This window comes from Gorilla gorilla, chromosome 8, assembly GCF_029281585.2.
Source record: "Gorilla gorilla gorilla isolate KB3781 chromosome 8, NHGRI_mGorGor1-v2.1_pri, whole genome shotgun sequence".
Taxonomy (NCBI): domain Eukaryota; kingdom Metazoa; phylum Chordata; class Mammalia; order Primates; family Hominidae; genus Gorilla; species Gorilla gorilla.
The window spans coordinates 31,285,540-31,429,718 of record NC_073232.2 but is presented as its reverse complement, the minus strand read 5'-3'; the positions used below and the strand labels follow the sequence as shown (position 1 = coordinate 31,429,718).

The window sequence follows — 144,179 nt, the reverse complement described above, 5'->3', positions numbered from 1 at the left end:
TTGTTGGGAGGATTAAATGGTTTCATATATATAGAAAACATTAAAACAGTTCCTAATACATAGAAGGTGTTAGATAAATGTTAGCTGTTATATTTAGTACCACTACTACTGCCAGGACTATTACATGAGGGCCCTGTGGAAGAAGGAACATGCTGAGGGTTCTTGTTGAGACATTGGGCTAAATGGGGACTCATTTTGGGAAAACTGGCTTGGGGCCTTGAGTTTTAAGTTGACTTCTCCACTCAACAAAATATCCTAGGAGAGGTGAAAAGAAATAAATCAGCTCCTGAAAACAGATTTACCCTTCAACTTGGTGGGGAAGGAGGAGCATTTTAGTGGGTTATATTTGAGTGATATCTGTGTTTTTTAAACATACTTTATTATTTTTGTTTTTATTTTTTGTAAAGATGGGGTCTTGCCATATTGCCCAGGCTGGTCTCAAACCCATAGGCTGAAGCGAGCCTCCCACCTTGGCCTCCCAAAGTGCTGGGATTATAAGCATGAGCCACTAGGCCCAACAGGATATCTGTGTCTTTTAAATTACCATAGCATTTGGCCATTGTTCACTTAATACTTATATCCATATTGACTATAAACATGCAACCACTACCAACAGAGTCTGAATTTAAAGCATTGTTGATCCCCCCTTTGCATTATAGCACGGCCCCCTTTGAGCCTCTGTGACACACCTTACATTGGGATGAATGTAGATTCCTAGGCCCACTGTGGTGGGGAACACTTTTGATATCAGTTTACTTGTGGTTTTAAGAACCTTTGTAGTATAACTTCACTGTGATGCCAGAAATTTTTCGATTCCCTATTGTTATGAACTAAATGCCTGTGTTCCCAACCCCACATTCATATGTTGAAATCCTAAGCCTCAAGGTGATATTAGGTGGTGGGACTCTTAGGAGAAATTAGGTCATGAGGGTGGAGCCCTTATGAATGGGATTAGTGCCCTCATAAAAGGGACAGGAGAGCACTCTCTACTCTCTACCGTGTAGAAATACGGTAAGAAAATGGCCACCTGCAACCTGGGAGAGGCTTTCACCAGAACCCAACCATGCGGGCACCCTGATCGTGGACGTCCAGCCTCCAGAACTGTGAGAAGTCAATTTCTGCTGTTTGTAAGCCACCCAGTCTATGTCATTCTGTTACTGCAGCCCAACTGAGACACCCAATTTTATTTTATTAGCAATCTGATGAATTAGAAATGATCATTACTGGCCTTCAGAAATTGACCTACTTACTATTGCTTAACGAAGTAGCAACCAATTTTGTTCTAAGGAAGCAGACACACTATACAATTAGTTTCAGGCTAATTGTATGAAACAACCTCACATGCTTCTCACTAAATACTTATTATAAAGATGCTAGCAAATGGGCTTCCTTCTAAATAGACAACTATCATTTTACAGAAAAATGTTGAGACTAGTTATATTTAATAACACATAAGGCAAATGTTTGTATGCTACAAGATTTCAGAATTTATTTCTACTAGTAAAGAAATGATGTAGAAGTCAACTCGTGATATTTATTTATTTATTTATTTTTTACTTTTTGACACAGGGTCTTACTCTGTTGCCCAGGCTGGAGTACAGTCGTGCAAACATGGCTCACTGTAGCCTCAACCTCCTGGGCTCAGATGATTCTCCCACCTCAGCCTTCCAAGTAGCTGGGACTACAGGTGTGTGCTACCATGCCTGGCCAATTTTTTGTGTTTTTCTGTAGAGATGGGGATTCACCATGTTGCCCAGGCTGGTCTTGAACTCCTGGGCTCAAGTGATCTGCCTGCCTTGGCCTCCCAAAGTACTGGGATTACAGGCATGAACCACTGTGTCTGGCCTGCAACTCATGATTTTAAAGACTTCTTTTAACAAACAGGTTCCAAAGACCTCACTGTGTATCTTTTGTAAATTGTATTGAAGTATAACATACATATAGAAAAGTGACACAATAATAAATACACAGCTTGATGAATTTTCACAAAGTGACAAATCCATGTAACGAATAACTTTGTCAAAAAGCAGAGCATTACCAGCACCCCAGAATCCCGTAATGCCTAGTCACTGCTCCCACATAGTTTTGATCCTGATTTCTAACACCATAGATTAATTTACCTTTAAAAATTGTTTTTTATATCTTAATACAAACATCTTGATTTTATGTAAGTAGAATCATACACTATGGACTCTCTTGTGTCTGGATTCTTTGCTCAGCCTTGTAAGATCCATGTATATTATTGCATGTAGCTGTAGTTTTTTCATGTCATTACTGTGTAGTATCCCACATATAAATATGCCACAGTTTATTCATTCTACTATAGATGAACTTCTTATTGTTTCCAGTTTGTGGTTAATATGAATAGTGTTGCTATGAACATTCTAGTACATGTGTACATCGGTCCGTCGGCTATACACGTGGAATTGCTGGGCCTTGGGGTATATACATGTTCAGTTTTAGCAGATTCTCCCAGTTTTCCAAAGTGGTTTTACTACTTTTCCCTCCTATCAGCTGAGTGTAGTCATTCCAGTTGCTCCACATCCTCACCAACCTTTGATATTATATACCTTTTTCATTGTAGACACTCTTTCACCGAACATTTTAAGAAAATAAAAAATAGACATTACAAATCATGATACTGGAAAATGCTAAGCCTGTCCTCAGGACAGGACAGGTCTTTCAGTCTGCAGTAGAAGTGAGAAAAGGACCTGACGGGCATGACTGCAGAGCTACTGTCGCCACAGCTTTTCCAAGTTCCATGGCTGAGCTCCTTACACAGTGGGAAAAAAAATACCAGGAAGGAACATGGCCCTGTTTCTTGCCCAGGGTGCTCTCTTGACAATAGGAACTTGGTGATCCCTGGAACAGTTCATATATATTTACTGAGCAGCTCTCATATTGGAATCTTGTCAGGAACCAACCCTTTGCCCTGAAAGAGCTTACAGTAACCTCAATGCTTTGGAGGGGTGACTCTGGCAGCCAGGCTGGGCATGTCAAACTAGAACAGGGAGGAACTGAGGCCAGGAGGTGCTACAAAGTCCAGAGACACAGAAGCAGGTACCAGAAACAATGGGGCAAATTCCCAATGATCTCATCTACTCAACACCTCCCTGGAAACGTTTCCTTTATTGAAAATTCAGACATCTTAAAGTTAGTTTACCTTTGGCTTTTTACCCTGGCTTCTAAATGCTGAGTTTCTGCTAAAGAGGTCCTTGGGGGTCTTGGGCCAACAATCCCCCAACTCCTTGGCCTGTCACCTTCTTAGTTGTCTCTAGATATTTCTAGAGCATGGCTCCTCAGAAACACTCTAAATGCTTACAAACTTTCGTCAAGGGGGCTTGTTAAACACACATTCACCTTCCTAACACTACTAGTCACCCTCAGCTACCATTATCCCTGCCAGAACATGCCTGGGCTTTAGAGTTCAAGAGAAAGATCTTTTAGCTGAAAAATCCCATCTTCTCTAAGCCTCAGTTTCTTCATTTGGTTCTGGGAGGATTAGATAACTTATGTAAAATACTTATTAGTCCCCTGGCATATATTGGGCATGCAACAAATGGTAGATAATATTATTAGCTATTATTTAACGTCTCACCTGTCAAGTCACATGGCAGCTTGAGTGGGGAGCCTCATCTCTGATGAGATTGCACTGACACCATGAATATGGCCACATCAGAAAAATGTTCCTTCATGACCATAGGAATCAGGCAGGTGCCCATGGCCTGGGAAAGGGGTGCAGAGAGTCATCTGGTTGTGTTTTTCTCTCCAAAAATTCTGTCCTCTAAAACCATCAGGTGTTTTGACTTGATCCCAGTATTCTAGGAATTTTCTTCCATGGGTTGTTAGTTTCTCCACTTGTTCTGCAGCAAGACCACAGAGTAAAACCCAAAATGCATAAACTTTTCTGGTTAATTTATCATTTTCCAAATTTAAATCTCATTTTTTTCAACCTTGACCCCAGTCTTTGGCATCATTCCTTTTCTCCCGTTTCTTTATGTAGTTTGAAGCCTGCAAATGTGTTCTCAAACATTTTTCTTAAATGGTTACTCAATAATCATAGATGGTCAGTCCCAAAGGTGAGTTTAAATATGTTGGCAAAGAGCTTTCAACTCCTGTCCTGAGCTGACACTTGGATGATTTGCTGAGATTTTCTAACAAACATTTATTAAATATCCACTTTAGTTAAGGAGTTGTGAAGTCCCCAAAGATTAATAGAAGGCTGCTCTTAAGGGGCTCACACAGGCTCACATCTATTATCCCAGCACTTGGGAAGGCTGAGGCAGAAAGATCTCTTGAGCCCAGGAGTTCAAGACCAGCCTGGACAAGATGGAAAAACCCAATCTCTACAAAAAATTTTTAAAAAATTAGCTGGGTGTGGTGGCACACACCTGTAGTACCAGCTGTTTGGGAGGCTGAGGTGGGAGGATCGCTTGAGCCTAGGAATTTGAGGCAGCAGTGAGCTGTGCTGGTGCCACTGCACTCCAGCCTGAGTGACAAAGCAAGGCCCCACCTCTTAAAAAAAAAAGGGAGTGGGGTGTTCACAGTCTTGAAGAGAAAACGATTAATCAGAGTACAAGGAGGGAAAGAGTATAAACTAGGGTAATAGGCATCCAACTCCCTGCTCCCCCTGCTTACAAGCTGTGTGACCTTGGGCAAGTGTCTTATTTTCTCTGAGCCCTTCTTCACTATTTCGTACAAAATGGAAATAGTAAAATTCTTCGTGACTGTGTATCAGGTGGGTTAAACGAAACAACACCTGAAAAGCACTTAGCACATTAGCTGACAGAGTAACCATTCAATAAAGCTTGGGTCTTAACCTTCTACACCTGCTTCCCAGTTATACAGCAACACACACATAGACATACGCCTGAAAAACTCAGATATATTTAGAACTAGGAAATATTTTTAATTAATCTAAAAACTTAAAACTTTTACATATGACACTGCTATTTCAACTAAACACTCATTTAATGACCACCATCAGTTACAAGGATCAATGGATTCAGAACATCCATACTCTTGGGGGTGGGTCAGGGGAGGCAGGGTACTGAGCCCGCATCCTCAGACTCCACTGGGCAAGTCCAAAAAAGAAACACAAGTTTTGACACACAATCTTTAGGTTTTGGAAAATATTTGTCATAAAAAACAAAGGCAATGTTAAATTGAAGATACAAATGATAAAACATTTAATATTCTAAGTAACCCATGTTGTGTAAAATGATTCAGCGAAGCTTTTTTTTTTTTTTTTCCAAAAGCACTACCCATGTCAGTATCAACATACCTTGTTTAACCACACTGATAAGCACCCTTGGAAACCCACTGTTTAACTTACAGAACTTTGGACTTTGTGGAAGTGAACAAACTTCAAAATCTACTTATTGCTGACATTGTTGGTGATGGTGCTTAGAAACCATTTCTCCAAATTTGCTTTGCACCTAAGAACTGCCTGCAATCAGTAATAATATTAAAATAAAGTAGCTTGCTAATTGATAGATTATTATGTAGACATCACTTTGAAAAACAGATGTTCCTAATTGGATTTACTTGTTTTTTTCTAAATGATGTCCCTTTGGGGAATATTTTAGCATATATATAAATACATTTTAAAAATTGCATATAACCATACATTAAACTAAAAAACTTTTTCACATTGAGGTGAGGAGTAATCATTTTAACTCTGTTATTAAAATACTATCAGAAAATGATTATTTTTGTTTTTAAACAACACAATAAAAATTTCAAGCATACATAACAATATTTATATAGTGACTCTTTGTATGCCGATCACTCAACTACCAATCCCAAGGCCAACCTTGCCTCATTCACACTCTTGTCCATTTCCTCCCTCCTTTATTATTTTGAAGCAAAATCTAGATATTATATCATTTCACCTGTAAACGTTTCATTACTTAACACTAAAATATAATGGCTACTCTCTTGTCAAAATAAGTATAACATCATCATCATCATGCTTAAAATAACTAACAGTCCTTCATGTTATCAAATATCCAGTCAATGTTTAAATTTCTCATTGTCTCATAATGTCATAATTCACTTTCTTAAAAACCAGATCCAAATAAAGTACATGCTTTGCAACTGATTGTTATGTCTTCTAAGTCTCTTTTTAATTATAGGCCATCTTCCATCTCTCTTTTTTTCCCTCTTTGTAATTTATTTTTCAGAAAACTGGGTTGTTTGTCCTAAAGAGTTTCCCCTCTTCGGGTTTTGCTGATTGCATTTTGGGGTGATGTTTAACATCTTTCTCTGCACTCTATTTTCTGCAAATTGATAGTTGGAAGCTTTATACATATTAAGATTTTTAAGGGTTTTTTCTTTGGCTTTTATCTCCTTTCATTCATTCAACTTTTACTGAATACCTACTATGTGTCTGTTACTGTGGGTTGCTATGAAAACAAAAATGCCTCAGAAGCTTAGCTATGAGTGAAGGAAATGCATGCAAACAGAATTATAATCATTGTGTTTGGAGTTGAAGTTTAAAATAGCTGCTAAAAGAGCCCTGAGAGGCAGAAACTAGCTTGCCTGGAGTCAAGGGAGCCTTCACTGATGAAGTGATTTTGAATTAGGCTTTGAAAAATAATGGGTAGGAGTTTTCCAGATGAGAACATAGGAAGAGAGGAAGTGCAGGCAATTTCCAGTCCAAGGGATCAGCACTGTGAAGGCAGAACATCTTGTAAGAAAATAAATACAGCTCAACGATCTAAGTAGAAACATTGATGACAGTGCCCCTGAACTGGATAAAAAGATCTTAAACTCTTTAGTTCCTGCCTCCTCAGTCTCTAGAGAAGTTTAAGGCTTTTAGAAAGAGTTGATCATCTCGTCCAAGGGGAGGAGAAGCAGTGTATGGAGAGGATTCCAAGAGCAGCAGAGAATGACAGCAGACGAGTGGTCAGGGAATCTGAGCACTCCATAACAGAGCTTCGGACAGAGCCCAGCTGGCCTGTTCCAGGACTGGGGTCTTTGGTATATCCAGTGACTGGCATGTTTTACACATGCACTCAAAGGCAGCCTTTGGTAAGATGGTCAGGTGAGCGAAGTTCATTCTTGTTATTTCCTCAGCCCCCTTGGCATACTCCTCTCATTTTCCCTGCTCCTGCTCCCATCACCTCCATCCCCAACAGCAATGACCCCGAACAATATAAGGAAAGAATCTGATTCTGCAAATATGAGAAGATGCCTGGGGGAAAAAGAAGGACCAAAGGGAAACGCAGGGTGGTTGGGGCGGGGGCAGTGAGAGAAGTAGAAAGGTCCTGGAACAGCCCTTCTGGAACAATGCTCCCAACTACTGGCTGCTCCCTGAGATGATGCTCCCATTTCTCTCCTTCTCCAGTTGGCAAACTCCAACTCATCCTTCAAGGCCAGCTCAGGGGCCACTGTCCACTATCCCTGTGACCTTTCACCTTGCTGGATAAACGCTCCCATCACTGTGCTCTCACAGCACGTGTGCAAATCTCAGTTCCCACATGCATCACTCTGTATTATAATCATCTACTTGTGTCCTCCCCATCTCCTCCATGTGACTCCTTCCAAATAAGATTGTGGTCCACTCCTCTCTAAGTCCCTGTGCCTACTCTAGTGATGGCACATCAAGATATTCTGTATACATTTGCTTTTTGACAAATTGAAAGTATTTACTAGAAGCATTTGGCCTGCATCCTTTGCCACACTCCACCTCTTTTTTTTCCTCCCAGTTATAAGAGGGCATAGTAGATGGTGGTCAAGAAATAATGTCCTAACTTTGCTATTGTGGTGTCAGGCCTAAAAGTAAGGAGCAGTATTACTTGTCATCTGGGGAAAACCAAGAGGGTCTGCCTCATGTGAAAGCCTTCTTCCCTCTCCGTTCCAGCAGATAAGGTCCCCTAGCCAAGCTACCCTCCTCATCAAGTGGACCAGGTGCTGTTCCCGCTTATCCCTGAGTATTGGGTTTCAGTTCCCTGCCAGCCCATGGAATTGAAACAAGCCAATCACATCATCCTACAGGAAGCAGGGGGCACCCCACCCTCTTGTTACCACAAAGCCTGCCTCCCAAGCCCCTGCTTATTCATTCAGTTCCTGAGGACAATCTTCATTCGCTCTTGTGTGCCATATCCTTCTCCCCCTGGCTATGAGTACATGTGACTAATAAGCTGCTGTCAATCTCAAGTGTCCAGTGTCAGGTGCTCTGTGTCTGGCCAACGGCATAACCTTAGGGTGAGAATCCCTTCCTTACCAATGTGGTAAATAGGAGGTGACTAAAACCGTTAGTCCCACAGGAATAGCAGTGATGGTGGGAAGTGGCAGCCAGCCAGGCAGGGATGTAGGAGACCTAAAAATTTTGGTTCATCTCTGTCATGAGTCTCATTTCATGCTGGGCTCCTGAGTTCCTAAGGTAGTACTGGTCACCTGTACATGATTGCCAGTGTTGACTGAAAAACAAAAACTGGCAAAATGCGCATTTACCCAGGTAAAAAGTCTGCATGGGTAATGAATAATACCACATGTTGGGTAGTCCAGATATTTCAAAAAATGGCAGCCCCAAGAGTGGAAATATCGCTTTTTTAAAGGTCTTTAACTGAAATATTTGGGCCCAGACTAAGCTAAATTTTATAGGATTGCTGAGGTTAAACTCTAAGAGAGCCCTAAGCTGATTTCTTTACATTCCAGGTTGTTTTTCCCTTTTTAACCCAACTTAAAGCAAGGGGAATCCATTCAGTACCAAAGCACTAACCAGCTGGGGTTATCCAAACAAGAGTAGATATTTTCGGCCTGAATTATTTCCATAATTGCACCACTTTCCACTTGGCAGTAGAGTTATTATTCTGCAACTGTATTTCATGTTTGTGAAGGAGCAGACTCCTCCCAGCCTGCAACTATGAGACAAAAGCCACAACTCTAAGATGCAAATCAGCGTCCCAGCCCTCATTTAATAAAATGCTTATTATATAATCGTTTTAAGATACAGGTATTAGAAAAATGAGGAAGTAACAACAACCAAAACGAAAATGAAGAAAAAACCAATCTTCAGAAATGTATCAGAGCAATGTTCTCTTGAAAAAAACTTTCCCTGCTGAATCATTCGCTTTTCAAACATGACTTTGTGTTAGAAAAAAGTTCAGATTCCATCCAAAGTTCAAGTCCATTATTCCCTAGGTAATTGCCACAGATCAGCAGGGTATTACTCTCTGATGTCCCAGCAGTGAATCATTCAGCTGACAGCATTTTAACATCTGTTGTAGACATTTTTTAAAAAGCATCTTCGGCATCCAGAGGAATTAAATACATCTGATAAATGTCTGAGACTTTGGACAAGGCTCAGTCATTTTTTCTGAGTGAAGAAAGTACACTAAAAAGAGAGTAAACTGTATTCACTTTTTCAAATTCCCTAAATACTAACATTTGCATTTTACTATGGGTTGCTATACTATTTATTATTTCAACTCTATCTTACTCTATAGAGCACATTACAAAAGCTAGCAATAATTCTCACCTTACATGCCTGAAAGGTGGGTTTATTAATTTAGTAAAACCTAAGTAAATAATAACATTTCAATCATTCCATAACCCTCCTTGTCTTTTCCCATCAACACATTCCTAGGACACCGAAGATGGCACTGCCAGCCAAGATGAGTGGCATAGGTGCTCTTGTTTTCCCATGGTTTTCTATTTCTAAACATTGTTCCATTCACCTTTATTATAGACACTGACTCATGGAATAGTTACAGGAACGTGTCCATAGTCTCTCAGAACTAGGAACAGAGCACAGAAATCTCTGTTCTTGACTGTTTGTACTGACCCCTGGAAATTCTATGTGTTTCAGTGGGACACAGACCAGGGCATCGTTTTCCCTGATCCTGTTGAGGATGTGGAAGGAGTGACAGGAAGACTGTGGTCAGGAGTCTGGATTCCAGTCCTGCTTTTATCACCATCTAGTATCCTTTGGCAAGGTCCGCTTTCTGATCCTCACTTTCCTTATCTGTATAATGAAGACATTGGATCACAGGATCATTTAAGGTCCCTTTAGATCTAACTTTTTATATGTGATAGATCATTTCTGATGGTGATCATGACAATCCTTCCTACCTCCTATTTCGTACCTTTTTTTAAAGGTACACTTTACCTAAAAGCTACAATAAAATGCATACATTTCGACAAATGTATACACTTGTGTGTATACTGCCACAATCAAGGTACAAAACACTTCCATCATGCCAAAAAGCTCCCTCATGCCCTTTTGCTGGCAATCCCCATCCTCCAGCCTCAGGCCACCAGTGATCTGCTTTCTGTCACTATAGATTAGTTTGCCTTATCTAGAATTTCATATAAATAGCATAATATATGTGCTCTTTTGTGTCTGGCTTCTTTCACTCAGCCTAACCACATTCTTTTTGTAATGTGCCTGTACCATCCTCCCATCAAGAGTAGAATCTATTTTCCAGCTCCTTGAATCCAGAATGGCCCTCTGACTTGCTTTGACCAACAGAATACAATGAAAGTAATGCTGTGTGATTACTTCTACCCCTTGGTAAACCACTGCCATGTAAAAATGCCTGAGCTAGACTAGTGAATTACTGAAGACCATGTGGAGTGAGAGGCAGGTACATGGAGGAGGACCAAGGTCCAGACTTGTGGATTAGGCCAACTTGGATCCTCCAGCCCCTTGAGATACCCCTAATCAAGACCACGTGGAGCAGAAAAGAGCCATCCTCCCTGACCCCCACCTGAATTCCTAACCCAAAGAATTGTGAGTGAATAAAATGCTCTTGGTTAGCCACTAAATTTTTGGGTGGCTTGTAACACCCAAAACTAAAATGATGAGTCTTCTGCCCTGTCTTCCTTAAGGTCCAACAGAATCTCTTTCTGGCCCTAAGACTATTAGCTAACTATACAGGTGTCTTCCCTGAAATTTTTTCTACTTCTCTCTCTTTCCTTTTCATATTCTTCCTCCCTCGGGTGTCATAAATTGCATCTGAATTCTTGTAACTCTGTTTCATGAACTTGAAAACTGCAGTGTGTTTTTCTTCCATTTCACTTTACAGGGTTAAAGAGTATCAAATCTTTTCTCTCTTCCCTTCAGATCCAGTGTTCTGGCATTTGAATTACAGCATGTTCTAGAGAAAAATAGAGTGTGGGAGCCAAGAACCCTCATTTTATACCTAATGAGCTGTAAGGTTCTGGGCAAGTTTGAAAGCTTCCTACACCTGACTTTCTTCATGTAATTTCATGAGCTGGTGGAGAGAGCATAAACTGCAAAAACAGATGAGAAAGTCAGTCAAAAGCAAAGTACTCTTTATTTCCACAACTCGGACAAGTTTTCTGCAATGATATTTGCGTGCCCTCCGTGTGTCAAGTTCTCTGTCACAGGCTTGAACATGCAAGGTAACGTTTGCCTATCACCAAGAAAACAAGATAAACACTATTTCTGCCTTATGGGCTTTTGCTGGAAATGAGATCTCTCTCTTCCACTCTCACTCTCTTGCTCTCTCACTCTATGTGTGTGTGTGTATGTGTGTTTTTATGTTGCTGTTCTCCACAAACGTTTTGTTGTGGGCTACTGTAAGACTTGTTATGGTCAGGCAAAATCTGGGTGAAACATTCTCATGGAAGGGTGAAAGGTGAGGTTTATATGAAAAAAAAAATGCACAGGGCCTAAGACTTCTAGAAACTACCCCTAACAATAAAAGAATTATGGTAGTCCTCTTTTCCCAAATACAATTTTAAACTTAAAAATCACACTAAGCCATAAAATAAAGGTAAAGAAGCTCGTTTCTAATTCGCACCTTGATAATTACTTCAAAGCTTTGTTTGAAATATCAAATAAAATCTTTCCAATTTTTTTCTCTCATTTTTTTCTTGCATGTCTTTGTTTCTGTTGGTGTCTTAGAACAGAGGATCTCAAAAAATGATCCCTGAACCAGCAGCATCAGCATCACCTGTGAACTTGTTTGAAATGCTAATTTGGGGGCTCTACCCCAAACCTACTGAATCATTAACTCAGCGGGTAGGGTCTAGCAATCTGTGTTTTAACAAGCCTTTCAGGTGATTCTGAAACACTGAAGTTTGACAATTACTGCCGAGGACAGATACTTGGGCTGCCTGTTGCAGTTTATCAAACTGGCTGTTCATTAGAATCTCCTGGGAAGCCTTATAAAATTATCACTGCTGGGACTCCAATGCCATAGATTCTAATTTATTTGGTCAGGGGTAGGCCAGGAAACCAGTATTTTTAAAGTCTCCTAAGTGATTCTAGTATGTCTACCAGCATTGAGAATCACTAGCATTTTAGGTAATCTGGCTTTGACTCCTAGGCTTGAGCAACTTGGGGGAGAGAAGGGAGGAGCTCAGCATGCTTCCTCGGTTTAGGATGAAGAGGATAGGCAGGGAAGTAAGGATAGTTCAGAAGAATGTTTAAGCAAGTCTGAAATAAGATACATTTAAATGTGAAATGTGGAAGGGGAAGAATTATAATTAAGCCATAGTCTTCAGGGAACATTTGAGGCAGTGAGCATTTTAGGCTGAATGACAGGAAATAAATTTAGAGAAAACCGGTGGAAGAGAGTCAGAGATAATACAATTGAGATAAATTAGGCTTGAATATTCCTTATGGGGCTGTGCTGTGCACTACAATCCCATAAGCTAACATTATTTACTCTTAAAAAAAAATCCTGGGAAAGAACACCTCTATTTTTTTAAAAAATATGTTTAATTTTGCTATTCTCCACATTATTTTTTGTTGTATATTACTATAAAATTGGTTATGGTCAACCAAAGTCTTGTGAAGGAAACAGTCTCATGGAAGAGTGAAAGCTGATTTGATTATAATAGCTAATAGTAGGATTTGTGAAGTAATTTTCACTTACACAACACTCAACTGAAGAAAACCAGCAAGATCATTTTTAGGCTTTTTAAATATTACAGGCATAAAAAAGAAACTTTTAGAAATGGATTCGTTCTGGTTAAAAGATTTTTTAAAAGGATCTGACTTTTAAATTGTATTTCATCATATATTTTTGATATGTTCATATCTCAGATGAGTTGAGGGACTGAAGAAATGAGTTTTTAAAAAATTGGTGAATAAAGGGAACCAACTAGCAAAGAAGGTGGTTGTGGCAAATGTAAAAATAAGAAGAAAGATGTAGTGAAAGGATGAAAGGGCCCTGGGAGTGGAACAATATGAAAGAGGGGACTTTTGTGTTTCGTTCACTGCTGTATCTACGGCATCTAGAACAATGCCTGACACATGAAAAATGCTCAACAAATACAGTGTACTTGTTGAATAAATGACCTGCAAGGATACCTCCAGTTTTGTGTACCAGGATGCGATAATTACTGGGTGATTGAGGAATACACCAAATTTTTAACTTTTTTATTTAGAGCTTTCCAGCTGTACTGAGACAGGTGTTATAAACTTTCCCAGCCAAGATGTGGCCTTTTCCTAACGAAAAGTTCCAAAGGAATGGAGATTGAGACTGGAGTAGTTTCTTAGAGAAGCTGGCTACTCTGATCCTCTTCACTCCAAAAAAAAAGTGTACTCCCGCTCACTTCCTCAAAACAAATCCACCACTTATAAATGTGCAACCTGTGGGGCCATTTTTGAAACATGTAATAAACAGGAGGATGTGGCCAATTTTCAGCTGAAACACTCCCCAGATATGCCTCCAAGCACTGTGTACACCATCTTGTAGGTGTTCTGAATGTCCCCAAAGCCATGTTTTGCTCACGAGGCATGCCACCCTAACTCCCTGCTGCTGGAAATGAGAATATGAGGGTAACCGATGAACAGTAATAAATGGCTTCCATTTTCTTCATACATTTTTGATGGGTTGACCTCAGAGAACCAATCCCTCTAATGAAGTGGAAAGCATCCTAGAAGTGAGAGCTCACTTGTTTCACTTTCTTATTTGGAAAATGGAATGCTGGCGTCACCCCTTCTTAGCTATTCCTAATGTATTACTGCTCCAAAACACAAAGAGCAGGTTCAGAGATAACTTCTCCTTGCATCATTCGCCTTTTGGTTTTATGTTTGTCTCACAATAACTTTAGATAATGTGCCCTGTTTCTTTTTTATCCACTGATTCAGCAAGTGTTTACAAAGCCCCCAGAACACTGCTAGGTACCCTGCTAGGCTCCAGGGAACAAAAAATTCCCTGCTCTCCAAAAGGAGATAAAAATCAAGTGGGCAGAGAAGCCAATAAACGTGTAAAATGCGTTATCATACCAGGAGGTTATAAATGCTACAAAGAGAAATAAAACAGGAGTATGGGAGATGGGCAGTAACAAAAAGCTCTAAATCCAAACTTTACTACGCTGCTGTCAAAAAAAAAAAATATTCTATGCTCCCCCCAACCCTGTTTTGTTTTTTGTTTTGTTTTGTTTTGCCCTTGCAGCTTGCCAGCTCTAACAATAGCTGCCTTTTAAATAGTAGTCACTCTGAGGGATGAGAAATTACCTAATGGGTCCAAAGGACACTATTTGGGTGGGGGCAGCACTGAAAGCCCAGACTTCACCACTCTGCAATACCTGGAAGCAACAAAGCTGCACTTCTACCTCCTGAATCTATAAAAACAAAACTAAAATAAACAACAGATTCTTCACTGCTGACTCCAAGCCCCTTTCTTAGGTTCGGTTTCCTCCCGCTTCTCTGACCAGGCGCTTCCATGGGCTCTGCATAAAAATTCGAAGATGATGGGATCCCCAAATCAGCTAGCAGCCCCACAGCCCTCCCGCCTTCCTCCCCTCTCTCCACGCCTCCCTCAGGCCGGCGATGCCGTCAGGGCCCGTGTCTGAGGCGTCCGGTGGATTCAGCAGAACAAACATCATAAAAAGATTATTTGCGAGAGGAGAAGACGATGCTGTGAGAACTTGGTCCCAGACACCGTCTCAGCAGCAGAAAAACCGCAGGAAACCTAAGGAGCACGACCCTGACGGCGACGGAGGGGGTGCGCGCGGACAGCACTGTCACCTCCCGCCGACGCCAGGGCTCAAATCGGAACGAAGACTGGGCGGCCACAAATCCCGGCTTCTCCTTTCTTTCGCTGAGGCGGAGAAATCGCCCAGCGGTGCCCGGCGCGCCTCCCGCGGAAAGCGGGCGGTGACCATTCCGACAGGCCGCCCGCAGCGCTCCCTTTCCGCAGACAAAGCTGCCTCGAAAGGCGCTCCGCGGCTCCCGAGTCACCACGTTCCATTCGGCAGAAGAAAGCGAAAGCGGCCGCTCCCTGTCAGGCAGCCAGACAATAGCGGCGGGCAGGCCGCTCCACGCCAGCATCTTTGTTTCCCTCGCGCCGGGAAACGAAGTCTCCGGATACCACAGAAACCAGAGGCCGATACCACAGAAACCAGAGGCCGCTCTTCCCGCTCGGACCTTTACAGCGGGCGGGAGCGCGGCGGCCACCTCCGTCTTGGGGAAGCGGCAGGCTGAGCCCCGCACCTTGCTGTGCCCTCTAGAGCAATCGGAGGAAGCAGGCGAAAAGCTGCTGCGGGCTGTTGCTGCCTTGCCGACGTCTCAGCTCCCGGCCCGGCGGCCTGTTAGGGCGGGAAGTAGCGCCGGCCCCGCGCGGAAGGAAACGTGCAGCGTGATGCGGTTAGCGCGGCTTTATAGAGCCGCGGCTTTATAGAGCCGCGCCTCCGGCGACCCCGCGGTGCCTGCTGTCGGTCCGCGTTGTGCGCGTGTTCTGTTTCGGCCTCAGCTGCCGCCTGCCCGCTGCCCGCTGCCCGCTGCCCGCTGCGGCCTTGCCCCTGCGCCTCGGAGTAGCCGCCGCGGGCCTCTCTGCTGGAGCAAGGAGACCCAGAGGCCGTCCCAGGGGCGAGGGGGTAGCGGCCCCGGCCTCTTCGGCCCTCGGCCTCGCGCCCACCGAGCCCTCTGCCCGGGTTTGGTTGGGTGTGGAGCTTGCGACGCGCCCACTTCCTGGGCTGTGCTTCTGCCCGAGCTGATGCCTCGCCGCGACGCCAGGCCCCATGTTGACAGCAGGTGCCAGCAGGTCCAGGCCGACTGACGGGCGGAAGTCGGCCCGGTGCTCCCTCACACGCCCACACGCCGGGCGCGCCTCAGTTTCCTCTATTGTGACAGAATAGAAATGAGACGATGCAGGTTAAAATTACCTACCGGCGCATAATGAGTTCTCCAGCATCTAGCTAGTTCTACCATAGGATTAATACCCAAAACCACGTGGGTAGAGCTGAAAAACACGATGCTGTGGGGGGAAGAACCCAAAAAGCCATAGTCGGTCTGATTCCATTTATAGGACATTCTAGAAGAAGCAACGGTGGCGATGCAAAGCAGTTGCCTGGGAAAGGAGTGGAACAGGACAGAATGGAATGCACAGGAGCGGGGGAACTTTGGGGCAGTGGTGGGACAATTTCATATCTTGATAGGAGCGGCGGCAACATGACGTATACAGTCGCCCCAAATCATCAAACTGTAGTTTCTAAATGGGTACGGTTTATTAACATTCAAATTATAAGAAAAGTCATTTCCTCAAAAGTTGGGGGGGGGAGGAGTTAAAGAAGGTCGTGGCTAGGTCGTTGAGGAATAAGGGAGAAAATCACAGTTTACAAAATCTGAGAGCTGAATCCGTGCTGTTTCTCCATTGAGAAGCAGTGGACATCAGTAGTAGGAATGGCTCAGGTCCAAGAAGGCTATGCCCTACCAGACCCGGTTGATGTGCTTCCCCGGATTTACTCTGTCCCACCGTCCACCTCCACCCCGGCCTGCACCTCTCGCTTAGGGTAGAGGCCTGGCCTCCCGTGCCATCTCCCGACAGCCTCCCCCAGGTGAAGGTCATGCTTCAGCACTGCCTCCCTGACAGAGGCTCTGATGATGGGATGCTCTGACTCAGACTTAGGTGAGAAATTTGAAGGAACAGAATGCTCTTGCCTAGCAGTTGCCTGGAGGGGTCAGGTGCTGCCCCCAGAGAAGTGGGAGAGTTAGAGGTCCGTGAGGCATACTTTCCCCAAAGGGGGCAGAAAGCATGAAGTAGTCAGCATAGAAACTCGTCTCCCTGCCATCCACACAGTCCCAAGGCATGCTGGTTCTACATGGCTTGTCTGGAAGCTGTCCTTGAATGTGAAGTTGTTTTCAGCTCAATAATGTATTTGCCTGCCTTCGCCTTTCCTTTCACCCTTACCACCTTGGAATTGTACCTCCTAATAAAATCTTCGCACTTAAACTTGGCCTCAGGCTCTGTTCATGTGAATCAATTTAGCAGCCTTTGGGGTTTAGATCTGTGCTTTTCTGAAAATTTGGCAACCACAACACAAAATTAGGATTTTTTTTTCCTCTGGGCTCTGGTTTACTGTCCCATTAAAGTGCTTCTGTAAAAGGCAACCCAATTGAGACCAATGCTGAATATATAAATTTTTATAGGTATGCCCCTGTTTGAAGTTGCTAGAGACAATAAAAGTTTGGGCTTCCGGTTATTGGTTCCTAGTGGTGTTTATTCTCAAGAGTAAATTCCTAGAGCATTAGGCACTTAAATGCTTTAAAAATTTGGAAACTTAAACCTGAGATGCATGCAAATGCAAAACAAAATGCTTTCAAATAATGATCATAAAGCTGTTAGTCTGGGGGGGTCTACTTATGTTTTTGGTCATGTTCTAGCTTTCCTAAAGACATCAGGGGAGGATATGTTAAAGCCTTTTTAAGTGATTTCTGGTTCATAGTGCTTTGCAAAACAATTTTTCTTGACATTATTTTCTATATTAAATACTTCAGTAAGTGTTTTTAATGATAATGGCCACTGGCTTCGTGGCCTACTGTTTATGGCAATTTTGTCGGGCCTTATTCTAGGCTTCCCTTTCACCTGGGCTCCCCAACTATCTGTAACTTGATCAACAGTAATTTGGGATGGGAATGGCCAGGGTCATATGTTAAATAGGGCAGTTCCACTTTTCTGACCACAAAATCCTCCCCTTCCTGACCACTTAAAAACTGTTACATAATCTACAAACACATGGCTCTAATAAGTTCTACTACATACCTTGCCAAAGGTCACACCTGAAATCTACCTTTCTATTGGCACAATACATTTTATTAGAGAATGTTTTTATTGCTTATAATTGTGGCCTATCAGAGCACTTAATTATTTTTAATAACACATTCTGCCTTCATCCACATCATCATAGTGAATTGGTTTTTGCAAGGAAAACTTGGTCATCCTAGCATGTGAACAATTTTTAATCTTTTTTTGAAAAATGTTTCATCTGAGGTTAATTTCTATTGGGAGCAAAAATGAAGCCAGGCTGTACACATGATGTGTTTAAATACATTTTCACAAAAAGAAAAATATTAAGAATATCTTGGGTCATGGACATGCAGTATCAGAAGGCATCCCAATAAACAAAAGTGAGAGCTCCTCTTTAATTCCTAGCACTTGATTATTTCTAAATATATAAGGGCAGATAATGTTCAGCAAACGTGCAGGTTTTACAAATTGGCTCCTTCAGAGTAGGTCATAAGCTTGCTGCAATTGTGTTCCCATTATTCAAACATGTTTAGAATTCTTTAGAAATTTGCCACAAGGGTCTGAGTCACATTCTTTTAAATGACATCATCAGTGATAGCAAATCTTCCTCCTCGGAGAGCAGATTTTTAGAAATACTCAAGTCATTTGAAACCACACTGAGTTTAGTAACATCATTTGGCAGGGAAAAATTGAACTAGACAGAGTAAAAATAAGTGAACTGATTAATGGTTTTTTAAAAATTAAACTCCAAGAAATGGAGGATTAGGGAAACTTTGGAGCAGAAATTAATGATTAGAAACAATGTTTTTGATCAACTCCAAAGGTAATTCTTTGGAAAAAGATCAAGAAAATGGAGAAATCGCTGATGAATCTATTTTTTTTTTTTAAAAAAAGAAAGAAAATATAAAGGAGAAAGGAGATATAACAGATATGGATACTTTTTTTTTTTTTTTTTTTGAGACAGTCTTGCTCTGTTGCCCAGGCTGGAGTGCAGTGGTGCAATCTCAGCTCACTACAAGCTCCACCTCCCAGGTTCACGCCATTCTCCTGCCTCAGCCTCCCAAGTAGCTGGGACTATAGGCGCCCGCCACCACACCTGGCTAATTTTTTGTATTTTTTAGTAGAGGCGGGGTTTCACTGCGTTAGCCAGGATGATCCCGATCTTCTGACCTCCTGATCTGCCATGGAGACTTTTTATAAATTATATGAGACTGCTATGTGAAATTAGCTATGTGCTAAACATTTTTTTTCTGGAAAACCATAAATCACCCAAATTGAATCTAGGAGTAGAAAAACTAAGTAGATCAAAGCTAGGGGAGAAATTTAAAAATGCCTAAAGACCAAGAGAGGTTTTAGGCAAATTCTTGCAAATTTTGAAAGATACAAAATCCCCTTTCTAAATGAATAAAGACACTAAAATTTAAGTTTTTTGTGAGTGAAACCACTTTTATTATAAAACCTATCAAAAATGGTATACGCCAAGCATGATGGTTCACACCTGTAATCCCAGCACTTTGGGAAACTAAGTGGGGAAGATCGCTTGAGCCCAGGAGTTCCAAGAGACCCTATCTATACAAAAAGTAAAAAATTATCTGGGCCTGGCTGGTGGTAGGCTCCTGCAGTCCTAACTACTCAGAAAGATGAAGTGGGAGGATCATTTGAGCTTGATAGGTCAAGGCTGCAGTGAGCCGTGATCTCATCACTGTACTCCAGCCTGGGTAACAGAGCAAGACCCCGTCTCAAAAAAAAGAAAAAGAAAGGACACTCAAAAAATAAAAGTTCACATAAGAAACTCAATGCCAGAATTCCCCCCAAAATACCAAAAATGCCAGCAAATTAAATTCAAAAAAGTCAGTCATTTTAAACAATCAGGTAGATTTTATCCTAGAAATGCCAGGATATTTCAATACCAGGAAAATAGTTTATATAAAAATACATTTAGATTATATAAGAATAAACCTTATTATCTTGATAAGTGATAAAAATCTAGTACCTATTCCCACTTAAAACAACTATATTTTTTAAAAACTTTTAGTAAATGTTAAACTGATAGCCAACATCGTATCTTTTAATAAGATTTTATAAAAATAATAATGGTACTGGTAAGACAGCCAAATTAACTTTACACCTTCTCTCTGAAGGCCTCCTGAGTAGCTGGGATTACAGGTGCACGCCACCATGCCCAGCTAATTTTTGTATTTTTAGTAGAGAGGGGGTTGCGCCATGTTGGCCAGGCTGGTCTTGAACTCCTGACCTCAGGTGATCCACCCGCCTCGGCCTCCCAAAATGCTGGGATTACAGGTGTGAGCCACTGCACCTGGCCTGCTTTTTATTTTTTAATCTCATAAAGTACTTTGTACATCTTCCCACATCAGCACATATGGACCCACCAAAATTTTTCGTAGTGGTTAAGTACAGTTATATGAATGAACCGTGATTTTTCACTCACCTATTAGGGACCATTTAGGCTATTTACTTGTTTTCTGCAATTGCATACAGTTAGAGCATCCTTGAATGTCTTTGCCCATTGATGCAGGTGTACTTGTTGGATTAATGCCTAGCAATGGAATTGCAGATCAATATTTGGATAGCTATTTCCAAATTAATATTCAAAAGACTGCATTAATTTATAATTCCACTAAAAGTGTGTTCAAAAATGTTGATAATTGTTGAGGCTAGGTGAGAGGCACATTAGACTTTCATTTACTTTTGTGTATATTTTTAAATTTCCATACTCAATGACAGACAGGCATTTTCATTAAAAGCAGGTATAAATATGCCTGCTTTCACCACTATTATTTAAAATTATGCTGAAGTCATTCTGTAATAAGACAAGAAACAGAAATACTAAGTAAAATATTGCAAAGCAGTAGAAAAATTGCCTTTATTTGCAGATACTTTTTGCCTAGAAAACTTAAGAAACTTGATTGAAAATCTATTATAAAATAATTATTAAAATCAATAACTTTCTACTGATCTAGCAATAACCTATTGGGAAACACAACTTTTTTGGGGTGTTGGAACCTGGGAACAAATGTATTTCTTAAAAAGATTCTATTGACATATAAATAATATTGGCAAGAACTGAAAGGGATTTATACAAAGAAAAAGAAAAAAATGAAAGCAAAAATATTTGAATAGATTGAGAAATATATTATGCTCCTAGACAAAGATATCTATCCCTTAATTTGTAATTGTAACTAAAATTCCAACAGGACATTTTTAGAAGTTGAAAAAATGTATTTCCATCTGGAGGAAAAGACAGAGTAGCCAGAATACTTTGAAAAGAAAGAATAATAACATGAGATTTACTCTACCAGATGTTAGTACATATTATAAAGCCATAATAATTACAATAATATTGAACTACTAAGGAAAGATTGACAAATATTTCAGAACAGATAGCCCTGAAAGAAAACTCAATATTCCAATAAATGAAGCATCACTAATGGAGAAGACATGGATTATTCAATAACTGGCACTAGGAAAACTGGCCAACCATTTGGGAAAAAAAATCAGATTAAATGTTCACTTCATGCAGTCTACTGAAATACTTTCCAGATAAAAAGATAAATGTGAAAACTGAACTATAAAAGAAGTAAAAAAAAAATCTAAATGGATAGCTAAGTGATTTTGGGATGGGAAAGAACTAACCACAAAACAATGGAAGAACTCATAGATTTATCTGCAATAATCATTTAAAGCATCTGTATACCAAAAATTATAACAATATCAAATTAGACATTGTGAAGTAGAAAGATATTTGTCATGACTATCATAAAGTGGAAGAGTTAGTATTTACGTACAGGTCCTTAACAACCCTTTTGAAAGAAGAAATCCCAAAACCTTTTGGGTAACAACAGCATCATTGAGCTTAAATTCAGAGAACCACTTTGAGAGGAGAGCTCATTTGGAAGAATCACTAACTTACTGAATTTTTAGAATGTTAGGTTTTTATTGTACGTTTTGTTTTGTTTCTTCTCACCTCATTTCCTGTGTTCAAGGTAACATTTGGAAATGCTTTCTTCTCCAGTTTATTTTTCAAAAGCTTCCTAGAATATTATACTTCCTTATATCCTTTGGAAGAAGTTCAGTTGATCTCATTACAACCCCAGGGGTAGATACTCTTACTATTCCCATTTTCCAGATTAGGAAGGAGGTATTTTTGTGGCTTTAAGCATAAGTAGGCGGCAAACTGAAAAAAGTTGACATAAACAAGTCATTCGAAATAAAGTCATTAAAGGAGAATCCAAGCCAAGTGAACACTATTTAGAGAAAGAGAGACAGCTGTTAAAAGTACCTGGCAATCCTCAAAAGACATGTGCTCAGCCAGGATCCCTACACCCACCCTCATCCTTAGTTGTGACAGACCACGCCCAAGGGATACAGCCTAGCTTTCACCTCGAGCTAGAGAGAGATGTGCCTGTGAGGGGGTACACCGACTTCAAGGGGGAAACACAGTCTGATCCCTGCACTTGTACTAGCACTTACTGGGGGCTTAAAACTGAAACTGTCCTAATCATGTTCTGACCTCATAATATGCATGAATCCTCTCACGTAACCATCACCAAACAACCCCAGGATTTAAGTACATTTATGATCCCCATTTTCCACTTTATGGAACTGAAGTTCCACAGAAAAGTTACATAGCTTGCTGAAGTTCACACAGCTAGCAAGTGGTACAAGCTGTATTTGAGCCAGGCAGGTAGCTGGGGCTGGAGCAGAAGCTCCTTGGCTACGTGAAGCCAGTAGCTATGTACAAAGCCCTTTCATATACAAGAGCTCATTTGACCTTCACAACTTCTTTGTGATGAGGTCAGGAAATATTCTCCCCAATTTACACTAAGACAACGGGAAGCTAGAAATGTGTTATTGGAATTAATCACCTTTTTAAAAAAATATCTGAAAGAGACAGACAGCAGGGCATGGATAGACATGTGGTAAGGAATGACTGGAGGGAAAACAAGGCTTAAAAAGCTTGAATCACAGAAAAAAAAAAGTGCCCTGAACTTTAAATAGATTAAACACAAGCTGCATTGAAGGGAAGGGAGCTGGGGAACAGGCAGGGGAAGGTTATCCTGAGCACAGCAAGAATGAAAATCATACCAGTTCATGAGCCAGCAAGGGGTATAATACTACTATATAATAAACATTGAGAAAAATCACACCCATAGCATTTCCATTATTTGGAAGCTATCTACCTTCCTGAAATACTAACTCCTAGTCCATGTCACTGTTTAAGAATCATGCTGTTAATTTATGTCTGTTTATTTACATGACCTTTGTTAGTTTAGATAACAAGACCAGAAGTTGTGTACAAACCACTAAGATGAAGTTCCCACTGAGCAATAGGATTTTCACCTAGCTTTTAAATACCATCACGGTAATAAAGTTTGTACAAATACTTTTAGAATTTGTTCACATAGAACTAAAACAACATCCGTTAACCTCTGAACTTGTTGCTGGTTTTTTCGATCACATTTTTTTTTATTCTGAAATACTGTGAGTACAAAGGAACTTCACAAGAAACATGCATGTTCTGAGAAACTTACTTTTATAAACTGATTCATGCTAAATGCACTAGCACTCCATCTGTTTAAAAGTAGGAAAATAAAGAATCCTTTCGCTATGACTTATGACCTCCTCATTTATCGGATTTTGTTTAAGTGCAGTTTGACGGGTATCAGAACAGATGCATATATATTCTATACTTAGTTCACAATGTTTAGTTCTTTGGAATTTAAAATCAATATGCATCATCAACTGTAAGGGAAATTCTTTTATCTACCGAAAATGACAGCATTCTCAAGTTGGATGAAATGTTACTTAGTAGCATAGGATTTATCATAAGAACCTTGTCTGTGTGGTATTCGTATTCAACATTTTTTAAATAAGTGTCCATCTAAATCCTCTCTCAAAAGTGAACACATTTCCTATAATCAGCCCTTCTTGACCTTCCTTGCCTTCTTCAAATACGTATTCTTTCCTTCTATAATTCTGTCCCATCAAAATCCTTCAGTGACCTGTAGCAACCAAACAGGTTTTCAGTATGTGATCTCAAATAGTTTTAAAAAAAATTGGAGGATTGTTAAGACTGAAATATTTTGGCTATGCCTCCAGGGGAAAAAAAAAGGCACTCTTAATCCATGGTAATAACAACATTGTTCTGTTTTTTTTTTTAATTGCCAGTGTTGGCATGAATGAAATATAGGATGACTCATCCAATGAGAATTTGAATGCTGGTGTAAAACCATAGAGAAAATCCAGGTGAGTTGAAGGAGAAAGAGATCAGGGACTTGTGAAGAAAATGCAGTCAAAAAACAAAAAGAGAGTGTCTATGAATGCAGGAAAACAAACAGCAGGTTTGAACTCTAATAGTTAAATCCTGCTAAAGGCTACTGACATATGACACCAGGATGGGAGAAAAGCCAAAGGGTGAAAAGTTTCTAAGCTGACTATTAAATAGATGTAACTCACTGACGAGTGTGCCCATGTGGGATTTTAATTACTCAGACATCTGTTTGGCGAAGTGTTCTACTAAATAGGGATCAAATACAGAGATCAAATTACGTGGGGCAGGGAGTGGAGATGACATTCATGAGTCAGAAAGGAGAGCTATCGGCCAGGGGAAAATCAATCCCGGCTTTACATCTCACCAACAGAGAAGCAATTATTTTAGATGTGGGGCTGGTTAGCATCCTAGGTCATGAATTTAATTAAATAACCCTCGAGTGGCAGAAAACAGAACAAACCACTGTATTTAACTGTCAGTAAGACATGCTGCAAATAAATGGTCCAAATTCCTCCTTTTTCCTTCCCTCCTCCCGCATAGATTTGTTGTAGTTTTTCTTAAATTCACAACTCTCTTCCCTTTCCTAATGTAGCCTTCTCAGTGGCATCCAATAAATTCATTTACATACATGGCTTGAATCAGAGGCAGGGTTTGTCTCCAAAATTCCCACAATGGGATACTTGGGAAGGGGCAGGAGGGGAGAAAGGCACGAATTAAATCACCATTTGAATTCCTTCCTTAGGTTCAATAAAAAGGCTAATAATTCACAGAAATATCCTGGGATCAAAGAGAAGACCCTGTGGCCTCACTGGACATTAGTAGGTGCCTTGGAAGAAGCAGAGGCGGGAGACACAAAGGAGTTCAAGTGATTGGAGCAAGAACTGTAGACGACATACCTAAGCACAGGAGAGGGGAAAGAGAGCATTCAATTGCTTTTGAAATGAGTATTTAAAAACCAGCCTCACTCAGGGTGGCCCCTTGCAGTCCTCTGCTGAGTCAACTCTCTGCTTGGCAGCCTCTTGTCCATAGCTGACTCAGGGCAGAAAGGTGATTGATTGCCTTAAGAGCCTTCCCCTGACCTCTCCACTCAGCTCTCCTTCCTCCACCCCACCATTCTTCCAGAGCCCAGTTCCGATCCACAGGTTTCTCCAAAATACCTTTCTTCCATTTGCAGATAACAAAAACCAGTTGGAAAGAATATAGGTAAAAGTAAATTTACTGGAGGCAAGCGTCTTACAAGGAAGAGTTGAACAACTTAACCTCCCTCAGGGAGAAGTAGCCAGGGCAGTTCCCAGGACCTCAGAGGCTGAAAATCACAAGTGCCTCCAAAGGGTTCGCTGCCATTAATGATTTAGCTACCAACTCCCAACCACTGTCTCTCTGCGCAAATCTAAACTTCCTGGGAGAATCTGATTGGCACATATACACATGCACTCACATACACACATACACACACACACGCACGCGCGCGCGCGCACAGTATGTATTCAAGCTCAAGCTGTTAAATAAACTCAGAAAATCATCCTACAATGTGGTTCATTCCTTCTAAACTGGTCTTTTTGCTACCATTTTAAAGTTCTAAGAAGAACTACCTCAGATACCGTTAACCTGAGTTGAGCAGGTGTGGAGGATGGCTGGAGCCAGATTCCCATGCCCAGTGAAAACAAAGTGGCAGCGGTCCTGACAGAGTAGATCTTGAAAAGAGCCTTTTCTTACTTGGGCAAGCTACACTTTTAAAGTATCTTGCCCAAATTCCCCTCAAGGGTTGCCAGCAACCAGGATGGCTCATGGAACTTTGCAGCCTCATTCATTTATTCAATAATTATTTCTTGATCTCCTGCTGCACACTAGGCAACTATGCTAAGTGTTGTGCTGGACACAAAGATGAATCAAGCATGGTTCCCGTTCTCATGGTGCATAAACATAGACCCGCATCTCTTGTGTGAGCAACAATCTTAAGGGCTTCTAAGAATAATTTTTCATATGAATACTGATTTTTAAATCTGCCCCCCCCCACCCCCGGCCTTGGATGAGAAACCTAAAAATTGTGCCTGAACTGTGAGGCAAGGTCATTTGTTAAGGTTAAGATTTCACTCTTGGTACTCAGAGCCTTCATTAGGCTACATCAGATGAGAACTGAGATGGCTTCACAATTAACCACAGACAGGCATCATTTATGTTTACCATGTAACTTGGAGGGTATGATGGTGCTGGGTGTGGAATTACCTTTTGAAAAACCACTAATGTTTTCTTTCACCTCTGAACCAAATAGATAACTGAGCATAAGTTAATTTTTAAAAATTCTAGCCATTTACCTTACCTTCATTTGGGAGCACAGTTGGGAAGATGCTTGGCAGCTAAGCTCCCAGAGGCAATACAGGAGCTTCTAATTAGCAAGAACTGCTAAGGCCACAGAGAGTCTACCCGGGCTACATATGCGAAGTGTCTGAACTTCTGGTTTGGATTCACATCTGAGAAAATTTGATGTTCTGGTTTGGTTGGATTCCAGTTTGAACCAGTTGTCTATGTGTTCTCAAATTTGGGGTGGGGGTGCTCAAATTAAGGTGTCAATTTTAAGATTTAGCAAATTATTAAGACTCATTCTGGTTGTGGGTTGAGGATTTAATTCAGCTCATATTTGTGGGTAAGGATATAAAACGTGTGACCAAAAATCACAGCAGTTGGAGGATGGGTTTGTTGGCCCTTGGTCCTAAAGAGGAGATATGGGTGGAGCGCTAGAGTATTATGGGCCACCCTTTGTGCTACTCAGATCCACTTGCCTCTTGGGGTAAGTTCATCCACCCAGTACTCAACAATTGCAGGATTCTCATTGGCCTTTATTACTGGGGAAACTTATAAGGTTAATCAGCAAACTATAGTCAGTGCAGCTGCAATAGATCTCAAGCCTGAGGTAACTGACATTTCACCCTCTTCTCTACCCTGTCCTCATTCTAGAATTGCCTCAGCCACTGCCAGCAGCCATGTGGTCTAGGCAGACTCTCTGATGGGGTGACCCAGACCTTTGTCTCCAAGATTCTGCGTCCCTGGTCCCCATGTCTATCCCAGCCATAGCTTCTGTTCTTGTCTGCTTACTGTTAAAACTAGATATGAGAGCATCAGAAACATCCCATCAGATCACCTGTGTGCCAAACATTCTTCCCTGTGTTCTGTGACAAAGTTCTACCTCCTCCTGACGATCAGGGTCAATGGTCTTGCTAGTTTAGTGACTCTTTTTCCACTGGTCTCTTGGCATAAGGAGACTGAAGTGACTGAGTGGCAGCTGTAGTGTGAAGTACAATGGGACTTTGTGTCCACTGATGAAGTATTACCCCAGTGAAAGCCAAGAACACTTGACCCACAGAATCTAAAGTTTTGGGGACAGGAAGCACAAATTCCCCAAATGTACTGCTGGGAATGACAGTAAGCAGAGCCATGCCTACTTCCCCCTTCTCCCTATAGTTTCTGGACCTATGTATTCTACCTACTGGGGACATAACACCATATAATGGCATTGATTTAGGGTGGTATCTCAACCTTGTGGGGGTATCTTCTCCAAGCTGGAGCCTCAGTTGCATCTTTAAGAGGACAGTCCACCATTCTATCATACCAGTAGCTCAGGAATGGTGCAATATGTGTGATAGGACCAGTGGACTCTGACCCAAGGCAGTATCATATGGAATCTAATACCAGTGGATCAAGCATTCTTAAGTCCTTGGGTAGTGGTACTGGCTGAGGTCCTATGGATAGGAAAGGCAAATTCACGCCAGAATATACAACAATCCCAATCAAGATGAATTCTTGCCCTTTCCAGGGTGGAAGAAGTTGAAGTCAACTTACCTCCAAATGGTTGGTTGGTCTCTTTGAGGGATACTACATTGGGGTTTCTGTTATTGACAGGTTAGACATTTGGCAGCAGCAGTGGCAGTAGCTGGATCAGATTTGGTGAATGGAAGTCCATGCTGTTGGATCTATTCATAGCCACCATCCCTGCCACCATGGCTACTCACTCCATTTATGTGCCCATTATGCCAGCACTACAGTAGCCAACGAGAGAGGCTGCTGCATGCATGGCTGAGTCATGAATGTTGTTTAGTGCCTTTTGGTAGTGGCTGCTTTGACGTGCATTAACATATGACACAAAGTTCTTCACACCTTATATCCATACCAATCCTTCTGCTTCTAAGCCCCTGACCAAACTACCACCCCATTCACCACTGTCCATGAGCCTGCATATGTTCTTTACCTTGAACCACTCTTCTTTTCACACAAAGTGGATGACCAAGTGCATCCTGTGGAACTTTGCCTATTGGAAGGATTTCTCCCTCACCACCCTCTTTTAAGATCACCCTAAGTAGGGCTGTAGTGCAGCAGCATCCATTTTTGGCTTGCACTCTTATGCTGAGCCAGCCAGCTATGAGTGAAGGTCAGCACTTTTCTTCCTCCATCAGCTGGCCACAAGGGACACCTCCTTGCAGCCGTGGTTATGAGCTGAGATAGTTGTGAACACCATAGTTATAAAAACCAGTGCAACAGGAGTGGATGACATGCAGGTCTGGGCCACCAACTGGTACAACTTACTTGTGTCCTCTGGCCCAGCTCATGCCCAATCCTGTATCTGCCACTTCCATTTTGTGATAAATTGCCACCAGGCCCACCCAACTTTATAACTTGGTGGGTCTGACAGAGCCAGCTCATGATGAATATCTCAGGTTCCATAGTTACTTAATGTCTCAGGGTCAGGTGCTTCATTTCAATCAGGGCCCAGGGGTCTGCAAGAATTTCCTTTATTTATTTATTTTTTTGAGATAGGGTCTCTCTCTGATGTCCAGACTGGAATGCAGTGGTGTGATCATGGCTCACTGCATCCTTGGCCTCCAGGGCCCAAGTGATCCTCCCACCTCAGCCTCCCAAGCAGCTAGGACTACAGACACACATCACTACACTCAACTATTTTTGTATTTTTTGTAGAGATGAGGTCTCTCTATGTTGCCGAAGCTGGTCTTGAACTCCTGGGCTCAAGCGATCCTCCTGCTTCGGCCTCCCAAAGTGCTGGGATTACAGGTGTGAGCCACCACAACCAGCCAAGAACTTTAGAATGGTATATTGTTGTTTACTACAGATAATATGGCCCTTCTCCAGAATCCTAGGGGGTCTATGCTGTGATTCTCTTATTGAAATTGATTACCCGCAACTATCCCCAGCATTCTTTCCCACCACAGATTCCTGTAATACCATAGGGTCTGTTGAAGGATATAGCAGGGCTTCTGGTACTGCTGTCGAGACCTACTACAGAGCTCTATCATCTGGTAAAAGGGTTGGAACAATATTCTGAAGTGCTGGGGAAATAATTACTAAATATACTTGCTCAGGTGCTTTAGGTTCTGTTGTCATAAAGATCATCCTCTCCTTCACCCAGTGGGTCCCAGATCTGAGATCTGACTCAGGTTTGGGAACTGAGCTAGTGACTGACTTTTTACCATGACAGCTGCCCTCAGCCTCATATTTTTATTTTAGAAATTGATACTTGTCGACTGCTCATTTATCTTGCCTCTAGGAAATTCTATTAAGCATTTTCATAGCTCTCTGTAGAATGGGCCCCTGGATGCCACATCAATCTTGCCACTCATTGCAAAAACTGTGCACACCTTGCTTCTGACAGTTAAGTCTTGCTACTTGGCCTCTGTTATTTCAGGATCCTATTAGCCTTATTTCTGTTAAGGAGCCCAGTTCTGTAGCAGTGTCTCCTCCAGTCAACCCTGGCATAGACAAGAGTGCCTCCACTAAGATTCTCAGTGACTGTAACCCTCTTAACAATGCATTTCTTATCATCTTACCGAAGAAAAATATGGGAAAACGTTGACATTCCCTTTGGCACTTTACTCGCTTGTATTGTTTGTATGACTTAAACTATACATGCAAACAGAAATAAAAAAACAGAACACTCAATATAGGTTACAATAGTTTTCATAGAGTTGGACTTCTTTATATCCAAAATGTGCTTTGGTTTTGCATACATACAATGTGGCCCCAAATTTGGTAAATGGTATGTCCTCCGGGACATACCATCAGCTGGTGGGTTTTCCATCCCCACATAGGCTATGTACTCCAGCATGCCCACCTCTCTGAGTCACTTGACACCTCTTCCAGTTGGCCCTGGCAATTATGGCATTTCCACTTCACTTGCCATGGGCTGTTGCTGCTTTCTCCAAGCTTCCAAGAGTCATCATATCACCCTTGCCAGAGTGATAAATCCTGTGTCCTGGGAGAGTGCTCCCGTTATCAATAAACTCTCCTTTATCCAACTTTGGTCAGTCTTCTCCATGACTGTACAGCTAGCTATGAAAATGAGCCAAATATTTCCTTTTGTGTTCAAAATGGTACTATGATATCCCTTCATTAAGGACTGTCTTGCTAGAAGAGAGGGACACCTGTTATGTCCCAACCCAGGTTCTGAGATGAAGAAAATGAAGCCCAGAAGTGTCGCTTTCTGAAGATCTGCCATCTTGCAGTGATGATACATTATTAATATAATATTTTTTATTCAATTTTTAAAGTCAAGATGAAAAGGCCACATGGGTTATTCCAAAATGTGCTTTGGTTTTGCATACATACAATGTGGCCCCAAATTTGGTCTCACATACAGTGTTTATAAATGCAAGAATAATGGCTTAATTAGCAACTCTGCTAACTTAGATTGCAGGTTTTATTGCAGAGCACATTTTTCTGTGGGGGAAGGGGGAAGTGAGGGAAGTAGTGGGCAAAAATGTTTCCAGGTGTTGCAACAAAATGCTGATTCTTTTTATTGATATTAACTTTGACTCTTTGATTTTTTTAAATAAATTTCTTCATCCAGTATCATTGTTTATCTGAAACTCTTTTGGAAATCCATTACAAAAGTGAAAAGAAGAGTAGCAAATATGATTTATCAAGCACTTATGTGCATGGTCACACAGGTTGTGTACCTCACAAGGGCACCAGCACTTCTCAGGGGGCACAGTTCACATATTAGACATCACGGATTTGCATATTTATAAAGATAATTTTCCAGCAGATGGCAGTAAAGTGTGTTGCTCTCACAAAATAAGACTATTACAATAATTTCTGCCAGATGGAAATAAACTATCTTGAGGACTGAGCACCTTTTATATTATACAAAGATATATAGAGTAACGGTGGCACCGTTTACTACATGCCACACCTTCTGCTCGCTCATCCTCATTTAATCCTCAGAATCTGATGTAGTGGGTGCTATTAGCAACTTGCCAAGGCCACTAACTGGGGTGGTAGTTTTGACATTCTTATACGGGTCTACTAAGGCCTAGAGACTTGAGGAGACTTGCTGTGGTCAGAGCTAGTGTGACCTAAGGTCAACCAGAAGCCTAGAGGCTCTTACTCTCAGTCCAACCTGCTGCTGGTTCTCCTGTGTGCTCATCACAGTGCTGGGTGACACTGGGGACTGAGAACAGGGCACATTTCACTCATCTAAGTAAAAGGTCATCTTCAGTTAGTGAAGAAAAATATGGGAAAATGTTGACATTCCCTTTGGCACTTTACTCGCTTGTATTGTTTGTATGACTTAAACTATACATGCAGACAGAAATAAAAAAACAGAACACTCAATATAGGTTACAATAGTTTTCATAGAGTTGGACTTCTTTATATCCAAAAATAGTAAATCATTTACTATCAGTAATGCATACATTTTAGCAAGAGTGGGCCAGGCGCGGTGGCTCACGCCTGTAATCCCAGCACTTTGGGAGGCCGACGCGGGTGGATCACGAGGTCGGGAGATCCAGACCATCCTGGCTAACACGGTGAAACCCCATCTCTACTAAAAATACAAAAAAATTAGCCGGGCGTGATGGCATGCGCCTGTAGTCCCAGCTACTAGGGAGGCTGAGGCAGGAGAATGGCGTGAACCCAGGAGGCGGAGCTTGCAGTGAGCCGAGATCATACCACTACACTCCAGCCTGGGTGAGAGAGCGAGACTCCGTCTCAAAAAAAAAAAAAAAAAAAAAATTAGCGAGAGTGTATTACCACAAATTCTGTATATGTGAGGAAATTTAGAGGCTTTATTTAATGTATAAATATCCATACCAAATCACTTTGCAATAATGATATATAATGGTATAATATTCTTTATCCAGCATTCAGTTTAAATCTACTTCAGAAAATGTATCAATCATAAATAAAAGAAGCCCATTTATAAATATTTTGTATTGACCTCTAACTTAATCCCCAAGGAAATATTTTTCCCTAAACCCACTAAAATTAAAAACAAAGTGAAAACTCTATCTTCCACGAAACAAGCAAACTGCAGTAACTTTTGTTTTTAATTTTAAAATAACATGTGTAGCATGAATACATTTTTCCGGAATTTTTCTAGCTGTACAAAGGTTTGGAGAGCTATTTGGAACTATCTCAGCTTGTTAATGACAATTCTGTTTTGGGTTGTGAGATCTGGAGTCATATTTTTGCTTCTTTCTTTATCCATTCATATACTGCCTAATTTTTTTTAAAAAATTAACTTATTGATACCTAGAAAACAATAAAACCCACCATTCTCTAAAGTAATATCACTGAATATGCATCTAATTTTATGGCCTACCAAGGCCTTGTAAAAACAAAACAATGTAAGTATTTGTTACTAGAAAAATAAGTGCATGAACAAATCTAATTTTAAAAGTCAAAAGTCTCTTAAACAACTGGTAAATGTAATAATTATAGGACAGCCACTTGATCCTTTTAATCACCTGAAAGAAGCAGAAGAGCTACAACTCAACATTTTCTAAACAGTGAATTCTGTGGCAGAATAAGCCACAGTGTACATAAACCTCAACATTTGGTAGCACCTATCTTAATCAAAGAATTGGCTATTTGAAAACACAACAGAAAAATTCTTCATTCTTTCAAGGTTAGTTTCTAAACTTGACATCTGGGATGGGAGATGGGCCTCACCCAGGAATTTAAGGTCAGGGTTTATGTTAAGCAGGACCTCAAATCAAGTTTAGAAACAAGCAAACCTTTCATCCTTTCTTTAAGGAAAAGGGTTTTCTTTGAGAGGAAGGGGTTAGAAAAACAGGTCAATATCCTGTAAATATGGGGTTGTCATTTGTTTTTCCATACTACATTAAATATGCCTGCTTTGTGTTTAGTGTCTTGTGCCTATTCCACTGCCTCTGTCTCGGCAACTGTGTTTATATTAGAAAACTCCATGAGGGCAGGAAATGTAGGGGTTTTTTTAATCATAAATCATCTGGTTTGAACTACACTTATCTAAGAGTGTGGGGCCTGGGGAATACTGCACAATTGCTGGCTAAAATATGTAATCTGTCATTGACTATTAGGTTTTCCATTAATCACATGTCGAGTTTGTATAAAATGGATTTGTTTATAGCATTGTTATTTTCACCATTGCAGGTTATTTTCATAAGCTTCTTATGAGTAAGCTGAGCAACTATTATCACCCTTACTATAATACTTAACAGAGAGAGACTAGAACCTATGTTTCCAACATCTCTTTTCAGGTACCACTGATTTCACCTATTTCCACAACAGGTGAAAGGACTGAATCTATAATAATAAGGTCCAAGTAATTCTACTCCTGAACTGAAGTCCTAAAAATAGTTGTTCATGTAAGTTGAGAATTCCTAAGAACAGGGGAATTTTAAATAAACTCCTGGGGCTGGGGGTGGGTAGGGAGCAGTGGGACAGGGGTTTGCACAGGGAATTAGAATTGACAAAATTCAAATGAGGGGTGAAAAATATCAGTGAATTATCATTAATAACAGACATTATTTTTGCCCTATGACAAATGAAAAAGATTTTGTTTTTATATATATTTTTTAAATCTCACAACATACTTTTCAAAAAGTAAAGCTTCATTTTGTTTAAAGAGTTTTATGTCAAGAAACATTTCATAGCATAAATTTTCCACAATGCATATGATCAAATTATAACACCCATCTGAACACTATTAAGTATTTTATTACTTTGTTTAGTGCTGTTTGATAAGTATGAAATTATCTATGAAGTGAAAAATTTCAACTAGGAAATTTGACATTCCAACAATATCTGAGGTGGTTTTAACCCAGATAAACTAATTTCTGTCATTACCAACACATCTAAGAAAAACAGCCCTAATGAAGAAAGATAAAAACTACTTTTATTTTCTCCAGTTAAAAGATTCATAAGACAAGCTGTGTAGGCATGAAGGAAAGAAAGGAAAGCTACAAAACTGGCAATACAAATTACATTTTCCTATTCAACAGGTCAAAGAAATTGCTGCAAGGAAACAAAACAGGCCCAAGGAAGTATTAAAAAAAATGAAATAACCAACAATCTTAGCCGGATATAAGGCAAAACAAAATGAGGTAATCTTGGGTATTATGAAGTTTTAAAAGACACAACAAAGTTATGCACTGTTAGGAAATAATGATGACAGAGATGAATCCAGAAAATACAAAAAACAAACGGGTAGCTCCTTTTGCATGAAAAAAATAAAAAAAGAGAGAGAGAGAGTCAAAGAAGGAAACCTGAAAACAGAGTCAGACTGGAAACACTGTGGTCTAGGGGCTGTGTGGGTTATCATTCACCTCCTCCAGGAGAGAGCAGCAGAAGTAATATCCCTTTAAAGCAAAAGACACACACACAGCAACTAACCAAGACCCATAAATCCAATCACATATTCCCCAAGGTCAGCAACACACTGGATAGGAAAAATGAAAAGGACAATTCTAACGCTGTTTTTATTTAAAATTTTATTGAAACCCTCTTTCACCCGTTTACCACTTCCTAAGTAAAAATGCATGTAAACTCTGAGCCTGATGGTATTATCTTCAAACTATTCCTTAAATACCTGAAAATGTGACTTTTGAAACTTGGGAAAGTGACGTTAGGACAAGGATCCATTTTACATGCCTGCTTCTTTGTTCATTCATGAGCAGAGCTAGACTAAGAAACCTTTCAATGAGAGGGAGAGCATGTATGCAGGAGCATAACTCTTTATTCTGAATTCTACCCTCGCTGGGCCCATGAAAGGTAAGGAACACTTTAGATAGGGTGGGGAAGGAGGTTTGGAAAACTTGTGATAAAGAGGAGTAAATTTTTCCTAAATTCTTAGTAAAACCTAACAGGTTACCCACAGAGTCTGTGTCTTAAGTTAACGCACTTATATAACTAGCATCAGAGTCTCCTTCAAGTGCCCTGTATATCTGTCATCAGTTTTCTCCTTCAAAGATTTCTCTTCTGTATACTACTATATAGTTAGCAAGGCCAGCTTTCCTTGCCTATGCCTATGACAAATTGTCTAGAATAATTTAGGGTTTTTGAATGCCATCTCTTAACTATATCTCATTGGAGGTGTCTGCATGTACGAGTGTGTGTGGTTTTTAACAGAATAACAAAATGCCTTAAGGCCCTTTAACGTGTTTTTAAAATCTACCTGTAGAACAAATCCTATGCATGCGAATGACCATGAATAGTTCCTCACATATTCAAGCTACGAATGTTTAAAGTATTACATAAATTTAGAAAATATTATCTAAAGGTATTTCCCATTAAATAAATCTAGAATATACTTAGTTCAAATATTTAGAAGGATTTAATTACTGTTACTCAAAACTACTCTGCTGTGAATTTGAGTATCAAAATATAACTTTGCTCAGTTATTAAGTGGTTGATAGCTGTCCACCCTCTGCAGAAGTGTATCTGAATATCCAGGGGAATAATACCTGAAAAAGAAAATACACTATTAAATGCTGGTGAAACGATCAACACAGCAGGCACATAAGATTCAATATAGGGGATTTATCTGAAATAATCCTGTGAGTGAAATCTCAAATACACTCTGAATAATTATGCTCCAGTAATGCTTTGTGCATAAAGTTAGAGGCTATCCAGGAGGAGAATACGAATTCATAAAACTGTGCTACAGAAGTAGCAAAACATTTAAGGGATATAAATGTAATGGCAAAGGGGACATTTTCCAAACAAGAATCTTCAATCCACTGACAATATTTTATTACAGAGACTTCATTTTAATCACATCAAGTGGCTAATGTTGCTTTAAGGATCCTAGCTAATAGATTTTTTTTTTCATAAGTTAGACTACACAGTCTATTGTTACTAATCAACTTCTGCATTCTAACTGCCTTAGAGATCATTCTCAGCATGGGTTTTAATCAGATCTGGTCACCTAGGAAAACAAAAATTTCTGGAAGTATAATTCATATTGAAAAACTATTTAATAAAATATAATTTAGTATTGAAAAACTATTTACAAATACTTGTATCATAGAAACCTAGGAAATTAATCATTTTTACTATTAATAGTTCTTGGGCATCTATAGTACTATATATTTACATTCATAAATTGAACATTTTATACAAGATTTAGTATAAAAGTATTAAATATGTTCATCAGTGCATTGTGAGATGCTTAATACGTCATGGAAATAACTTACATGCAGATAAATGAATGTCAAATAAAATTTAGCAGGCATTCTAGAATAATTTTTCAAATCTATGGAAGTATAATTCAAAAATTCTCAAAACACTCAAAATAATTAAGCTTCTAAAGGCATTTTCTCCAGATAAAACCTAATATTAGAGACTTGCTTTGCCTTTTGTTAGTTATCTTTATCTATGCCCAGAGGCTTGACCTAAAAACTCATAATTTATATTACACTAAAATTCCTTCCACAATTTATCAAACTAAGGTGGACCAAAAAATACAGCCATATTTTCTTAGTAGTGAGTAGTGTGCTTACAGGCATCCATAGTTAAACAGCTACTTATGTACACACCCAAAAAGCTACCTTAAAGAATGTTTCTCCCCTAACAGCCTCTTACTCTTGAAAAAATTGTCTTTCAACAGTGGGTTTCTTCGAAGTATTCTTACACTGAGAAATTCACAACTGCTTCTTCTCTGAGTTAGTCAAAAATTTTAAAGCAGGCTTTACCTTCCTAGGCCTTCAAATGTATCGGACACCAGATAATATGAATTCAAGAGGTAGATTTTTAAATATCTTTAAAATTTTAACCTTTTAATTTAAATATTAATAAATTTTATATTTTAATGTAATAAATATTTAATTTACCATATTAACATATTAATATTTTACTTATTTAATAATATAGTATTCTTAGTATTGATATAATGATGTTATCATTGATATTAGATTAATAATAATTGTTATTACCATGTTAAATATGGGAGCCACCAGCTATATGTAGACTGAATGGGAGCCACCAGCTACTGAGGACTAGAAAAATGGCTAGTATGGGCCGGGCGCAGTGGCCCACACCTGTAATCCCAGCACTTTGGGAGGCTGAGGAGGGTGGAACACCTGAGGTCAGGAGTTCAAGACCAGCCTGACCAACATGGCGAAACCTCGTCTGTGCTAAAAATACAGAATTAGCTGGGCATGGTGGCACATGCCTGTAATCCCAGCTACTCAGGAGGCTGAGGCAGGAGAATTGCTTGAACCCCAGAGGTGGCGGTTGCAGTGAGCCGAGATCACGCCATTGAACTCCAGTCTGGGCAAGAAGAGTGAAACTCCGTCTCAAAAAAATAAATTAATTAAAAAAAATGGCTAGTATGGCTGTATTTAGATTACATAAAATTTGCAAGTGGTTCCAAACATATCTAAAAGTTTTCCAATAACTGAATCAAGTGTCAGTTTATAAATTTTAAATTCAATATTAAAAATTCAGTTTAACAGACATACTAGCCATTTTTCTAGTCCTCAGTAGCCACATGTAGCCCTTTGGCTAAGCATTTTCTCATTTAATTCTAACTATGAAATAGGTAATTATCTTTAACCACCTTGTACAGATGCAGAAACTGTGGCTAAAGGGGTTAACTATTACCTTCAAGGTAATAGTTAGTTATAGTAAGTAGTTATAACTGAGAGAGGAATTAAGGTCTGTTTGACACCTAAGCCTGAGCTCTTAGCGTACTCCTTCGGAAAGAACCAATATGAGCCTCCAGATAAGACCAGGAAATTCCTTCCCTCTGGCCAGCAACCACAGCTATCCCAACTTACCTCTAAATGTCCTTTAAGAATGTAAGAGAATTAACCTTATCCTAGACCCACAGAGAATTGGGGTTATTATTATATTGTTATGATACCAGAAATATGCTGAATGGCAGACTGTGTCCATGTCTCCCTCCCCAAATTAGATGTTGCCCCAAAGCTGCTTCCCCACCCCAGCTGAGGCAGAGATTTTGAAGAAAAAGGAATTCAAAAACACCTTATGGCTGTGGAGTAAGCCAGGCCCAGAACTTAGGTCTTCTAATGTCTAGTCCAGAACCCTTTCCTCTCATTTACCTACCTTTCTTCATTAAAAAAATTTAAAGATTACTAAATCGGAAGGCAGTATGAAATAAGTATTTAGGTTAGTAACAGATGAATGTATCAGTTGATAAACTGTCTTACAAAGGATAATTAATTCTAAAATAGTTATCACCAAGTGATTCTTGAGAATTATGTAATTATAAAAATAAAACTATTTTGAGATTTGTCTATTTTTATAGAAAGACAACATTTCCAAGATTTCTATAAAATACCATTTTATAGAACCTAATGCTTTAAAACATAACTGAGGTTTTCCTACTTGCCCTGTGTGGGTGAAATATATATATATATATATATCAGAAATTTGAAAACATTAGTCAGGTAACCAAAATTCTTTATAATAATTAGCCAATTTTAAAAATGAAATCCCAGCCCACAGAATTGGAGAAGTGGAGAAGTTAAAAATTTACAATGGTATTTTGACAAAGCACTAGATTAATTTTTTTCTTTTTTTTTTTTTGGGAGACGGAGTCTCCCTCTGTCACCCAGGCCGGAGTGCAGTGGCACAATCTCGGCTCACTGCAAGCTCCGCCTCCCAGGTTCACGCCATTCTCCTGCCTCAGCCTTCTGAGTAGCTGGGACTACAGGCGCCCGCCACCACGCCAGGCTAATTTTTTGTATTTTTAGTAGAGACGGGGTTTCACCGTGTTAGCCAGGATGGTCTCGATCTCCTGACCTCGTGATCCCCACGCCTCGGCCTCCCAAAGTGCTGGGATTACAGGCATGAGCCACTGAGCCTGGCCAGCACTAGATTAATTTCTAATGTGATGGAGTTTGTAGTTTTTCCTGGTGCTCAATTAAAATATGCCTTCAAAGAAGTGGAAAAAAAAAAAACAACTTCTCTTCAATAAAGTACCTTACCATTGGTTGATTCTAATAGGTCATTCATTCTGGGGACAATTTATTTATTTATTTTTTTGCATCTTTCTGTAACTTTGTAACAAAATTGCATTGAAAGTTACCTTAAACTTATATAAAATACCATTCTTCGTGAAGGGACACATATTCCATGTATAAAAATTAATTTTATTTTCTTCAAAAAAGATTTTAATATTTCCTTTATTTAATGGTTTTACACATTTTATCTTATACAAACTTTTAAAATATAAATTTGTGGCCGGGTATGGTGGCTCACACCTGTAATCCCAGCACTATGGGAGGCCAAGGTGGGCGGATCACAAGGTCAAGAGATCTAGATCATCCTGGCCAACATGGTGAAATCCTGTCACTACTAAAACTACAAAAAATTAGCTGGGAGTGGTAGCGCGTGCCTGTAGTCCCAGCTACTTGGGAGGCTGAGGCAGGAGAATAGCTTGAACCCGGGAGGCGGAGATCGCAGTTGAGCCAAGATCGCGCTACCGCACTCCAGCTTGGAGACAGAGTGTTATATGTAGACTAATTATACATGTTATGATATATCACTGCTTTGATGTATCATATATATTAATATTTCAAAGCTTACCTATTGGAACTCTTTTGGTCAAGGAGTTCTCATAAACTTCCTAAAAAGTGCACAAACTTGCAACTCTGGAAAGAATTTACTGGGTAAAAATATGTGGATAGAAAACAAATTTTAATCTTAAAATCGCTTTTGTGCTTTTAAAATTAATGTTACCATACGTATTAAACACCAGTGATATTAAATAGGAAGAATTAACAGACATGTTGCAACTTGCGTTAAGTATATGTTACAGCATGTAAGTTTTAAAAATTAGAATTTATATTTTCCAATATTAATCAAAGAAAATAAGAAATAAATGTAGGATTAGAAAACACAGATAAATATGCCTTTATCCTGCAGGCCTTGGGGGCATTTTTAAAGATTCAGTTGTTTGGCCGGGAGGGGGCTCACGCCTGTAATCCCAGCACTTTGGGAGGCCGAGGCGGGCGGATCACGAGGTCAGGATATCGAGACCAACCTGGCTAACACGGTGAAACCCCGTCTCTACTAAAAATACAAAAAAATTAGCTGGGCGTGATGGCGGGAGCCTGTAGTATCAGCTACTCGGGAGGCCGACGCAGGAGAACAGCGTGAACCTGGGAGGCGGAGCTTGCAGTGAGCCAAGATCGCGCCACTGCACTCCAGCCTGGATGACAGAGCAAGACTCTGTCTCAAAAAAAAAAAAAAAAAAGATTCAGTTGTTTAAATCATTCTCTTTTTTTGCTTTTATTTATTTAGAGTTTAGTGGAATAGTTCTCCTTTAGGCTTACAAGGACTGAGGCTTAGGTTGAATGCTCTGCAAATCAACTTCATTTAAAAATGAATCTTTTTTATTAATCCTGAAAATAGCATCTTGCTATATTACTCTGAAGTACCTGTAAATAATAAACATCATTTTGGGGGTTTTTTGCATTTAGATAATAACTTTTTTGTTGTTACTCGACATCTCTTTTCTACCTGTGATAGTCTCATTAATGTAAATGTGAGCTTAAGGTAGAATAGTAATATGCAGGGAACTATGAAAATCAGAATCTATAGGCCTTTTATAATCAGGTATTCACAATTTAAAAACTGGTTACTTTGAACTCTATATTTGGGTACTCTTTAGTAAAGCACATGTTAAATTAGTACAAAAATGTCTTAAATGACATTCCAGTTTGAATTGGAAATGTGCGTGCCAGTCAGATCATTAATTAATTTGGCAGGGGGAAGAGATCAAGAGAGAAATAAAGGTACATACTGGCCTCACATCGTATTTCAAAGTCCACATTTTGACACAGTGGATATAAAACCTAGATTTGAAAACAGAAAAACTACATTCTAATATTGAACGTTTCAAAGTCCATTTTCCCCACCTCACTATTTCCTCGGGGTAACAACTGTTAATACTGTTGATGTATTCTTGAAGGAGAGAACCAGGTTCTGCTTTTATCTCTTGAACTTTTTTAAGGCCACCACTTGTTACAAAAAGTCGTCGAGCTTTGCTATCATGCGGCAGCACCTTGCAAAGTGAAGCACATAAAATGTCAGCTTTTCTTTTCCAAGTTAGATTATTACTATTGAAAAGCAATACTGTATGTGAGAAAATGTAAAAGAGAATTTATACCCAATATACCTACAACATAATGAGCCAAATCTGCTGCTAATTTGAAGTGAAATGTGCTTTTTAGAATGTGTTAATTTTTAGGTTGAAGAAATGAAATAAAGGCAATGAACATGGGCAAAGGCAATGGAAATCCACTCACAGATGTAAAATATAAAGCTTACACCATTCAAGGTTGTTTGCTCCCTAAGAATTTAAAGGCAAGCTCCTTAACAAGGCACAAAGGGTCCTCTGGGACCCAGCTCCTAAATACCTCTCCAGCCACCACTAATCTCCATCCTAAATATTGTTTCAGTAACATCACAGCATGCATGCTGTGTCATCTCTTGCCTTTGCCCACGCTGCTACCTCTTCCTAAAATGGCTTTCCACACTCCACAAACCTCTCCCCTTATGCTTGGTTAACTCTTAGTCATCTTTTAAGACTTAGCTCAAGTGTCACCTCCTTTAAGAATCCTTCTCTGGAAGCCCCTATCCCCTTATCCCAGGATGAGTTGAGTCCTTTTCTTCTGTCAGCATTCTGTCAAACCACCATCCATGTGCTTACCACATAATACCTAAATACCACACAATATTTTAATTTTAATTTTTAATTATCCATTATACGTCTGTCACAATGTCATTGAAGGCAGAAACTATACTTGAGTTCATTCATTCATTTCCCTCGTGCCTGGTACCTAACAGAGGTTCAACAAATGTTTAACAAATGAATGAATATACTAAAGAGTAGGCATAGAAAGGGGACTGAAATGTTAGAGAGACACAAGATCAGAAATGTAAGGAATCAATAAATCCAAGAGAAGGTTTCTTAAAGCAACCAATGAAAACTAAAAAACAAGTCACTGCATCTGACAGTGAAGAGAAGGTGCTGAAGACTTGACTAAAGGCAGCTGTGTGTGGAGGGGAGGTTGAGGAAGGCAGGTTATCAGCAGCTGAGGAAAGTGTCCCAAGTAAGGAAGTAAAGGCAAACTTTAAAGTTTCAGAAAGAGAAAACAGGGTATCAGTAGACCGTGGTAGGATAGAACTAAAGGCTAAAGATGTTGCAGGTTTTGATCTTAGGATCAAGGAGACTTGAGCACGTTTGCATGTTGACGGGAAAAAGCCAGTGGAAATGAAGAAATTTATTATGAGAGACAAAAAAATAGACTGACCAGACTAGGAAGGTCCTGGGGAAGGGGTGGGGTCACAATGTGGGAAGTCCTGCTCTCTTCCTTAGTCACTGCTACTATCCCTCTGACAGAAACGCTCTTTTTTTCCCATCTTGTTCCTTCTGCAAGGACCAGCTCTTTTCACTTGTCCTTCCTCCATTGAAGCCCTATCTGAACACTTCAGACTACATTCACTCATTCCTTCTTTTAAAAAAATTTATCTCCAAGTCTAGTACATTGAAATGTTTTCTAATTGTTTTGTCTGCTCTCCTCAGCTAGATTATAAAGTTCCCTGAAGAACAACTTAATCTTTTTTGTCTGTTCCCCAATGCTCAACAGAGAGCTGGGTACATGTAGGCATTTAACAAATAATTAAAACCACAAAAGGATCTTGCTAATAGAGCAATAATATAAATCAGCTGGACAATAGAAGATTGCACTAGCATATATTTGTAAAAAATGTAATATTCTATAAATATATTGGTTTTACATATTTCATTTGGCCTGGAGAATTTTCATTACTTCCTATCTCTGTCCCCAGCCACTTCAGTATCTTTTCACCTTCTACCTTGCTTTATCATCTCTTTTTAGTGCTTTGGTATCTTTAGATTAAGAAAATATTCCTGGGGGGTAGGAGCCAAGATGGCCGAATAGGAACAGCTCCGGTCTACAGCTCCCAGCATGAGCCACGAAGAGGACGGGTGATTTCTGCATTTCCATCTGAGGTACCGGGTTCATCTCACTAGGGAGTGCCAGACAGTGGGCGCAGGTCAGTGGGTGCGTGAGCTGAAGCAGGGCGAGGCATTGCCTCACTCGGGAAGCACAAGGGGTCAGGGAGTTCCCTTTCCTAGTCAAAGAAAGGGGTGACAGACGGCACCTGGAAAATCGGGTCACTCCCACCCGAATACTGTGCTTTTCCAACCGGCTTAAAAAACGGAGCACCAGGAGATTATATCCCGCACATGGCTCAGAGGGTCCTACACCCACAGAGTCTCGCTGATTGCTAGCACAGCAGTCTGAGATCAAACTGCAAGGCGGCAGCAAGGCTGGGGGAGGGGTGCCCACCATTGCCCAGGCTTGCTTAGGTAAACAAAGCAGCCAGGAAGCTCAAACTGGGTGCAGCCCACCACAGCTCAAGGAGGCCTGCCTGCCTCTGTAGGCTCCACCTCTGGGGGCAGGGCACAGACAAACAAAAAGACAGCAGTAACCTCTGCAGACTTAAGTGTCCCTGTCTGACAGCTTTGAAGAGAGCAGTGGTTCTCCCAGCACGCAGCTGGAGATCTGAGAACGGGCAGACTGCCTCCTCAAGCGGGTCCCTGACCCCTGACCCCCAAGCAGCCTAACTGGGAGGCACCCCCCAGCAGGGGCAGACTGACATCTCACACGGCCGGGTACTCCAACAGACCTGCAGCTGAGGGTCCTGTCTGTTAGAAGGAAAACTAACAAACAGAAAGGACATCCACACCAAAAACCCATCTGTACATCCCCATCATCAAAGACCAAAAGTAGATAAAACCACAAAGATGGGGAAAAAACAGAGCAGAAAAACTGGAAACTCTAAAGAGCAGAGTGCCTCTCCTCCTCCAAAGGAACGCAGTTCCTCACCAGCAATGGAACAAAGCTGGACGGAGAATGACTTTGATGAGCTGAGAGAAGAAGGCTTCAGACAGTCAAATTACTACAAGCTACGGGAGGAAATTCAAACCAAAGGCAAAGAAGTTGAAAACTTTGAAAAAAGTTTAGAAGAATGTATAACTAGAATAACCAATACAGAGAAGTGCTTAAAGGACCTGATGGAGCTGAAAACCAAGGCTCGAGAACTACGTGAAGAATGCAGAAGACTCAGGAGCCGATGCGATCAACTGGAAGAAAGGGTATCAGCGATGGAAGATGAAGTGAATGAAATGAAGCAAGAACAGAAGTTTAGAGAAAAAAGAATAAAAAGAAACGAGCAAAGCCTCCAAGAAATATGGGACTATGTGAAAAGACCAAATCTACGTCTGATTGGTGTACCTGAAAGTGACGGGGAGAATGGAACCAAGTTGGAAAACACTCTGCAGGATATTATCCAGAGAACTTCCCCAATCTAGCAAGGCAGGCCAACACTGAGATTCAGGAAATACAGAGAACGCCACAAAGATACTCCTCAAGAAGAGCAACTCCAAGACACATAATTGTCAGATTCACCAAAGTTGAAATGAAGGAAAAAATGTTAAGGGCAGCCAGAGAGAAAGGTCAGGTTACCCACAAAGGGAAGCCCATCAGACTAACAGCGGATCTCTCGGCAGAAACTCTACAAGCCAGAAGAGAGTGGGGGCCAATATTCAACATTCTTAAAGAAAAGAACTTTCAACCCAGAATTTCATATCCAGCCAAACTAAGCTTCATAAGTGAAGGAGAAATAAAATACTTTACAGACAAGCAAATGCTGAGAGATTTTGTCACCACCAGGCCTGCCCTAAAAGAGCTCCTGAAGGAAGCGCTAAACATGGAAAGGAACAACTGATACCAGCTGCTGCAAAATCACGCCAAAATGTAAAGACCATCGAGACTAGGAAGAAACTGCATCAACTAACGAGCAAAATAACCAGCTAACATCATAATGACAGGATCAAATTCACACATAACAATATTAACTTTAAATGTAAATGGACTAAATGCTCCAATTAAAAGACACAGACTGGCAAATTGGATAAAGAGTCAAGACCCATCAGTGTGCTGTATTCAGGAAACCCATCTCATGTGCAGAGACACACATAGGCTCAAAATAAAAGGATGGAGGAAGATCTACCAAGCAAATGGAAAACAAAAAAAGGCAGGGGTTGCAATCCTAGTCTCTGATAAAACAGACTTTAAACCAACAAAGATCAAAAGAGACAAAGAAGGCCATTACATAATGGTAAAGGGATCAATTCAACAAGAGGAGCTAACTATCCTAAATATATATGCACCCAATACAGGAGCACCCAGATTCATAAAGCAAGTCCTGAGTGACCTACAAAGAGACTTAGACTCCCACACATTAATAATGGGAGACTTTAACACCCCACTGTCAACATAGACAGATCAACGAGACAGAAAGTCAACAAGGATACCCAGGAATTGAACTCAGCTCTGCACCAAGCGGACCTAATAGACATCTACAGAACTCTCCACCCCAAATCAACAGAATATACATTTTTTTCAGCACCACACCACACCTATTCCAAAATTGACCACATAGTTGGAAGTAAAGCTCTCCTCAGCAAATGTAAAAGAACAGAAATTATAAGAAACTATCTCTCAGACCACAGTGCAATCAAACTAGAACTCAGGATTAAGAATCTCACTCAAAGCCGCTCAACTACATGGAAACTGAACAACCTGCTCCTGAATAACTACTGGATACATAACAAAATGAAGGCAGAAATAAAGACGTTCTTTGAAACCAACGAGAACAAAGACACAACATACCAGAATCTCTGAGACACATTCAAAGCAGTGTGTAGAGGGAAATTTATAGCACTAAATGCCCACAAGAGAAAGCAGGAAAGATCCAAAATTGACACCCTAACATCACAATTAAAAGAACTAGAAAAGCAAGAGCAAACACATTCAAAAGCTAGCAGAAGGCAAGAAATAACTAAAATCAGAGCAGAACTGAAGGAAATAGAGACACAAAAAACCATCCAGAAAATTAACGAATCCAGGAGCTGGTGTTTTGAAAAGATCCACAAAATTGATAGACCGATAGCAAGACTAATAAAGAAAAAAAGACAGAAGAATCAAATAGATGCAATAAAAAATGATAAAGGGGATATCACCACCAATCCCACAGAAATACAAACTACCATCAGAGAATACTACAAACACCTCTACGCAAATAAACTAGAAAATCTAGAAGAAATGGATAAATTCCTCGACACATACACTCTCCCAAGACTAAACCAGGAAGAAGTTGAATCTCTGAATAGACCAATAACAGGAGCTGAAATTGTGGCAATAATCAATAGCTTACCAACCAAAAAGAGTCCAGGACCAGATGGATTCACAGCCGAATTCTACCAGAGGTACAAGGAGGAGCTAGTACCATTCCTTCTGAAACTATTCCAATCAATAGAAAAAGAGGGAATCCTCCCTAACTCATTTTATGAGGCCAGCATCATCCTGATACCAAAGCCAGGCAGAGACACAACAAAAAAAGAGAATTTTAGACCAATGTCCTTGATGAACATCGATGCAAAAATCCTCAATAAAATACTGGCAAACCGAATCCAGCAGCACATCAAAAAGCTTATCCACCACGATCAAGTGGGCTTCATCCCTGGGATGCAAGGCTGGTTCAGTATATGCAAATCAACAAACGTAATCCAGCATATAAACAGAACCAAAGACAAAAACCACATGATTATCTCAATAGATGCAGAAAAGGCCTTTCACAAAATTCAACAACCCTTCATGCTAAAAACTCTCAATAAATTAGGTATTGATGGGACATATCTCAAAATAATAAGAGCTATCTATGACAAACCCACAGCCAATATCATACTGAATGGGCAAAAACTGGAAGCATTCCCTTTGAAAACTGGCACAAGACAGGGATGCCCTCTCTTACCACTCCTATTCTACATAGTGTTGGAAGTTCTGGCCAGGGCAATTAGGCAGGAGAAGGAAATAAAGGGTATTCAGTTAGGAAAAGAGGAAGTCAAACTGTCCCTGTTTGCAGACGACATGATTGTATATCTAGAAAACCCCATTGTCTCAGCCCAACATCTCCTTAAGCTGATAAGCAACTTCAGCAAAGTCTCAGGATACAAAATCAATGTACAAAAATCACAAGCATTCTTATACACCAACAACAGACAAACAGCCAAATCATGAGTGAACTCCCATTCACAACTGCTTCAAAGAGAATAAAATACCTAGGAATCCAACTTACAAGGGATGTGAAGGACCTCTTCAAGGAGAACTATAAACCACTGCTCAAGGAAATAAAAGAGGATACAAACAAATGGAAGAACATTCCATGCTCATGGGTAGGAAGAATCAATATCGTGAAAATGGCCATACTGCCCAAGGTAATTTAAAGATTCAATGCCATCCCCATCAAGCTACCAATGACTTTCTTCACAGAATTGGAAAAAACTACTTTAAAGTTCATATGGAACCAAAAAAGAGCCCGCATTGCCAAGTCAATCCTAAGCCAAAAGAACAAAGCTGGAGGTATCACACTACCTGACTTCAAACTATACTACAAGGCTATGGTAACCAAAACAGCATGGTACTGGTACCAAAACAGAGATATAGATCAATGGAACAGAACAGAGCCCTCAGAAATAACGCTGCTTATCTACAACTATCTGATCTTTGACAAACCTGAGAAAAATAAGCAATGGGGAAAGGATTCCCTATTTAATAAATGGTGCTGGGAAAACTGGCTAGCCATATGTAGAAAGCTGAAACTGGATCCCTTCCTTACACCTTATATAAAAATCAATTCAAGATGGATTAAAGACTTAAACATTAGACCTAAAACCATAAAAACCCTAGAAGAAAACCTAGGCATTACCATTCAGGACATAGGCATGGGCAAGGACTTCATGTCTAAAACACCAAAAGCAATGGCAACAAAAGCCAAAATTGACAAATGGGATCTCATTAAACTAAAGAGCTTCTGCACAGCAAAAGAAACTACCATCAGAGTGAACAGGCAACCTACAGAATGGGAGAAAATTTTCACAACCTACTCATCTGACAAAGGGCTAATATCCAGAATCTACAATGAACTCCAACAAATTTACAAGAAAAAAACAAACAACCCCATCAAAAAGTGGGTGAAGGACATGAACAGACACTTCTCAAAAGAAGACATTTATGCAGCCAAAAAACACATGAAAAAATGCTCACCATCACTGGCCATCAGAGAAATGCAAATCAAAACCACAATGAGATACCATCTCACACCAGTTAGAATGGCAATCATTAAAAAGTCAGGAAACAACAGGTGCTGGAGAGGATGTGGAGAAATAAGAACACTTTTACACTGTTGGTGGGACTATAAACTAGTTCAACCATTGTGGAAGTCAGTGTGGCGATTCCTCAGGGATCTAGAACTAGAAATACCATTTGAGCCAGCCATCCCATTACTGGGTATATATCCAAAGGACTATAAATCATGCTGCTATAAAGACACATGCACACGTATGTTTATTGCGGCATTATTCACAATAGCAAAGACTTGGAACCAACCCAAATGTCCAACAGTGATAGACTGGATTAAGAAAATGTGGTACATATACACCATGGAATACTATGCAGCCATAAAAAATGATGAGTTCACGTCCTTTGTAGGGACATGGATGAAACTGGAAATCATCATTCTCAGTAAACTATCGCAAGAACAAAAAACCAAACACCGCATATTCTCACTCATAGGTGGGAATTGAACAATGAGAACACATGGACACAGGAAGGGGAACACATCACACTCTGGGGACTGTTGTGGGATGGGGGTTGGGGGGAGGGATAGCATTGGGAGATATACCTAATGCTAGATGACGAGTTAGTGGGTGCAGCGCACCAGCACGGCACATGTATACATATGTAGCTAACCTGCACATTGTGCACATGTACCCTAAAACTTAAAGTATAATAATAATAAATTTAAAAAAAAAAGAAAATATTCCTGAAGGCACATTTATAAGTGTATATGATACAGTACTGTATTTATTTTATCTTGGGGCTGTCTAACTTCCACACATCCCACTGGTTTTATGTATTTTGAACTCTTAATGTAGGTTAGTGTTTACTTTCATAGCTACTTCAATAAAATCAGAATATCTCACTCACTAGCCTAAAAGATTAAACTACAAAATGAAACTTTCAGAAATAATGTCAATTACCCAGTTCAAGAACAGATAACTCTGTCTGTAGATGATCTACTCAGCCCCTTACCCCTTATCACTCTTAGATGACCACATTAGCTGGTCACCTTCTTAGCACCCGAAAGTATACAAAAAATAAAGAAATGGATCAATTTCCCTTGCAGTAATTTAGTCTTTTCTCTGCATCATTTGGTTATTTAGTTGGTTTTTCAAGAGGGCATGCCATTATATTCCTCACATCCCATATAACTAAGAGGGGCAGGTTATTTTATTGGAAGGAGGAAGAAAGGACATAGGTGTTTGATACACAGAACTGTATCCTGCCTGGGTGAGTGGCTTCAGCAATGTGCAACTTCTACTTTCCTGTGGCTCTGGCACTTGATGGCCAGGCATACTGTTGGAGGTCAGGAACAGAGTTGAGAGAACTGAAGGCTGTTAGCAGACTCTATCTTTCAGATGAAGACCTAAAACTAGACAAACTTATCTGTAGGGACTACTTTAAAAGTTATAACAATACATAGTTTTTTTTCATTATTTGTAGAAACATAGTGTATGAACAGTAATATCTCATTTATATAGCATTATAACTGACTATTCAAATGAATTTGCCACACCCCATTCATTTTTTTAAAAGTCTTTTAAATTAGCCTGACCCGCTTGCATGTTTTATTTCTTAAATACAACTCTTTGGTTGTTTTTGTTCTTTTGTGTGCTTAATATGTGCCTGGGATTGAGCTAAATGCTCAGCATACAGTATCTCATTTACTCTTTACCATGACCCTATGAAATAAGTACTCTAATTATTTACATTTTATGGGTAACCAAACTGAGGTTTAGAGAGGTCAACATTTTGTTAAAGAATTACAGAGCTGGTAAGTGGGAACTCCAGGTACTCCAATTCAGAACCGGAGCTCATAACCACCATGGGCTACTACTTGTACAGACCCCATTTTCCTAAGTCAAATTCACTGAGCATAATTTAGCCAGCTCTTGATAGCTTAGGGTCACCATCCTGACTATCAGTGTCTGTGGTAATAGAGTCATTCTCTTTTATCCTTTGCTATTGGTAATCAGCTCTGCTGGCTGTGCCCACTTATAGCAGCTTGACCTTTCTACCTTACTACCATTTACTATCATTTAATCTGCAACAATCTAAGAAATATGACAGCTATATTTGTTAAAATTGTTCATAAAATAAGTCGATATGCTCCAAATGACTGTCTGAGAACATCTCCAGTAAAGTACATGGACTTCATGAAAGATATTTCGGTGGCTCTGAAACCTTTTTCCTTTTCTCTTTATGATCTTTGCCATATTCCCAGGTGAGTGAAATGAAAGACATTAGAAAGATTACTAAAAGTCACTTATCAATATAAATTATCTATATTATGAGATTTTTCTTTTCTGGGAACACTTAAAAAGACAGTAGAGACTCTAAGGAAAATGTGAGGATGAAGAAAGTGTTTTATTTACATGTGAATTTTATTAAGGTAACTTCTCTGTCCATACAGATTGGTGAGAGTTAAGCAGTAAAACCATGACCCCGTGTTACAGAAAAAGCTACTGATCCAACAGAAAAAAAAAAATAACTTAACAAATCATTTTAATTTTCTTCCTCCCCTTAGAGGCTGGCATTTCTTACCTTACTGAACTGTCCAACCACATGTTTCAGAATATTGGGAGGAGCATCATATAGAAATGGTTCAAGGGCTGGTAAGTAGGTACATTTTTGCAGGATATTCTTTATGGCTTTTTTACTCTTGAAATACAAAGCAGAATGTATACGTAAGTAAGTAATCAATGAAACCTTGACAAGAACTCAAATCTGACATTCCTGGAATTTCAAAATAAAATCAATTTCCTGGTCTAAGCTGCAGTTGTTTCATTTTTTAAAATTGTTGTCCAAAAAAAACTCCTGCTTTGATTGATTTTATCATAGAATATCCTACAAGTTGTCTTTGTGTTAAGCCTTAAAATGTAAAGTGTATTACTGAGCTCTTAAAATACCTAGAAGAAAATTAAAATTATAAAGCACAAAGTTACAGACTATAAATTAATATGTACTATATTAGAGTAAAAATTTGTATACAGGAAACTGAGATAACTAATACATCCCATTTCTACTTATCAACAAACACGAGAAAATAATTTGGTTTTTTGAAGAATGTCATTATCAGGCATTCTATATTCTCCATGACTTCATGGCTTATACATATGCAGTCAGAAGTGGCTACAGTGTGCATTATTCAGTGAGCATTTGCAGAGGTGCTGCTATAGCTCGTAGGTAGACATTTCCCCATTCACAGAAGCAAAACAGATAGGATCTACTCAACTACAGATCTTCTCAACACAGGGAGTGTATCACCCACAAGCAGAAGAATACGTACCATATGTACCATTTCTACCCCCTCCTGCACTCCGTATTTCAAGATGACATCAGGTGGTGCTGACCCTTGCTACAAGTGGAGAAGGACCCTGATGGGGCTGCAGCACATCATGGCAGCCAGCCCTCAGGCCATGGCTGGTTGTGATTCATTTTCTTTTTCTTAAAGGCTGTCCCCTTCAGTTTGGAAAACTTCACAACAATTGGGTTTGTCTCCAGCTATTTTCCACTAGAATTCCACATCTGCTTGTCTGAGGTTTTGTGCTTCAGTGCTCCCTTATGGCTTTTCTCTTCACTTATTCTCTCTCTGAGGCCTTACCCAACCTGGTCTTCTGGGATCACCATACTGTTTTGCTATTGAGTGTTTTGCAGTGCTCTTGAAATGTCAAGGAGCATTGTGATTTTTACATCATGAACTTTATAATTGGTAAATCTATTCAGCAAAACTTTACCACAGGTGTGTTATTAGTAAAGAATCTCTTGAATTTAAGGTTTCCTGGAGACCCAGGCTAAGCAGTCTTGCATAGCCTCTTATTGCTTGACACATTTATCCTCAAACACTGTTTTATAAATTAGATTAAATAAAACAAGGAATGTAAAATATGCAGCCCAGCTTTTTCCCACAAGTAGTATAATGTAAGTTAGAATTAAACTCTCAATTCCCAACATACTTGGGAACTATCTTAAATCGTAATAATCTTAGCAAGCTAACAAATTTAACTTCACTGTTATCAGTGAAAAGGTTCTTGAACAGTGTAGTAGAAATCACATACACTGTACAATAAAGACAGCCTTATTCTAGTAGTTCTAAGTTGATGTATTGTCAAGTTATTAATCAAGAACTGTAGAAAAGAGTCTAATGACACTAGAAATTCACTGAGCTTTACTATCTTTCATGTGGAAGAAATATAATCAGCTTATGATTATATTCTTCTAGATAGAAATGTATATCATAATTAATAATCAGCTGTATTATCCAGCATGATAGAAATCCTAGTTACTTAAGACTTTCTTTGCATGTCTATTTGACAATGAAAAGGAATGAAGTACTGACACATGCAACAACATGAATGAACCTCACAAATGTTACCCTTAGTGAAAGAGGCCAGGCACAAAAGTTCACATATTGTATAATTTCATTTATATGGATTGTCCAGAAAAGTCAAATTCAGAAACACAGAAAGTAGATTAATAGTTGTCTGGAGCTGGTGGGTATAATTGAGAGGAGGAAGAGGGAGTGACTACAAATGGGCATGAAGCTTCCTTCTGGGATGATGAAAATATTCTGAAATTTGATTGTGAAGATGGTTGCACAATTCTGTAAATTTACTAAAAATCATTAAATTGTATACCTAAAATGAGTGAATTTATGGTATGTAAATTATATCTCAATAAAGTTGTTAAAAAGACTTAAACTCAGCCAGGAGCGGTGGCTCAGGCCTGTAATCCCAGCACTTTGGGAGGCCAAGGGAGATGGATCACCTGAGGTCAGGAGTTCGAGACCAGCCTGGCCAACATGGTGAAACCCTGTCTCTACTGAAAATACAAAAATTAGCCAGGTATGGTGGTGGGTGCCTGTAGTCCCAGCTACTCAGGAGGCTGAGGCAGGAGAATCGCTTGAACCCAGGAGGCGGAGGTTGCAGTAAGCTGAGATTGTGCCATTGCACTCCAGCCTGGGCAACAGAGTGAGACTCAGTCTCAAAAAAAAAAAAAAAAATACTTAAACTCCTTTCTTGAATTGCAAATATTTTCTCCAAGTTTGTGTGGCTTGCCTTTTCATTTTCTTAATGTTAACCTTTTCTTTTTTAAAGACAGGATCTCACTTTGTTACCCAGGCTACAGTGTAGTGTCAGGATCATAGCTCACTGCAGCCTCAAATTCTTGGGCTCAAGCAATCCTCCTGCCTTAGTCTCCCAAATAGCTAGGACTACAGGGATGTACCACCACACTCTGCTAGTTTTGTTTTGCTTTTTGTAGAGATAGGGTCTCACTATGTTGCCCATGCTGGTCTCAAAACGCCTAACCTCAAGTGATCCTCTTGCCTTGTCCTCCAAAGTGTTGGGATTATAGGCATAAGCCATGTGCCCAGGCTTAATGGTGTCTTTTGAAGCATAAGAGGTTTTTTTTTCATTTTGATTAAATATAATTTATCAATTTTTAAAATCACTTGTGTTTAGGTAAAATATCTAAAAAATAATTGCCTAACCTGAGGTCACACATATTTATTCCCAGGTTTCTTCTAAGAGTTTATAGTCTTAACACTTATATTTAGATCTAAGATCCATTTTGAGATAACTCTGGTATATGGTATGAGATAGGGGTCCAAATTGATATTTTTACTTGAGGATACAATTGTCCCAGCACCTCTGTTGAAGACTATTCTTTCCACATTAAATTGCCTTGGCATCTTTGTGAAAAATCAACTGATGATAAAAAGGGTTTATTTCAGATTCTCAATTCAATTCCATTGATACATATGTCTTTCTGTAAGCAAGTACCACATTATCTTGATTACTATAACTTTGTGGTACATTTTGAAATTGGGGAGTGTTAAGTTCTTCTTTTTCAAGATTGTTTTGCTAGTCTGGGTTCTTTTCATTTCCACATGAATTTTCAGATAAGCTTCTCAATTTCTGGGGGAAAAAAAAGCCAGCTAGGATTTTGATAGAGATTATGTTAAATATATAGATCAATTTGTAGTATTGCCAGTATAACAATATTGAATCTTCTAGTCCATGAACATGGAATGTCTCATAATTTATTTTTTAAGTAATGTTTTATAGTTTTCAGTGTACTAGTCTTAAACTTTTGTTAATTTGTATGTATTTAATGCTTGATGTTATTATGAATAACATTATTTTCTTAACTTCATATTTGAATTGTTTATTACCTGTACATGAAAATACAATTGAGAGGCCAGCAGCAGTGGCTCACACCTGTAATCCCAGCCACTTTGGGAGGCCGAGGCAGGTGGATCATTTGAGCTCAGGAGTTCAAGACAAGCCTGGCCAACATGGCAAAACCCTGTCTCTACTAAAAATACCAAAAAAATTAGCCAGGCATGGTGGTACATGCCTGTAATCCCAACTACTCAGGAGGCTGAGGCACAAGAATCACTTGAACCTGGGAGGTGGAGGTTGCAGTAAGCTGAGATTGCACCACTGCAATCCAGCCTGGGCAGCAGCCTAGCCTGGGCAACAGAGTGAGACCCTGTCTCAAAAAAGAAAATACAAATGATTTCTGTATATTGATCTTGTATCCCATGACTTTGTTGAACTCTTATTAGTTCTATGATTTGTGTGTGTGCGTGTGTGTGTGTGTCTGTGTGTGTGAATTCCTTAGGATTTTTTTACATACAAGATCATGTCACATGTTGGTTTTAAGATTCATTACCTTTTAGAAGATATGCATTATGACTGGTTGTTTATGGCTGTGAGCAAAATAAAATAGCCCTTACAACTCCATACCATGAATTGTACAGAAATTTTATGGGGTCAAAAAAACTCTCCTATTTACCTAGTTCAGTAAATCAAGTAATATCTTACCTTGAGCTAATGAATAACAGATTATAAATTTTCCTAATTGTCATTGCATTTAGTAGTTAATGTTTATCCTTAGATACAATATATGACGATGTCAGAGAAGGAATCCTGGGCTATCTATTGAGGGCATTCTGAGGGTTTGGGCCTGGTTTACCTATTAACTAGCATAGCATCTACAGTTCTAACTTCATTCATTTTTCCGTCATTTCTAAAAACTGACTGTATCCTCCCTGATTAGGGCTATTGGAAAAACCACAGTAAGTAACAACAGTATTTTTTACTTCTTAACACTACACATAAAAATAGCAATTAACAAAATAAAATTGACAATACTATGGGAAACCAATACAATTTCAATTGTTTTTCACTAAAAATTGGAAGAATACCAAAAGTTACTAATTGTTGCTTTCCTTAGTGGATTATTGATATGGCTTGCTCTCAGTGTTGGAGAGTAAACCATGGTAGAGTTTGTATTGGTCTGTTTTCATGCAGCTGATAAAGACATACCCGACATGGGGAAGAAAAAGAGGTTTAATTGGAGTTACAGTTCCACATGGCTGGGGAGGCCTCAGAATCACAGCAGGAGGCAAAAGGCACTTCTTACATGGCAGCAGCAAAAGAAAATGAGAAAGATGCAAAAGTGGAAACCCCTGATAAAACCATCCACTATCATGAGACTTAATCCCTACCACAAGAACAGTATGGGGGAAACCACCCCCATGATTCAAATTATCTCCCACCAGGCTCCCTCCCACATCACGTGGGAATTATGGGAGTACAATTCATGATGAGATTTGGCTGGGGACACAGAGCCAAACTATATCAGAGTTCTCATGAGATCTGCTTGTTTAAAAGCATGTAGCACCTCCCCCTTCGCTCCCTCTCTCCTGCTCTGCCATGTGAAGACATTCTTATTTCCCCTTTGCCTTCTGCCATGATTGTAAGTTTCATGAGGCCTCCCAGCCATGCTTCCTGTACAGCATGCAGAACTGTGAGTCAATTAAACTTCTTCATCAATTACCCAGTCTCAGGTAGTTATTTACAGCAGTGTGAGAACAGACAAATACAATTATCTTGAATGAAAACTGCTGAAAAATTTTTTAAAATTCTTTTCAGAAAGTTATTTTTGATCTGAAAGCATTGTGGTCCAAAGAGTAATAGCTATTAAAATGAAGAGGAACATAGGAGTAAATCTTTACGACCTTTGGTTAGACAAAGCCTTCTTAGATACAACACAAAAAGCATATGCAACAACAACAAAAATAGATCAATTGAATTTCATTAAAATTTAAAACTTTTGTGCTGCAGACAATATCATCAAGAAAATAAGACAACCCATAGAATGTGAGAAAATACTTGTAAATCATACATCTGATAAGATCTTGCATCCAGAATATACAAAGAACTCTTACAACTCAATAATAAAAAGATAAATAACCCAGTTTAAAATGAGCAAAGGATCTGAATAGACATCTCTCTAAAGAAGATGTATGAACAGCCAATAAACATATGAAAAGATTTTCAACATCATTAGCCATTTGACAAATGCAAATCAAAACCACAATGAGATACCAATTCAAACCCACTAGGATGGCTACAATCAAAAATAAAGATAATAACAAGAGTTGACAAAGATGTGGAAAAAGTGGAACCATCATACCTTGCTGGTAGTACAATGGAAAACAGTTGGGCAGTTTCTCGAGATGTTAAACAGAGTTATCCATTGACCCAGCAGTTTCATCCCTGGGTAAATACCCAAGAGAAATGAAAACATACATCCACACGAAAACTTGTTACAATAATGTTTATAACAGCATTATTCATAATAGTCAAGAGTAGAAATAATCCAACATCCATCAGCTGGTAAATGGATAAACAAAATGTGACATATTAATACAATAGAATATTATTTGGCAATAGAAACGAACAAAATACTGATATATGCCACAACATGGACGAACTGTGAAACTTCAACTAAGTAGTAAAGAAGGCAGGCACATGGCTAGGTGTGGTGGCTTACACCTCTTATCCCAGTGCTTTGGGAGGTCAAGGTGGGGGACTGCTTGAGGCCAGGAGTTCAAGACCAGCCTGGGCAACACAGTGAGACCCTGTCTCTCCAAAAAAAGAAAAAATTAATTAGCCAGATGTGGCTACTTGGGAGGCTAAGGAAGGAGGATCACTTGGGCCCAGGAGTTCAAGGCTTCAATGAGTTGATTATGCCACTGCACTCCAGTCTGCAACAGAAAGAAACCCTATCTCTAAAAAGGTTATATATGTTGTATGACTCCATTTAAATGAAATGTCCAAAAGAGACAAATCCATAGAGACAGAAAGTAAATTAATGGTTGCCTGGGGCTAGGCAGAGGGGAGACAGAAACACAGCTAATGGGTAGCATTTCTTTTATGGGGAATAAAAATATTCTAAAATTAGATAGTGGTGATGGTTTCATAATTCTGTAAACATACCCAAAACCATTCAATGGTACACTTTAAATGGATAAAGGTATGGCATGTGAACTATAGCTCAATAAAGCTGCTAAAAAATGAAGGGGGAACAACTATTACCTTAAGAACACAATAATTAAATAATTATCTTAAACATAGTTTTATAACTAGAATGAGCTGATTCAAATGCCAAAGTAAAATGAAACATTTCAATATGATGCCTCTAAACCCAAACAAATAAAGGTATAACTGCCTGAATATTTTCAAAACACGTAGATAAGCTTATTAGAAAAAAACTTCTTTTCCATTTTTATTAAGAGATTTGGAATAATATGGGAGCAAATAGTAAGAAAATCTATAGAATGTGAGAAAGTATTTACAAATCATACATTTTATAAGAAGTTGTACCCAGAATATACAAAGAACTCTTACAATTCAATAATAAAAAGATAAGTAACCCAATTTAAAATGAGCAAAGGGTCTCAATAGATATTTCTCCAAAGAAAACATGAGAGAAATTCCAAAAGATTGCTCATTCGTTCTCCTGCATGGAAACCAATTAGAGAATGCTTACAGAAGCTGACATGCCTTTGGGACAAAATGAACTTCAACATGGGCTTATAATTTGAAAGCTGCCATAGAGTAACAAATGAGAAATACCATTAGACAGTTCTTGACACTCTTGGATACACTTTTCCCTACTGAGATGGTGTCAAATCGAACAGGCTTGAATGGACTTTTATTCTACACCCTTTAAAATAACAACTGATAGAATTCACGAGACCGTGGGGAAAGAAAAAAGAATGATCAAATCTCTACAATAATAAAATATTTGGATGGGCTTGAAGCCTTTAAAAGATTGTTGATGGAATAATGATTGGTAAAGATCCCACTTTTTAACTTACTACTCAGTGTATTTCCTGAAAGTAATACTGTACTAAATATAGGCAGAAGGAAGTTAATTTCTATTAGTTAACCTAAAAACACCACTTGTTAAACACAATGAAATTTATCTTACTTCAAAAAGTGAAGTTTTCAAATTTATTTTTCTCCAGTGATATGTACACAACATAATATCATAATAATTTATTAAAAGGCAAGATATATAAAGTAGTAGTATATAAAAAGTACATACTCTTACCTAAGGGACTATTTGCAAGGGCTTCTCAAGCTGAAATTACTATTGAGTCCACTATTAATGATTTATGCTCTAGCTCATACATCCCTTTACTTTATTTCCAGAACTTAAGAGGAAACTCAGGAGGGTGGCAGGAGAGGATGGAAGAGGAGAAGGAAAGGAGGAGGAGAAAAACAACAATGATAATGGGTTAAAGAAATACGAAGCCAAAAGAGGACTACATATATAGGTTACAATTATATACATGTATACATGTATATCAGCTGTGCTTGGACAACTTAAAGCTAGGAATAGAGTTTTGGTTTCTCACCAGAAAGTTAAAGAAACCTGCTAAACTAGAAAAGACTTACATTGTTAATCTTTCTCTCTTTACCAAGCATTGCCAAAGAATGCACATGTGAGAGACATATGAGGGAAGTTCTAAATCTATTAAATTATTGTTGGTCTATAAAAACTGAAAAAAAAAAGTTAAATCTTAGAAACCAATTTCTCTCAATGCATTAGTAGAGAAATAATATGCAAACATGACCAAATATACATAAATTTACTTTTATAAAATTTACAAGTCAAATAGATAATTCACTATACATAACTTTCAGAGTCCCTTAAGTGTATAGTTCAAGAAAACTTCCCATCTCATTATGCCATCTAAAGTTAAGTTTCACCAAATTGTTTTCCTATTTGTTTACTGTTTTAATTAAAATTTAAATGTAATTTAATTTACTGTTAAATTATTGTCTGTTCTGTGAACTTCCCTCAATCCAAGTCAATTTTACAAGCTGCTTTCAAAAACTTACAAGTTTTCCTAATAGGAACTATGCTGGAAAACATTTTATTTCTTTTTTTTTAAATTATAAAATCATTAAATAATCCATGTTTTGTGCATTCATGTTTTGTGAAGCATTTTAGTAGCTAGTAATATTTCAGAAAATCTGCCTTTTAAAAATGCATGATTTAAAAATATTTAATTTAGTGAGTCTTATAGACAATTTTTTAAAGAAACAAATATAAGACATATAATTAAAAGGTCAGGTGACCTTGGAATTAAAGACGTAAATTACGGGTTCAAAAATACCCTCTGACTAGTTATATGATACATTTGAAAGGTACCTTAAATTCTTTTGGATTCCACTTTTAAATGTAAAATGAACTAGAGGTCTCTCCAGCAAATTCAAACTAAAAAATTCTATTATTCTTCAATTCCCACTACATAAGAAGAGTCAACAGGAATGTAGACTGCATTAACCATTCATTTTACAAACAACTTTGCACCCATAGAGAATTTTCTCTAAAATATATCACTGATTTTTAGAGACAGGGTAACTCATTTTCAAAGAAGAGCGAAGTCAATTCTGATAAATTTGTATTTCTTGACTCATAAAACAATATTGTCCATGATGAAAACAAAGAGATTTGAAATGACATATTTTTTAAATGAGCCAAAATCTTCATAAAACAGAATTAAGCACTTACTTTTACTTGGAGATCCTCAGAACTTTCTGTTGACATGTACAAAGAAAGCAGAACTGGCAAAGTATTTGTGACTGCAACAGCCCGTGCGTGTTCAGGAGTGTGTCTTCCAATCTGTCCTAAGGCCCAAGCAGCTGCAGCCTTAATATGATCTTCCGGTTCTTCTGACAAGCAGACTGACAACTGGGGTACACCCTGCAGCGTGGATCAAAAGAGCAAGTGTTATGAAACCAGAGCAGGATTAAAGAGTCTTCCATGTCTCTCAAACATGAGAAGAAATCATTTCGGCCTTGATCCTTTTTTTTCTTAAATGGTTCAATAAATGAGCACATCACAGGGGCTGTCATTTCTTAAGTCAATAAGATGACTAGAACTAAATTACCTTAATTATCGGTAACGATTCAACTAAACCAAGAATTTCTCTACTAGCTTTTACCCCCCAAATAGAGAGGTATTTAACCAGACAACAGATGTCACAGACTAGGAAATAGGCAAAGCCAGATTTTACTGTGACAAACTAAAAATGTTTAGAATTTTAAAATCATTTATTTTCCTTTGTTAAAAAGTTTAGAATCTTTAAAGAAATAGTCTTTTCACCAAATATAATAAACCTGATATAATAAGCCTGAGAATAAAATAAATCAATAAGAATCCTAAGTACCTTGTCAGTGGAATATATTCACTAACACCTTTCCTGAAACAGTACATAAATAATTTTCCATCAATTATGGTCAACTTTTAAATTATAGTTCTTTCCACTTTAACATGACTGAATGTCAAAACAACGATTACTTTTATTACACAGCACATGCTTACATTTTGCATCTTATGCTTCAATTTTATCTAAACAATAAAAACAGAATAAACTAAAGAGCCTCAAATACATTACATTTTGTATACCCAAGGAACAATTTTAAAAAATCAAATTCTAATTCCAAATTCTGTATAGGTGTAATTTTCTGACTAATTTGAGATTATGGTAATCACCTTAAATTTGGTACCACAAAAAAAGATCACATGGTTATGCTACCACAGCAAAGGCCAGAATCATCATATATACTTTTATTCTTTGCTTTTTTAATTTGGTTATTAAGACCAATTTCCTGAAGAGGTCAGCTATATTTCTTCATTGGCTTCTTTCCTACAACTAAAAATGTATGTCTGCCAGTATTAAAGGTCAGACCTGTCTTCAGAATAAAGCAACTTTCCAGAAAGCCCACATGTCCAGGATGTAACAAGACTGAAGAAACAGGAGGAAAAGGAGACAGTGCCTCTACTCCATCCCCGAAGCTCTGACTTGTTGGCCTCAATTATAATGAATAACAAATAAGATAAGGAATGCAAATTTGCTTTAAAATTACTATTTAAATGTTAGGTATTATTGTTAGTCTTTATAGTACCACACAGGAAAAGCAGAGAGTGCTACCATACTATGTGGCTTGCCCGAAACTGCTGGAGTTTCAGCAAGCAACACCTTGATCTCTATCTGAAAAACAAACCAAGTGGGAAAGGCCAGCAGCAACCTTAGACCAAAGAAGGGGAGAGCTCCCTGGTTAATTTCAGGAAGGCATATGGGAAGCAACGGCAATTGCTGCTTCTTTCATCATTCTTCCCATGCATAAGCTTCATGACTATCCACAAAAGAACCAAGGATCAAAAACCTGGTAACATCCTTACCGTGACCCTTCAGAAAGCACCACTATTGCTCTAGTCACTATCACAGTCTGTGGTAGTAGAAGAACAAAAGGAAAAGAGCAGGATAAAAGGGAGTAAAGCAAAGAATTATCAAGAAATAGGTAGAAAATAAAGATCTGAGGCTCCTTTTTATTCTGAGGATTAGTAAGGGATAAAAAAAATCCACATTTCTGTTTAACATACAGCAGCAGGTTTTCTATGCTGATAAGAAACCCACACCCCAGAGGGTCACTGCACACACTGTAAGCACACAGGCTTTGAAGCATTCGTCCAGAGATCAATATTTATTCATTAGCACACATTTCGTAAGCACCTACTATGTGCCAGGGCTGCACTAGATGAGGGGTTCTTACAAAATTGTGAACTGAGATAAAGCAAAAGCCCTAGAGCAAGGAAACAAAAACACTGACATGTGCTCTGAATTGCCTAAATCTAAGAAGAGAAATAGTTAATAAAAGTTGAAGAAGAGAAAGTGGATAAAAAGGGATGTCCTAGCCATTGTCATCTCCCACTCAAGTGGCAGGTAATGCAGGGGTACATAGACCTCCCAGAATACTGAAAATGACTATTGGGCATGTCATTTACAAATAGGTGTTTCTAACCAAGGTAAGCTTTACATGTTTGTAGATATGTACAATTAATCCTTCAAGATACAAATAAACTTAATATTTAAATACAGATAATATTAATGCTCAAAATAGTTGATATTCTGTTGATCAGAAACGCTGAGTAAAACTTTAAACTTCCCATTACCTTGCTAATAAAACTTGCTAATAAGCATTGAAACAATCAAAATTTTTTTCAGGTAATTTTTTTGCTCCAGTCAGTTATATTTTGTATTCTGTTGGAGAACATTAATCTGTGGTTCTGTCTTAGAATTTCTTACTGCAACTGGAAGAAAACGAAGCAAGAACAAACCTTAGAAATGATGACTGCCATTGCTAGGTTCTCAGAATGAGCAGCTACATAACCAAGCATCATGATGCCAGGCAGCCGTGTGTTCCCTTTGCAGGACCCAATGCAGTCAATCACGGCAGCAACCCCTCCTGCGTTAACTACCAGCTGTGAAAGCTAAGCGATGGGAACAAGAGTTAGATCACCAGGACCCTATGATGGTCTTTAAATACAGTTTAATATTGCCACATTCTATTTAGAACCTAAAAACAACTGGTGAAATTGAATTATCATTTAGTGAAATTATTATATTTATTAAAGAAATATACAAGCACAATAAACCTGCTAGTTCAAATGCACAAACTGTGAGGAGCTTTATTCTGTGGTCCAATTTTTCATGCATCGATGGCACAACTTTTATCCCTATTATAATGGATGTCAAAATTCCTCATGTAGACTCTAAGCCTAGGGCTAGTTCATAACTAACTACTGAAACCCCCCCATCACAATGGGTGAGTATGAAGCAGATTAATCACTGAATGGTGAAAGACAATGTCGGACTTGAAATATTCTAACCTAATTATTCCCCCTTTGCTAGTAATGATTACTAGCTGAGTACACTTTAATTTTGAAAAATCTCAAGCAAATAAAGATGTTAGATGAAATAAACAATGAGGACTTAAAGTTTAATGAAATAAAAATTGATTAGTCAAAATATACACAGAAAAAAGATACTTCAGAATCAACACAGGCTTGCTTTCTCTCTATTTCTTTCCCATCTAGGAACTCAGGGCGGGAAATCACCATGTAAGAGCAGCTACTGGAGTGGTCACAGTAGGCCAGGGGACCTTTGTGATTTCTCCCAACCTGGAGCTATAATAGTGCTCTCACTACTCCCAGCTGACATCAAATAGTAAGGATGGCAAAGTTCCATTGTCCTCACAATCTACAAATGGAAAGTTGGAAATGACTAGAAACAGATTTCAAGCTCAAACTCTGCTAATATAACCCAGTGTTCTCAACTGGAGGCAATTTTGCTCCCTGAGGAACACATGGCAAAGTATAGAGACATTTTTGATTGTCACCACTTGTGGGAGAAAGGTGCTTTTGGCATCTAGTGGGCAGAGGTTAGGGATCCTGCTAAACATCCGTCCTACAATGTGCAGGACCAGCTCCCCACAACAAAGAACTACCCAGTAGAAGACGAGAAATCCTGACTCAACTAGATCATGTGCCACAACCCCTAGGCCCTATAAACAAATTGATGTTTTATTTAAAAACTAAAACTAACTACTACATATTATTGTGCCTTGAAGTTTCTTTTCACCTCGGGTGTATGTTTTGCAATCTCTCTAATTAAAGTAGAAGCATTTTTCTTCACGTATTCATCCTTGTCCTTCAGACAGGTAAGTACAACTGGAAAAATCTCTGCTTCAACAACCATTTCTGCCAGATCCACGGAATGTTTTGAAACCTGACTGAGAGCTGAAAGGATCTGATGCTGTGAAGCAAAAAAACAACAACAACAACAACAAAACACTATATAGCATCCACTACAGAGTTCAGATGTAATGTAAACAGTTTTATATATATTCAAATTCCTTTATAAAAGGAAAAAAATGTACATGCCTAAACAGCCTAAGATTTCTGAGTCTTGAGATATTCACATTCAAGTCTTATACCCAAGTTCTAAAAATTCCTAATTTCCAAATTAGTTCTCAATATTTTGAAACTCTATCTATTACAGATGATTAAATAACATGACATCTGGATGAATACCACTTCTTAATTATGCAACACTGAAATTGCTAATAATGAGACAGGTGATCATTTAGTACAAAAATCATCAAGCAGAACAATATCTTTGACATGATGCTGATACCATTTCAAAGAATGTTCCATTGCTTAGTTAACGTTAACAATTTTAAAACATTATAGGATATAACTATTAGAATATAAAAGTATAATTGGTGACTATTAACTAAAAATCAGATTTTAGAAAGCTATAAAAAAGGCTAAGATAAATATTGCAATTTCCATAAGAAACAATATTATAGTGGTGGGTTCAAAAATCTTTAGGTCTTTTCCAAACCAGGATTTAATTATTATGTGATTCTGTATTTTAATTATTAATGTTAACACTGTTGTTACTTCTGATCTTGTACATAGTTTCCCCAATCACATCTTTATCTAATCCTTACAGTATTATTTTCACATATTAAGAGACCAAATACATAATATATTCATATCTGTTTTCAATGATAATTTGCTAATTATTTTTAGATGCAAAATATTCACGTGTACACATTTCCATTTTCTTACATTATAAGAAGGCTGATGTATTTTTCAACCTTATTTTGAAATACCTTCAATTTAGCATCAGGGTTCAGGATCATCTGGGCTAAATGAGCAACAGCTCCTGCATCCACTACTGTCTGTGCTAACTCTGGAGAATGCTTTGCAATATCACTGAGGGCCGAAGCAGCAATCCTTTTCAAAGCAATTTCTGGCTCCTGGATACAGAGTACTAAAAGAGGAACAGCTCCCGCATCCACCACAGCTTGTGACAGTTCTGTGGGTCCAAGAAAAGTAATTAAGTGAGTATGGGTGACTGACCCTTGTGCAAGCCATTTTTCACCCTGACAGATACAGCAAAGAATAAAGGGGAGGGTGTACTTCACTCTCTCAACATCTGCATTTCAAATCAGGCTTCCTGGTTTCATAAACCATGTGGACCAATCCCGAGCTGAAAAGAATACAGGTCAATAGATGGACCTCCATTTACATGAACACATTTGAGGTAGATTAGGCTGAAATGGCTTGTTATTCTTTTTTTTTTTTTTTAAGAGAGTAAGCAGATGTCAGCTGTTTAAGCTCTGACAATTCTGCACTTCTCAATAGACAAGCATTTTATGCATGGTTTACAATAACAGAGAAAATTTAAGTACCAAAAATTTACCAACCACACTAATTAGGCAGTATTTTGCGCTATTTACGTGAGTAAACATTAACATCAATCTTGTGCCAATAATGTCAATTTTTAAATTCCTTTTATCTTGTAGTACTTTTAAAAGATTTTTTAAAAATTTCATACAAAATAGAAAGCTGCCTTTTCATTGTACATATAAAAATACTTTCAAAAATGAGATCTACTACTAATCAATAAACTTTTGTATATAAATGCTAATGTTTAGATACAAGAATAAATTTATCTTACTCTTGTCATAAATCAAGTGCATATCTTTTGAACATACATGTTGATTTACTTGTATGTCCAAGAATAACAGCTACAAAAATAGCACACTTTAAATTACAGATAATGGGAGACAGGCAAGCAGACCCATATAATATCATGAAAAAACTGCCTTTTGAGAAGCATAAAGCACCACACACAGTTACAGATTCTACTCACATTGTATTCACGGCCCCTCTTACTGAATCACAGACACCCATTTGTGGAATCTCTTCCTTTCAAAATATGTTCTTATTTTCCCAGATGTGTAGTGCCTTAGTTATATATAAATGTCTTAACTGTCAAGCTAAGAGCTCTATTTAGCATATCACTTAAAGTCTTTAATTTGAAGATAATACAGTGTTTGATTTTTCAAAGTATTGGTAATATCACAACTTCTAAAAGAAAATGTTAGCAAATACAGGTTAGTGTCCAATATTTGCTTTCCTTAAATTATCATAATTATCTTAGAAGTCCCAATATTGTATAAACAGTTCATTCATTCTTTCATTAAACAAGTATTAATGGAAGGCTATTAAGTGACAGGCTCATTCAACTCGGCGCCAGTGACACACTTCTGCAAATTAACACTACATTCATTGGCAAAGGTATGTTTCAATTTTTAAAATTTGGTGTAAAAGCTAGTATACTATGGGAAGTTCTTATGTAATCTCAAGAACGAGAGGTAGATGAGAGGAATATATTTTGTTTTGCTCTGTTTTTAAAAAAGAAGACAATAGCCAACAGACTGCAGTATCAATCTAGCAACACAACAGGTTCCTCAGAAACAGCCTCTGGGATGCTACTGCAATAGACTGAAGACCATGAAGACAGCAGGTGACACAGGTGGTCACTGTTTCTCTTCCCCCACCACAGCCCCACACCCATCCAAAGGAAATGGGAAAAAAATATAAAATGTTATATTACATATAATTTCTAAATAAAATACTCATTTTCTGATAATTAACATTCTGCTTAAGAATTCGACTCTATCCAAATTATACAAGTGTCATATAGTAATAATTTATATGTCCCTATTTAAGCACACCTGGAATATATATATCTAGTGGGCTGAATATTTTGTTTTGATGTATTTTCACTTTTATATCCAGTTTCTAAGAGTAAAGAATATGTAGCAAACTACAACGGTTTAAAAGTACTATTAACAAAAACTCAAGATGCTTTTTAAAAAAACATCTATTATCTATCTTTATAATTCCCATTCATTTGACCTGTTCCTTGAGTAATTCTTGAGTGCAATGTCCTTCTTCCTTAGAATAACATAATGTTATTAAGAAAGCAAATTCTGTTCTTCTAACTTGTTACCCAAGTTTTCTATTCTCTCCAGAGTAGCAATGTTAAATGTGGGGAAGGCCGGGGATGGCAGTGGAAAAAGATTTGCCATGAAGCTAAAGAAGTTTCCAAGGACCTAAAGTGGGCCTAGCAATTTTGTACTTGCAATTTCATATAGTTTACATCCCCAAATGTATATGGTTCTACCGCTCTTGAGTAGCACACTTTTTACTTAGAAGTATTGTTCTCCTAGCTTCAAACATATGTTAATATTAAATATCAGATAGTGAATGTATATACAGATATAATAAGAATACAATAGGCCTAAATAATGTAGACTCTACATATTACACATCCAACAGCCTATTTCATTCTGACCTATCACTACTCTTTTTCCCATTATTGTTTCCTCTGGTGTTTCTATGCCAGCCACTGTTGGTGTCTACCCAATAGCCATCGTCAGCTAGGGCATAGGCTTGTGAGCCAATCCTAGACCTAAGCAGAAGTCAGCTGGAAGCAACTGTGAAAGCTCTGTAATAAACTGAGATACACAGCAGAAAATACCACCTCTTCTTTGTTGGACATGGTCATGTCTGCAAATAGCATCTGGAACTCCTACATCCATCTTGCAACTATAATGGAAGAAATAACCAATATGCTGAGGATGGCTGAGTACAAAAATGAAAAACATCTGGGTACTCTATGACATTGTTCAGCTGCAAAACCAGCTTTGGAACTGCCCTTACTCTGAACTTTGTGTCATGTGAATTTAAAAAATGTCCCTATTGCTTAAGCCACTTGTAGTTTACATGCTATAACTTACAGCTAAAAACATCCTGATATAATTCCTTCCTCTCTTATGCTTGGTGTCTGTACATGGTTTTCTCTCCTCTTTCACTCACTGAATGTTCATTAAGTGCTTACTATGTGGGGCACACTTGGCTAGATCTTGGGGAAAGGGAATAAAAACATTGTTCTGTTCTAGAAAACCCTGCTCAGAGTGAATACATGAACAGGCCACTACAAGTACAGAGCAGAGCCAGGAATCAGGTCTGTGGAGTGTTCAGGGAAAATGTATACAGAAGTATCATTTCAGGAAGTGCTTCCAACCTTCCTTCCTTCTCCTCTTTTCTTCCTTTTTTCTGTATTTTCTTTCTTTCTTTTTTTTTTTTTTGAGATGGAGTCTTGCTCTGTTGCCCAGGCTGGAGTGCAGTGGCGTGATCTTGGCTCACTGCAACCTCCGCCTCCTGGGTTCAAGCAATTCTCTGCCTCAGCCTCTCGAGTAGCTGGGATTACAGGCACCTGCCACCACGCCCAGCTAATTTTTTGTATTTTTAGTGGAGACAGGGTTTCACCATCTTGGCCAGGCTGGTCTTGAACTCCTGACCTCATGATCCACCCACCTCAGCCTCCTAAAGTGCTGGGATTACAGGTGTGAGCCACTGCGCCCAGGTTTTTCTGTATTTTTTACTCGAAAAAAACCAGCAGCAACCAAAACACATACAAAACTCTGCACACCTAAAAATCACTTCCCATAGGAGAAATCTCATGAAGTTCATTTTAAACTCAAACATGGAAATGAGTTTTTAGATGTCCAATTATCACACTTATGAAATCAAAGATTGATATGTACCAACTTAGATGCTCAAAAAAGGTTGACCAAAAAAAGCAGTGAGCCAAGAAATTTATCTTCAGTCCCTGAGAATATCATTGCCTCATTTCAAATTTTAAGTAAATCTTCAAAAAATTTTTATAATATATCTTCCATTACACAATATGTGACATATCCTATACTGTTACATAACAAACAAGATTAAAAACTGGTTATACCTATGTCTAAAAATGCAAACAGAAAAGGCTACATGTTATATCAACATGCTAACAGCATTTATACTGGGTTGATGGTACTATGGGTGGTATATTTTTTCTCTGTTTGCCAAATTTTATTCAATGTGAGTTTTAAAAAAGTAAATATAAGCATGTCTCTCGCCCATACATATAGCTACTGCTGGGCCTAACTGTACTAACATTATTGTTACAAAGAAAAAAAACAAATATACAATTTTTAGCTTAATTTTTAATATAGCAGAAAGTTTCTTATTTTAAAAGATGGTGGAATATATGTCTTCTTTAATAAGGCACACCTAAATAATGCACATCATACATACTACACATCCAACAGGCTACTTCATCCTGCCTCTATCACTATTTTTAAAATAAATTATATGAAAAGAGTGTATCATTCTTCTTCAAAGAATTAATAATATATACTAGAAATAATATTCATTTACTTTTTCACACTTACCCTGCTGCCTTAATTCAGACCCTCATTAAAGTTAAAATATTACACTTTTTAAACATTAGGGGTTATTTATTTTTAACCTTTTTTTTTACTGCAAACTGTCAGAGGAAACTATCCAATAGCACCTTCCTTATTTCCAAATAATAATTAAAGTTGTTTATTGCATATATGTAGATAAAAATGTACAGTTGCCAAATTTGATGATCAGTTGTTTTTTAGTAAAGGAATAATGAGTTTTATGTGGCTTAGGAGTAGCTCATTTTGAGTGAAGAAACTGAGGCAGCCTCCTCTGTGGTACTGTGACAAGGGAGGGGGAAGCGTCATCTTTTCACACTTCTCTGCCTCTCTCAGTTTTTCCATAATTCTTTCCAACAACATTTATGAGGGTTATGTGCATACAATTTTTTGATCAGTAAAAACTTGGGGTGACAAGACTTTGCTTCTCACACAGTTGCATTTTCTTAAGAATTTCATTCTGTGCTGTTCTTGGAATCTGGGTTTTTGGTTTGTTTGGTTTTTTTCCTAACGAAGGGCTAAGCTTGCAGTGATCTGTCAGTAACAGGCATGAGAAGTGTTGCAATTTAAGTGGATCAAAATCTTCAACTTAGAATAATCAAAAACCTCAGTATGACTTTAGGCTTAAGTTTAAAACAAAAAGAGAACGTAAATTAAAAGGAGGACTTTTAAGATCAACAACATTCATAAGATTAGTACTATCTAAAGCTGCATGAGTGGAACATTAGAAATAACTCTATGTTGACTGGAAGGGAAGAGAGCAGACAGGAATGCCCCTTAGCATAGTATAAGTATGGTTGTTACTAGGTAAATAAGACAAAAGTAATCTTGCTTTAATAGTGCCCCAATGACTTCAACCTCTCTCAATTATGTCATGGCTAGTTGTCTGTTTAGATCAGAAGTGGTCAATGCAAATGCCCACAGGGCCCGGGAAAGTAACTAAAATAAATGAAGCCAGAGGACATTAAAAAAAAAAAAAAAAAAAAGGTCGGGGAGTGGGAGAGCAGTAGTGAAGTGCAAAAGCCTAGGGACCATCTACAAGGGGCAGCAGTTTCTTAATTTCAGCCCAGTGTTGCTATGTAGGAATATAGGCCTACTATTGTCAGGACTTTTTTTTTTTTAAATGTGAAATTGCCTGGTTTTTAAGTGTTGGCAATTTTTTTTTTTTTTAAGAACACTGTGTGAGACAACATAGTGCTGGCCAAATAAAACACACCCCTCTGTGGGCCTGCTACAGCCTGAACCACCCCATTTTACAAACATAGGCTTAAATCTTACACCCTCTAAAACAGCCTGTGGGGGGCTTTCTGGGTATGGAAAGGTGATGTTCTTTCTACTTTTAATTTTTGAAGTCATGTTTGGGGTCACAGAGGAAGAACCACTATTGTGGTTATGTAAGAAAATTCAGAGAATTCTAAGAAATTAATAAAAACCTAAAAATTGACTCTTAAGAAAGGATTACTCTAAACATATGATACTCGAATAATCTTTCACCTCATAGTGGAGATGTGAGACAGAAGAATTTGAGCAAACAAGTGATCATGAGGACTCATAAAAAGAATTCAAAATGAAGAGGTTCTCCAAAAAGAAAAAAGAAAAAAATATGTATCCAGCACACTAATTAAAAAAACTCCTCTGGAACTTAATCTCTTTAAACTTTATTGCTTTTTAATTTTTTTTCAAACACTGCTTTTAACTGTCTCTAAGCCCTACCAAAGTTATATTTTGTTTCATTAAAAAATACAAGAAAGTTATAAATTAATCATTTCTTTGCAGTTAGGTGGCCCTATTTATCAGTTTGAAAATGGGCTGGTTTTTGCCATAAAAATATACAGCTGTATCACTTCAAAAGCTTTTTGAAATAAAGCAGGTCTAAAAAAAAAAAAATCTACATTTTGCCTGGGTACAGTGGTTCATGCCTGTAATCCTAGCACTTTGGGAGCCTGAGGCAGGCAGATTGCTTGAAGCCAGGAGTTCAAAAGCAGCTTGGACAACAGCGCAAAACCCCGTCTCTACAAAAAACAAAAAAAACACAAAAATTAGCCAGGCATGGTGGCAAGCACCTGTAGCTACTCGGGAGGCTGAGGTGGGAGGACCCCTTGAACCCAGGAGGCAGAAGTTTCTGTGAGCCAAGATCACGTTGCTTCACTTCAGCCTGGGCAAAAGAGCAAGACCCTGTCTCAAAATGAACGAACAAACAAACAAAACCTACATTTAAAATTGGCTGCCACTTATATGATATTAATGTTATGTTAATAATAATTACTCATCCCATTCAACCAAATTTTTCATGATTGGGTGAAATTATAATAACAAATATGTTGCTGCAATTACCAAAGCTGGTTACTTACTGGTAACTCCAGTATGATTTTGGTAATAGGACTTCCAAAGTAAAAGAAATCTGTTGGCCAGGCGCAGTGCCTCACTCCGGTAGTCCCAGCACTTTGGGAGGCCAAGGTGGGAGGACTACTTGCTTCCAGGGGTTCAAGACCAGCATGGGAAACAGAGAGAGACCCTGTCTCCAAAAAAAATCAAAAATTAGCTGGACATGGTGGCACGCGCCTGTAGTCTCAGCTACTCGGGAGGCTGAAGTGGGAGGATTGCTTGAGCCCAGGAGGTCAAGGCTACAGTGAGGTGTGATCATGCCACTGTACTCAGCCTAGGCAACAGAGCAACACCCTGTCTCAAGAAAAGAAAAATCTCTTTAGGTTTTGGTCTAACCCAGCTGTTTACAACTGGTTTAGTTATCTACTGCTATGTAACATCACACCAAATTTAGCAGCTTAAAACAGCAAACATTTATTATCTCATAGTTTCTGTAGGTCAAGAATCTAGGAGTGGCTTACCTGCCAGGTTCAGGCTCAAGACCTATCACTAGGCTACAATCAAGAAGTCAACTGGGGCTGCAGTCAATTGAGGATATGTGTCCAGGCACACTCATGGGAGGGTTAAAGGGAATCTTTAGTTCCGGGCCCTATGGGCCTCTACATAGGCTGCTCATCATGAGGCTTCCCCCAAAGTGAGTGATTCAAAAGAGAGGACCCAAGTGATTCAAAAGAGAAGACTCAAGATTATAAAAGACATTTCAGTCTTTTATAATCTAAGCCTGGACGTGGCATAGCATTGCCTCTGCTATAGTGCATTGGTGCAACGGGGGAGGGGACTACACAAGGATGTGAATAAGAGGAGGCAGGCATCATGGAGGCTGCTACCACAAAAAGCTTTGTTCTACACCAACACATCTGCAAGACAACATCCCTCCATAGGCAACAGTGACTCACTAGAGCTATCATTCTCAGCTGAGAGACTGACATCTCCAATTGCAGGTGGAAGTGAGAAAAGCATAAAGGGGGAATTTGCATATTACTATGTAAAAGTCTCGAGTGATTTTTATTTCTCACACACACACAAATGTCATTTTTCCTACTCTCATCATTTCTACCTTGCTTCCCTCCACCCAATCGTCAGAGCCATTAGTTTAACCCTAACACATGGGTTGAGTGTTTGAGAGCTTAAGGGTTAACATACATACATACATTTGCTTTGAGAGCTTAAGGGTTAACATACATACATACATTTGCTTTAAAGGCGAAATAATTCTGGCTCTTTAAAAAGTCAAGTGAGTCAAATAAGCCATTGATCTGGAGTTAACAGGGCTTTAGTAAGAAATTGCAATCAGCTGGGAGGGAAGGCTGCTCTCACAGGACTCAAGTAAAAAGCAGCTTCAAAACATGGTAAGAAAAAGTCAAGAAGTGGAGTGCAGACAAAAGGAAAGTGAGAAAAAAAAAAAAACACTTGGTTATAGCCTTGAACAACAATAGGCTGAGGAAATTTGAAGTCATTTTAGCTCCCATCCCCACCACTAATTTAGCATTAGACCTTTAACAGCTGAGACCAAGCTGAATAGAGTAACGCAAAACTACAGAGAGGGTCTGGAGTGTCCCAGTAAAGAAGAAAATAACTAAAATAATTGGAATTACATCTTTACAAAGTAATGCTTTTTGAATCTAGAAGTTGTTTCATTTGTTTTCCACCTGCTTTATATAGCATTTGCAACCATAGTTGTGGTTTCACTCTACCTATAACTTTGCATTTTGCTTAAAAAAAAAAAAAAAACCTGCCCAGACTTCACCACTATGCAATGTATGCATGTAAGAAATCTGTACTCATGGCCAGGCGCACTGGCTCACGCCTGTAATCCCAGAACTTAGGGAGGCCGAAGTGGGCAGATCACCTAAGGTCAGGAGTTCAAGACTAACCTGGCCAACATGGTGAAACCCCGTGTCTACTAAAAATACAAAAATTAGCCAGGCGTGGTGGCATGCACCTGCAATCCCAGCTACTCGAGAGGCTGAGGTGGGTGAATCGCTTGAACCCAGGAGGCGGAGGTTGCAGTGAGCTGAGATTGCACCACTGCACTCCAGTCTGGGTGACAGAGTCAGACTCTGTCTCAAAAAGAAAAAAAAAAAAAGAAAAGAAAAGAAAAAAAGATCTGTACTTGTACCCCGTAAATACATAACAATTTTTAAATTAATATACAAAAATAATTTTTAAAATAAATAATAGAAACAGTTTTAAAAACCATGGAAAATGCATGTTATTATTCAGACTTCAAAGGTATTCACTCCTTGCTCCAGCCCAGTGCTAGGTAAGAAGTCCCTGTCTTCAAGGAGCACAATCTGATGGAGAAGGCTAGACAGCAAAAGGCCACAGGTACCCTGATGGGATTCTCTAGAACAGGTAAAGGAGAGAAAACAGAAAGAGGAAATAAAAATAAAACATTGGGAGGGTAATATGTCGATGTCGTGTTTTTATAAACGTGGTCCCTGGTCAGCAGTGCTTGCTGTGACTCCCGTGAGTGGTTCTCACACCCTCATGGGTTTCCACTGGCTACTTTTATTCCTGAGGATTCAGCTAACCCAACATTTTTAACAGTTGCCTAATATCCCACTGAGCAAATATGCCATCAATTACTTAACCAGTTTCCCACTTGAGGACATTTAATTAATTTTTGGTTTGGTTTGGTTTTGTTGTTTGCTATTATACAGTGTAATGAACCTCTTTTGCATTCAGATTACATATTAGTTATCTATTGTCATGTAACACACAATCCCAAACTGAGCAGCTTAAAACAACATCACTTATTATTTCAGAGTTTCTGTGGGTCAAGAACTCAGGAGCGGCTTAGCTAGGTGGTTGTGGCTCAGAATTATAAAGTTGCTGTCCAGTTGTCAGCTGGGGCAGTCGCCTGAAGGCCCAACTTGGGGAGGATCTGCTTCCAGCTCAATCCCGTCATTGCTGGGAAGCCTCCATTCCTTGCTGGCTGCTGGAAACCTCAGTTCTTCACCATGTGAACCTTTCCATAGGCCACCTAAGTGTCCATGTAACAGCTTCCCCTAGAGCAAGTGGCCCAAGAAAGACAGAGTGCCCAAGAAAGAAGCACTGATTTTTTTTTTTTTTTCTCCAGAGGCAGGATCTCACTCTGTCACCCAGGCCAGAGTGCAGTGGCGCTGTCATAGCTCACTGCAGCCGGAAACTCCTGGGCTCAAGTGACCCTCCTCATCCTCCCAAGTAGCTGTACACCACTATACTCAGCTAATTTTTTTTTTTTAAGAGATGAGATCTCGCTATGTTGCCCAGGCTAGTCTCGAGCTCCCGGCCTTAGGCAATCCTCCCACCTTGGCCCCCAAAGTGCTGGGACTATAGGCATAAGACATTGTGCCTGGCCTCTTATCTTTTATAACTTGTTCTCAGGAAGTGACATACCATGACTTCTGCTGGTCACACAGACCAGCCCTGGTATAACACAGGAGAAGACTAAACAAGGGTCTGAAAACCAGGACACACGATGTGGGAGGCTGGCTACTACAGGTCATACACACACACACACACACACACGTCCACAAGTATACGCACATGCATGCATGTATACTGGTATACATGTATGTTTGTATACACATATGTATAAACAAAAATAACACATATGTCTTTTTAAGATCACAGAATTACTAGCACATTGCCTTTTAACAAATATCTACAAAGCACAGACACAGTAATTTTATGTGCTACCCAACAGAAATATTATCCACATAACGTAATTTAAAACTCGAAATTAGCCACACTTTAAAAGTAAAAATAGGTGAAAATAATTTTAATATGCTTTAACACAATATATCTCAAACATAATTTCAACATGCAATCAATATTTTAAACATTTAGTGAGATATTTTACATTTTTTCACACTAAGCCTTGGAATCTAGTGTGTATTTTGCACTTACAGCATTTCTCAATTCAGCCACTAAATTTTCATCAAAAATGCTCAATAAGTATTTAGATTTCAAAAAGTTTACAGTTGAAAAGGTAGAGTCACATACCCAAGTTGCTCCAATTATACCTACAAATTTTTAAATAACTAAGTTGAGTATCAATTTTTAAATTTACATTAATTAAATGGCAATAAAATAAAAAATGTAGCTCCTCAATGCACACTAGCCTCAGTTCAAGTGTGCAAAAGTCTCATGTGAATAGAGGCTACCATACTGCAAACACTGTAGTGTGAGATCAAAAGGGATACAGAGAAATGGTCTGTGGCTAGTTATAGCACAGTGACACCAAAAATGCTAGAGGTCCTATCTTCAAAAATCCTTTGAGGTGGCCGGGCACAGTGGCTCACACCTGTAATCCCAGCACTTTGGGAGGCCAAGGCAGGAGGATCACAAGGTCAGGAGTTTGAGACGAGCCTGGTCAACATGGTGAAACACCATGTCTACTAAAAATACAAAAATTAGCCAGGCATGGTGGCAGGCGCCTGTAATCCCAGCTACTTGGGAGGCTGAGGCAGGAGAATCGCTTGAACCTGGGAGGCGGAAGTTGCTGAGATCACGCCATTGCACTCCAACATGGGCAACGAGAGCAAAACTCCATCTCAAAAAAAAAAAGAAAATCCTTTGAGGCAATTAACTTATTCCACACTTTTAGAGCAAACTAGTTCATTCATCTAAAACCCTGATAAGAGCAAACCAAGCTCCAAAAATTAACTGTGCAAAATCAGTCAGCTAACATGATGAGAATACAGCTCCTATTTTCCTGTAGACTGTGGATTTAAAAATCTATGGGAAAACAAGATGATGAACATGTCTTATCTCAAGGTACAATTCTTATGCTAACCAAGTCCTGAGCTTCTAATAGCAAGCTCTCTTGTAGATGTTTGTGAAATGCTCAGTTGGAGTACTTTCAAATTTTAGTCAAGTACATTTTGCTTCATGTATTTCTAGAAATTCAAATGTAAATAAAAGTGGGTTCCTCCCCCCAATATCAAAAAGGTATTAGGCAGATTTATACGCCAGTGACTGGAAAACAAACTAAGTTCAAGAAACGATAGAGAAACATGTCATGGTGCATTGTTCAAACTTGGTTTATTTCCAAACCACCAGTATACAAAATATCCTTCTCTTTATCCATTTAGCACACATACACTTAATGACATTTCTCCCACAGGTATTTGCATAAAGCCAAAAACAAAGATTTAAACTAAAAGAATTGTAGGCGTTATCAAGTAGAGGAGGTATTTTGTGGGACAAAGCACTTTCCTTCCTCTTACTACTGCATGTATCACTTCCTCCTGTTATTTCTACGCCAAGGACTGTTCAGTTGTTATCTGGATGTAACAAAGTTCTTGAGAAAGTAAAGATTCCTCTTTTTTGCCGTTGTACAAAAAAGGTAACTCATAATTCATCTTTTTTTTTTTTTTGAGACAGGGTCTCACTCTGTTGCCCAGGCTGGAGTTCAGTGGCACAATCATAGCTCACTGCAGCCTCAACCTCCTGGGCTCAAGTGTTCCTCCCACTTCAGCCTCCCAAATAGTTGAGACCACAGGTGCACACCACAACATCTGGTGAATTTTTTTATTTTATTTTTTTTTTTACAATACAGGGTTTCACTGTGTTTCACAGACTAGTCTTGAATTCCTGGGCTCAAGTGATCCTCCCACCTCAGCCTCCCAAAGTACTAGGATTACAGGCACGTGCCACTGTGCCCAGTTATAATTCATCTTTCATTTACTCTAATGTATAGTCACCCAATGCATTATATATGCTTTTAATACAGTATTGTACATTGTGTCAGTGTTTGCCTAGCTGTCTAGATGACCTGCATGCTCATCTGTATTAATTTTTCTGCCTTAGATTATAAAGTCCCACACATGAGGTCTTAGCCAATTTATTGTACTTCATATAGTGGGAAAGATATGGGAACACAGACATAAATGCCTCAAGTACATTTTGATGATTACCATGATGATGACATTGTTAAATAAATGAATTGCTAGCCTCATATAAAAAGAGGCATCAGTAACTTAGGAATCTGAGCTTATATATTACATTTTGTTGCTCCAGATTCTAAGTTAAAAAAAATTAGAAGATTTTATTAGCCAAGAGTTCCCAACTAAAAATGTTACAAGAAATAAAAACACAAAAGAATCACATTTTTTACCAGCACACAAACTGAACCCTAAAAATAACCAACCAATTAGGTAACTACCAAGTAAAACAAGGTTATAATTAATTAAAATGTTGTTTTGTTTAGCACATTTGGCCTCTATGCCCAAAAAACATAGAGGGATATTTATTTTCACTTTATATTTTTTTCACTAGCACCTAAAAAATACAAAGATATTTGTGAAAATAAGTGTTAGGGTCAAAATAAATGAAATATATAATATATGTTATCCCACATACCTCATTTGCCTCTATGTTTGTGTTCCTCAACCCCCTACAATAGAAAAAAAGGTATGAAAAGAAAGATAAAGAAGCAAAAGATGTTACTGGAACCAACCGAAATCTATAGGCGTCAGTAAAGACGGCTGTCTGCAGGGCCTTTAAAATAATTTTAAATTACCAGGTTCTAGTCCCTTCTCCCCATCCATTCCCCCTCTAAGAAAAACCATTCAAAGTCCTTAGCTCTTATCTCTGATATTTGTCATTAATATTTGGGTTTTTTAAAAGTTAATTACTTTGAAAATTGCTAAGACTAGATTTTGTGTTCTCACCATAAATAAGTAGGTGAGATTTTTTAATTAATTACTGCTTCCTAAGCCTATTCTGCACTATTTAAGCTATTGATATTTGTACATGGGTGGCATAAGAAGAATATTCAAAAGAATTCTGAATTTTAAACTTTTCATTTTATCATTTCATCATTCAATACAAGATAGAAAACAATCGGGCTGCCAGCTCATCTTGAGACCTTGCTTACATTATCCATCTAGTAAAGAGGATACAATGGACTCAATGTTTCCGTCACATCCACATCAGCCAGACCCTGCAAGCACTGCTCATCTCTGGTGCAGCAAGCTCATCTCCCAACTGCCACAGAGCTGGACAGAAATCAGGTCCACAAGAGAAAGAAGAGTCAACCGGGTGGAAAGCGGCCAACGGAGATTAGAAACAGAGGTATCTGGCAAGACTTTCAGATATTACAAGGAGCTAAAAAAGAATGATGAGATCTTGTACACATTCCTCCCTCACAGTGTGAAATGCAAGAATCTCTGGAAGTGTTGAGCAGTTGCCAAGCAGTTCCACCATAAATTGCTGTGTGACCAGAATAAATCCTTTAACCTCTCTACTTCAGTCTGCTCATCTATGTGACAATTACATCAATAATTTAAAAGTTGTAGAATGTCTAATCAAATGTATTCCTCTTTGCCAGGCTTGAGATAAGCCAAAGTTTACCACAAAGAAACACTTTTTTTTTTTTTTTTTTTTAGCTAAAGCTCCCAAAATAAACACTTAAAACTCATTTTTGAGCCCAAATGTGGAAGACCATTCACACAAAATACTTCCGCACACTTGCAGCCAGGCTGCTGCTCTCACCTCAGTCCCAAGTGCTCTCATTGCGGCCACTGTCTCCACAGACGGCCATTCATTGGAAGCACCCTCCACAGAGCCACAGGACTTCAATCACAAGGCCTGAGGGAGGCTGCTGGGGACCAGGAGAGGAGGGCCTGGACCTCCTGCAGTGGCCTCCCTCACCCACCTCCCAGCAGCTGAGCCATCAGCTGAGGAAGCCCGGTGGCTGGGGAATCCCACCATCCCTCCTATCTTGCCCATCATGCTTCCAGCTGGCACAGGCTCTCCAGGCACCCTTTCCAAAAGCAAGACTATTCCTTGGAAACAGTGACAGATTTCATATTGGTTGAATAAATAAATATGTTAATAGAATAACTATATATCTATGTACAAAACTGCACTTGTGCCCCTTAAATTTATACAAACTTTTTAAAGTTTAATTTATAAAGTGGGCACAGTAAGAGATTAACAACAATAGCTAATAATAAAAGAGAACAATTATAACAACAGACTAAAAAAAAGTTGTGTAAATGAGGAAACAAAAGAAGAATTCTGCAGAGTGGGAAAGGGTTACAAAAAGTAAGAAAAGTGAAAGCCTATCTGAGAAGAATTCTACCTCAGCTGTCACTAAGGAGCAGGAAAAACTAGAAAGAAATCACTTATTTATCTGCAAAGTCAGAGGTAAACATTACCATGTGTATTCAATAACTGGTGATTCAATCATAAAACTTAATGATATGATTTGTACACAGTTGGAGAAAAAAAACCCACCATTTCTGGTTGTCAGCCCCAAGTTCCCTTTGGCTGTCTGTAAAATGCTTTAAAATCTTTACATAGAAATAAGTTTTAGAAGTTGTATTTTTCAAACAAGGAAAAGTCAGGTAATGCCCATCGGCTTCTCTCTATGCTTATTTTAATTTTGTTTCCTGTACACAGAACTTTTTCCTTCTATTGCCCTTAAAAGTACATATTATTTCTTTTGCATCTCAATTTAAGATTTATATTTCTTAAACTGTCTAACCAAACAGTTTTCCACTAATATTCATTAATCTCAATATATTTTGCTTTTAGGAAATCATTAAGAAATCAGGTTATTTTCAAAAAACAAACAAAACAAACAAAAGCCGGACGCAGTAGCTCACGCCTGTAATCCAGCACTTTGGGAGGCCAAGGCGGGCGGATTACAAGGTCAGGAGTTCGAGACCAGCCTGACCAACATGGTGAAACCCCGTCTCTATTAAAAATACAAAAATTAGCTGGGCATGGTGGGGCGTGCCTGTAATCCCAGCTACTTAGGAAGCTGAAGCAGGAGAATCACTTGAACCCGGGAGGCAGAGGTTGCAGTGAGCTGAGATGGCACCACTGCACTCCAGCCTGGTCAACAGAGCAAGACTCCATCTCAAAAAAAAAGAAATCAGGTTATTTGGAGGTAAATCCTCCATTTTCATTGATATGGATGTGAGTGATAACTTTTATGGTTTACTAGGTAACAATTCCCTTTCCTTCTGAGAAATCTATGCAATAATCTCTTCTGGGGGCTTCTGGGTTCCAGGCCCCTAACTACTGTGAAATATTGAAATTACAGTGGAAATTCCATGTGGGAGCCAGATTATACCAAGAATTTGGAATGGGACCCCTAAGACAGATCCTGTTTATGAACTATAATCATTTTGCCCCAGACTCAACAAAATGAAGGGATGGAAATGTTATCTGTGGGGCACCTGCCTGAGAGAGTATCTATACAGTTGTCCCTCAAAGCTCTTTTCCAACACTCATGTTATAATCTGTAATGTGTCCCTCTGACTTAAAAAAAAACTTACTAAATATACTCATGTAGTTTCCCATGATAACCAGCTTTTGATTGAAAACCCTGCTGTAGTTTTCTCAATCAACATGTACTAAACAATAGTCTTAAGGTGAACCTTTTTGGAAAATCAAAATCTAGATTTAAGAAAATAATTTAATAATTTGTAATTTAATTCTGAATAATTCTAAGCATGACAAGAGTTGTCTTTTTCAACTTGCCTTTTATACTGTTTTATTTCTATTTTGTCTGTAATAATGTCACCATTTTAAGAACCAAATTAAATATAACCATAGGAGAGCCTCTTCCTGTTTCTGTTTTGAAGTTTTTCTTCAATACTGTTTCAGGAAGTATTTAGTGAAGCAGTATGGTATAGTAGTTAACATAGGCTTTACAGTCAGACAGTTAGACTCAAATTCCAGTTCCACCATTAACATAATTTTGGATATCCTTTCTAAAGTCCACTTTATTTCTCCATTTAACAGGGAGAGTAATGCCCACCCAAGGGTAGCTGCAATCAAAATGAGATAATGTGTCTGAAGCACACAGCACAGAGCCAGGCATATACTAATTACTCACTACACAGCAGTTAATATTTTAGACATAGACACACACTGAAAATCTGGAACATGAAGAAAAAATTCCTTAATTTTACCACCTCAGGAATACAAACATGATTTTTTTGTAATTATATCCACATAAAAACTTATGTTTACATTATTGTAATTGTAATATACAATTTTATATCTTTTTTAACATTATAATCACTTTTCCATGTTACCATGTAGGTTCATAATTACCTTTTAAATTTGTTGCCTCAAATTTCATTAAGTTCCATAATTTATCCACTAAATTTCTGTCAAATATTTGAGGGGTTTACAAATCATGCTATAATAACATTTGCATGAATATAGCTTTTCCATCCTGTGGAATTCTTTCCTTAGGATGAATTCTCAAAGCAGGCTTTTTTAGGGCAATGACTTTAATAGTTTTGTCAAACTGCTCTCCACCAGTTTATACAATTTGTAGTTCCTCCACCAATGTGCACACGTCATATTGTCCACTCTGACATTCATTATTAATACTAATATGTTACATTTACTGAGTATTGCCATATGCCAAAGCACCGACCTAAGTGCTTTACATGTATTGTGTCATCATCCTCACAACAAATCTCTGATGTAACCACTATTAGTCATCCTCTTCCGCAGATGAGGAAGCTAAGGTTCAGAAGGTTTATAAGCCATGTCCGAGGTCACACAGCGACTAAATGGTAGTATCTAAACTAAACTCAGCCCCTGTCTAATGCCACAGTGCTCTTAATCACCTGGCTATATTGCTGCTTTACTCTTCTGCCACCACCCCCCACTCAAATAACAGGTTAAAAAGATCTTCATTGATGTTTTCGTATAGAATTTGTTGATTACTAGCAAAGTTGATCATTTTTACATATGTTTATTTTAAAACTGTATTTTCTTCTTATGTTATTTGTTCATAAGCAACTTCCATAAAGTGATGGGGAAAATTATGTTCCTCATGTACTTTTTACCGATTGGGTGCGTCGACACAATCCTCTCACAAGAAGCCCAGGTCCCTTCTTGATGACCCCACTGAGCTGTCAGTTTATAGGAGAACATGCTCCTTTCTCTTCTCCCTGCCCAGTATGAGTTGAATACCAATATTTTCCAGGAAGTTATGTCCGTATCTCCTCAACATCACTCACTCATGCTACGTCTCCTGGTTGGTTTGGAACTCCCTATCATGAATGGGCAGGAAGACCAAATGACCCCAAGAGGGTGACTAACTAAAATAATTTATTAGGTTAATGCAAAAGAAATTGGGGTTTTTGCCATTAATGGCAAAACCACTTATGCACCAACCTAATAACTGAACCAATTTACCAAGGCCTTTGAGACTCAAGCCTACTCTCCCACCCGCTGCCACCCCTCTCTCCTTTTCTCCACCTCTTCAAATTTCCCTTCTGCTAAGATAAAGACTGAAATATATAGGGGTTTTTTTGTGAATATATGATCCAAACAACTTGGCCATCATTCAAAACGTACTTCTCACCACGTACAGAAACATCATTAAAACCCCACCTATGTTTTACTAAGCAAAACTGGATTTACCTAATAAATCTGAATTGTAATAATCCTATTTTAAAATATGCTCCTGCATATTTTAAATTACCTGCATTATGTCTTGCAATATATCTAAGTGCCCAGGCTGCAGCCTCCTTGACTCCAGGGTCAAAATCTTCCAAGCATATGACCAGCGTATCCAGTGCTCCACAATCGACTATTGCCTGAGCTAGCTGGGGAGAATGTTTACCAACTGCTCGTAACACAAAGGCAGCTGCTTTCTTGTAGAAGCGCTACAAGGGTCAAACAGACAAAACTCAAAATGAATTGAGTACTTAGAAAACCAAAATCTAAAATAGACCAAAACTACATAAAAATAACATTACTGTAAATAAAGCTCAACAGCTTTTGAATATAAAAGATGAAAAACATCCTGCAAAATAATTTTGATTATTTGATGTGCCCTCATTGCTTCTGTTCAGTAACTCAACTGAAAACAAGGTAGGTTTTACATTGTATTTCAAATGTTTTACCCTGAAGCCTGCATTTGGAAATTGTATAAAATTATAAGCATACTTTCCACAAATTCATAAAATAACGAAATTTTATGTATCCGCATTACACCAAAATGTATTGTTTGACCCTTGGGAACTTTTAGATTGTTAGTATGTGCAACTAAGCTCACTGTCAACTAACTAATTCATTTCCTTTACTTGCCCTCAGTCTTTAAGCATGGTAGGCCTTTCATGACGTCAACTAATCTTTCTGGCATCCTAAATTATTCTGAAGTAACAACCATGTTCCAAAATGTGCTTACAATCATCAAATAAACATAAAGGCAAAACATTCATGACACATTTTAAAACTTTTCCTGGCAAATAAATCAGCCAAACAATAAGATATAAGTTATTTTCTATAGAAATGCTTTTTTTTTAAGATAAAAGCAAATTACTTACCATTTTGTAAATTTTAAATACGGCTTCATATTTATATTTCCTATAGATGCATTGTATCTCACTAAGGAATGAGTAAATGAAACTGAAACACAAGATTAACATGTTTCTCTTCATATCGCTAAAAAAATTAAATGTATAGGAAATATGTGGCTGTGACACTCACTATGGTTTTATGGTTAGCATAATGACACAGTGATGGTCTCCTAACTCTTTCTGTTATTAATAAAACCCACTTAAACCCCTATCTTACATTCTAAGTTTCTATTTCTTCACAGTGACTACTGAAAAGTGACTAGTTGACTACAGCACCTGTTTTGAAAGCATTCTATTCACATAGACTATAATATTGATACAATGAAAATTACAGGAGAAAAAACACATCAAGTACATCTTAAACATAGTATATCTTAAAAATCAGTATATGTTGCTAATATAAGAAATATGCTATATTAGTACTGATGTTTTTGATTTGACATATTTTCTTTAGTTTCTTAAATTATATAAGTAACCAAATTTCTACTAATTTACTCTAAATATTAGTGTAGAGTTTTGAAGTAGGTTTCCATAGATTATTTCCTTACAAATGTGGGGAAAAAATGGTGATACATTTATTTTCATTACCTTAGCTAACCTGACTTTTTATACTGCAGAATTGTCAAATTTACAGACCATTTATGGGTATCAATAGTCACTATTAATTCCAGTGCCTATAACTCACACTTTCTGATCTCATTCCCTCTTTCTCCTAATTTTCACTTCCCCCAAATTCCTAACACTCTTCTCTTCCATTCCTCATCAAAAGAAACGCCAAAAAAAAAAAAAAAAAAAAAAAAAGCCCAGCAAAACCACAGGACTTTGTACCTCATAAAGAGGAGATTAAATCTCCTGTGAGAAATGACTTAAAGGCTGGGAGGTGAGGGAGACAGAAGCTTGTGCAAAGGCTTCATGTTTTCACTGCCTCCTCACTTTTCTGCTGTAGTGCTTTTTTGTCTCTCTACAACTAATTAACATTTTTTCAACTTAGAAAACTTCTACAGAAAATCTTCTACGTGGGATACCAGAATACAGACTCTGCTCTCAAAAGAAAGAGCTAAGAGTCCAAGAGGAAGAAAGCCCAACAGTATTTGATGATAGAAGGAATATCCACAAGAAAAATAAAATTTCTGTGACTCCTTGTAGAGCTATAACAAGCATTAGTAAGTGACTCTCTGATCTATAAATATAAGGAAAATTTCTGCACCATTAGGATTTATTTTTATTCTGGCAAAATACACATAACATGAAATTTACCATTTTAACCATTTTAAAGCATACAATTTAGTGGCATTTAGTGCATTCACAATGTTGTGCAACCATCACCACTGTATAGTTCTAGACTATTATCATCAACCCAACAAGAAACTTCTTACAAATAAAGCCGTCAATTCCCATTCCCTTCTCCTTCCAGCCCCTGGCAACCACTAATCTGCTTCTGTCTCTATGGATTTACGTATTCTGGATAGTTCATATAAATGGAACCATACAATCTGTGGCCTTTTGTGTCTGGCTTCTTGCACTTAACATATGTTTTTATGGGTCATCCATGGTGTAGCATTTATCAGTACTTTATTCCTTTTATGACTAATAATCCATTGTATGGATACACAACATTTTGTTTACCCATTCATCTGTTGATTGAATTAGGTTGCTTTCACCTTTTGGCTATTGTGGATGCTGCTGCTATGAATATTTGTGTGCAGGCTTTGCTGGAGCATCTGTTTTCAATTCTTTTGGATATATAGCTAGGAATAGAATTGCTGAGTCACGTGGTAACAAACGTTTCACTGACTGCGGACCTGCCAAAGTGTTCTCACAGTGGTTTCCCCCATTTTACATTCCTACCAGCAATGTATGAAAGTTCCAATTTCTCCATGCTCTCACCAACACTTGTTATTTTCTTTTTATTTTTTATTATGGCCACCCTAAAAGGTATGAAGTGATACCTCATTGTGGTTTTGATTTGCATTTCTTAATGACTAATGCTGTGGAGTATCTTTTCACATGCTTCTTGGCCATTTGTATATATTCTTTGGAGAAATGTCTATTTAATTCCTTTGTCCGTTTTTCAATTGGCTTGTCTTTTTGTTACACAAATAGGAATTTAATCCCAAAGATATGTCAAGAAAGCTCTAGGTTATGATAAACTAACAGAATAGAATGAACAGTCCAAAACCTACCTACAAGTGGTCCTTAACTACTGTGAAAACCAAATAGCTGGCATTGTATAGAAATAGAAAGTGGTACCAGATAGGAGGGGGAAAAAACGGGGCACTTTTAGATAGTGCTTAACAGAGTTGACATGCCTATAACTTGGTAAAAAAGATTTATCAAACCTTCCATTACACATACTTATTCTCTTCCTCTTTTTGGTTGCGTCTCTACCCCTTGCCTCAAGGCTGTCTCTCACTATTTCCCTTAACTTGGTTTCACCAGCATATAAGGACTGCTGAGATCAACTATTTGCCTAGGGTCTACATACTTCCCTAAGACAGATCTGATAGCTTTGTTTAAAACTCTCATATATAGAAATACTGCTTTATGTATAATTCCGCCTAAAAAAATCTATTTTCTCCTTATATTATCAATAATAGATAAATGGTGGTTATCAGCACCAAAGCAAAATACCCTGAAAATATGACTACATGCAGCTCAGATAATTGAAGATTGTGTTAACCTATTAATTTTATGCCTACAGGCTTGCAACTGTATCCAAACTGTCACATTTTTAAAAATCTAAAACAAAAAAACACATAACTAGTTTTTTTTAATTCTTACATTCTGTTCTGCCAATGAATAAACAAGCTGTGGAAGAATGTCGCACTTCACAACAGCTTCTGCTAGGTCATCATTATAATTGGCCAGTCTCCCAAGAGCCAAAGCAGCAGTCTGTTGAATTGTTGGGACCACGTCCAGAAGAAGAGTTCTCAGCAAAGACATTACACCTGAGTTAAATTATGAAAGAACAGAAATCAGGAAAATTTAAATTAAAAAGCAAAAATACAATTCAGTATATATGCAGACAGTAAAATTAAAGGGAAAAAATCAGTAAAAATAAAACTATTCACCATAAACTAATGGAAATTTAGAAGTACCTAACTGGCCAAGACACAGAATAATACAAGCTATCATTGTTAAACATGCAGTAGAGCATGGAAATAAGAAAGGCTTTGGATTTAGGTAAGAATCCCTGATTCAGCAAGTCCTGTCTATATTACCTGATAGGGATAATTATGAGGCATGCAGAGAAAGGTTGTAGAGTATGCTATGATGTTTAACACAAAAAAGATAGGGCTTCCCCCCAGACTTTGCAAATCTTATATTTCAAGGCTTGCTTCAAGGCCTCACCTGCATATTATCTCCAAATAAATGTCTTGGAGATGAGGAACGGTACTACTAGTGCTCATCATATTCATCCAAGGGTTGAATGCATAGTAGGTATATCATCATCATCACCACAACAGCAACAATAGTAAAAGTAGCTTATATTTATCAAGGACTTATTATATGCAAGCACTGTTCTAAGGACTTTTTTCCATAATAATTCATTTAACTTTTATAACAAAACTATGAAGCAGGCCCTACTATTATGTCTATTTTACAGACGAGAAAATTGAGGCTGAAAAAGGTTAATTGTCACACAACTAATGAATGGTAAAGTAAGGTTATAATTTATACATTTTTCATTGATAATTGTTAAATAATACATATTGAAAACTGAGGAGGTGGGAAGAGAGATGCCAACAGTATTTGCATTGTGGTCATTCTACTGGATATTCCAGCTCTTTCTATTAACTTTGCCTTACTGTAAATTCTGCAAAAGAGTCGACTGCTATTTCTGTTTTAATGATGCTGTTTTAGTCTAAGATTACAAGAAATGTAATGACACAATTCAAAATATAACAAAGTACCCCTTGACTTTCTACACTTTAATTTACACCAGTCTACTCAATTAGATATCATTAAATCTTTTCTTTAAAAATATATCCTAGTTATACACAAAAGCAAATATTACCAGTATTCTTTTATAGTATTATATGCAGAAACATTTGAAATAGAGCAAAAAGAAAACATTTACAATAACACCTAAACACTTGATCTTAGCCAAAGGCCGAGAAGCCATTATAGTAACACTTAGGATTAGACCAAAATAAAAGAGTACTAGCAAATAACCTAAGCAGAGAGCAGTGATGCTTATCACAGACACATTTAATGATGTGACCTATGGATTTTCCTAGTTTCTGGTTTTACTTAGTCATTAGTTTCATGCCTAAGTTGGCTAGGTTAGATCATCTTCTATCACCGTTGCAGGTGTGAATCCCACGAAGGCTGGTAAGCGCTGCAGGCACACAGAGCCCCTGCCCACACTTGGGTCATAGCTCATGTTCAACAAATCCAGTGTTCATGGGTGTTGCTTATATATTATTATCTATACTGTTTGATAGAGATAATTTCTGAAATATCCACAACGAAAGTTTAAAGCACAGAACAAGGTATTAGCATGACTACTCAATGTTAACACAGGTTATTTCAGGAAACGTGGATTCAAAAAAATTGTCCATCTCTTTGTAATTTGCTTTATTACTTGATTCATTGTTGTTGGTTTCTTACTGAGTAAAATACAAATAAAATAAAAATTACCATTTTAACCATTTTTAAGTTTACAGTTCAGTGGAGTTAAGTACATCCAAAATGTTGTGTGAACATCACCACTAAGAACTGCCAAACTGTTTTCCACAGCAGCTGAGCCATTTTACATTCCCATCATTTTACAAGGATTTCAATTTTTCCACATCCTAACCAGCACTTGTAATTTTCCATTTTAAAAAAATAACAGCTATCTGAATATGGATGAGCTGGTGTCTCATTGTGATTTTGATTTGCATTTCCATAGCACTAATAATGTTGAGCATCTTATGTGCTCATTGGCCATTTGTACATCTTCTTTGAAGAAATGTCAGGCCAAGCCCTGTGCCCAATTCAAAAATGGTCACAGGGCTTGGCCTGACATTGTATTGTCATTATCGTCGAGCATTACGTTCTTATTTTTTGTTTTTTTTTGGGTTTTTTTGAAACAGAGTTTTGCTCTGTTGCCTAGGCTGGAGTGCAGGGTGCAATCATGGCTCACTGCAGCCTCAACCTCTCAGGTTCAAGAAATCCTCCCACTCAGCCTCACAAATAACTGAGTTCACTGCACCTGGCTAATTTTTTTCATTTTTTCGTAGAGATGGGGGTCTCACTATGTTGCCCAGGTTGGTCTCAAACTTCTGGGCTCAAGAGATCCTCCCATCTTGTCCTCCCACAGTGTTGGAATTACAGGCATGAGCCACTGTGCCTGGCCTTACTTCATATTTTTTATAATAAATATGCACAATTTTAATTAAAATAAGTCAATGCTCTAAAAAAGAAAAGCTAAATTTGTTAACATATATTTAAAGTTTCATAATAAATGCATTAATGAGGCAAAACAAGTATGCTTAGAATAGCTTTAAAGAATCACAATTAAGTTTCATGTTATTTTTTCCTGATTATTCTGGGCTTTTTATTTTGTTTTTGGGGGGAGATATATAGATATATACATATATACATATATATCAAGTGGACACATAAATATAAATATATTTTTATATATTTATATAAAATAAATATATATACGTAAAATAAATATATAAAATACATATATATATTTACATAGAATATATAAAATAAATATATATTTATATATATTTATATAGAATAAATATATAAAATAAATATATGAAATAAATAAATATATATATATTTATGTGCCCACTTGATATATTATGTAAAGGCAGTGGTTTATCATCTTTTGAAATTTTTCATATTGAATTATTATTATTTTTTTTTTTGAGACGGAGTCTCGCTCTGTCGCCCAGGCTGGAGTGCAGTGGCGCGATCTCGGCTCACTGCAAGCTCCGCCTCCTGGGTTCATGCCATTCTCCTGCCTCAGCCTCCCGAGTAGCTGGGACTACAGGCGCCCGCCACCACGCCCGGCTAATTTTTAGTATTTTTAGTAGAGACGGGGTTTCACCGTGTTAGCCAGGATGGTCTCGATCTCCTGACCTCGTGATCCACCCGCCTCGGCCTCCCAAAGTGCTGGGATTACAGGCGTGAGCCACCGCGCCCGGCCTGAATTATATTTTGAATTAAATCTAAAGAGCTTTGAACACATATTAAGGATTTAAGAATGAATTAATTTACCTGGCATTCTAATATTTAATTTTAAGTGTTTATTATAGTATTTAATCTACCACAAATCTCCTGATTTTAAAAAATTTTAGTTTATAATTTAGAAGTAAAATATTTTGCCCACTCAAAAAGGTATTAACTATTCCATATACCCAAGGGAACTTTTTTATCTTTTGAGACGGAGTCTCACTTACTCTGTCACCCAGGCTGGCACCATCTTGGCTCACTGCAATCTCTGCCTTCCAGGTTCCAGCGATTCTTCTGCCTCAGCCTTTTAAGTAGCTGAGATTACAGGCATGCACCACCATGCCTGGACAATTTTTGTATTTTTAGTAGAGATGAGGTTTCCCCATGTTGGCCAAGCTGGTCTCAAAGTCCTGAGCTCAAGTGATTTACTCACCTTGGCCTCCCAAAGTGCTGGGATTACAGGCATGAGCCACCACACCTGGCTGGAATTCTTTTTATATATTTTCTCCATGTTTCTATTGCATCTGGCTCACTGAATATTAATATAAGGCCAATAAAATGACTCACAATTCTCTTCCTTCTATTTCTATATCCAATGTCAAAGTTAGGCTTATATGTGATGTTTCTGCTCTATTATAATTTTCCTATATTGTTTAGTTTAGACAGTAGCACAAAGAGAATTTTGAAAAATTTTCAAATCTACAAATTTATATTAATAAAAGCTAAAGTGTCCATTTGAAATATCTGTTGGAATAACCTTATTGGAAAAGAAAATAAATTGTCAAAAATAGTACCCCAAATTTCTAGTCCTTAAATTGCCTCTTAGTGCTTCATAATTATCAGTCCCCATGTGCTTCTCTTCCTCTAAAGAGATATGTTTTTACCTCTCACACATATTAAACATGGAGACTTTGTTATTCTAACTACAAGTTTCTCTTAAAAATACAGATAAATATGCAAGGAAACTGCATAAAAATGGTGACAATGGAAGGAAGGAAGGAAGGAAATAAAAAGAAATTTTTCTTACCTGCCTGTCCATTAGGTATCCAGAGATCCATGGTGAGTGAATGCATGGAAATTTAGAGTTCACAAATTAAAGCAGTCTGAATAGTTGCCACAATATCTGATAAACAAGGCCTCTAGTAAGGAGCAAACGACATCACTGGGGCTCACTTGAAGGACCCAACATATACTATGTAATATTATATCCAATACTAAAAATAACAATTCACATATTAAACTCAATTATCCATAAAACAATTGTCTGCTCTATAAAAACTGATTAAATTGTGTGAAAATATTTTTGAAATTTAACTTAAAGATAAATCTATACAATGCTCCCATACACATAATTTATAGCTTGAGTTCCTTGCCTATTTTTCTTATTCTAGTGCTATACTGAAAACACTACCTTTTTTTTTTTTTTTTTTTGAGACATGGTTTTGCCTTGTTGCCCAGGCTGGTCTTGAACTCCTGGACTCCCAAAGTATTGGGATTACAGGTGTGAGCCACTGTACCTGGCCTGAAAACACTGCTTTTAATTCCCACATTGCAATACAGTTATGAAAAAAAAAAACAAAAAACGAAAACAAGAAGACACTCAAAAATTAAAAAAAAAAAAAAATAGCCACACTGATCCTGTCCACAGTCATTCATTCAAAAAAGATATCAGGGTTAACCACATAGCAAGCAATAGGGATACATACATGACTTAAGTTTTCTTGACACCTACTGTCAAGAAACTAATAGTCTAGTGAAGGAGATTATAAAATAGCCTCAAAACAATCACAACTCTTTCATTTAATTTGTTATAACACAATGCAGGCCAAATTATTTTATTTTGCATGCCAGTGACATATAGAAATCATCAGGAAGAAAATGTCAAGTTTTTCCAATGACAAAAAACACCTCATTCATTCTTACATTAAAGCATATAATTTATATACATATTACATCAGTCTGCTGTCTTACAAAGACATTTAACATTGCAACTTTGTTCCTTTAAAAACAAGTATCCCCCCCACAACAAGTTTACCTATGTAACAAACCTGCACATGTACCCCTGAACTCAAAATAAAAGTTAAATGAAAAATAAAACAAACAGTTTCTGCAAACTGGGCCTTCAGTCCACTTATGTCATAGTAAAGTTATCTTGTTGCCTTGGTTACCTCTAACCTGCTTTTTAAATTTTTTTTATTGTGGCAAAATATACTTAACAAAATTTATCAATTAAACCATTTTAAGTGTACAATTAAGTGGCATTGAGTACATTTACAGTGTTGTGCAACCACCACCACTATCCATGTCCAGAACTTTTTCATTATCCCTAAGAGAAACTCCATACCCAGCTGGGTGCTGTGACTCATACCTTTAATCCCAGCACTTTGGGAGGCTGAGGCAGGAGAATCACTTGAACCGGGGAGGTGGAGGCTGCAGTGGGCAAGGATGGTGCCACTGCACTCCAGCCTGGGTGACAGAGTGGATGAGACTCCATCTCAAAAAAAAAATCATAAATTTATAAAATATGTTAGATATTTGTTACCATAAATTTTACAAAGCTTTAAAAATTCAAATTCCAACAGTATGCTTCATTTTAATCTAAAGCTACATTCTATGTAACCACTTACTATGAAACTGCTACTACAGTTCATTCAAGTTTTACAACAAGTGATTTTTGCACAAAATTAACCAATTACACAGTAAAGGATTCACCTTTCACTGTCAATATTACCATCTGACTCAGGCATTCTTTCTGGGGTCCAATAAGAAATAATATAATAGAAACTTCATGCTTTACAAATAGAAGGAAGGTTACATGACTGTCCATGTTGAGAGGCAACAGAGTAAGGTGGTTAAAAGCATGAATCTAGAGGAAAACTAATTGGGTTCAAATCTGGACTCTGCCACTTCCTAGCTGAGGGACCTTGGCAAGACTACTTAACATCTCCGTGCCTCAGTTCCCTCAAATTCTAGGACTACTCACAAAGTTACTGTAAGAATTAGATAAAATTTCTAAAGTTCTAGGAAGATTAGAACAAAATAAACACCATCAAGTGCTTGATAAACAAAAATGCTAAAGAAATTAGTTCCCGAAAACTGGCTAGCCATATGTAGAAAGCTGAAACTGGATCCCTTCCTTACACCTTATACAAAAATTAATTCAAGATGGATTAAAGACTTAAACGTTAGACCTAAAACCATAAAAACCCTAGAAGAAAACCTAGGCATTACCATTCAGGACATAGGCATGGGCAAGGACTTCATGTCTAAAACACCAAAAGCAATGGCAACAAAAGCCAAAATTGACAAATGGGATCTCATTAAACTAAAGAGCTTCTGCACAGCAAAAGAAACTACTATCAGCGTGAACTGGCAACCTACAGAATGGGAGAAAATTTTCGCAACCTACTCATCTGACAAAGGGCTAATATCCAGAATCTACAATGAACTCAAACAAATTTACAAGAAAAAAACAAACAACCCCATCAAAAAGTAGGCAAAGGACATGAACAGACACTTCTCAAAAGAAGACATTTATGCAGCCAAAAAACACATGAAAAAATGCTCACCATCACTGGCCATCAGAGAAATGCAAATCAAAACCACAATGAGATACCATCTCACACCAGTTAGAATGGCGATCATTAAAAAGTCAGGAAACAACAGGTGCTGGAGAGGATGTGGAGAAATAGGAACACTTTCACACTGTTGCTGGGACTGTAAACTAGTTCAACCATTGTGGAAGTCAGTGTGGCGATTCCTCAGGGATCTAGAACTAGAAATACCATTTGAGCCAGCCATCCCATTACTGGGTATATACCCAAAGGACTATAAATCATGCTGCTATAAAGACACATGCACACGTATGTTTATTGCGACACTATTCACAATAGCAAAGACTTGGAACCAACCCAAATGTCCAACAACAATAAACTGGATTAAGAAAATGTGGCACATATACACCATGGAATACTATGCAGCCATAAAAAATGATGAGTTCATGTCCTTTGTAGGGACATGGATGAAGCTGGAAATCATCATTCTCAGTAAACTATCGCAAGAACAAAAAACCAAACACCGCATATTCTCACTCATAGGCGGGAATTGAACAATGAGAACACATGGACACAGGAAGGGGAACATCACACTCTGGGGACTGTTGTGGGGTGGGGGGAGGGGGGAGGGATAGCTTTAGGAGATATACCTAATGCTAAATGACGAGTTAATGGGTGCAGCACACCAGCATGGCACATGTATACATATGTAACAAACCTGCACATTGTGCACAGGTACCCTAAAACTTCAAGTATAATAATAATTAAAAAAAGAGAAAAAAAATCAGTTCCCTAAATTTACTATATTTTCATCCACATAATTTTATTATTAGTGAATGACTCATTAATTAATACCATCCATTGTAATTAAGAACTATTAAAGGTTCAATGGTCTCATAGTTAGAGGCTTTTTTTACCATACATTTTTGAATTACTCTTGAAGGAGTAATTCATTCAAGATATATCTATCAAGAATATACACAGTATTAAAAACACAATTGTCCTTGACCTCAAGGAACTTCTAAAGGGGTTGTGACAGATAATCCCAACATGCTATGATGTATGCCACTATAGGAGAAGTAGAGAGAGCTCTGCAAACATACAACAGAGCATCTAACCCAGACTTGGAGGGACATGGGGAAGCAACACAGGGGAAAGTGACACTGAAGTTAAGATCTGAAGGCTCTCAGGCAGACTTTGCCTGCCTGCTGAAAAACTGGAGGGGTTGGAGAGAGAAAGGATTGAAGAGTATTGCACCCAGAAGGAATGGTATAAACAAAGAGCAAAAAGAGTTTCATATGTTGACAAAACTGAGAATGCAGTGTGACTATAGTGCAAGAAGGGAGACAGGAAGCTGGAGAAAGAAGGCTAAGAGATAAATAGAGACAAAAGTCCTGAAGTATCCAATAACCTATTTTAAGTATTTTGAACTTTATCTGAACATTGATGTCAGTGCAGTGACAGGATCAAAGTCACAGTTTGTAAAGAAGGATCACTCTGATTACAGTAGGGAAAAAGGATGACAAGGGACAAGATGAGAGGCAGGGAAGACCACTTAGGAAACTATCATAGTTACCGAGCCAGATATGAAGATAGCCTGGAGAATGGTAATGGCAAAAGGAAAGGTGAAAGTGAAAGGCCTAAGGAGATATTCAGAAGACAAACTGATTATTGGAAAGGAATCAGTGATATTTCCAAGTTTCTGGTTTGGTCAAAGGATGTATAGTTGTTGCCCACTGTTGAAGAAGCCTCAATAAATTCATACTGGCTTGAAACATAAAATGGGAGGAGTGAGGTAGCAAGAGATAAAGCTAAGAAGTTTACTTGGGGTCAGATCAAATTTGGCTGTAGGCCAAACTAAGATTTTCTGATTTTATTTTAAGGGGAAAGGAAAGTCACTGGGGAGCTTTACTGTTTGCCCCACTTACTCTCAGGGAAATTAATAAAAATGAAAACTTTGAATAATTCCAGGTCCACCATGTATAGCTGTGCAGGATGTGCACTGCACAAATCGAAGGAATGCCGTTCACATAGATTGATATAAATGGCACCCCTGAAGTTGTGCAAAGCACAGCACAGCAGCCATCCTTGACACAGCATGTCAAATGGTTCTCTAGTTTGTGTGAATAAATGTCTTATATCCTCAGTAAAATAATAAACCTCTCTAGGCCAGAGCTTATGTTTTAAACTTCTTTTCTATTCTTCAAGTGACCTAGCATAGGTAATTTGTAATTTGTTCTCAATATACAGCTAGCCCAACACTTGTGCTAATGGACCTAGAAACTACCATCCACTTTGATTTTACTATTACAACCATTACATATTCTCCTGTTACAGTGTAAGTCTAATTATACTTACCATCCTTACTCTAATAGATTTTTAAATATTTCTATAACAAATTATGATATTTATATGATGATTTTTACTGAACCAAGTTTCACAACACTGATGAATTGTATAACATGTTCTCGTTTCCTTCACTGGTCATTTTTTATTTAAAATTATTTGTGTTCCTCCCCTGCCTTTTTTTAGAATAAGAATTTTCAGGCCTTGATTTGGTTTCTCCCAGCCTTTATTGATTATATACCTCTGGCCATTGTTCCTGCATTTGATTAAGAAATCACAAATTTTGGTATCACATATCTGTTTGCCTTGTTTTCTTGAAATACTTTTTCAGACATAAAGTCAATTGTGATTTAGGGTGTTATCCCTTATAACACACAAAAAGTCTTGTAATTTATCTAAAGTGTCAGAATGAATCACAAAAAGTATGGCCTTTTTACATAGAATTCAATTGTAATAGTAAATAATTCAAGAAACTATTATGAGCAAGAATAATCTGTTTTCTCCTCTGAAATTTATTCTCATTAGCTATAGTATCTTCCAAGTTTTGTTTGGTGATTCAGTGTTGATTCAGTTGTTTGTGAGTAAAGGACTACCATATCTGATATATCATTTTTTAGTGGAAGGGCTGAGAGGAAGGTGGGATGGGGACCAGCACATCATAAATTCATTCACTTATTTAGCAAACACTTATATAGCATTTCCCATGCGCCAGGTACCTCTCTAAGAAATTTACAAACAGTAACCCATGTAACCCTCATTACAATCCAATGAGGTAGATGCTCTTCATGGCTCGAGTCTATGGCCTATGTGCCAGGTTTGGAATGTATACCAAAGGGTATATAGTCTGTTGAATTCACATTATTTCTACCATTAGCATTAATCATAACTGTCTTCCATTGTTACTGTATGAAACCAAAATTTAATTCATTTTTCTAGTGCAACTGTCTGACTCTTTGTTTTTTGTTTTTTTTTTTTTTTTTTTTGAGACATAGTCTCGCTCTGTCGCCCAGGCTGGAGTGCAGTGGCGCGATCTCAACTCACGGCAACCTCCGCTTCCCGGATGCCTCAGCCTCCCGAGTAGCTGGGATTACAGGCACCTGCCACCACACCTGGCTAATTTTTGTATTTTTAGTAGAGATGGGGTTCACCATGTTGGCCAGGCTGGTCTCGAACTCCTAACTTCAGGTGATCCACCCACCTCAGCCTCCCAAAATGCTGGGTTACAGGCGTGAGCCACCGTGCCTAGCCAGCTGTCCCTTGATTAGGTCCCAGCCACCACCATCTGTCTGTGAGATTCTCAACTGAGTGAGAATGTAGAATATGAAAGCTATGCGAAGTTGGATTTGCATTATACTCTAGATAAAATGATTGGAACTTAACATATTTACAATTACATGAGGAAATATAAAATGGGCTTTTAATATAGTTTTCAAATTAACATGTTAGTTCCACATATCCAAATCTTTCTTTCCAGCTATCTGTCTCCTGAGCCCTAGCACTCTACATCACCACAGTCACTGACACATGGGTATCTCAGACACGCTTCAACCACTGAAGAGTAAAATCACCATTTCTCTCTGCTCTTTGCATCCTTTCTCTACAGATGAATGGTGCTAATGTGTCCAAGCAACCAGAAGTCCAGGAGGCACCTTGAAGTCATCTCTCACCTTACCTGCCCCAACCCCTACTCCTAAGTCACCAAGTCCTGCAGATGTTACCCCTTTAACATTTCTTATCCAACATGACTGCTATAGCAAAAATGAGCACCCAGTCTCCTGATCCTGATTTAATCCCCTCCTATCTACTCTCCAAAAGACTGCTTAAATTGCCTTTCTAAAACACAAAGTGGATCCCAAGACTCTTCCAATTAAAACACTTCAATGGCTTTCCATCAATTTCAGGAGAAATCTAAACTTCATACGATGCCCTTCATAATTAGACTTGTTTCTTCTCCAACCATGACTGACTCTCCTCTCCTTGCCCTATTAACCTGAGCTCCAGTCATAACTAAACATTGGCCTTTTCCATGAGTACCACCTTTTCTCTTGTCTTTGTGCCTTTACACATAACGTTCCCTCTACCTGAATGCCATTTTATCTGGCTAACTCCTAGGAAATTCAGCACAGTATCTGTGTGATTATATACCTCCTCCTAGATGTCTCCCTTGAACAATATCCCTCATTCCCAAATCTTGAGTAAGGTGCCCTTCGAATAAATGATAATTTATTTATATGTCTTTCCATTAGCAAATAAGCCACTTAAGCACAGGGACTATGCCTCCGATTTTTGCATGGTCCGCATCTAAACATCCATCTGATACTTGGACACTCAATAAATGTTAATAGAATAATGAATAAACCAGCTGTGGAAATTAATGTGCAATTTTCTCTCTTTTCAGGTAAATTTTAGTTAAAATAAAAGCAAAATGGGTAATATTATGTTCATAGTTGTTTTCTTTTTAGGCACAAGAAGTCAGGTACATGCATAGCACTTTAACATAAATTCATAAACTTTTAAGGAACTCAAGTGGGTCATTCAAACTGTTTCCTCACCTAAAATCACCCCATACCATATAGACAAAACTCTATTTTAATTTGAAAGTCTTTTTAGAGAGCTGCCAATGTTGAATTAGTCCTGCCTTCTCTTACTAATGTGTTTTCTCTTTTACAGTAAATACCTAATTACATCCATCTGTTTGAAGAAGACTGCAATCAGGAATGGGGCAGCACAGAGAATAAACAGGACAGTACTAACAGGATTATCTGCTCCAAGAGTTTTCATGGGTAACATGTGAAGAGAAAATGTATGGAAGGCAATCAGTTTGAAAATCTATCTTTAGATAGAATTAATGTTTTATTTTATTCACACTTCACTACTGTAAAATATTTGAAATAGTTTACTCCAAAATATTAATATATGTATACAAAGGTACAGTCCCACCTCCCCTATGTAGTGGGGAGGAGAACTGATATTTTATCAGAAATGTAGGTTAAAGATAGCTGCTGCAACTGAGTTCTGAACAGAGCACTGAGTTTCCTGGCAGCAAAAGTAAAAAGGAGAACACTTTGTGAAATAAAAATAAGCAGGAACTTTTTTTTCCTGAAATTTCATATCTAGCACCTATATATTATATATTATGCCTATACCATGTAATACTTAATAAATATTTTGTTGCTGGGTGCGGCGGCTCATGCCTGTAATCCCAGCACTTTGGGAGGTCGAGGCGGGTGGATGACCTGAGGTCAGGAGTTCAAGACCAACCTGGTGAAACCTCGTCTCTACTGAAAATACAAAAATTAGCTGGGCGTGGTGGCACATGCCAGTAATCTCAGCTACTAGGAAGGCTGAGGCAGGAGAATCACTTGAACCCGGGTGGTGGAGGTTGCAGTGATCAGAGATTGCACCACTGCACACCAGCCTGGGCAACAAGAGTGAAACTCCATCTCAAATAAATAAACAAATAAATATTTGTGGAATATGCAAGTTTATCTTCATATTAAGAATTTAACAAGACAGAAAATGTCTTCACAGATTTATAGCAGCTACTGGAAAATCTAAGCATCTATTTTTTAAAGTAATCCCTCAATTTTTTTAAAAAAAGGGTGATATATTATTAAACTAAGTCTACAAAGACATTTATATGGGAAACTAATATAATCTAGCCTATGAATATACTTTAATAGTGATTCTAACTTGACGCAGGTATAGAACACAGAATATTTAGAAAAGTGAATAGAGATCATTTCATTTAGACACACACACACACACACATATACGCACACACAAATATCACTTGTTTTCAGCATGACTTTTTTTTTTTTGAGACGGAGTCTCGCTCTGTCGCCCAGGCTGGAGCACAGTGGCGCGATCTCGGGTCACTGCAAGCTCCGCCTCCCAAATTCGCGCCATTCTCCTGCCTCAGCCTCTCCGAGTAGCTGGGACTGCAGGCACCCGCCACCACGCCCGGCTAATTTTTTGTATTTTTAGTAGAGACGGGGTTTCACCGTGGTCTCGATCTCCTGACCTCGTGATTCACCCACCTCGGCTTCCCAAAGTGCTGGGATTACAAGCGTGAGCCCCTACACCCAGCCACAGCAAGACTTTTAACAGAAACTAAATAAACAATAAATTTTAACTTGAGCCACCCTTATGAAAGAAAGCATGGAGTATATGGGAAAATCAATATTTCACTTTGAAAATTAGGGAGGCCTGACTTGTATTCACACAGGCCATTCCACGCACTACAAGACAAGGCCAAATTTTTTCTCAAGATGTAGCCCTGAATTTCTCCTAAGGCCAGTACAACCACTCAATAGAAATCCCAAAGTTCTGCCCCCATGAACAAAAAGTACTTTACACAAAGCATGATTAAAAAGCAAGAAATGTTAAGTATGTACTCACATCAATCAATCAACAAACACCAAGTGACTCCCACTTCACTGTATTCTACCCCTGGGTGTTTTCAAGAGCCCAGGAGAGCAGTCAGTAAGTCACAGGCAGCTGACAGCCCAGGGCTCTGAAAAATTCTCCTCTAGCCTGCACTTCATGCAGACAGGGTCTCAGTCCAAGGTAGTCTCTGCAGGACTACCTCGGTTCCCAACTTCCAGTGGATTACAAACTTTCCTCTGCGTGCGTTTAAAGAGCTCCTGGTTTGATTAAGATTCTAATTAGAAGTCCAAGGAAGCCTAAAGGCCCTCTAGAGTTCTGAGGCCAGCTTAAACACTAAATACTACTCCCACTCCCTCAAACCTGGAAGAATTTATCAATTAAAGTTAGCCCTCTGCATCTGGCCTCCACTCAAACTCCACGATAGTCCTCAAAGAGACCTCCAAAGCCACCAAATTTTCCAGTTATTGGACAGCCATTGGTACTCAAATACCTAAAGACAGGACTTGTTTCAACAGTTAAAACCAAGGTTTATTAGGAATTCCTAGAATCACATAAAACAGTTTACTAATACCTACAAGTTAAAGTAGAAAGAGCACAAAATGAGGCAGTATTAAAAATGAGTTCTAGTTCCAGTTTGGGGCCTAACTCACTTTGTGAAGAGAACAATTATCCAACCTGTGGATGTGAAAACAATTACTACTTCCAAAAACTTTTCTTCCTCATTCAGTTACTCCTTCCTTCATCCTATTTAATCATTTTGATTATGCTATGCATGGAATTTATGCATAGCATAATGGAGTTAGTGGGTTTAGTGGGGAAAACAAAAATACTGGGAGCAAGGGTACCATAAACCAAGAGATTTAATTTACTGTGAGGGCTCAGGCAAGATTTCCTTGAGGCATCAACACCAAAACAGAGCCATAAAGACTGAGTAGAAATTAGTTAGTCAAATAAGTATAGGGAAAGATTTCAGGCAGAAGTGCAAAGGTCCTGAAACCTCATTCGAATGTAAAGTAGGATTATGGCATACCTAAATAACTTTTCAAAAACTTTTGAAAATATCAAAACTTTAATCTGCAAAATTTAACCTATGAAATTTGCTATTTGTAAGCCTTCTTATAGGCTCATCTACAGCTTAGATTTTTTTTTAATTGTCCATTTTTTTTCTAAGGAAACAATGAGAGCCTAACCCTGACTCTATTATTTTCTACTATGTACCAATGCTCAGCTAACAAAACAGATCAATGCCCATGTAGGAACAGTGGTTTGGAACACAGAATAAAATTCTGACTAAGCTTTTGTTTTTAGAACTTATTGTTTGGTGAATACAAAGCCAGAATGTGTATAGCTCCTTGGCATATTTTCCACTTAAGCATATGTAGCAAACCTCTCTATCCCTATCTTTTAAAAAGCAGTCAGTGTTTTGAGTTAATTATCATTCATATTCACAACTGCTAAGACTCCTTCTATACCAAAAAAAAAAAAAAAGTCAAATTTACATAGCATGATTGGTTAAATTTTTTGTAGTTGCTTTGTTAATTTTCTTTTCAGTTTCAATATCCTTTGAAACAGCAGGTTTGTAAGAGGATCACAGCGCATGTACATATCAAGGTATGTCTTAAATACATGATAAATGCTTACTCAGGGCTTTTCCTTCTCATAGCATATTAAGAGGTACTAGATAGTTAATCTGGAGCTTTTACCCTGCTCCAGATACATGTAATCTAAAATTACTTTATGTCAACAGCATATTTGACTTATTTTCTTGAATTCTGAACCCATTAAGTTGCCTCAATCTGAAAATTAGCTTCATACAGGTGCACATTTAAAGTGTTACGCAAACTTATTTATTCCTACTCTTCTGAAAATGTGCATAACTACTGATTTGCTATGTTCTACTATAGGTTGTAATATGTAAAATTTTGAGTAATATTTTAAACTTTACCCCACTTATATAAATAGCTGGTTCAGGAAAAGTGTATTTTATATAGCTAAGTTTAAAAGTCATTTTCTTGGAGCTTCTATTAGTGTATTTCAAAAGACCTCCTAAACAGAACTAAAAGTGGCCTGCTGTTCCAGTAAGCCACAAAACATGTTTCTTATATTTTATAACTAACAAAACACCTCCAATTGCTGAAATTTTACAATTGGTAGAAGTAACAATGTATTATCTCTACTATTACAGTCATGTGTTACTAATTATTCACACGGGAAGTATGAAAATTTGTTTTTAAATAGCTGCAAGAGGTAATGGTTCAAACATATAGAATTTGAGAGTACATAAAGAAATTTTATAACAGACATTAAACTTTTTAATTGTTCATATGAGTTCTTTTAATTTAGAGGAATAAAACCTCAGTGAGGAAAAAAAAAACACCTCAAGGTTATAGATGCTTTGTACACAGTTCTTTCTAGTAATAATTTTGTTTAGAAATCAAACTTACTACCCAGGCGTGGTGGCTCAGGCCTTTAATCCCAGCACTTTGGGAGGCTGAGGCGGGTGGATCATTTGAGGTCAGGAGTTCGAGACCAGCCTGGCCAAACATGGTGAAAACCCTTCTCTATTAAAAAAACAAAACAAAACAAAAATTAGCCAGGTGTGGTGGTACGCGCCTATAATCCCAGCTACTCAGGAGGCTGAGGCAGGAGAATCACTTGAGCCTGGGAGGCAGAGGTTGCATTGAGCTGAGATAGCACCACTGCACTCCAGTCTGGGCGACAGAGTGAAACCCTGTCTCGAAAACAAAAAAGAAAGAAATCAAACTTAATCTTTTCCAAATAACTCTGAAGAAAAGATCTTGCAACATACTTTGTCTGCTTTGGCAATTACTTTGGACATATTTAATAAAGCAAATTCTCTTATTAGTGTATAAAAACACAATAAAAAAGATTGGAGACTTAAAATGAAATAAAAACTCCATTGACAATTTTCACCTTTAATATTCCTTTCACATAGAATAAATTCAAAAATTCTTAACAAGGGAATTACTGGTTTGATCATTATGCCCATATGGAAAATATTTTTTACATTATCTTGGATCCATGATATATATTTACTTAGCATATTGGAGGGAAAAATGAGAAAACAAACAAAATCTTCCAGGTATGTAGACAGTATGTCAAAGTCAGGAGTAAAATGCATTGGTATCTGAAGCTACCAAATGAAGGCATTTGACTGAAAAAAATTTGACCATAATGTATAATTGATTTACACATACTGAAGCTCATTCTAAAGCACTTTTTTAAAATTGTAATTTTTTAAAAGAACAAATCATTTGAATGGTTAAGTAAACTGACTATTAAGAAAGAAAACTGGCCGGGTGCAATCCCAGTGCTTTGGGAGGCCAAGGCGGGTGGATCACAAGGTCAAGTGATCGAGACCATCCTGGCCAACATGCTGGAACCCCGTCGCTACTAAAAGTACAAAAATTAGCTGGGCATGGTGGTGCACACCTGTAGTCTCAGCTACTCAGGAGGCTGAGGCAGGAGTATCACTTGAACCTGGGAGGTGGAGGTTGTAGTGAGCCGAGATCATGCCACTGCACTCTAGCCTGGCAACAGAGCAAGACTCTGTCTCAAAGAAAAAAAAAAAAAAAAGAAAGAAAAGTTTTCATAACAAAGCTTACAGGTTCTTTTTTAATCAAAAGAATAAATACATTGAAATATTCATTATGCCTGTATTTAAAATTGCTAAAGGAATGCTTGAATTGAATCTCGATAACATGAAATTTGTTAAAAATAAGTTCCTCAGGAAAAGAAACATTTTAGCATGCTACCCAGATATTAGTCAAGTGCAGAGAATTTCAAAACATAAAGTTATATTCCTTTCATATTCGTCTTTCCTAAGCCAGACCATAAGTGTAGAATCTTATATCTAAGCCACTTATACAGTCAATTTGGATTAAATTCCATTGTGAAGTCTACATTGCACTCTTATGGGAGGAGCTAACCTGCCACTACTCACTAAAACATGATACTCCATATCTTAAAAGTTATGTATAATTTAATATCTCAGTATTAAAATTTAAAAATGATATCAATTATTTTCCCATTTTAAAAGTTTTAGTTTGGCTATATTCATATTGTCCAGAAACTAAATCTTTGTTAAGTAGTAAGTGTCCATTCACAAAGGTCATTGAGAGGGACTGAGAGAAAAAACTTTAAAAGTTTACCCTTTAAAATTACTTTTAAATGCACTTCTAAAAGGTAACATGTTCTAATACCTTAGTCTGTGTTAGTCTGTGTATATGAAATACTGCGTGCCCGGTATTGTTCTGGGTACTTGGAGGAGTACGGGTGCATACACACACACACAGAATACAGAAAATCAACCCATATAAAACAACTATAGAACAAAGGATTATCAATTCTGAAATGACAAAATTTTAGAAATGGAGAACAGATTAGTGGTTGTCCAGGGTTAGGGATAGCAGGAGGTGTGTGTGGCTATAAAAGGGCAACAGAGAGGATCCTTGTGACAATGAAAGTGTTCTGTATCTTGACTGTGCTGGTGGTGGATAAGCACGGAATAAAATTCTACAGGACAAAACACACACACACACGAACAATTAAAAGGAGGAAACCTATATAAGATCAACGAATTTTTATCAATGTCAATGTCCTCCTTGTGATATTGCACTACAGTTTTGAAAAATGTTACCATTGGAGGAAACTGAGTAAAGGGTACACGGGATCTCTCTGTATTATCCCTTACAGTTGTGAATCTACAATTATTTCAAACTAAAATGCGTTTAGAAGATTATAAAATATACTTTATTGTAAATACATGCCCCCCAATAAAAACATACAAGGAATAAATGCCAAAAATCCTAGTGACAAAACGAAGTATCACATAGGTGCAGTAGTAATTCCCCTCAAAGAAACCCAGAGTAATCATTACACCTGAGTATTCTTGCTGTCAACATGTTGATTTTTTAAATTATGTGTTAGTTTTAAAGATCACATCCTATAAACTGAAGATTTCTCATGACACAGTAGTGATAAAATGCTACCTTACAGTTCAGATGGTGGTAGAATCATCCAAAAAAAAAGAAGAAGAAAGAAGAAAGAAGAAAAGAAGAAGAGGAAGAAGAAGAAGAAAGAAGAAGAAAAAGAAGAAGAAGAAAAAGAAGAAGAAGAAGAAGAAGAAGAAGAAGAAGAAGAAGAAGAAGAAGAAGAAGAGGAAGAAGAGGAAGAAGAAGAACCATTTTCTCTTATCAGTTTATGTTATGAGATAAGAAGATCTCTCTCCCTCCCTCTCCCCCTCTCACATCTGCAAGAGTCCGGACTGAGGAGTAGAATGAACGTGCCATAAGGATTTCGCAAAGTCTGGTCTCTACCTACTTGGAATTTCTTGGAAAAGATTCAAGCATATCATTCCCCTTTCACTAAAGCAAGACGAGAAATCACGTCTAAACCACTGGAATTGCTTTGCTGTGAGGAAGTCGAAGGTGATCAAAGGCAGGGTGGCATGCAAAATGGCACTTGGATAAAATGGGTCTCATTAGGGTAGAGTCCCATTCACGTAAAATGACTCCAGGCAATTCCTAGGGCCTCGACTTTCAACCTGACACTTGCCTGTGTGCAATGAAGATGGAAATAGGGACAACGCGCACCTCCCACACCCATCTGGAAGCTTCGCCCTCTCGGCCTGACCCCCAAAGACCCGCTGAAAAGAATGGATGCTTTTGCGAACTCCGGTCCCCACCCTGCGGCTCCCCAAGAGCTCCACGGGCAGGGCAGCGGGGCGGAGGCGTCGGGGACTCAGTGCGCGGGGGACGACGCGGGTTCGGGCTCCGAGCTCACCTGCGTTCTGCAGCGTCTCGATGTTTTGGGGTCTAGTCGCCAGCTCCGCCACCATCTGCACGAACTGGGTCCTGGCCTTCTGGTATTGCTCGAACACTGCGGGAGAGAGAGTCGGTGGAGCCCACCGCACCCGGGTCTCCTCGCCGCCAGCTAGTTAGGGCACCCGCCCGCCTCGGCCCTACCTTGCAGCACCTGCCTCTGACTCATGGCGCCCCCGCCGCCGTCTGCCCTCCTCGAGCTCTGCGGGGAAGCGGCTCGGCCTGCGAGTCCACCAAGGGGGCGATCGTGGCGACGACTCGGCCTCCGACGGGAGCCGCTTCTCTGTGTACGCGCGTCTCCCGGGCAACCTACCGGAACCGGAACGCGGCCGTCTTGCTGCAACGGCCAGTCCCGGGCGTGACGTCACGGCCGCGGTGCCTGGGCGCACTGAGCGGGGCGGCGGCGCGAAGACGCCCGAGCTCGAGGACTCGGACTGCTGGGGCTGTCAGCGCGCCAGGCTCGCCGAGCCGCCGGGACGTCGCGCGCCGTCGAGTATCCCTGCACTGCCCGGAGGTCGGAGCTCCTTACAAAGCGACCCCAGATCGCCGTGGTATCCTGACTGCGGCACGGGTCGGGACCAATCACCGGGAGAGCCCCACGCGCCAAGGGAGCCTGGTTCGAGGGCAGCCAGACGAGTAAATTGCAGCCCTGGAGTTGTCTGAGCTTCGACGGTCCCGAGAAATCTCACACGTTACATTGTACAATCTGATCAACACATGAATGTCAATGCAACTTAAGTGTTGCATTGACATTTAACACTGCACTGACAGTAAAACACTGATTTAAGAATCCGTGTTTTCTTTTGTAACCCGCTGTTATATACCTGGCATTCCTGGTTTCAAGATTCCTGGAGGAGCATGACAACCATGTTCTTACACTTAATTACACTGTATTGAAAGCATTTAATGAGCACTCAGAGACTCAGTGAGGAAAGCAGATGAGGAAAGGATGTGATGAATGTCCTGTCTTCCCTGGCTTTCTCCTAATGACTACTAATTTTGCTGTTTCCTCACTTTTATGTGATTTGTAAATATTTTGTCTTAGTCTTTTAAATTTAGGCTTCGTTATGTTGATGAATGACATCTCCAACAGAAAAAGAGAGAGAACCTTTACCTGGAAAACCAGACTTCCCTATCTTACGTAACTTGAACCCTTTACCCAGTTTCTTTTAACAAAATTGAAGTACTTAGTCTATTACTGGTTTCTAGCTTGTCTTTGAAAACTATATACCAGTTGTTTCAATGACAGTTGTCAACTTTAAATGTTCCTCCATCAAAAACTACAATTTCACCAGATGTCAAGTGGATACATAGCCGCAGCTGCTGCTAAGTAGTGCCAAGACAGGAAACCCCTTGATATTTCTTCAACAGAAGGGAGCATGCAAACTTAACTGGTTCTATATTTGGAATGAGTCCTCTATATTAATCTTTGAGATCTCACCCTTCACTGAGCTCTTGATGAAGTCCTGATATTTTGTGGAGCTCCAAATAGTTGGGGAATGGTCCAGCAATCAGAGAGAAGAATAAGTGTGTTTAGTCGGGTCCCTAATACCCCCGAAGGACAGGTACATGTCTTCTGCTTCTGCAGCTCAAAAGCCAGTGATGGCCACAATTTTTTACTTAACTCAAAGTCGTTAAGTTTTACAGTGATACCTATATTTCCCTATGGGAATATGTCCTTTAAAATTAAAGTTGTGCGTTCCCATTTAGAGACGTGGGAGGAAACAGATTGAGTAAATAATTAAGATTGCAAATTAGCCTTGTAATTTTCAGTTCCTTGTTGAATGATGAAAAAAAATCCCCTTAAAACTAAAAGTTTTTATATTTGGTTTCAGTCCTTAAACAAACAATTCAAACTCTTAAGCTACTCCAACTGCCATTTTTAGCAACTGCTTTACTATTTGTTTTCCATTTTAAAAGTGTTAAGAGCTCAATAGAGGGGGAGAGGTCTAAACCTATAAACATAACACAGTATGGGATGCTACTAAGTTCTTCGAAAACATACGTTCAAAGGCTATGTAAATTACTTTAGAGTCTGAGTATCTGTTATTAACAATATCTTTTAGTTAAATTGTATTATTCCTGATAAAACATAATGTAGGATGCCTACTTCGTATCTGAAATTGGACATATTAAAGAAGCTAGATCTTTGCTCTTTATTTTAGGTTCCTTCTTAAAAAATCTTAAAAACTAAATGGAGAAATGTATGTAACACAGAGTGATTATAATATGCATATAAGTGAAATTATTAGTAATTCAAGCATAAAATATGGCAGATTACTTTTACTGACAAGAAAACCAATCTGTATTTTCTGACCCATTTTTCAATGTACTAACTCTAAAACAAAATACTATTCTGTTTTCTAAAGTTAAATGAATGTCCCATGATCACATACACACCTCTAAACTAACAGTTAAGCAATGAAAAAGAAAACAATTCAAAGGGATACTTCGGTATTTTAAAAAGTATTACAGGAAGATTACTGTTCTTAAAGTACCAGCTGACTTTAGAGATATACAATGTAACTGGCACATAAGACTATACATTTGATTGAGAATGAACCATTAGCTGAACAACTTGCAAAAAAGTGTTTCCATGAAAGGTTTGGAAGCCTTTGGCTACTTTTGTAAAAAGCTAATCACAATATGTAACTTCAAAATCACTTTTTCAAATAATTCCTCCTTTATTTATGAAAATGAGACTGAAAATGACAACAAAATAAAGCCAGTTTTAAAATCTTGTTGTTTCTCTTTGCATACCTCCTTTGAGAATTCAGAAAATCCTATTATCGTGGGAATATATGCTATACATACCTAAAAGAAGCTTTGCTAATTTTAACACCCATGTATTTTTTCTTCAGTTCCTAGCTGAATTTTAAAATTTAAAGATTTATATATGCTAATTAGATATTAACATCTGCATTTTAAAACTGTCATTGAGTTGAATCAAGTGTTTATATATATTCTGCATCAAGCCTAACACGTATTCATTATTAATGTGTGTCAAACACCTTGCTAATAAAAGAATGTGCCTTTCTTCCAGGACATGAAGTCTAGTAGCAGATAGACATCACTTCATTCTACCAGCATATATACCGCAGCCTGCATTCATTCAATGGGCATGTACTGCAGTCTGCCACTGTTTTAAGGGCTGTAATTGCTCTAAGTGCTATTAGTGTTTTGGGGGCAAAGATGAGGGACTTATGGTAAAGTAGGCGAAGAAGTGAGAATACCTAAAACATCATTTAAATAACAAAAGGCTTCTTGTTTTTAATAAAAATTAGCTGAGTTCTATGCAGCTGTGAAATTTCCCTCCCCTAAAATAATTTTTTCCCCAAAATCATTGTTAGCATTTAAGAAGGCATTCAACTGGCAATTGCATGTAATTACTGAAGTTATGAGACTACATTAATCATTTTGCAAACACTAAATTTAAAATTACTAAAATAATTCCATAGTTACATACTGGAATTAAAAATAAAGGCATTACTTAGTCCATAAGCAAGTTAGTGGAACAGAAATATTACCTATAATGATGAAAGTAAACATGACTATCTTAAATGCTGCATCGCACCTCTTTTGGGAAATAATGTCAGGATTTTAGGTCTGAGCCGACCACCCAGTTATTTCATCAAGTTTGTCAGCAGAGCAGAAGAGACTTGCACACTTCCATCCGGGAAGGGAAGATTAAAATTTCTATGCATGTTTTGTGTTTATGCCTTACTCCCTATTCTTCGCTTTTCAAACCTTTTAAAGTCAACTCTTTGCATTTTAAAGTTTTTCTTTTTAGTGTTAAGGTCAATGTCAAGATGACAGTGGTTTAACTGGCCCCAAACTCCTAAATATATACCTGTACCTGTCTTCCTTTCCAGTAATTCAGAGGATGAAGAGATGAAACTAATCTTTTCCACTTCCGAAGAAACCCGTGATTGGGGGATTCCACACACGAATAATTTTGCTTCCCCAAAAGGCACCATGTAGTGCAAAGTGATTGATACTAAAAATGGGGGCTTTCAATGTATAAGTCCGAAATGCAGCATGCCGTTTTCTAAGGCGGTGGTGACATGCATAAAAACAAATTACTGGAGCTTGGTGTGTGAGTGTGATATAAATATCTTCCGTTTGGACTTGCGTGCGTTTTCTTAAGTAATTCAAAACTGTGCCCAAAGCCTGCATCACGAGCTGGAAAACACTAAGGGCCCTGCTCCAGATGCCGGTCAGCCCTCCCGCTCAATACCTCCCACCCCTTTAAAATGTTGGCGTTGTTGGACTTGTGTCAGAGAAGGTCCGTACTATCTTCTCCACCCTTTAATCAGTGCAGGACACAGCAGACAAAGACAGAAAGTGCCACATAAGAAACGACTCTAGAGAGCCCACCAAGCCCGCGTCCGGGCCACGCATCTCCTAGGTGCGTGTCCCGCGGGGATTGCGCCGCGGCTGGCCGCCCGCCTCGAGCCGAAGCCGGACGCCGGCGGGTCCCCAAGCGGGGTGTCCACCGGGTCGGCTCTCCTGGGCGCTGGCAGGCTGCCGCGTCCAATGTGGACAGGAGTGTCGGGCCGAGGGCAAGGGAAGAACGTGGTCCTCCCCGACTTCCTCGGCTTTTCCCATTCTTCCTAAGTTTCTCCAACTCCAACGAGCACTTCGCGGTGTCTGCGAAGTTTCTAACGGGGGAGGCGGCGCTGGGAGCAGGCCGGGAGCGCGGGCGGGGGCCCAGCGGGTGTAGCGGGAGGAAGGAGCGGGGGCGCGCGGCCCCAGGGCGCCAGTGCGGAAGCGCCCAGCGGGCCGGGCCGGGGGTTCCCTCCCGCGGGGCCTCCCGGGGCGGACCCGGGTGGGGCGGCCGAGATGCGGGCAGGCCCCGACTCTTTCGCTCCCTCCGCGCCGCCGGCCGCCGGCCTGAGCTGGGAAAGGCACGGCGGGCGGCTGGCGAGGAAGGAGGCCTCTGTCCTTTCGCTTTGCTTCCCGGGCCAGGCCTCCAGCTGGAGCCGCACTGCCGCGCGGGGGCCGGGGCGAAGGTCCCTGCCGGAGCCTCCCGGAGGAGCGGCTGCCCCGCGGGCGGGGGAACGGTGCGGCCAACTCGCGGGGGCGAGCCCGGAGCCGGCGGAGACCGGAACCCGGGAACCCAGGCCCCGCGGCGCTAGCGCTGCCAGAAAACTCGCTGTGGCCGCGCCGGTCGGCCTACTTCGCCCCGGCTGTCCGCGCGCGGGACGTAGAAGAGCGCCCTGGCCGGGAAAGGTGGGGAGGGGCTTCAGGCTCTTTCTTGCTGGAGTAGGGTGCGGAATCCCGCACCGCCTTACAGCTGCTGGCCCCCTAGGACCCCGCGGCGCAGGCCGGATCCCAGAGGCGGGGATAGGAGCCAATAGCTGATATAGACAAAAAGATAAAAAGCAGCTGCACCTCATTGCGCATGTGCGAGCTTCGTTTTTTTTTTAATTTTTTTGACGTCATTTCGCGATATCAAGTCCCAAGCCAAAATGTCTTGTGCATTGGTTACTCTGAAGAATAATGGACTGTATGTTCTGACTCCTGGAAATTACTGCAAAAGTACCGAGAGATGGTTTTCAAGTTTTCTCAAACGTTTGAAAAAAAAAAAAATAGTGTTTTCCTGTTTAACCACTCTATCTGTCCGTTTTTTCCCCAGAGATTATCTGAGCAGAGAGTGAGCTCCGCTAACACGTAGGCTAAATTCGAGGACACGGTGACACTACATCTCATTCTTTCAGAGGAGATGCTTGCACTACAGTTTGGACCCTTGCTTTTTGACATTTCAGAGAAAACATCTAAATATTGCTAAAGCTGGATTACTTTACCTCCTACTCCAATATTACCTAATTTTTTTACGGTGAAAAAATAAAAGTTCCTATATGAACAATATAAAAGATGAACTACGTATATGAAGAAAATACTAATACTTTTCCCATCAGTAAGACAAATCTGGTCTTAAGGAATTGAATTATAAAGAAATGCTTTTTATTCAAGGAATGCTTTTTTTTTTTTTTTTTGCCCTGGTGAAATAATATGCAATTGCTTATCATTTTGCTTATAAGTCAAGGGTAACAGTCTTGGAAATTTACAAGTAAAGCTGAATGTATGCAAATAATTTCAATATATATACAGTCATATCCCAAAGAGAAACAATTTACTAATAAATTCCTGGCTTAAAGAGTGTCTTGCAAAACTAAAAACACACAATGGGTAAATGAAAATAGAGATCTCTTGTAGCCCAATTGAATAGAAAAACATTGAATTTTTTAAAAATGTGGTTTATGTGTAATGCCTTAAATGTATGGCAAAAGTTTAAGAGAGAAACCAAGTAACTGAATCAGTTCTCTTTCTGGGAAAGGATATTCCCAGAACCCACTGCAGACCATGATAATGTAATAGACTTTTGTTGCACTAGAGTCTCTTTTTAGGTTTAGAGAGGCTATATAAATTGTGTATATTAAAGTTCAGGAAAATGCAGTTTCCTAAGTCTATCTTAAAGGTTGCTTGCAGAATTCAATGACAAGCTTACTTTATTGTAATGAATTTCCTAAAAAGTGTTCTCCAAACTGATAAGCATTGTAATAAGAATTATTTGAGCAGAGTGATCACTTGGTGAAAGTGAGGGGGAGTTCCACTGAATCTAGTAACTTCCATCTCCTTAGAAAATGATGGGACAGTTTGAGGAAAACCCCAATGAAAATGTCTTAAGAAAATTGTCATGAGGCATATTTACAAAGAAACAGCTGGTAAACACATTTTCCCAAGCTTACTGTAACTGAGTTCTTCAGTTACTCTAGAAAAACTGTAATGTATCATGTTCAAAACAAAAACACTCTCTTGAGGTAATTACTGATAACATTAATTTGTCTGATTCATGAACAGCTATTAAGAAAAGCTTCTGAAACATCACTGTATCTTCTCAGTAAAATTTACTTATAAGTTTCTTGGAAGTGTACTTGCCGAACTTAGGAGTTTTGTTGAGAAGGTTGGAAAGAAGTCAAAAATTGAGTGGTAATAAGATTCTATAGAAATGTAACCGATTCCAATAAAAAGTCCTCTGTACAGAAGTACATTATGGAAATGACGTGGTTGTCAGACCTAATTGCTTGGCTTTTGAGTCCTCAGAGAAGAAATTCTACAGCCTTAGGGGTGTAGCCTCAAAAGCAGCAGCGTTCCTGGTTTCAGTTTAAATAAAACAATGAAATCCATCATTATTCAAGTCAATAGCGATAATTCACATGAATATGAATGCACTTTGATCTTATCCTTCAATTCATTGAAAGACAGTCGTAATGAAAAAGGGAGATAATCTCTTTAACTTGGTCCAAAGCAAGTTGTTGGAGCTTTTCTTTCCTGAAAGACCGTAGAAAGGAACTTTTCACTAAAGCCTTGCTTTCCTATTTTTAAGGTGCTGATGGGGGTGGTTTGGCAAGCTACAGGTCGTTATGCTCCCTCTAGGAACCAAGCAGTGCTTTCTTCTTTTAGGTAAACTGTCTTATTTAATGAACTTGATATTTTGTGAAGCTTAAAGGTGAACCTCTTTTAATAATATACCTAAGAGTCATTTCAGGAGGCATTAATTTGAGTTTACCATCACTTGTGATTGAGACATACTATTTTCAGTGTGCTTTAAAGCTTATTTAAATTAAAGAGGATATTTCAAGGTGCCTTGTCTTAGTAGATTTGCAATATCCAACGCTAGATCCTTAAGCATTCCTGTCCAGCTATAAAGACAGTTAATGACATGTCTGTGCTATCAGAAAGTATGAAAGCACTTTAAAGTTGCACCTTACTTGTGGCTATTTAACCAAATTTTTAGACACTAGATGGGAAATTAGCAGTTTCAAGTTCTTATGTACAATTTGTCATTCTCCTTAGAATCCTGAAAACATCTGTCAGATATTTTAACATACAATCTATGGCATTTGAAATATAATTAAGTTAAATATTCATGAATGAGAATATCTGATAATGCTACCAGCTTGGAAATTGTTTAGCTTTTCATTGAGTTCATTAAGGATATCCAAGCTTTGTGCTAGTTATCAGTAAGTTAGGTTTTTTCCCTAATAAGAGTTGTTGAGACTTCTGAAATTCCCTGGAAGTCCGACAAATATTTGTTATGTTCAAAGGACTCTGACGCTTACAAAGATGAATAAGGCAGGTGCTTATCCTCAGGGAGCTTTAAACTTGGAAATTTCAGCACATTTGTGATTTACAAGAAATTTTAACCCATTAAGACCACTCAGCTAACAAAGCCGGGACAATTATTAAGAGCGAAGAAATTTGGCAATGCACATATTTCCCGAGTTATCCCAGTAGCTAAATAAAAGACTTAGCTAGATACTTTAAGGACTTTTCTTCAATAAAACCTGCTTAAAACATTAACAAGAGTTCTCTTGTTAAAAAAAAAAGTTAAATTGGTGTTCTAGAGCCACAGAAAAAGTAGATCCCTCAAGGGTTAATGCCAGTCGTTTTCTTTATGTTTCAAACCACGCAGTCCACACTGCCAAGGGTTGATGCGGATCATCCAATGAAATGGAAAAAAAAGTGTTCCATCCACTGATAAATAACTAGTATCCAGATGCAACAGTTAAGCCAACGCAAATGGTTACATTCTGGATTTCATGCAAAATATTCATGGTAGGCGAAGAAGAAAGATAGCAGCGGGTGCTTGTGCCTGTGGCTCTAACCCAGAGGAAAGCCACTGTTACCAAGCGCAGACGCAACCATGAGCTCTTCTTTGTGTCGATGTTATTAGAAAGGGAGTGGGCGTTTGACTTCTTTCTTTGGCACCACCCTTATTTCTGATGTCAAGAAAAGCTTTCTAATTGGCCACTGAAAAAGAATTGCTGATCAACTCCGCGAAGAGGGCACCTGGGGCTGAGACTCAGCGACGCGCCCGGATTTGGGGGGCTCAGGTGCCCGCTGCTAGCGGCGCGCGCCGCCCTGTGCGCTCCCAGCCGCTCCTATTGTCTGCGGTGGGGGCAGGGCCCAGCCGGGGGCGCTGGCTTTTGAGCAGAGCTGAGGATTTTGGAGACTGAGGACCGGAGGTGGGGGCGAGAGATGTCACCGAAGGCAACCCCCAGGGTTTCAAATACTCGAGCCCGAGGTGTAGGAGGAGGCAGAGGTACCAGCGGCTGCGGCGGCGGCCCTGGCTGCAAATCGCCGTCGTGTGGTTGCTACTGGCAACAGAGCCTCTGCCGAGCGCGCAGCCCCGCAGCCCCTGGAACGAAGGTGGCAAGGGAAGCGGCTGCCGCGGCGCGGCCGCGCCGGCTTGGCCGCCCACAGGGCTCTCGCTCCCGCCCGCGTCCCGCAGTCCCTCCGGGCGTTGACTGCAGCTGTGCGGCAAAGACGGCCGAAGGACTCTCGGGTTGGGGGCTTCGCTGTCTCGGAAGCGTCAAGTGACTGGCGGCCTCCGCGAAGGCAACATGGCAGCTCGGGCTCCAAGAATGGGATCCCTGCGGTCGCCTGCGGGGCGGGGGCGGCGGGCTCCCGTTTCTAGGCCGGGAGTGAGCCCTGCCCGCGCCCCCGACTCCCAGCTAGGTCGAGCCAAGGGAGCCGCGCGCGCTGCCTCGCCTCGCCTTCGCCCCTCGGCCCTTTGTTCTCCACTGGGCGGGCGCCTCACGCTTCGGGGGCTTTTCATGAAAACCTCGAAGCCTCGGCCACCCGAGGTGGTGACACCGGCCCTGCTAGCACTCAACAGAAATGACTGGCATTCCCCGTCCCCGGTGGGGACCGGGCAGAGCAGGAGGCGCTAGGGCGGGATTCCAACCGACCCTCCCCGCGGAGCCCTCTCGTCGGGTAGGTTCCTTCCCGCCAGGCCTAAGCTCGTCGTTTCCCCTCCTCACCTCGGAGAGGGGTGAGGCGGGAGACCGGGGAACGGACACGCGGGGCCAAAAGACAAAGCCCGTCACCCTCACCACCCCAAGGAAATGAGATTCTCCCCGAGAGGGAGAGGAAAGCTGCTGGCTCAGAGTCGTCCTAGTCTCGAAAAATCGGGATGTCAAGCGTGCCTTTAGGTCTGCGCTGGATTCCACCAGGCTTTGGCGCGGGCAGAAGCCGGGGGGAAGGCGCCTCGCAGAAAGTACCCCCGGCCCTCCCCGGGTCTCGGGCCGCGGGGGCTGCACCACCCGAGGGACGAGCCGCGCCCCGGAGCCGTCCACCCGGAGCGCCGAGGGGGGTCGACGGCCGCGGAGGAGGAAGGCCAGGGGGAAATTTGCATTTCGTAAAACCGCGGTTAAGAAATGACGATGCCACGTAGACAAGCCAGTTGTGACGTTCAGCACAACGTGCTACTGAACTACCGAGATCCGCCACCAAATGGCGGCTCCGGCAGCCTGCTGCACTGATAAAGAGGACTCGCCCGCCGTCGCCCATTTTAGGCCGCTTTCACTTCTCCGCTGTTTCCCCAGGCCCTTTCCCCAAGTCGTCCCTTCCTCTCCTGGTTTTAGGGCGCACGGGGAGCTCCCATGTCCGAGAAGCTTCTGTGTTCTGGGGATCCGGCAGGCGCGGGCTCTGCAGGAAGCCGCCGCGTCCCGGCAGCTTTCGGAGGCGATGTCCCAGCCTCGGCCCACCCGCTCCTCTGCCCGGCCGGGGGCGCCGGCACTCCCAGGGTCGCCTTGTCCGGGGACCCATTTTGGCGTCAACTTCGCGTCCCGAGACGCGAGCCTTTGCCCAGATCTTGAGATTCCCGCCGCGCAGCCACCCCTCCTCAGCCCTGTCACCCAGTCAAGGCTCTTTCCCAGGGGATTCGAGCGCGTTCTATTAAACGAGCCCAGCGGGAGGACCCTCTCCTCTAGGCCTTTCCAGTCACAGACATGAAGTCGCCTTCGGGAACCTTCAGGGTGGCCACTTTATAACTTAATAATTTTATTTAAAATCATCCAACAAAACCCCAAACTCCAAGGACACCTCGTTCATTAAGGAGAAAGGGCATTGATTGGACTCGAAGAGGGAGGAGGACAAAGAAAGGCGACTATCGGGCCTGGCTCCTAGCAGGGCGCGCTCCCGTGGGCTCTGCCCGCGAAGCCGCTGCCTCCCCGGGTGCAGGTCGTTTTCCCGCCCGCGCTGAACTCGGGGTACAGGGACCCGTCGCTGCGCCTCGGCCTGCCGCTGTGGAGGGCTTCGGCGGGAAAAGGGAGCACCTCGGGAGGCAGCGAGCACCCGGCTGTCGCCGCCGCTCGCCACGGGGTCCAACTTTGGAGAGCGACGTCGTTCCCCCGCCCCTCAAGCCCCTCAGGGCCTGACAATCTCGCGTTCAAATTTGGCGGGATCCGAGTCCGCAGAGCCGAGGGCGGCGCGAGGCGAGCAGCGCACGCGCAAAATGGCCTCCCGGTGCCCCGCGGCCTTGGCTCGCGCGCCCAGCAGGGCCGAAGTGGGGTGGCGCAGTTGCGAGCAGGGGACTGGGCTGTAGCTGTTTCCATTCCTCTGTAAGATGCTAATTAGAAAATAAGGAAAAGGAGAGAGGCTGTTTCTTCTTTAAGATGTCTTTTGGTGAAGGACCCCCTTACCAGAGAGGCAGCGCTGGTAAGGGGGTCCTTTACCAAAGGAGAAGTCAGGTGATTTCCCCCAGGCCGGTGTACTGTGCCCTTTCCACCGGGCACTAGAACCTAAGAAACCTGTTTTTTGGAAAGCAGTGGAGTTTCCCACCCTAATCACCCTCGCCCGGGCTTTATGCTCCACGCCGTGCGGTGCGCCCCGCTCTCCGGCTTAGTTGGAAGATCTTCCGCTCTTGAGGACTTCGGACCTGTGACTTGGGCTCCTGGACCTACTTCTCCACCTGCACTAACCTCGGTGTCGGTCTCGGCCACCATCCCATTCCTGGCATCCCACTTTCCGACGCGCTTCCGTATCACCTGGGTCTGCAGCCTCCCAAGTCTCTTGTCTCAACTTGAGTTCTGGCTAATTGAGGACAGAGAGTTGGACATCTCCAAATCCGCACCAACGTTGAAATCACGTCCACGGTGAAGTGTGCATTCCATGATGACCCGACAATCAGAGCAAGAAGTAGCATTTTACTGAAATGTAGGGAACAACACCTGCTATTTATGAAAGTGACTTCGGATAGTCTCAGAAGGGACATTTTTAAAGGCTAGGGGCTGAAGAACGAGAGTAGTTCTAACTCCTTTGTTGGAAGTTTTTATTGAGCGCTTACTATTTATTTGGAGGGCTAAAGCGACTTCCGAATGAGTTTTCCACTTGAACTTCTCCAGAACTCTTCTCACAAGAGTCCTACAGAGGAGCCTTTCCAGTGATAAATATGACATGACTTTTGATGTCGTCGACTTGATGAAGACAGAGTTGATAGTGAAGTTCTTCATGTGAGACCTCTAGAAATTGCACACTAAGAAAAAGAAACTGGTGCAAATAAAGGAAATCCGTTTCAAGAACCAAAAGAAGAAAAAAAACGTTAAAAAAAATTAACTGCGGAAACAGGAAACACTCAACTGTGTAAACATTTTCGAAGACTTTCATAATCAAAACTGGGCGATCTTGAGATTTGCAGGGAGATCGGCTGGCTCAAGGTCTTCGCGGTGGGTATTTGCAAATCTGATTCTCTGCAAGGCTGGAATATATGGATATCTCCTTCTATTCCTTGTAAAGAACTCGTCTCGTCGCTTTGAAGTCTGTGGTCCTAATTTAGTTCAAGGGCTTTTTTTTGAGGAGTCTATTTTTTTTAGAGCAACCTTAGAAATTATCACCTGTGTTAGTGTTCATTTTGTACATGAAGAAACATCCTCAAGTGAAATGATGTATCTCAAGAGCTTTAAGTTGGAGCTGGGTTCAGTGATCTTTGCACCAAATTAGTGTCTTAGAGGCATAGATGGTTTTTGAAAGGTTTTAATTAGTATACTGTTAGATGCAGCACAGATCTAAAATGATGTCTAGTTGTTTTTCATATAATTTGATCAAGACCTTTTTGTTTTGGATAAAATGCAATGAAGACTGTGTGGGGAAAACAGCCAAAGTATTTTAAAAATCTTATGGGGCCTCCATTCCGACTAAGTACTAAACTAAATCAGAATTTCCAACTATCATTCCTCGTATATTAGGAAGAAAAAGATCTAAAACATTTATCAAAACTTTAAAATACAAAGAGGAATGGAAAAATTAACAATTGCTTCACCCCAGGATTTTAAGAGACTGGATTCCATGTGTAGATTGTTTCTAAAAGTAAATCCTATCCCCTCAAAAGATACCATAAAATAAACTATTTTAAAATACCAAACGTCCTCCTTTCGTGTTGGTCAATGCAAGGCGCATTTCACATGGGTATTTAAGTTCCTATTGTTTTCATAACAAAACCTTAATAGGCCCATACAATGAGTGTAACAAGACTTCACAAATTAACTGCACCTTCAAAATATTCGGAAAAGAGGAAAGGATGAAGGACAGTTCCTACCAGCTTACTCTGCCTGTTGCATTTTCCCTCCAGAGGTCCAAATATTATCACGTATGGATATGGAAATAGCAATATGGTTGGAAGGTTAAGACAACTGAAGGACAGTTGTTTTTTCAATGCAGTGCAATTAACGGCCGGCAATTTTAAAAGCAAAAAGTACTTGTAAAATGGTATGCATGTGTAAAGCAAGATAGATCACTATTTACAGAACAGCAACCAGCCTCATTTTTCTCTTTGCATTTAAGCTAAAAATCTGTAAAATCAATTTAGGCATTTTCTCTGAAATATTTTGTTAGCACTAACTTTGTGTTCTAGAATATTTTCAGAAGCAAAAGTCAAACTTAAAGCTGACTTTTCCTGTACCCTGCTTTGACTACTAAAAGTTACAAAGTTAGCAGCTTTTGATATGGGTTTTCATAAGGTTGAAAATTTCTAACATGGTAATTTAGCAAAGGTTTTTAATCTCAATTGTCAAACTGTAATAGCTGCTTATTTAAGAATACAAAACATAATCTTTCATTAATAGAAAAAATTTTGGCTGAAATATGCTTTTAAGCTTATGCCATTTTCTAATTGAGTAGGAGGAAAAAAATCATTTTTCAAATAAATGGAAACATTTTCACATATGGTTAGTGCTGAGTAAGCCATAACTGCAGTATCTGATTAATAAGCAATTTCAAAAATAAATTCATCATAAAGAGATTGAGATGTAAAGTTTGAATTCCATGTTGATAACTTGGTTTTATGTAAGTCAAATGACAGTCCACTAGCATTTAAAGTTTTTAGCCTTTTAAAAATATTTTTTCATTCTTCATACAAATGATCATCCAAGGTAAAAATATCACTTGACAGTTCCATTAACTTTTGTCTTAAACATCATGAAAAACTTAAGCCTAGAAAATGAGTTAAATTCACCAAAATTGGCAAACATTGGTAACTTTTACTTCAAAGACTGTAAATAAACAGATACATCTTTCAATGGGCTTTCAAGCAATTTTACAACAAAGCACGTACTTCTTAGCCACATCACTATAAGTGAGCAATGTATTCTCTTTAACGTTTACCTGTTGTAATCCTCTATAGGTTTTCCATAACTTCTGCACATTGTGCTTTTCATATCAAATTTTTATTAAAGATCTTAGCTATTTTCTAAATGAATATCCTTTTTATTGGATTTTTTCCAATTACAAATGAAATTTCATTTTACATCTATAATTAGAAACAACACTTACAATGGGACTGTACAAATTTAGGTCAAAATAAAAATATATGTATCTTGTGACTTCATAAAACATCCTTTACTATATCTTTAAAGAAAGCAGAAGTAACAGCAATATATGTAAAAGTAATGATTTAATGACTATAAGCAAGACAAAGCAATAGAATTGTGCTTCTTTTGCAGACTGGGGACAATGAAATGTTTAGCTACAATTTTCCCATACAAACATGAAACAATATTCATATAGAATAAACACCCTCACAAATAACTGATGGGTGATGAACACACACCAAGTTCGACCAAAGCAAAAAACAAACTGAAAATTGTTGGGTGGGGTTATTCATATTTTAAATTCAACATGCTTGCTCTATTTAAAAATACCTGTAGAAGCTCATAATAAATAGCTTCTATTTCCAGCCATAGCAGAGAAGGCATATTCCATTGTTAACTGTAAAAGCAACTCTTAAATTTAAAATTACTGCTATACCACCTATTAAAATAACTTTAGATAAAATGCCTTCTTTTAGCAACCTGCTGGTTTATTTAAAAAATTGTTTTAGAATTACAGTGATCAATATGCATTTTTAAAATACAATATTAATTCCATCATAGCCAATGGAAAATTAACACGGTTTCCATATTTCTCAGTTAAAGGTTTTTCTTCACTGCAACAATTTTTAAAGTAAACATGTATTATTGGAGAAAAGTATATAAAGTATAGAAAGATGTGCCAATTGCTTCTAATGGAACAGACTTTAGAATTAGATATCCACATTAAAAATATTCTTTGCTGGTAAGCAAGGCTCAACATAGGTTATGGGTATCTGCAAAGGTCGAACCAGTTGGGAGAATTTTAACAATCATTTCTGAATGCATGAAACACAATATTTCTTTATAGCATTTATAAATATATCATACAATACTGTTTCCTGTTATGTCATATACCAATATGGCATTGTACAACAAGCATAATGCCATCTGATTCTTACAAAAGCGAATCATTTAAACAAGTCAGTAAAATAAACGGTAGTACCCGCTTTCAGGCATACAGATTGTAAAACTGAAGTTCACTTTTCTTTGATCGGTTTTGCGTAGCAACAGAGAAGTATAAATCAAACAGGAATCAAAATGGCTAAATATGCAAGAAATCGTTATTCACAGTGACATGGCTACATAGAATGCATTATTCTATGCATATTCTTTCCGTTGGTTGAATTTCAAGATAAAAAGCACTTGTTTTCTACAGGTTCACAAAACAGCGTAATAACAAGAACAATCAAGGAGAATGTAATGTAGGCGTTAGTTGAGATTAACAAACTATGGCCCAATGCTTATGTCCACTGCAGAGTACTTCCAAATCCAAACAATGGTTACAGAAACCATTTCCCATCTTTCCTAACACAGAGAAAGTCTTGCCTGCTTTCCAAGAAACCAATTCTTTATAACAACCATCTTTCTTTTCAATTAACGTCCATAGGAGTATCACATGTAGTCCATCTTTTATAGCCAAATTTAATGTCACTACAAAAGAAAGCAAATTGGACGATAGTCACATGTATTAGCATCTATAAAGCTGTAATGGCATGAAGATATCTATATAAATCAGGGGTTTAAAATTTTTTTCCTTAACAGTCTCAGGTATCAACCAGAAGAAGTTGCTGATGACCCATTTACTGATGATTTTCGAGGTCTATTGGCAAAAGAAGATTGGTGGTTACCGCTGGGGCTGTTGCTGGTTCCATTCATAGTACTGGAAATGTGAGGAAACTGTGGATGAGGAGACTGCACTGGAGTACTGGGGCTAGGCAAACAAGAAGAGGTGGAGGGAATACCTCCTGCTGGGCTGTTGGCCTTGTCACTCCCAGAGTCACTTTCCAGTTCTCCAGCATTTGTCAGTCCATCTCTCTGGTGACTGATCTTCATTCTTTTACAAGTAGGTCGAACTCTGTATTTCAATGGAAGTGGACCATTCTACAAAGTTAAAAGGAAAAAAATTACTCTTAATTCTTTAAATATAGTTTACCATCATAATCTAACAACAGATATGCTACTTACCCTTCTCCAGGTATAAATGTAGGCAATATCCATTAGTGTATAATAATCCTTTAAAGGTTCCTCCTCATACATGACATCAATCTAGTGAAAAATATTTTTATTAAGTAATAAAAGAACAAAGGTAAATCTACATTTTTTGTCATTTAAGTATAATCCAAAAGTGCTTTAAAAAACATATTCTCCAAACATTTTAACAAAGAAAGACTCCTGAAACTTCAAATGAGAAAAAATTATTTCTAGAGAGTGTTAAGGGATTTGTTTTCATAGCATAAAAAAGAATGTATACCAAATGTTTTAAGATAAATTTCAACTTTAGCACTAACTTTACATTTTTTTCTATTGCTTTTTTGGGTTCAAAATCCAAAGTGAAAAATGTAATTAAAATTGTAAAATCTATATAAAATGCAAGAAGAATATAAAAGTAGATACCTGGAAAGTATTAGGTATGTCCATTTTACTTCTGAGAAACTTTCTTAAGTGCATCACAGTCATTGCTGCTGGGCATCGTAAGTATCTTTTATCATTCACCTAAAAGTACATTTAGAAAAGTAACTTTTTCAGTTGCTTTAAGATATGAAGAAAGTTTCAATTTGATTGCTTGAATATAAAAGATACTAGTATCAAACAAAATTGGAGGTGACCAACCTCTCAACTAATTACACTCTGAGTTTACTATCATTACAAATACTAAATGAACAGATTCCTAATATAATAAGCTTCAAGCATACCAAAGTATTAACTGTGAACTACTTAAAATATTTTGTAAGACTAACAATCATATATAAATTCTAATTATTAAATATCACATGTAGACCTTTCTTAAACATTAAACATGACCATTTTCTTCTATTTAACAGCTGAATATTCTAAAGGTCAACACAATCCCTGATAAAATCTGGAATCCAAACAATGTTTCTTCTATATGTTTTTGTAACATGAAACATACCTCCTCCTTAGATTTCTCTTTGTCTTTGTTTACTTTCCGATCCAATCTAAGAAAGAGAAAATTTATTAGTGAAACAATCTAATAAAACATTAGCATAAAATAGATTGCCTAAAGATTTTACCTGTTCTGGTCAAAGAATTCAATGGATAAGCTTATTATCTCATCATCAGTTATAATTCTCTTATCTTCATCTGCAACCTCTCCTCTATCTTCATTAGAGCCATTGGCAGCTATAACGATATAGTGAAATGTAATTTTTAAAAATCAGATGCCTAATAAATTTTATATATAAGAGGATGGCAGTGGTAGTCAATTTTAATACATTTTAATTCCTAGATAAGCTCTCCCCCCAAATAAAATGTCTTCCCTCCCCTAAAAGGTTTACCATCAGCAGAAGGATGAGCTGCATAAAAATCCCTTCTTCTCTTCATTTCATCTGAATGGGGAAAAAAGATGTAAACATTTGGCATAACACAAAGAACTAATGAATAATCTCTTTAAATTCATTTTCTAAGCAAGTTACTCACTTTTGAAAAGCCCTGGAACTAATTTGTATACAATATCTTGGAGAGTTTTATCTGACCTGAAAAATAATTAAAATAGAAAACTATGAATTCAGATGGCAAGAACTAAAAATGTTCATAAGTTTCTATAGTCTTTTTTGTGCTATAATATTTTACTTGATTGTGATGCTGTCTATAACTATATTGATAAGATAAAAACTACAAGAATAAAAGTTCTCTGTATATAGCACTTTTTAAATCAGTAGAAAAATATTTTATATTCACTAATAAATTCTTCGCATTTGCTCAGTGAAAAGAAGTGTGCCTTTCAAGTTACTAAACTAGCTAATATGAATAGAGAATAAAGAGGAATGGAAGCCCTTTTAAATATTTATTCTTGCCTGTCATGAAGTCCATAAAGCAATGCAAAAAAGGTGAACTAACTCAGTTTTTAAAGGACAGTTAGGAAAAAAAAATCTTAAAATCACTTGAATACTACTAAACTTTGTCTAAACTTGGTCACCATTAATATGGCAAGAAATTAAACGGCTACCCTCCACAAAGCACACACATATTAGTTATGTATTCAAGAGTAAATTTTCTGTGAAGAAATAAAGAGGGTTGCCTTCAGTAAATTATACAACTCCAATAATAATTACAAACAAGGAATTTAAACAGTTTCCTACCTTATATTCAGTAGTGGTCTGGTTTTGTGAACTTGGACATCACAAATAGGACAATACTTGCTGGTCTCCAGGTAACGAACAATACACGTTTTACAGACTAGAAGTAGAACATGTGAAGTTTTTTTATGTTTAGAAATGAGTGGATAAAGCATTGGTGTTAGAAACCCAGAACTAGTAGAAAACAAGATGGTGAAAGGCATTTCCAACTAAATAAGCTAATTCATATCCTCAGAACACATATATTGCATGCTTGTAATACAATCAATACATATTAACAAAAAGTCATTAGATGCAAGAGAAGAAAATGACTTCACCACTTTGTACCAACATTTCCACAGATTGCAGGATCATTAATAGTTTTCAAATTCCAGGTCGAACTGTGAAATACGCATGATACAAAAGAGAGCTAAAGCTCGGTACTTACAGGAATGTAGACATTCTATTATGGTTGTGGCATCAATGAAGTACCCTCCACAAAGCACACACATCAGGTGGGGATTTAGCTCAGTGATCTTGATTCTCGTTGTTCGATGCATTTCTGCTTGATAAAAAATCCTGCAAGACACAGAAATAATGGCCATAATTCACAGAACAAGAATGGAGATCATCTAGTAATCACAAACCCTCAAACACTGAATTTATAAAACTCAGTTAACACTGTACAGCTGGGCTGTCCTAACATTTCTACAGAAGGAATTTACTCATCAGATCGGAATCAGTTCTACCAAACTGATGCAAAAGGATCCAACTAACATTACTTCTGGTCTCTCAGATCATTCCTGTAGGAAGAAGAAAGTCTGGGGTGGGGGCTGGGAGCTGAGCGTATTAGGGTCTCTTTCTTCCATTTGTCCTCCAGCCCAGCAGCCCCAAGGCTGCTGCAGACGCCACACAATCCCCGCGGATATTTACCAACCACTAGGGCTTGTTCCAGGTCTCCGAATTTATTATAAAACTTCCTCAAGAATCTGCAAGCGAAAATCCGGGGTTCCGGTTGTTTTAGACGGTTCCAGCAAGCAGAACCTGGCACGTTTTTACGCGACGCGCAGGGAAAACAATTCTGCCCTCCCTGCATCCCTGGCATTTCCGGAGCCGGGTGCTGGGGCCGCAGGAGGAGCACCTCCAGTCGGCCTGGGCCGGGGCCTGAGCGCGGCGGACGCCCGGGGGCCGGGATGCGAGGGGCGGATCCGGCGGCGCCCGGGGCTCCGTCTCGCTCCGGATTCGGAACTCGCCTCGGTCGGGGTTTCCATAGCAACTTACACTTACACTTGGCATCCGGCCACCGCTGCAACTCCGCGCAGAGCCCGGCCCGAGCCCCGAGCCTCGGCGGGCGTGCGGGGCGGCGGGCGGGCGGGGGAGGGGCGGCGCGCCGCGGGGGCGGGGCCGGCGCGGGGGCGGGGTGGGTGCGGCGACGCCGGGGGGGCGGGGCAGCCCCACGAGGCCACAGCGCTGGGGAGCGGGGATCGGGGACCCAGTCCTGGGCGGCGGGGACCCCGGAGCCTGCGGCAGCGCCCGCGAAAGGAAAATGCAAACCGCACTCCCGGCCATTTCGGACACTCCGGGGGCCTCTTTCCACGTCGACTTGGTGCGCAGAGCTGGTTTCAGATCTCGACTCTCTCGGTCTGTCCTGTCTGCAATCACTCGGTCAGAAATTTCACGAAGGGATTTTTTGAGAATTGCCAACTGTGCACTTAGCCCGAAACCGTCAGGGCTCAAATTGCAGAGATGTTTATTGAACCGAACCTCTTTAAAACTTCCTTCTCTAATGTGACGCTCTCCTGTAGATTAAATGAGCGATACAAAGTTTTGGAAAGGCTGAAAACTGAAATCTGTTTTACAAGAGGAGGAGAGGGCAAAGCCCAGTGTTTCATTTGGACAAACTATGCTGGGGGCAAGAAAAAGTACTTTAATCGGTACAATGTACAGAACCATGTGACCAGCCCATTTCCAACGCTACATCAACAGCTTGTCAACCCAGAGCAGCGACAGGAGAGAAAAACAAATGTAAAACCCCCCATACGATGAAATGATATTCCCAACAGATATCTCTATTACAGGAAAGTCACAATGGGGAACTGTCAGCAACAATACACCAGCCGACAGTCAGGGAAGTCAATTACTTCGTGTAGTATTCTTGAAAAATAAACTTCAACCCCCCTCCTTCATTCATTTCAGAACCTGATATAAGACTAAGCTTCCAGACCTCACTGAAGTACATTCTCAAATCTTCCTTGAATGGAAATCCAGGACCTTTTGAAACTTGCAGTAAGATGTACCTGCGGTTTTAATTCCTAAGGTGTATCAATGCAGTAAAGGGAAACACCAATCAACACAGCTCAATGGCTGAAATTAAGAGCTAACCTCTAGAAAATGGTAAAAAACAAAACAAAGCCTCTCTTATGAAAGTGACCACAGTGGCAACTGGCGACCTCTACCAGAAAACTTCTTGTGTGACTGACTCCTCAGTTATCTCTGGATTACTTGTTTTGGAGAATATTGTCAACATATTAACATAAATCTAAGCGGGGCACGGAGGAGTTGTAGGTAGAGCAATGACCCTAAAGAGTAGCAATATTTAAATCAAATACTTGGTAAATTAAAGAACAGACTTCTTGGTGCTTAAAGAAAATTCTCCTTGTGAAACCACAGGATCTTTCCTAGAAAGATAGCAAGCTGATAATTCTGTTTGCCTGTGAAAGCATACTGCACTAAAAAACCACCGATCACGAAGTTCATGAAGGGGCTCCAATAAAAATAGCTGCCTTTATTTCTCCTCTAGCTTGCAGAAAACCAACACCACACAAAGACAAGTATTAACAAGGAGAACAATCAAACCTCAGTGGAGGGTTATCTACCGGTTGGCTTTGAGCATTTAAGTTACATGTACTTGACCAAAAGTCTTTCAAATTCATCTTAAGTCTTAATTCACACAATTCCTCTACCTCAGTTCAGAAGAATTTGGCCACAATCCTGTGACCATTTATAATGCTAATAAATACCACTGTTACTTATATAAAAATCAGTTATGTTTTTATGCCCTTTGAAAGTAGTGGCAACCTAATGAAGACTTCCAAAGTGTTTGACGTGCTTGATAAGATTTGAGAAACAATCTCTTCCACCTCAGAAGTGAAAACCTTCCAGGTTCCAACCCAGAAACTGCCAGTTAAGCAAACAAAAATGCACCAAACATATCATGGTAAAAATACTCAACCGTTAAAACTTGCCATTGTAACACACTCAGTTGGGGCTGTCAGTTTTTAGGTGGAGGCCTAACACCAGGAATGTCAAAATGAAGGAAAACAGAAGCAAGTTCTTATGTTAACCATCAGCTTGCCTACTGCAATCTAAGAAATGCAAATGAACTCCATAGCCCCAGTTGGGGTTCACAGCCCAACATAAGCATGGGTAAAGTTGGGGTTGACTCCTGGGGAGAAAGCCTATCTGCACACTTAACATACATCCAAGAAGTTAGTGATAGAGTATTAATGGATTTATCATGTACAATTAAATGCTTAATTTTCTTACAAAAGCTTTATGTGTATACATGCATACAAAGTGACTTGTATATGGCTTTAAAGATATTTACTAGGCATAAGACTCACACAAGTAGGTTATTTCAAACACTTCTGACTACACTTTGGGGTAGATGTATGGAATTAACTCAAATCTAAAAAATTATAATTTTGTTTATAAAATCAATCCCAGGGATTTCTGATCGGTCTACTTAAAACTCAAATGTTAACATATAGAGTCTCATAACTTGTTATATACTGTCAATAATTTGCATCCTTAAATATCAACTGTTTAGTGTAGCTTATAATGTGTTTCCAGAACATGGGAGTTAAGGTTCCTATAAAATATAGGTTGAACTACTCATAACGTTGTACACACCACCAACCTACACTTGCATTTGGATAAATATGCTCGGAATTTTGCCCACATTAAGGGAAGGGGTTAATACATGCTTCTCTTTCATATATTGAACCGTGACCACTAAGCCCACTAAATCCTTTTATTGCAAGTGGTAATGATCAAAGTCTCTCTACTTGTTTACTTCCAATTATTAACTGTAAATCTCTGGGAAAAAGATCATGCCATATCACTGTCAAGCCCAAGTGACTGCGTAAACATATGCAATCAACTTTTTAGTGCTCTTTTCTAAAGCATCCCTTTGCCAAATGACCTATGCTGACATTTAGCAAAACCTGTAAAAGATAGTGGACTGGAGTCATGATGCTGAGTGCATCCCTTAGTAGAAGTCGAGAGAAAAGTTGCAGTCTCCCAAAGGGGAAAAAAGAAAAAGGAGAAAAAGTAGTAGTGAGAAAGCAAGCCTCCTGCAAAGCTAACGTCCAGTCACCATCTTCACTCCACAAAAAGCTCCAAATTTGAAATGCCCACTTCCCAGGGAGCACCTCCCAAGTGATGTTCAGAGCACTTATCCAAGACTCCCAACACACACCACCTTGAAAACTTTAGCATTTTAAACACAAATGCAGGAGACCTTGGAAACAACTGGGAACCGCCATCTTACCAGCCATCCAATCTCAGACAAGTGTCCCCCCAACTTAAGTTAATAACATTTCCGTCGGGGCTCTCTCCAGCCTAACACCCACCTTGGCGGGATGGCCGCCCCCCACGCAACCCGTCCCTATAAAATGGGGGCGTTCTCTGGCTGCTGGAGCCCCTCCAGAGCCCTTTCTTCGGGAGAGGAGGGAAGCCACTTGACCCAAGCAGCTCCCGATTTCAGGAACCCGTCCCCGTTTCATCCAAAACTACCTCTCAACAAAGGGCGCTGCGGCCGGGAGAGCCGCCGAGGCTGGAAATACCAGTGCTCCTCTCGGGGGCCATGTGCGTCGCGAGGGTGCGGAGGGGCGCCCGGGGGAGCGGGGAAGTAAAACGTGGGGCCGTGCGCGGCGCGCCGGGGCTGAGCGGGCGGCGGCGGCTGGAGCGGCGCCGAGCCCTGCTGGCGGCGGCGGCGCGGCGCGGGCTGCGGGTCGGTCCCGGCGCCGCGGGAGTCGGCGGGCGGCGGCGGGCGCGCGCTCGCGGGCGCGGGGAGGGCGGCGCGCGGGGCCGGCGGGCGCGGGGCGGGCGGCGCGGGGCGCGGGGCCGGGCGCCCACGCTGTCAGCGCCCTCCCGGCGGCGCGGCCGGGGCGCGGGGGGGGCTCCCCTTCCACCCGCGGTCGCCCCGAGCCCCGCGCGGCCCCCGCCGGCCCCCAGCCCCGTCCCGGGGGCGCCTCGCCTCCTACGTACCCGGAAAGAGCAGCCGGCGCGAGGCGATCGAAGCGGGCGGAAAAGACAATGAAAGTTAAAAGTCGTTCAGCAGAAAATGAATGCGAGCCAAGCGGCCATCTTGAAGCGAGCTGCAGACGCCGCTGTCAATGGGCAACCAGCGCGGCCCCGAGCAGCCGCGGCCGCCACGCTCGTCTCATGCCGCCTCCGGCCGGCCTCCTCCTGCTCCGGCGCCTCGGCCTCCTCCGGCGCCTCGGCCTCCTCCTCCTCCGCCTCCGCCTCGACCTCCAACGCCTCCTCCTCCGGGGCCGCCTCCTCCTCCTCCTCGGCCGCCGCCGCCTCCTCCCGCTCCGCACTCGGGGGAGGGCGCGCGCGGAGGGGGCGCGATCGGTTTTATTCTGCGGGGCTGGGAGGTGCTGCTAAGCCGGAACGGGGCTCCCGCGCCCACATCCCCATTGTCTCGCCCCGATCTCTGCCTCTCATACTAGGATTATTTCATAGTTGCTGTGGGGGAGGCGGGCGGGCGGGGGGCGCCGTGTGTGTGCGTGCGAGCGGGGGGAGGGGAGGAGGGGGAGGGGAGGGTGGAAAAAAATGCACCGCTGAAGGCAGAGTGGAAACTGACACCGGCTCCAAAATGGCTCGGAGTCCGCCCGCCCCCTCCCCCCGCCGCCCCCCCAGCGGGTCACGTGCTCCCCTCATTCCTTAAGGGCGGCCTGGGAATTAGTGTCGGTGTAGTCAGGCCCGTGGCCGCCCCCTCCCCTCCGCGCCGCGCGCCCGGCCCCCTCCCTCGCTCCGCGCCGCGGCGGCGGAGACATTTCTCCACAGCGCCACACGCGCCGCCCTGCTCCGCGCGGCCGCCGCTCCGGCCCCGCACGCCGCGCAGCCCACCCCGCCCCACGTTCTTTCTTTCTCCCGGCCGCCCGCCTCCTCCCGGGGCGCATACGTCCCCCGGCCGCCGCCCCCCGGCCGGCCCCGCGGGCTGCGGCCCAGGCTCCGGCGCCGCGGCGCGGAACCTGCGCCCAAGTTGGGCTCGCGGAAACAACAGCGCCCGCCCCTGCCCGCCAGCCCGCGGCCGCGCCGGCCTCTTCCCCGCCCGCGGGCGGCCGAGGCGGGGCGCGCGCGGGCGACGGCTAGCTCCGGGCAGGGGCTCCGCGCCGGGCCGGGACTGGGCGGCCGAGGGTCGGGCTGTGGGCGAGCCCTCGGGCGCAGGTAACGGGCCGGGCAGCCGCCCGCGCCCGCCCCCGGAGCCCCGAAGCAGGGGTCTGCGACAGACCCAGGAGATCGCATCGTTTCCTCCGTGTTTAACTTTAATCCTGAGAAAAGGCTATCGTTAAAAGTTCACACTACTCCTATCTAGCTTCACACAAAGTAATAATTAACACACGAACTCAGATCCAAACAAAATATCATCACTCTTTGTGGAAAACAACACCTTATTTATTCAGGGTGTAATACTGTCTACTTCCTTTCAGAAGACTTGAAAAAGATCAAAATAGGATAAATGGACAGTTACTACTAAACGATTCAAATACTTGGGCAGTATCTTTCCCTCTTAACCCTTTCACACGTTTTTAAAGTGTCAAAATTGATGAATGGTATAAATTCAAAAGGAAAATTCTTTTCTACTGAAAAGGACATCCAGCTCGCACAAACGGTGGTTCAGCAGAAGGCAAGGCGTTTCTGGTTTTCCTCTGCACTCGGGCGGATCGTTAACTTCCCCAAGTTACAACTGAGTTGCTCTTTCCAGGCTTTTCGAAGCATCTTTAAGTTTCCCCACCAAGTCCTAAAAGACGTGTATACAATACCACGTTTTTAGGATAAAACATGGAAAGAAGTATCCAAGCTCAAGAAAGATGCAAGAAAAGAAATCAGGACACACCTTCCAAACAAGTTTAAAATTCAACAAGATTTTAACCTTTGACAAACTACTATCGGGCAAAAGAAGCGTTTCCTCGGAAATACCTCATGTTCAAATCGGTTATTTGCCCTCACACTGAAACATGATTTCTAACCGGATCCTTAACCGCCCAGATACATCTGAATTTTCTCAAGTTATCTAACAAAGGTTATGCTGTATACACATTTTCTGAAAGTTGAAAGTTTGATTCATAGTTACATTAAAACGACTCTGCAGAAGATGCCTTTGAAAAATTCAATTTCACTTAAATTTCCAGTAATGAGCTTCATTTTTTAAAAACTATGAAATAAATTCGTTGTCATATCCACTAATAAATGTAGTTTTGAATTTCCCCAGTCTTAAATGGGCAATATAAACAGTTTTAGAATGTTATGTATACTTCCCCCTTTATAAAGTCATTAAAAAACAGTTTCAAAATCCAATTTTGACAGTTTAATTCAATTTCTGAAAGCAAAGACATTTTCAAAGCCATGCTCTTAATTTTGCTTTATCTTATTGGATCAAACTCATCATGAATAGAAGAAATTTACACTAAACACTACAGAAGTTTATTTCAATCAGCAAGAACAGCAAATACAGACCAATTCTCTATTAATAACATCTTAATTTCAAGTGAAGCCTATCTTAAAATACTACTTTTGATGCCCCTTTCCCATTAAATCCTTAACCAGTCTTCATTATCTGCTGACAAATGGTTAGATTAATTTTCTTTTGAACTTCCCAAGAGTATAACTCTCAAGTAAACATTTATAAAAAGACAGGTATATTTATAGATCCTAATACTGTACCTGTAATTGTTCCATGCTGCAACTAAAACTAATCTCTGGATAGGATGGGGAATCAGTGTTCTAGGGCAGGAAAAAAAACACGCAACAAAAAACGCTGTTTATTTAAATCAATGAAATTATAAATTTCATTATTGGATAAGACTTATCTATAAATACCTGTACACTTAAGGTCACCAAATATGCAGGTCTGTACATCCTATGAAGTTGATTGGTCTAAAATAACACAACAAACACGTAACAGCTTTTAACTCTAGGTTTTAAGAAGTTCCCTAAATCCCCCCCTAGAGAAGTTTCTTAAACTTTACCTTTATCTGATATTCCAAGCGCCAAGAAACATCCGTTACATGAGGGAGAGATCTGCCTATACTGAAAGATGCAATGATAACTTTGTACATAGTCTCCTCAGAAGAACTTTTCAGTTATTTATATTTACTAAGAATGGCTCTACTTTCCACCCCCAACTCCATTTTAATCCATTCTGAATTTAAACCATTGTTAAACTTTATTTTTAAATTCTGAATGGTACAGGAGCGTTTCAAAATCATCTCAATAAACGATCTTTAAAAACATTAGCTTAACTTCAATTGTTTGACATGCCCTTTGGCTCCTTTTCTTTGGGTCAAGATCCCGAAGATCTTGTTTCACACCAACACTCTCCATTCATACCTGCAAGTGAAAAGTGCCTCAGCTTGACACCTTATACAGTACCTACCTTCCCAGTAGGATTTCTAGGGAATTCTTATTATTCTGGAGAGGAAAAAGAAAGCAAGAAAGAAAGAAAAAAAAAATCTTTACAAACAAAGTAAAAGAAAAATAGTACTGTTAATTAAAAATTTTAAAGTAAGTAACCTGATATTCCGTGCAAAACAGTTCTATTCGCTCTCTGTCAAATTTACAGTCTTCTAGATAAGTGCTAGAAGAAAGAAAAAAAAAAGCCAAAGTTCTGTCTCCATTTTTAAAACTGAAATTGAAATCATTAAGTTAGTATTTGAAAATAAATGGATATTTAAATAAATCCTGTACCTTAGAGTTGACTTGTCAGCTCGGTGCTTTCCTGCCTCTAGTATGTAAGTTGCAGCTGCTGCATGACAATGTTTTAAAACCACTGGGTCGATATGTTTCAAGTCTGGATGATCTAAAATAAATTAACTTCCAGTGATGCCTATGATAATAAATTCTTTACAGTCATGTTCCTAAAGAGGATATTTTAATTTGGGGTTAAAAACCCTTTAACAAGATTAAAAAAAATCAACTATAAGGACAGTCAATTATAAGTAAATGAGATGAGCAACAAGATCAAGTGAAAAACAATAAAAAGAACACAACAAGAACTCTATTACTAGCTTCAATTAACTTATTTTGCCTTAATATTTTTACTATTAAAAATATTATAGCCCCCAAAGAAAATATAACAATGCAATGGTCATTCTAACACTGGAGTAAATTCAAAGGAAAAACAAGATAAATATTTTACATTGTGTCAATTTTAGAATAAACTTCCATCCTAAAAATGATGAGTTTAGGGTAACTGGCTCCATGAACAAATACATCAAGGGGGTAGAAGGTAGGGCATGAGTTCAGAATATAAGATACAAATTTCAAAATTATATTAGTACTTTCAGGGTTTGACAGTCATTTTTTTTTTTGAGATTAACCCAGGTGGTGGTTACTATTTTCGTTTAAGAACTTCCACTTTCATACTTTTTGTACAAGTGTTTAGTTCATGAAACTACAGAAAAAAAACAAAAATTTGAATTGTTGGGATATTTATATTTAAGAAAATCATCTAAAAGCGATCTGTCTTAAAATATGTCTTCAATCCATACTGACACTGCACCTCCGCAGTCATTGACCGGATCGCTTAAAAGACACTCGCATCCTGGTAACTGGGGCGGAACAAAGTATTGTGCATCATAGTTTAAGGTTCTAGGCGTAGAACCTGTGTAAAACATGCTGAACTAGAGCGCTGGAGTGATCACAGCAACTTGAGGTATGCTCTAAGTTGGCAAATGTCAACACTATCTGACCTAGTAATTACTTCGGAAACAGACCCTTTTAAACCTTTGCTAGCCTTGCCCTGGAAGCCTGAATTGCAGGGAGCTCCCCAGATGAAGTCCAACTGTCAAAACAGCCGCAGCCTCAGACAAGGCTAAACACCTTAGATGTTTAGGCCACAAACAAGACTTGAACACCGGCTTTACAAAAGAACAAAGAGACTGGGAGGGAAACCGGGCCAGGAACGTGGAGTTGGCTCTATGCAGGTGCCAAGTGGGGCCAAAACAATGCTCAGAGTCTGCTCCGAGTCCTGGCAGAGCCACGTCCCCAACACTCCGTCCGGAGCGAAGGGCAAAGCCCGGAGACTTCCTCTTCCCGGGGCTTTCCCCTTCTCGCTCCGCCGGCTCCTCTTCTCCGAGCGCCCCTCCACCCCGGCGGATCCAGCTCCGAGCCGAGCCGAGCGGCTTACCTAACACGGCCTCGTCCGCCTGGGCGTCCAGCAGACTCTGGAATGCCGCCCGGAGGAGAAGCGTGAAGGCGTTGGAGTCGAAGGAGCCGGGATCCGCCAGCATCTGGAAGCCTTTCTGCACAGACTCCGAGAGCTCCATTGTGAGCGCGCCGTGACCTTCGACACGCACACCACGTGACACGCGCCGCGCGCTCAGCTGATGCGGCCGCGCGCGCACGCGGCTCGGGACGGCTGGCGGCGGCGCGGGCTGCGGGGCCTCCCCGCCCGCCTCCGCGCCCGCGCGCGGGTCCCGCGCCCCCAGCCACCGCCTACGGCCTCCCACCGTTTCCGTCCAGCTCTTGCTTGTCCAGCGCAGGCCGCGGGAGCTGCCGAGCCTTGGCGAGAAGGGCGGCCTCGGGCGCTTTGTGGACGCGCTCGGCGCTTTCTCCTTGGTTCGGCGGTTACCTCGGACGGCCACCAGCTCGGTTCCCTGAGAGACCCCGGGGAGACTGCGGACGGTGTCGGGATCCCGGCCCCCGCCTCCCGCAAACGGCGTCCTTCCCGCTCCTCGCTCTGCGCGAATCCTGCGGGGAGCTCCGATCTCAGGCAACTGGATTTTGCTTTTGTGGTTTTTTGTTTGTTTTGTTTGTTTTTTAGCTCACCAGCTTAACCTCGCAGCACTGCCCTTTTATGAGACTGTAAGACATCTAATTATGTGATTCTTGCTTATTTTTACTTTTTTTTTTTTTTGTCATTTCTGGAATACGGCAGTAGTGTCCTTCCTGCATGGGGGGTGTGTACACATGCACGCATACATAGAGTTCCTGTATGCACTGCACTCCAGCAATCGGATTAATAAATTATTCATGAACAGATTTGACAGGATTATTAACAATTTTATATGCCGCTGCAAATAAATGCCAACTGCCATACACATTTTGTGCTACTCACCACATCTGTGGGTCCAGTTTTAGTTGCTCTATGGAATCTGCATAAATATGTTTTTATTAAACAGCTACCTTAGTACAGTTAGGGATGGCAAGATCTTTATTAGAAGTGAGTTACTGTTTAGGATGCTCATACCTTTAAAGATTCAAATACTGTATAAAGTTTAACTTCCTCTCTATTTCTACGAAGTTGGTTTAGAGAACAAGAATGATTCTTTAAAAAACCCGTGAAGCAAAGTAGATTAGGTATTTTTAATCAAAAGCAGTTGAAAAGTTAAAAAATGCAAGTTCTTGAAGGGTGGAGGGAAGGGATGCGGAACAACAAAGATGTTTTAGTCTTCAGGAGCGATTATTTGCAACATTAGACCCAAAGTGAAACATTATTTTCTTTTTCTAACTTAGATGTCTATTTTAAAAATTTTTGATGGATACAGTTGACATTTACCTTGGCACCAATACATAAAGTGTACCTCATTTCACAACAGGATGCAAATAGAGTAACAGCATCAGTAACAGATTGAGTAACCACTCAGCCCTCCTTTGAAAGCTTTAAAAGGCACGTGCAGTGGCTCCTCACTCGGTGAGAATATAGTAGCAGTGAAGGATTTAAAAGTCTCCCTAGAGTCTTTATGAAACAAGCACCTATTAATCATGTTCATCTTTTCTTCCCATCACTCTTCCTAATTTGTTTCTCATCAGTAGTAAAATGTCAGTTGAAAAACTTCATGATACCTGATTACATAGAGAATAGTCAGGACAGAGTTGTGTAAATGTTCAACAATATTAACAACACCCAAGCTTATTATGTTTATTACACATGTATTTTATGACCTAGTGTAACGTTGATTATCAGTACTCTAATAGAATTTGAGTTAATAACTCTAATACTCAATTTAGTGTCAAAAAAGAGAGTATTAATCATGGACATAGATTTTAAAATATTATTTTAAAAGAAAAATAAACACAAGTGGTTGTGAATTTGTGGGCATAAAAGTTAGGAAATTCAGAAGGATTGTTTCCATAATAGCTGTCATATTACTTTGTTGCCCATGTATAAGTACTTTCTCTTAGGATGTTTCCTCCTCTTAGGCCTAAGTATATTCATGTGTTAGGCCTAAGTGATGGGCACATTTTAAGCTCACAAAAATTTTCACCATAATGTGTTCTAATGCTAGAAAAACGGAATTTTCCTACTACAGGTATATTTATTTAAACTTCCTTTGAAGGAGGCACAGGATTGAGTGTTTCAAACGTGTGTCTTTGACAAGTCATTGAAATACATGGAAGTATGATCATCAAAAGGCATGACTACCCAGATGTAAACTCTCTTGGTTACAGCCATAAAGATCAATGCATTTTATGTTAGAAAAACTACATATGAACATATTCTGAAAGTATGAAAATACTGTTTAAAATTTTGCTTTACTCAAAACAGCATTGGAACTTTGACTAAACTTTAAAAAATTCTGCATGCTCAAAGCCAGTAAACTAAATTTGGCCTCCCAAAAGCCTTTTAAAAGAACAATTACGTGCAGCTGAAAACAACAAAATACAGATGCAACCATCTTCACATTATATATATAATTTACACATTAACAATATATCTGGCCTCCTAAACTGCAAATATTAGGTAGACAATGCTGATAAATTTATTTTTCTTTTTGAGAATCTAGAAATCATTTGAAGAACTAGAAGTTACCTTTTTAAACAATGTTTTAGAGTTTCAAGTACATTGTATCCTTTGAACTGGTTAATTTTTTTAGAAACAAACTTAATATTGGTCCCTTTATTGTGATTACAATTAAATAGGCTAGGGCTTTTACCGGATCTGTGTGGTCAGCTTTTCCCACAGACCTCATTGCTGCATTTGTTAGTGTTATGAATTACAATATTTTCTTTTTCAGATTGTATAAGTACTTTTGCTTTTGTGCAAAGAACGCTGAAGGAAGATATTCCTTTAGATTGAAGAGCTCATGGAACTCCATGGGGAGAAAAAATAATAAGTTTAAGTGCCATCGAGACAAAGACTAGTTTTAACTGGCTTATATATTTATTATATATTCTAGTGGGGATCTGTTTTATCCCTGCCTGCTCAGAGAAGAAAGTTTAGAACACTTTAGAAACTACCTCTAAATAGGAAACCTCTCTGTGTTCCCTAACACCGATGCTTTGATGGTTACTTTAAACTCTGAGATATTTGTTAATGAAAATAGGCTTTACTGTTTTAAAGCTATTTTAACCACAAATGGACAGTTGGAAGGAGTATTTAACTGAGTTATATATGACACTTGAGAGTATAAGTCAAAAACTCTTTCAGTGAAGTTTATAAAACCTGTCTATATTCTTTTATTAAATAACTTGGCAAGGCATAGATTGTGACTTGGAATTTGAATGGTCAAGTTTTTGCACATTCATGATCACAGAGTTCAGTGGTCTCAAATTGCATCTTATATCACACTGTCAGACATCAAATTGAGTATTCAGAGGGGACAGCAAAGCTTTTATTTTCAATTTAAACATGTAATCCAATCCCTAATTATTTCTAAACGGTCATTGCTGCAATAATTGATATGGACAAATATAACCTTTTCTCACATTGTATAGTTTAATTTGCATATGTGGATTTAAAAATGTGTGAGGGAAATGAAATACAAATTACATTAAATAAACTGCAACCACAGGGTTTAAAATTAATGATACAATGTTCTCTAAAACAGATAACTTATGCTTATGATTTGGCACAAGTGTTTTGTATTTTTCCTCTAAAACGTTTTTGAATAAATTTATATTAAATAGTAAATAGTACAATTTCTATTTAATATTGTCATCATTTAGTACCATTTTATTTTATTTATTTATCTATTTATTTTAGTAGAGATGGGGGTTTTTCCATGTTGGCCAGGCTGCTCTCGAACTCCTGACCTCAGATGATCCGCCCGCCTTTGCCTCCCAAAGTGCTGGGATTACAGGCGTGAGCCACTGCACCCGGCCGGTACCATTTTAAATATTTCATTTTCATAAGTTTTATCTGGGAAATATAAAACATAAAACTTCAAAATATAAGAAAAATTAAATATTTTAAATCTAAGTTTTAAAAAGTCAAATTATCATGCTACTAAGAAATTGAGTTTATTGTATAAGATCTCACAACATTTCCTGAAATTAGAAAACCGTAATTTTTTCTTTTTTTTTCTTTTTTTTGAGACAGAGTCTCACTCTGTCGCTTGGGCTGGAGTGCAGCGGCATGATCTCAGCTCACGCAACCTTCGTCTCTTGGGTTCAAGCAATTCTCATGCCTCAGCCTCTCAAGTAGCTGGGATTACAGGTGTATGCAACCCTACCCAGCTAATTTTTGTATTTTCAGTAGAGACAGGATTTTGCCATGTTGACCAGGCTGGTCTCAAACTCCTGACCTGAAGTAATCTGCACACCTTGGCCTAGAAAACCATAATTTTGTTAAACTTTGCAAATAAGAAACTCTGTAGTCAAAATCTTGGCAAAAAAATACTATTTAATTTCTAAAGTGAAATTTGGGAGCTGTCATCAGTGTTGTCATGCCATGATTTTGTTAGCTACTTGAGTGAGTGTAAGATAATGGCAAAATTAAAGGAGCAGACCTAAGAATGAAATTATAACTTTAAATATCACATCTTTGTATCTAACCAGTCCATAGTTTTAAAAGGATTTCGTGGATATTAGAAAAGTCATGTCTACTCTTTAGGACTTCAGTGTAGCATGTTGAAATGTATTTTAGGAAGTTTGATCCCTTATTTTTAAGCAAAGCAGTTAATGTCACATGGGGAATATCTGAGTTGTAAAGACCAAAATTGTGAAGTCTTCATCTAAGAAGAAATGAGAAATCGATTTGTAAAAAAGAAATGAAAATAAACAAATGTAGTTTGGCAAAAGATGAAGGCAAATTTTAAGTTAAAGGAAGGAAGTTAGGAAGAAATGAAAGAAAGCAATCATACTCCATGTAACATTTAATGACAAAAGAACAGGTTGCATTATGTGTCTTAGAATTTCTCTGCACAGACAAATAAAAAATAATTTTCCTTTAAATTCCGTAAGTGATTTAAATGATTCACTTATCTTTTGTATGGATTATAAAAAGCAAGTTTGATTCTTAAATCACATAATTTCTATCTTCACTAGTTAATTTATATGAAAATTAGGAACTGGCCAATCACCTAATAAATGCCATCAAATAGACCATTTAGATAATAAGCACAGTTACCTCCTCAACAGCAGGTTGATTTTTTTTTTCTCTACTAAAATTATAAACATCACCACTTCAGTTTCCTATATCATTGATCTGGTATCAGCCAGGATGGCCCATGGCTTAGCTGTAGGAGGGTAAAGTGAAGAAGAGACATGAAACAAGTTTACATTGATGACTGTATCTAATTCTTCCATGTGTACGCAGACAGTCCTTTAAATTGTTTTATATCTTTAAAAAGAGGGAGGGAAGGAGGGAAGAAGAAAGAGAAAGAGGGGGGAAAGAGGAAGAGGAAGGAAGAGAGAAAGGACCTGAGAAGTGTCACAGAAAGCTTATTTAGTGTTTATTTTCTGTGACACAATCCAAGATTCTTTTAGCTACAATGAATTCAACTAAGCTTCATAGTAAGGCTTGAAAAAGACTGAAAGATCATCTGTTATGTCCAGAATCTAATCAGTTTCAAGATGTCCTACATTTAGACTACAACAGCAGAGAATGTCTAACAGAGTCTCTTCGTTTTTTAGGTCTGGATTTGGAATCTCTGTGTTTTTTCATACCTTAGAAATTGGAGTTTGGGTTGGTTTCACGAATTCCAGAAAAAAATGGAACAAATGGGCCTATGCTGTGGGATATTATTGTTGAAAGCCAGTAACTTTTTCAAGTTTGTATTTTGAGAACATGCTTTTTACATGTTAAAATGTGTACGAATAAGTATATTTTGTTTAAGGAACTATAATTTTACAAACAAAAATGAAAACAAAAATAAAGGTTTTTGTAGATTAAAACCCAAGTAACAGTATAATTGCTTATAAACTGAAAAATGTAACTATATTCACTTGTCAAATGAAGCATTTTAGAATGGAAGTTATGTATATAAGAAGGGATGATTTGCATTAAATACATTATAAACAGTTAAGGAGACCATACAGCTAAAGTACCTTTAACTCATTTAAAGTAAGCATTTAAACCAAAATTAATATTTCAAAAGAGCTTACATGGCAGTGAAAGCCTAGATAAGATTTTTAATATTTATAATTGTGTACAATATTTAAAATGATACTGGTTAAGAATTTAACATTTTGGGCCGGGCGCGGTGGCTCACGCTTGTAATCCCAGCACTTTGGGAGGCCGAGGTGGGTGGATCATGAGGTCAGGAGATCGAGGCCATCCTGGCCAACATGGTGAAACGCTGTCTCTACCAAAAATACAAAAATTAGCCAGGCGTGGTGGCATGCATCTGTAATCCAGCTACTAGGGAGGCTGAGGCAGGAGAATTGCTTGAACCTGGGAGTCGGAGGTTGAGTGAGCCAAGATCGTGCCATTGCACTCCAGCCTGGCAACAGAGTGAGACTCTGTCTCAAAAAAAAAAGAATTTAACTTTTCTATTATTGTTGTTATATTCAACAGAATACTGATTTTATCCCCCTTTTCAAATTAAATATAGACTTGAAGCCATTTTATGGATAAGTCAGTCTAAAAACTACATTTTGAAAAATCCTAGTAGAATAATTGTGTTCAGCTTTTTCACATTTGTTACATAGCTAGAACTATTCAGAAAATACTTTGAACTGTTTATACGTAGCTGATTTTTACACCGTGGTGAATGTTTAGAAAGTAATTTTACAGAGTTTTGAGAAAACAAGCACCTAAAAAAATAGATTAAACTTTTCCACTGTGTTTCTTCCCATATACTCAGTTTTTCCCTGAACTTTTGTTTCATTGTTTTATTAAGGTTAAAACATAAATGTTTTTCTAACTCTCTCAAATGTTATTTTCAAAATTAATTTTCTTTGTGTAAGCATTTTAATCTATATTTTATGAAAGGGGATGGGGAGGCAAGTTTTATAAAATCTTTTTAATGTAACAAAACACCAAGAAAATAATGACTAGCAACAGGTGAAAGGGAGAATTGTATTTATATAGTCAGTTTAGTCCATGTAATTAGAAACTTGGACCTGAATTACTGGCGTAATTACTCAACTTTCTTTTCTTTTTTTCTTTTTTCTTTTTTTTTAATGCTAACAGAAATAGGCGGGATCATTTAGAGCAGCAGTATTCTAAATCAAAATTAATCAGATAATTGGCAACTTTTATTTGACTTTTAGTGCTCTATAAATTACAGACCAAAAACAGGAGAAATTTGGTAAAGAATAACAATGTAGATGGAAATATGTGGGTAAACAAGGCCCTAAGAAAACTGAATTTTCAAATGGTTTTCTTAGAATTTGAAAATGACAGAAAATTTTAAATTAGGCCTAACTGTGATATATAGGTGAGTAGTTGATAGAACTATAAGAAAACTTTTATTTTTGCTTAAACAATAATTAAAATGTTTATGAATTGAAATAAAAAAGTTTTATAAGACCAAAAGTATCAATAAAGACATAAATATTTTGTTTTATAAGTTTCAATAGCAATATACATTCTTCTTTATAAAGAACTTTCAACAGTGTATACTGGAAATGTTGGAAAAAAACTGATTTTGCACTTGTCAGTTATAATAGAAGGAAAATAATATTCTTACATATATGTTTTTATATACTTTTGAAAGTTGCCTTAAATTATTTTTGTAGCAAGATGAACATAAATAAAAATATAAAATACAGATGTTTAGAAGTCAGTTTAACCAATAATTAAAGTGCTTCTAGAAACCTAAAAGAGTGTTTCAAACGAATACTTTTAAATTAATTTTAATTTCATTTTGGTTTTATTCTATTTCTAAAAGTTGCTATGATCAATAT

General features: G+C 39.2%; 3 protein-coding genes across 13 annotated transcripts; all 3 read right to left on the bottom strand.

Moving 5' to 3' along the window:
* Window positions 1-35,832: 35,832 nt before the first annotated feature.
* On the bottom strand, window positions 35,833-109,839 carry SPAG6 (sperm associated antigen 6). 7 transcript variants are annotated; one of them, XM_031015137.3, is made up of 12 exons: window positions 107,249-109,839; window positions 107,067-107,162; window positions 87,574-87,740; window positions 83,913-84,096; window positions 65,597-65,802; window positions 64,558-64,731; window positions 63,255-63,407; window positions 60,645-60,836; window positions 51,306-51,422; window positions 41,291-41,342; window positions 40,072-40,150; window positions 35,833-35,981 (listed from the first exon to the last, which is right to left on the bottom strand). In XM_031015137.3, the coding sequence occupies exons 1-11, from the start codon at window positions 107,271-107,273 to the stop codon at window positions 40,101-40,103; spliced, it is 1,416 nt and encodes a 471-aa protein (XP_030870997.1). In that variant the 5' UTR covers window positions 107,274-109,839; the 3' UTR covers window positions 35,833-35,981; window positions 40,072-40,100. The 7 variants fall into 7 exon arrangements, with proteins under 7 accessions (XP_030870997.1, XP_004049197.1, XP_018891125.1 ...); XM_004049149.4 differs by lacking the exons at window positions 40,072-40,150; window positions 41,291-41,342 and adding an exon at window positions 41,406-41,551; XM_019035580.3 differs by lacking the exon at window positions 40,072-40,150.
* Window positions 109,840-121,408: 11,569 nt separating this feature from the next.
* On the bottom strand, window positions 121,409-131,470 carry BMI1 (BMI1 proto-oncogene, polycomb ring finger). 5 transcript variants are annotated; one of them, XM_031015136.3, is made up of 10 exons: window positions 131,145-131,470; window positions 126,322-126,452; window positions 125,898-125,994; window positions 125,236-125,291; window positions 125,094-125,144; window positions 124,830-124,938; window positions 124,709-124,754; window positions 124,192-124,290; window positions 123,763-123,843; window positions 121,409-123,678 (listed from the first exon to the last, which is right to left on the bottom strand). In XM_031015136.3, exons 2-10 carry the CDS (start codon window positions 126,431-126,433, stop codon window positions 123,349-123,351), a joined length of 981 nt encoding a protein of 326 aa, XP_030870996.1. In that variant the 5' UTR covers window positions 126,434-126,452; window positions 131,145-131,470; the 3' UTR covers window positions 121,409-123,348. The 5 variants fall into 5 exon arrangements, with proteins under 5 accessions (XP_030870996.1, XP_018890675.1, XP_018890674.1 ...); XM_019035130.4 differs by lacking the exon at window positions 131,145-131,470 and adding an exon at window positions 130,671-130,905; XM_019035129.4 differs by lacking the exon at window positions 131,145-131,470 and adding an exon at window positions 126,807-127,268.
* Window positions 131,471-132,538: 1,068 nt separating this feature from the next.
* Window positions 132,539-136,489, bottom strand: COMMD3 (COMM domain containing 3). The gene is made up of 8 exons (XM_004049147.4): window positions 136,294-136,489; window positions 134,853-134,964; window positions 134,679-134,742; window positions 134,542-134,576; window positions 134,135-134,195; window positions 133,986-134,042; window positions 133,830-133,889; window positions 132,539-132,906 (listed from the first exon to the last, which is right to left on the bottom strand). The coding sequence occupies exons 1-8, from the start codon at window positions 136,430-136,432 to the stop codon at window positions 132,847-132,849; spliced, it is 588 nt and encodes a 195-aa protein (XP_004049195.1). The 5' UTR covers window positions 136,433-136,489; the 3' UTR covers window positions 132,539-132,846.
* Window positions 136,490-144,179: the final 7,690 nt, after the last annotated feature.

Bases quoted from the DNA above. Each gene is read 5' to 3' on its own strand.
- COMMD3 (XM_004049147.4), bottom strand. From the start codon at position 136,432: ATGGAGCTCTCGGAGTCTGTGCAGAAAGGCTTCCAGATGCTGGCGGAT. The intron at 133,890-133,985 runs GTATTTATAGAT...TTCCTGCCCTAG, and splicing joins TGGTGACCTTAAGTGTACAG to AACACTGATTCCCCATCCTA. The intron at 132,907-133,829 runs GTACAGTATTAG...CACGTCTTTTAG, and splicing joins GCAGCATGGAACAATTACAG to GACTTGGTGGGGAAACTTAA.
- BMI1 (XM_031015136.3), bottom strand. From the start codon at position 126,433: ATGCATCGAACAACGAGAATCAAGATCACTGAGCTAAATCCCCACCTG. The intron at 124,755-124,829 runs GTAAAATCTTTA...TCTCTTTCTTAG, and splicing joins GAATTCTTTGACCAGAACAG to ATTGGATCGGAAAGTAAACA. The intron at 124,291-124,708 runs GTATGTTTCATG...ATGTACTTTTAG, and splicing joins AAGAGAAATCTAAGGAGGAG to GTGAATGATAAAAGATACTT.
- SPAG6 (XM_004049149.4), bottom strand. From the start codon at position 107,273: ATGAGTCAGAGGCAGGTGCTGCAAG. The intron at 87,741-107,066 runs GTGAGCTCGGAG...AATTTAACTCAG, and splicing joins CGAGACGCTGCAGAACGCAG to GTGTAATGTCTTTGCTGAGA. The intron at 63,408-64,557 runs GTGAAAAGAAAC...CCCATCGCTTAG, and splicing joins TTGCAAAACATACACCCGAG to CTTTCACAGCTGGTAGTTAA.